Source organism: Gymnoscopelus microlampas, assembly GCF_963454915.1.
Source record: "Gymnoscopelus microlampas genome assembly, chromosome: 9".
Taxonomy (NCBI): Eukaryota; Metazoa; Chordata; class Actinopteri; order Myctophiformes; family Myctophidae; genus Gymnoscopelus; species Gymnoscopelus microlampas.
The window spans coordinates 24,589,798-24,733,976 of record NC_139946.1 but is presented as its reverse complement, the minus strand read 5'-3'; the positions used below and the strand labels follow the sequence as shown (position 1 = coordinate 24,733,976).

At 41.5% G+C, this 144,179-nt stretch overlaps 2 protein-coding genes and 1 pseudogene across 3 annotated transcripts; 1 reads left to right on the top strand and 2 right to left on the bottom strand.

The window, feature by feature from the left end:
• Positions 1–39,818: 39,818 nt before the first annotated feature.
• cpamd8 (C3 and PZP like alpha-2-macroglobulin domain containing 8) lies at positions 39,819–122,287 on the bottom strand. The gene is made up of 45 exons (XM_084066999.1): positions 121,679–122,287; positions 117,948–118,099; positions 116,517–116,539; positions 114,238–114,403; positions 113,410–113,462; positions 112,545–112,562; positions 111,773–111,827; positions 111,244–111,357; positions 110,111–110,195; positions 109,259–109,367; positions 107,481–107,708; positions 106,360–106,530; positions 104,945–105,073; positions 103,909–104,110; positions 102,804–102,979; positions 98,827–98,976; positions 97,583–97,744; positions 96,958–97,100; positions 95,097–95,159; positions 92,906–93,137; positions 90,974–91,127; positions 89,660–89,790; positions 89,197–89,248; positions 88,733–88,856; positions 87,446–87,620; positions 84,391–84,459; positions 84,141–84,297; positions 83,779–83,955; positions 81,262–81,343; positions 75,602–75,758; positions 75,011–75,085; positions 70,661–70,826; positions 69,837–69,923; positions 69,390–69,526; positions 68,780–68,935; positions 65,967–66,029; positions 63,141–63,397; positions 62,914–63,001; positions 57,932–58,006; positions 57,171–57,276; positions 56,345–56,455; positions 54,508–54,720; positions 52,672–52,746; positions 42,200–42,410; positions 39,819–40,862 (listed from the first exon to the last, which is right to left on the bottom strand). Coding segments are annotated over exons 1-45 (5,619 nt in total). The 5' UTR covers positions 121,768–122,287; the 3' UTR covers positions 39,819–40,861.
• Positions 99,774–101,103, top strand: LOC311052426 (small ribosomal subunit protein mS29-like; annotated as a pseudogene). Its single transcript has 2 exons — positions 99,774–99,788; positions 99,870–101,103. The product of its transcript is annotated as a small ribosomal subunit protein mS29-like (transcript).
• Positions 122,288–122,825: 538 nt separating the features above from the next.
• On the bottom strand, positions 122,826–135,841 carry LOC311051470 (uncharacterized protein). The gene is made up of 13 exons (XM_084066039.1): positions 135,751–135,841; positions 135,508–135,560; positions 135,085–135,152; positions 134,697–134,928; positions 133,922–134,035; positions 133,554–133,657; positions 133,175–133,333; positions 131,709–131,850; positions 131,281–131,419; positions 130,749–130,868; positions 126,785–127,199; positions 124,869–125,151; positions 122,826–123,990 (listed from the first exon to the last, which is right to left on the bottom strand). Exons 1-13 carry the CDS (start codon positions 135,813–135,815, stop codon positions 123,473–123,475), a joined length of 2,412 nt encoding a protein of 803 aa, XP_083922165.1. The 5' UTR covers positions 135,816–135,841; the 3' UTR covers positions 122,826–123,472.
• Between the last annotated feature and the right edge of the window lie 8,338 nt (positions 135,842–144,179).

The following is a 144,179-nucleotide window of genomic DNA, read 5'->3' as shown; positions in this document are numbered from 1 at the left end:
AATAACATCTCTGTGTTATAATGAATCGAGTATGAGAATTATGTCATACAGTGCAGATTGTGGATCGCCTCTGTTTTGGAGGCCGATGGAAGATTTTGGGACCTCAAAAAAACACTTTCACCTAGAAACTCCATTCACAGTTCAAAAATGTCACCTTACTGTGGACATGCATCCTTGAGATGTTTTACTTTGAAATGATTTGTAGTTTTTGAAATATTTAACGGTAGCACTTTACAATAATGACCCGTTATAAAGCATTTATAAACGTTTATAAGTAGTTTGTAGACTATTAACAAATCATTAACAACCTGTTTGTTGACATTCGTAAATGATTACTAAAACCTTTATAACTACAGTTACAAATCATTTGTAAAGTATTAGTAAGTAGTGAACTATTCATGAATAAGCCATTTATATACATCTGTAAAAGATTATTAAATCATTTGTAACGACCCATTCTAAAGCATTTATAAACGTTTATAAGCAGTTTGTAGACTATTAACAAATCATTAACAACCTGTTTATTGACATTCGTAAATGATTACTAAAACCTTTATAACTACGGTTACAAATAATCTATAAAGGTATTAGTAACTATTCATGAATAAGCCATGTATAATACATCTGTAAATGATTATTAAATCATTTGTAACTGATGTTACATAATATATACAAGCTATTGGTAGCTTGTTCATGTTTAACATATGCTTTGTTAAACATTCCTAAAGTATCTATAAATCCTTAGTACATGTTATTATGTGCCCTATAGTAAAGTGAAGACAGTTCATCATTTACAACTGTCTGTTAATGTGTTTGTTCATGTTTAACATGCTTTGTAAAACATTCCTAAAATATCTATAAATCCTTTGTACATGTTATTATGTGGCCTACAGTAAAGTGAAGACAGTTCATCATTAATGACTGTCTGTTAATGTGGACTTCCTCCTTACCTGTTGCAAACTACCTGGCTTTCATGAATGCAGACACCAAACAATTACTAGAATTATCATTCATGTTAAGCAAATGATGCGTAAGACATTCGTAAAGAGTATGTAAACCATTTGTGGTGTTAGGGACCAAAAAAGTCACTACAAAGTACTACCAATCAACTCTAAATTGCCTGAAACGTACTCCTAACAGGTTTTTGGGGGGACGATTTTGGCCTCCACACTTAGTGATTATTTCGGATTTAACTTTCGTTTCGGTGGTGACCAACTTTCGTTTCGGTAGTTTGATTACAAAATGTAAGTTGTGTAAAAAATAATCTGACTATACTAAGTTGTTATTTGTTTGTTTAAGTCAGGCTATACTCTACTCAGAGTCATAAGTTTACAAAATGTACTAAAGTACAATGAACGTCTGTGCGGTTTGTCTTCATCACTGAAAACAACGTACATGTAAACTGATGTCATGTGCAGTTGGGGTGAAGAAACACAACCATTTCACTCCTAATAATACCTATTTGATTTGACATCATGACTTGCTGCTGTAGCTGAGGCTTGAACCTGTTACCTGCGGCTCACTAGTCAGTGACTCTATCCATTCACCTACAGCTGTTTCCTTAGAATCTGTGGTTCTGAAACGTTTTGTTGTCAACCCCCCAAATTGACATGTATTTGGGCAGTGGACCCCAATGTGAAAAGATGTAGTGTCAGGGCCCCCCATGAAAAAGATTTATATTTATGCTGTAACACATTTTTTTTAAGTTATTTGTCTTGTTTGTTGTTCAAGTCAAAGCACCAGGAAGGCTGTACTTGTCAGCCATCTGTTAGCTCAATGGGTTGAGATGCAGTATTCATGATCCAGAGGCCATGAGTTCAAATCCCATTGATGTCTTTCCTATGATTCTTTCCTTTGCAGACTGGCTTCCATAAGATCAACTGAAAACTACCAGGAAGGCTATATTTGTCATCCAACTGTTAGCTCAATGGGTTGAGACGCAGTATACATGATCCAGAGGTCATGAGTTCAAATCCCATTCATGTCTTTCCTATGATTCTTTCCTTTGCAGACTGGCTTCCAGAAGATCAACTGAAAACTACCAGGAAGGCTGTACTTGTCAGCCATCTGTTAGCTCAATGGGTTGAGACGCAGTATTCATGATCCAGAGGCCATGAGTTCAAATCCCATTGATGTCTTTCCTATGATTCTTTCCTTTGCAGACTGGCTTCCAGAAGATCAACTGAAAACTACCAGGAAGGCTGTACTTGTCAGCCATCTGTTAGCTCAATGGGTTGAGACGCAGTATACATGATCCAGAGGCCATGAGTTCAAATCCCATTCATGTCTTTCCTATGATTCTTTCCTTTGCAGACTGGCTTCCAGAAGATCAACTGAAAACTACCAGGAAGGCTGTACTTGTCAGCCATCTGTTAGCTCAATGGGTTGAGACGCAGTATACATGATCCAGAGGCCATGAGTTCAAATCCCACTGGTGTCTTTACTGTGATGCTTTCCTTTGCAGACCAACTTCTAGAAAAACAAGTTAAAACCACCAGGAAACCTGTAACTCTCAGCCAACAGCATAGCTCAACTGGTACAGCGTCTGTCCAATAACATGACTTGACTTGACTTGACTTGACTTGACTTGACGCTCTACCAGTTGAGCTATGCTGTAGGCTGAGAGTTACAGGTTTCCTGGTGGTTTTAACTTGTTTTTCTAGAAGTTAGTCTGCAAAGGGAAGCATCACTAAGGATATCAGTCAATTTATCCGTTGCCCCAAGTTACCGGGGACACTTGACTCGAGTGGGAATCGAACCCACTCAAGTCAAGTCAAGTCATGTTATTGGACAGACGCTCTACCAGTTGAGCTATGCTGTTGGCTGAGAGTTACAGGTTTCCTGGTGGTTTTAACTTGTTTTCTAGAAGTTAGTCTGCAAAGGGAAGCATCACTAAGGATATCAGTCAATTTATCCGTTGCCCCAAGTTACCGGGGACACTTGACTCGAGTGGGAATCGAACCCACTCAAGTCAAGTCAAGTCATGTTATTGGACAGACGCTCTACCAGTTGAGCTATGCTGTTGGCTGAGAGTTACAGGTTTCCTGGTGGTTTTAACTTGTTTTCTAGAAGTTAGTCTGCAAAGGGAAGCATCACTAAGGATATCAGTCAATTTATCCGTTGCCCCAAGTTACCGGGGACACTTGACTCGAGTGGGAATCGAACCCACTCAAGTCAAGTCAAGTCATGTTATTGGACAGACGCTCTACCAGTTGAGCTATGCTGTTGGCTGAGAGTTACAGGTTTCCTGGTGGTTTTAACTTGTTTTCTAGAAGTTAGTCTGCAAAGGGAAGCATCACTAAGGATATCAGTCAATTTATCCGTTGCCCCAAGATACCGGGGACACTTGACTCGAGTGGGAATCGAACCCACTCAAGTCAGGTCAAGTCATGTTATTGGACAGACGCTCTATCAGTTGAGCTAAGCTGTTGGCTGAGAGTTACAGGTTTCCTGGTGGTTTTAACTTGTTTTTCTAGAAGTTAGTCTGCAAAGGAAAGCATCACAGTAAAGACACCAGTGGGATTTGAACTCATGGCCTCTGGATCATGTATACTGCGTCTCAATCCATTGAGCTAACAGATGGCTGACAAGTACAGCCTTCCTGGTAGTTTTCAGTTGATCTTCTGGAAGCCAGTCTGCAAAGGAAAGAATCATAGGAAAGACATCAATGGGATTTGAACTCATGGCCTCTGGATCATGAATACTGCGTCTCAACCCATTGAGCTAACAGATGGCTGACAAGTATAGCCTTCCTGGTAGTTTTCAGTTGATCTTCTGGAAGCCAGTCTGCAAAGGAAAGAATCATAGGAAAGACATCAATGGGATTTGAACTCATGGCCTCTGGATCATGTATACTGCGTCTCAACCCATTGAGCGAACAGATGGATGACAAATATAGCCTTCCTGGTAGTTTTCACTTGATCTTCTGGAAGCCAGTCTGCAAAGGAAAGAATCATAGGAAAGACATCAATGGGATTTGAACTCATGGCCTCTGGATCATGAATACTGCGTCTCAACCCATTGAGCTAACAGATGGCTGACAAGTACAGCCTTCCTGGTGCTTTGACTTGAACAACAAACAAGACAATTAACTTTAAAAAAAATGTGTTAGAGCATAAATATAAATCTTTTTCATGGGGGAGCCTGACACTACATCTTTTCACATTGGGGTCCACTGCCCAAATACATGTCAATTTGGGGGGTTGACAACAAAACGTTTCAGAACCACAGATTCCAAGGAAACAGCTGTAGGTGAATGGATAGAGTCACTGACTAGTGAGCCGCAGGTAACAGGTTCAAGCCTCAGCTACAGCAGCAAGTCAGGATGTCAAATCAAATAGGTATTATTAGGAGTGAAATGGTTGTGTTTCTTCACCCCAACTGCACATGACAGCAGTTTTATATCAGTTTACATGTACGTTATTTTCAGTGATGAAGACAAACCGCACAGACGTTCACTGTACTTTAGTACATTTTGTAAACTTATGACTCTGAGTAGAGTAAAGTCTGACTTAAACAAACAAATAACAACTTAGTATAGTCAGATTTTTTTTACACAACTTACATTTTGTAATCAAACTACCGAAACGAAAGTTGGTCATCACCGAAACGAAAGTTAAATCCGAAAAAATCACTAAGTGTGGAGGCCAAAATCGTCCCCCCAAAAACCTGTTAGGAGTACGTTTCAGGCAATTTAGAGTTGATTGGTAGTACTTTGTAGTGACCTTTTTGGTCCCTAACATTCATCGAGCTCTGGACTTAGTAAATTTATTTTTTCACCATTGTGTCACTACCGAAACGAAAGTTTGTCACTACCGAAACGAAAGTTAAATCCGAAAAAATCACTAAGTGTGGAGGCCAAAATCGTCCCCCCAAAAAACTGTTAGGAGTACGTTTCAGGCAATTTAAAGTTGATTGGTAGTGACTTTTTTTTTGGTCCCTAACATTCATCGAGCTCTGGACTTAATAATTTTTTTTCCGTTTCGGTAGTGACACTACCGAAACGAAAAAAAATGTTTTCCCCCAAAAACCTGTTAGGAGTACGTTTCAATCAATTTAAAGTTGATTGGTAGTGACTTTTTTTTTGGTCCCTAACATTCATCGAGCTCTGGACTTCGTAATTTTTTTTCCGTTTCGGTAGTGACACTACCGAAACGAAAAAAAAATGTTCCCCCAAAAACCTGTTAGGAGTACGTTTCAGGCAATTTAAAGTTGATTGGTAGTGACTTTTTTGTGACTTTTTTTTTGGTCCCTAACATTCATCGAGCTCCGGACTTAGTAATTTTTTTTCCGTTTCGGTAGTGACACTACCGAAACGAAAAAAAAAAAGTTCCCCCAAAAACCTGTTAGGAGTACGTTTGAGGCAATTTAAAGTTGATTGGTAGTGACTTTTTTGTGACTTTTTTTTTGGTCCCTAACATTCATCGAGCTCTGGACTTAGTAATTTTTTTTCCGTTTCGGTAGTGACACTACCGAAACGAAAAAAAAAATGTTCCCCCAAAAACCTGTTAGGAGTACGTTTCAGGCGATTTAAGGTTGATTGGTAGTGACTTTTTTGTGACTTTTGTTTTGGTCCCTAACATTCATCGAGCTCTGGACATAGTACATTTTTTTCCGTTTCGGTAGTGACACTACCGAAACGAAAAAAAAATGTTCCCCCAAAAACCTGTTAGGAGTACGTTTCAGGCAATTTAAAGTTGATTGGTAGTGGCTTTTTTGTGACTTTTTTTTTGGTCCCTAACATTCATCGAGCTCCGGACTTAGTAATTTTTTTTCCGTTTCGGTAGTGACACTACCGAAACGAAAAAAAAAATGTTCCCCCAAAAACCTCTTAGGAGTACGTTTCAGGCAATTTAAAGTTGATTGGTAGTGACTTTTTTTTTGGTCCCTAACATTCATCGAGCTCCGGACTTAGTAATTTTTTTTCCGTTTCGGTAGTGACACTACCGAAACGAAAAAAAAAATGTTCCCCCAAAAACCTGTTAGGAGTACGTTTGAGGCAATTTAAAGTTGATTGGTAGTGACTTTTTTGTGACTTTTTTTTTGGTCCCTAACATTCATCGAGCTCCGGACTTAGTACATTTTTTTCCGTTTCGGTAGTGACACTACCGAAACGAAAAAAAAAAAAAAATTCCCCCAAAAACCTGTTAGGAGTACGTTTCAGGCAATTTAAAGTTGATTGGTAGTGACTTTTTTGTGACTTATTTTTGGGTCCCTAACATTCATCGAGCTCCGGACTTAGTAATTTTTTTCCCGTTTCGGTAGTGACACTACCGAAACGAAAAAAAAAAATGTTCCCCCAAAAACCTGTTAGGAGTATGTTTGAGGCAATTTAAAGTTGATTGGTAGTGACTTTTTTGTGACTTTTTTTTTGGTCCCTAACATTCATCGAGCTCTGGACTTAGTAATTTTTTTTCCGTTTCGGTAGTGACACTACCGAAACGAAAAAAAAAATGTTCCCCCAAAAACCTGTTAGGAGTACGTTTCAGGCAATTTAAAGTTGATTGGTAGTGACTTTTTTGTGACTTTTGTTTTGGTCCCTAACATTCATCTAGCTCTGGACATAGTACATTTTTTTCCGTTTCGGTAGTGACACTACCGAAACGAAAAAAAAATGTTCCCCCAAAAACCTGTTAGGAGTACGTTTCAGGCAATTTAAAGTTGATTGGTAGTGGCTTTTTTGTGACTTTTTTTTGGGTCCCTAACATTCATCGAGCTCCGGACTTAGTAATTTTTTTCCCGTTTCGGTAGTGACACTACCGAAACGAAAAAAAAAATGTTCCCCCAAAAACCTGTTAGGAGTATGTTTGAGGCAATTTAAAGTTGATTGGTAGTGACTTTTTTGTGACTTTTTTTTTGGTCCCTAACATTCATCGAGCTCTGGACTTAGTAATTTTTTTTCCGTTTCGGTAGTGACACTACCGAAACGAAAAAAAAAATGTTCCCCCAAAAACCTGTTAGGAGTACGTTTCAGGCAATTTAAAGTTGATTGGTAGTGACTTTTTTGTGACTTTTGTTTTGGTCCCTAACATTCATCGAGCTCTGGACATAGTACATTTTTTTCCGTTTCGGTAGTGACACTACCGAAACGAAAAAAAAAATGTTCCCCCAAAAACCTGTTAGGAGTACGTTTCAGGCAATTTAAAGTTGATTGGTAGTGACTTTTTTTTTGGTCCCTAACATTCATCGAGCTCTGGACTTAGTACATTTTTTTCCTTTTCGGTAGTGACACTACCGAAACGAAAAAAAAAATGTTCCCCCAAAAACCTGTTAGGAGTACGTTTCAGGCAATTTAAAGTTGATTGGTAGTGACTTTTTTGTGACTTTTTTTTGGGTCCCTAACATTCATCGAGCTCTGGACTTAGTACATTTTTTTCCGTTTCGGTAGTGACACTACCGAAACGAAAAAAAAAAAGTTCCCCCAAAAACCTGTTAGGAGTACGTTTCAGGCAATTTAGAGTTGATTGGTAGTGACTTTTTTGTGACTTTTTTTTTCGTCCCTAATATTCATCGAGCTCTGGTATATGTAAATTTTCTTTTTACCGAAACGTTTTGCCGAAACGAAAGTTTTGGAAAATCGTCCCCCCAAAAACCTGTTAGGAGTACGTTTCAGGCAATTTAGAGTTGATTGGTAGTACTTTTTAGTGACTTTTTTTTTCGTCCCTAACATTCATCGAGCTCTGGACTGGAAAAATGCTGGTGACGAAAAATGACGAAAAATGCTGGTGGCGGAAAAATGACGAAAAATGCTGGTGACGAAAAATGACAAAAAATGACGAAAGATGCTGGTGACGAAAAAATGCTGGTGACGAAAAATGACGAAAAATGCTGGTGACGAAAAATGACGAAAAATGCTGGTGACGAAAAAATGCTGGTGACGAAAAATGACGAAAAATGCTGGTGACGAAAAATGACGAAAAATGCTGGTGACGAAAAAATGCTGGTGACGAAAAATGACGAAAAATGCTGGTGACGAAAAATGACGAAAAATGCTGGTGACGAAAAAATGCTGGTGACGAAAAATGACGAAAAATGCTGGTGACGAAAAATGACGAAAAATGCTGGTGACGAAAAATGACGAAAAATGCTGGTGACGAAAAAATGCTGGTGACGAAAAATGACGGAAAATGCTGGTGACGAAAAAATGCTGGTGAAGAAAAATGACGAAAAATGCTGGTGACGAAAAATGACGAAAAATGCTGGTGACGAAAATATGCTGGTGACGAAAAATGACGAAAAATGCTGGTGACGAAAAATGACGAAAAATGCTGGTGACGAAAAAATGCTGGTGACGAAAAATGCTGGTGACGAAAAAATGCTGGTGACGAAAAATGACGAAAAATGCTGGTGACGAAAAAATGCTGGTGACGAAAAATGACGAAAAATGCTGGTGACGAAAAAATGCTGGTGACGAAAAATGACGAAAAATGCTGGTGACGAAAAAATGCTGGTGACGAAAAATGCTGGTGACGAAAAAAGACGAAAAATGCTGGTGACGAAAAATGCTGGTGACGAAAAATGACGGAAATGCTGGTGACGAAAAAATGCTGGTGACAAAAAATGACGAAAAATGCTGGTGACGAAAAAATGCTGGTGACGAAAAATGACGAAAAATGCTGGTGACGAAAAAATGCTGGTGACGAAAAATGACGAAAAATGCTGGTGACGAAAAAATGCTGGTGACGAAAAATGACGAAAAATGCTGGTGACGAAAAATGCCAAAAAATGCTGGTGACGAAAAATGACGAAAAATGCTGGTGACGAAAAAATGCTGGTGACGAAAAATGACGAAAAATGCTGGTGACGAAAAATGACGAAAAATGCTGGTGACGAAAAAATGCTGGTGACAAAAAATGACGAAAAATGCTGGTGACGAAAAAATGCTGGTGACGAAAAATGACGAAAAATGCTGGTGACGAAAAAATGCTGGTGACGAAAAATGACGAAAAATGCTGGTGACGAAAAAATGCTGGTGACGAAAAATGACGAAAAATGCTGGTGACGAAAAATGACGAAAAATGCTGGTGACGAAAAATGACGAAAAATGCTGGTGACGAAAAAATGCTGGTGACGAAAAATGACGAAAAATGCTGGTGACGAAAAATGACGAAAAATGCTGGTGACGAAAGAATGCTGGTGACGAAAAATGACGAAAAATGCTGGTGACGAAAAAATGCTGGTGACGAAAAATGATGAAAAATGCTGGTGACGAAAAAATGCTGGTGACGAAAAATGACGAAAAATGCTGGTGACGAAAAATGACGAAAAATGCTGGTGACGAAAAATGCTGGTGACGAAAAATGACGAAAAATGCTGGTGACTAAAAAATGCTGGTGACGAAAAATGACGAAAAATGCTGGTGACGAAAAATGACGAAAAATGCTGGTGACGAAAAAATGCTGGTGACGAAAAATGACGAAAAATGCTGGTGACGAATAATGACGAAAAATGCTGGTGACGAAAAATGACGAAAAATGCTGGTGACGAAAAATGCTGGTGACGAAAAATGACGAAAAATGCTGGTGACGAAAATATGCTGGTGACGAAAAATGACGAAAAATGCTGGTGACGAAAAATGACGAAAAATGCTGGTGACGAAAAAATGCTGGTGACGAAAAATGCTGGTGACGAAAAAATAATGGTGACGAAAAATGACGAAAAATGCTGGTGACGAAAAAATGCTGGTGACGAAAAATGCTGGTGACGAAAAAATACGAAAAATGCTGGTGACGAAAAATGCTGGTGACGAAAAATGCTGGTGACGAAAAATGACGGAAAATGCTGGTGACGAAAAAATGCTGGTGACAAAAAATGACGAAAAATGCTGGTGACGAAAAAATGCTGGTGACGAAAAATGACGAAAAATGCTGGTGACGAAAAAATGCTGGTGACGAAAAATGACGGAAAATGCTGGTGACGAAAAATGACGAAAAATGCTGGTGACGAAAAAATGCTGGTGACGAAAAATGACGAAAAATGCTGGTGACGAAAAATGCTGGTGACGAAAAATGACGAAAAATGCTGGTGACGAAAAAATGCTGGTGACGAAAAATGACGAGAAATGCTGGTGACGAAAAATGACGAAAAATGCTGGTGACGAAAAATGACGAAAAATGCCGGTGACGAAAAATGACGAAAAATGCTGGTGACGAAAAAATGCTGGTGACGAAAAATGACAAAAAATGCTGGTGACGAAAAATGACGAAAAATGACGAAAAATGACGAAAAATGCTGGTGACGAAAAAATGCTGGTGACGAAAAATGCTGGTGACGAAAAATGCTGGTGACGAAAAATGACGAAAAATGCTGGTGACGAAAAAATGCTGGTGACGAAAAATGACGGAAAATGCTGGTGACGAAAAATGACGAAAAATGCTGGTGACGAAAAAATGCTGGTGACGAAAAATGACGAAAAATGCTGGTGACGAAAAATGCTGGTGACGAAAAATGACGAAAAATGCTGGTGACGAAAAAATGCTGGTGACGAAAAATGACGAGAAATGCTGGTGACGAAAAATGACGAAAAATGCTGGTGACGAAAAATGACGAAAAATGCTGGTGACGAAAAATGACGAAAAATGCTGGTGACGAAAAAATGCTGGTGACGAAAAATGAAAAAAAATGCTGGTGACGAAAAATGACGAAAAATGACGAAAAATGCTGGTGGTCCCTAACATTCATCGAGCTTTGGACTTCCGTTTCGGTAGTGACACTACCGAAACGAAAAAAAAATTGTTCCCCCAAAAACCTGTTAGGAGTACGTTTCAGGCAATTTAAAGTTGATTGGTAGTGACTTTTTTTTGGGTCCCTAACATTCATCGAGCTCTGGACTTACCCTAACCCTAACCCTAACCCTGACGAAAAATGCTGGTGACGAAAAAATGCTGGTGACGAAAAATGACGAAAAATGCTGGTGACGAAAAAATGCTGGTGACGAAAAATGCTGGTGACGAAAAAAGACGAAAAATGCTGGTGACGAAAAAATGCTGGTGACGAAAAATGACGAAAAATGCTGGTGACGAAAAAATGCTGGTGACGAAAAATGACGAAAAATGCTGGTGACGAAAAATGACGAAAAATGCTGGTGACGAAAAATGACGAAAAATGCTGGTGACGAAAGAATGCTGGTGACGAAAAATGACGAAAAATGCTGGTGACGAAAAAATGCTGGTGACGAAAAATGCTGGTGACGAAAAAATGCTGGTGACGAAAAATGACAAAAAATGCTGGTGACGAAAAAATGCTGGTGACGAAAAAATGCTGGTGACGAAAAAATGCTGGTGACGAAAAATGCTGGTGACGAAAAATGCTGGTGACGAAAAATGCTGGTGACGAAAAAATGCTGGTGACGAAAAATGACGAAAAATGCTGGTGACGAAAAAATGCTGGTGACGAAAAATGCTGGTGACGAAAAATGCTGGTGACGAAAAATGACGAAAAATGCTGGTGACGAAAAAATGCTGGTGACGAAAAATGCTGGTGACGAAAAATGCTGGTGACGAAAAATGACGAAAAATGCTGGTGACGAAAAAATGCTGGTGACGAAAAATGACGGAAAATGCTGGTGACGAAAAATGACGAAAAATGCTGGTGACGAAAAAATGCTGGTGACGAAAAATGACGAGAAATGACGAAAAATGCTGGTGATCCCTAACATTCATCGAGCTTTGGACTTCCGTTTCGGTAGTGACACTACCGAAACGAAAAAAAAATTGTTCCCCCAAAAACCTGTTAGGAGTACGTTTCAGGCAATTTAAAGTTGATTGGTAGTGACTTTTTTTTGGGTCCCTAACATTCATCGAGCTCTGGACTTACCCTAACCCTAACCCTAACCCTGACGAAAAATGCTGGTGACGAAAAAATGCTGGTGACGAAAAATGACGAAAAATGCTGGTGACGAAAAAATGCTGGTGACGAAAAATGCTGGTGACGAAAAAAGACGAAAAATGCTGGTGACGAAAAAATGCTGGTGACGAAAAATGACGAAAAATGCTGGTGACGAAAAAATGCTGGTGACGAAAAATGACGAAAAATGCTGGTGACGAAAAATGACGAAAAATGCTGGTGACGAAAAATGACGAAAAATGCTGGTGACGAAAGAATGCTGGTGACGAAAAATGACGAAAAATGCTGGTGACGAAAAAATGCTGGTGACGAAAAATGCTGGTGACGAAAAAATGCTGGTGACGAAAAATGACAAAAAATGCTGGTGACGAAAAAATGCTGGTGACGAAAAAATGCTGGTGACGAAAAAATGCTGGTGACGAAAAATGCTGGTGACAAAAAATGCTGGTGACGAAAAATGACGAAAAATGCTGGTGACGAAAAAATGCTGGTGACGAAAAATGCTGGTGACGAAAAATGATGGTGACGAAAAATGACGAAAAATGCTGGTGACGAAAAAATGCTGGTGACGAAAAAAAAAATTCCGTTTCGGTAGTGACACTACCGAAACGAAAAAGAAAATTGTTCCCCCAAAAACCTGTTAGGAGTACGTTTCAGGCAATTTAGAGTTGATTGGTAGTACTTTTTAGTGACTTTTTTTTCGTCCCTAACATTCATCGAGCTCTGGTATATGTAAATTTTCTTTTTACCGAAACGTTTTGCCGAAACGAAAGTTTTGGAAAATCGTCCCCCCAAAAACCTGTTAGGAGTACGTTTCAGGCAATTTAGAGTTGATTGGTAGTACTTTTTAGTGACTTTTTTTTTCGTCCCTAACATTCATCGAGCTCTGGACTGGAAAAATGCTGGTGACGAAAAATGACGAAAAATGCTGGTGGCGGAAAAATGACGAAAAATGCTGGTGACGAAAAATGACAAAAAATGACGAAAAATGCTGGTGACGAAAAAATGCTGGTGACGAAAAATGACGAAAAATGCTGGTGACGAAAAATGACGAAAAATGCTTGTGACGAAAAAATGCTGGTGACGAAAAATGACGAAAAATGCTGGTGACGAAAAATGACGAAAAATGCTGGTGACGAAAAAATGCTGGTGACGAAAAATGACGAAAAATGCTGGTGACGAAAAATGACGAAAAATGCTGGTGACGAAAAAATGCTGGTGACGAAAAATGACGAAAAATGCTGGTGACGAAAAATGACGAAAAATGCTGGTGACGAAAAAATGCTGGTGACGAAAATGCTGGTGACGAAAAAATGTTGGTGACGAAAAATGACGAAAAATGCTGGTGACGAAAAATGACGAAAAATGCTGGTGACGAAAAATGCTGGTGACGAAAAATGACGAAAAATGCTGGTGACGAAAAATGAAGAAAAATGCTGGTGACGAAAAAATGCTGGTGACGAAAAATGCTGGTGACGAAAAAATGCTGGTGACGAAAAATGACGAAAAATGCTGGTGACGAAAAAATGCTGGTGACGAAAAATGACGAAAAATGCTGGTGACAAAAAAATGCTGGTGAAGAAAAATGACGAAAAATGCTGGTGACGAAAAATGACGAAAAATGCTGGTGACGAAAATATGCTGGTGACGAAAAATGACGAAAAATGCTGGTGACGAAAAATGACGAAAAATGCTGGTGACGAAAAAATGCTGGTGACGAAAAATGCTGGTGACGAAAAAATGCTGGTGACGAAAAATGACGAAAAATGCTGGTGACGAAAAAATGCTGGTGACGAAAAATGACGAAAAATGCTGGTGACGAAAAAATGCTGGTGACGAAAAATGCTGGTGACGAAAAAATGCTGGTGACGAAAAATGACGAAAAATGCTGGTGACGAAAAAATGCTGGTGACGAAAAATGCTGGTGACGAAAAAAGACGAAAAATGCTGGTGACGAAAAATGCTGGTGACGAAAAATGACGGAAATGCTGGTGACGAAAAAATGCTGGTGACAAAAAATGACGAAAAATGCTGGTGACGAAAAAATGCTGGTGACGAAAAATGACGAAAAATGCTGGTGACGAAAAAATGCTGGTGACGAAAAATGACGAAAAATGCTGGTGACGAAAAAATGCTGGTGACGAAAAATGACGAAAAATGCTGGTGACGAAAAATGACGAAAAATGCTGGTGACGAAAAATGACGAAAAATGCTGGTGACGAAAAAATGCTGGTGACGAAAAATGACGAAAAATGCTGGTGACGAAAAATGACGAAAAATGCTGGTGACGAAAAAATGCTGGTGACAAAAAATGACGAAAAATGCTGGTGACGAAAAAATGCTGGTGACGAAAAATGACGAAAAATGCTGGTGACGAAAAAATGCTGGTGACGAAAAATGACGAAAAATGCTGGTGACGAAAAAATGCTGGTGAAGAAAAATGACGAAAAATGCTGGTGACGAAAAATGACGAAAAATGCTGGTGACGAAAATATGCTGGTGACGAAAAATGACGAAAAATGCTGGTGACGAAAAATGACGAAAAATGCTGGTGACGAAAAAATGCTGGTGACGAAAAATGCTGGTGACGAAAAAATGCTGGTGACGAAAAATGACGAAAAATGCTGGTGACGAAAAAATGCTGGTGACGAAAAATGACGAAAAATGCTGGTGACGAAAAATGACGAAAAATGCTGGTGACGAAAAAATGCTGGTGACGAAAAATGACGAAAAATGCTGGTGACGAAAAAATGCTGGTGACGAAAAATGCTGGTGACGAAAAAAGACGAAAAATGCTGGTGACGACAAATGCTGGTGACGAAAAATGACGGAAATGCTGGTGACGAAAAAATGCTGGTGACAAAAAAATACGAAAAATGCTGGTGACGAAAAAATGCTGGTGACGAAAAATGACGAAAAATGCTGGTGACGAAAAAATGCTGGTGACGAAAAATGACGAAAAATGCTGGTGACGAAAAAATGCTGGTGACGAAAAATGACAAAAAATGCTGGTGACGAAAAAATGCTGGTGACGAAAAAATGCTGGTGACGAAAAAATGCTGGTGACGAAAAATGCTGGTGACAAAAAATGCTGGTGACGAAAAATGACGAAAAATGCTGGTGACGAAAAAATGCTGGTGACGAAAAATGCTGGTGACGAAAAATGATGGTGACGAAAAATGACGAAAAATGCTGGTGACGAAAAAATGCTGGTGACGAAAAAAAAAATTCCGTTTCGGTAGTGACACTACCGAAACGAAAAAGAAAATTGTTCCCCCAAAAACCTGTTAGGAGTACGTTTCAGGCAATTTAGAGTTGATTGGTAGTACTTTTTAGTGACTTTTTTTTCGTCCCTAACATTCATCGAGCTCTGGTATATGTAAATTTTCTTTTTACCGAAACGTTTTGCCGAAACGAAAGTTTTGGAAAATCGTCCCCCCAAAAACCTGTTAGGAGTACGTTTCAGGCAATTTAGAGTTGATTGGTAGTACTTTTTAGTGACTTTTTTTTTCGTCCCTAACATTCATCGAGCTCTGGACTGGAAAAATGCTGGTGACGAAAAATGACGAAAAATGCTGGTGGCGGAAAAATGACGAAAAATGCTGGTGACGAAAAATGACAAAAAATGACGAAAAATGCTGGTGACGAAAAAATGCTGGTGACGAAAAATGACGAAAAATGCTGGTGACGAAAAATGACGAAAAATGCTTGTGACGAAAAAATGCTGGTGACGAAAAATGACGAAAAATGCTGGTGACGAAAAATGACGAAAAATGCTGGTGACGAAAAAATGCTGGTGACGAAAAATGACGAAAAATGCTGGTGACGAAAAATGACGAAAAATGCTGGTGACGAAAAAATGCTGGTGACGAAAAATGACGAAAAATGCTGGTGACGAAAAATGACGAAAAATGCTGGTGACGAAAAAATGCTGGTGACGAAAATGCTGGTGACGAAAAAATGTTGGTGACGAAAAATGACGAAAAATGCTGGTGACGAAAAATGACGAAAAATGCTGGTGACGAAAAATGCTGGTGACGAAAAATGACGAAAAATGCTGGTGACGAAAAATGAAGAAAAATGCTGGTGACGAAAAAATGCTGGTGACGAAAAATGCTGGTGACGAAAAAATGCTGGTGACGAAAAATGACGAAAAATGCTGGTGACGAAAAAATGCTGGTGACGAAAAATGACGAAAAATGCTGGTGACAAAAAAATGCTGGTGAAGAAAAATGACGAAAAATGCTGGTGACGAAAAATGACGAAAAATGCTGGTGACGAAAATATGCTGGTGACGAAAAATGACGAAAAATGCTGGTGACGAAAAATGACGAAAAATGCTGGTGACGAAAAAATGCTGGTGACGAAAAATGCTGGTGACGAAAAAATGCTGGTGACGAAAAATGACGAAAAATGCTGGTGACGAAAAAATGCTGGTGACGAAAAATGACGAAAAATGCTGGTGACGAAAAAATGCTGGTGACGAAAAATGCTGGTGACGAAAAAATGCTGGTGACGAAAAATGACGAAAAATGCTGGTGACGAAAAAATGCTGGTGACGAAAAATGCTGGTGACGAAAAAAGACGAAAAATGCTGGTGACGAAAAATGCTGGTGACGAAAAATGACGGAAATGCTGGTGACGAAAAAATGCTGGTGACAAAAAATGACGAAAAATGCTGGTGACGAAAAAATGCTGGTGACGAAAAATGACGAAAAATGCTGGTGACGAAAAAATGCTGGTGACGAAAAATGACGAAAAATGCTGGTGACGAAAAAATGCTGGTGACGAAAAATGACGAAAAATGCTGGTGACGAAAAATGACGAAAAATGCTGGTGACGAAAAATGACGAAAAATGCTGGTGACGAAAAAATGCTGGTGACGAAAAATGACGAAAAATGCTGGTGACGAAAAATGACGAAAAATGCTGGTGACGAAAAAATGCTGGTGACAAAAAATGACGAAAAATGCTGGTGACGAAAAAATGCTGGTGACGAAAAATGACGAAAAATGCTGGTGACGAAAAAATGCTGGTGACGAAAAATGACGAAAAATGCTGGTGACGAAAAAATGCTGGTGAAGAAAAATGACGAAAAATGCTGGTGACGAAAAATGACGAAAAATGCTGGTGACGAAAATATGCTGGTGACGAAAAATGACGAAAAATGCTGGTGACGAAAAATGACGAAAAATGCTGGTGACGAAAAAATGCTGGTGACGAAAAATGCTGGTGACGAAAAAAGACGAAAAATGCTGGTGACGACAAATGCTGGTGACGAAAAATGACGGAAATGCTGGTGACGAAAAAATGCTGGTGACAAAAAAATACGAAAAATGCTGGTGACGAAAAAATGCTGGTGACGAAAAATGACGAAAAATGCTGGTGACGAAAAAATGCTGGTGACGAAAAATGACGAAAAATGCTGGTGACGAAAAAATGCTGGTGACAAAAAATGACGAAAAATGCTGGTGACGAAAAAATGCTGGTGACGAAAAATGACGAAAAATGCTGGTGACGAAAAAATGCTGGTGACGAAAAATGACGAAAAATGCTGGTGACGAAAAATGACGAAAAATGCTGGTGACGAAAAAATGCTGGTGACAAAAAATGACGAAAAATGCTGGTGACGAAAAAATGCTGGTGACGAAAAATGACGAAAAATGCTGGTGACGAAAAAATGCTGGTGACGAAAAATGACGAAAAATGCTGGTGACGAAAAAATGCTGGTGACGAAAAATGACGAAAAATGCTGGTGACGAAAAATGACGAAAAATGCTGGTGACGAAAAATGACGAAAAATGCTGGTGACGAAAAATGACGAAAAATGCTGGTGACGAAAGAATGCTGGTGACGAAAAATGACGAAAAATGCTGGTGACGAAAAAATGCTGGTGACGAAAAATGACGAAAAATGCTGGTGACGAAAAATGACGAAAAATGCTGGTGACGAAAAAATGCTGGTGACGAAAAATGACGAAAAATGCTGGTGACGAAAAAATGCTGGTGACGAAAAATGACGAAAAATGCTGGTGACGAAAAATGACGAAAAATGCTGGTGACGAAAAATGACGAAAAATGCTGGTGACGAAAAAATGCTGGTGACGAAAAATGACGAAAAATGCTGGTGACGAAAAATGACGAAAAATGCTGGTGACGAAAGAATGCTGGTGACGAAAAATGACGAAAAATGCTGGTGACGAAAAATGACGAAAAATGCTGGTGACGAAAAAATGCTGGTGACGAAAAATGACGAAAAATGCTGGTGACGAAAAATGACGAAAAATGCTGGTGACGAAAAAATGCTGGTGACGAAAAATGACGAAAAATGCTGGTGACGAAAAAATGCTGGTGACGAAAAATGCTGGTGACGAAAAAAGACGAAAAATGCTGGTGACGAAAAATGCTGGTGACGAAAAATGACGGAAATGCTGGTGACGAAAAAATGCTGGTGACAAAAAATGACGAAAAATGCTGGTGACGAAAAAATGCTGGTGACGAAAAATGACGAAAAATGCTGGTGACGAAAAAATGCTGGTGACGAAAAATGACGAAAAATGCTGGTGACGAAAAAATGCTGGTGACGAAAAATGACGAAAAATGCTGGTGACTAAAAATGACGAAAAATGCTGGTGACGAAAAATGACGAAAAATGCTGGTGACGAAAAAATGCTGGTGACGAAAAATGACGAAAAATGCTGGTGACGAAAAATGACGAAAAATGCTGGTGACGAAAAAATGCTGGTGACAAAAAATGACTAAAAATGCTGGTGACGAAAAAATGCTGGTGACGAAAAATGACGAAAAATGCTGGTGACGAAAAAATGCTGGTGACGAAAAATGACGAAAAATGCTGGTGACGAAAAAATGCTGGTGACGAAAAATGACGAAAAATGCTGGTGACGAAAAATGACGAAAAATGCTGGTGACGAAAAATGACGAAAAATGCTGGTGACGAAAAAATGCTGGTGACGAAAAATGACGAAAAATGCTGGTGACGAAAAATGACGAAAAATGCTGGTGACGAAAGAATGCTGGTGACGAAAAATGACGAAAAATGCTGGTGACGAAAAAATGCTGGTGACGAAAAATGACGAAAAATGCTGGTGACGAAAAAATGCTGGTGACGAAAAATGACGAAAAATGCTGGTGACGAAAAATGACGAAAAATGCTGGTGACGAAAAAATGCTGGTGACAAAAAATGACGAAAAATGCTGGTGACGAAAAAATGCTGGTGACGAAAAATGACGAAAAATGCTGGTGACGAAAAAATGCTGGTGACGAAAAATGACGAAAAATGCTGGTGACGAAAAAATGCTGGTGACGAAAAATGACGAAAAATGCTGGTGACGAAAAATGACGAAAAATGCTGGTGACGAAAAATGACGAAAAATGCTGGTGACGAAAAAATGCTGGTGACGAAAAATGACGAAAAATGCTGGTGACGAAAAATGACGAAAAATGCTGGTGACGAAAGAATGCTGGTGACGAAAAATGACGAAAAATGCTGGTGACGAAAAAATGCTGGTGACGAAAAATGACGAAAAATGCTGGTGACGAAAAAATGCTGGTGACGAAAAATGACGAAAAATGCTGGTGACGAAAAATGACGAAAAATGCTGGTGACGAAAAATGCTGGTGACGAAAAATGACGAAAAATGCTGGTGACGAAAAAATGCTGGTGACGAAAAATGACGAAAAATGCTGGTGACGAAAAATGACGAAAAATGCTGGTGACGAAAAAATGCTGGTGACGAAAAATGACGAAAAATGCTGGTGACGAATAATGACGAAAAATGCTGGTGACGAAAAATGACGAAAAATGCTGGTGACGAAAAATGCTGGTGACGAAAAATGACGAAAAATGCTGGTGACGAAAATATGCTGGTGACGAAAAATGACGAAAAATGCTGGTGACGAAAAATGACGAAAAATGCTGGTGACGAAAAAATGCTGGTGACGAAAAATGCTGGTGACGAAAAAATAATGGTGACGAAAAATGACGAAAAATGCTGGTGACGAAAAATGCTGGTGACGAAAAAATACGAAAAATGCTGGTGACGAAAAATGCTGGTGACGAAAAATGCTGGTGACGAAAAATGACGGAAAATGCTGGTGACGAAAAAATGCTGGTGACAAAAAATGACGAAAAATGCTGGTGACGAAAAAATGCTGGTGACGAAAAATGACGAAAAATGCTGGTGACGAAAAAATGCTGGTGACGAAAAATGACGGAAAATGCTGGTGACGAAAAATGACGAAAAATGCTGGTGACGAAAAAATGCTGGTGACGAAAAATGACGAAAAATGCTGGTGACGAAAAATGCTGGTGACGAAAAATGACGAAAAATGCTGGTGACGAAAAAATGCTGGTGACGAAAAATGACGAGAAATGCTGGTGACGAAAAATGACGAAAAATGCTGGTGACGAAAAATGACGAAAAATGCTGGTGACGAAAAATGACGAAAAATGCTGGTGACGAAAAAATGCTGGTGACGAAAAATGACAAAAAATGCTGGTGACGAAAAATGACGAAAAATGACGAAAAATGACGAAAAATGACGAAAAATGACGAAAAATGCTGGTGACCAAAAAATGCTGGTGACGAAAAATGCTGGTGACGAAAAATGCTGGTGACGAAAAATGACGAAAAATGCTGGTGACGAAAAAATGCTGGTGACGAAAAATGACGGAAAATGCTGGTGACGAAAAATGACGAAAAATGCTGGTGACGAAAAAATGCTGGTGACGAAAAATGACGAAAAATGCTGGTGACGAAAAATGCTGGTGACGAAAAATGACGAAAAATGCTGGTGACGAAAAAATGCTGGTGACGAAAAATGACGAGAAATGCTGGTGACGAAAAATGACGAAAAATGCTGGTGACGAAAAATGACGAAAAATGCTGGTGACGAAAAATGACGAAAAATGCTGGTGACGAAAAAATGCTGGTGACGAAAAATGAAAAAAAATGCTGGTGACGAAAAATGACGAAAAATGACGAAAAATGCTGGTGGTCCCTAACATTCATCGAGCTTTGGACTTCCGTTTCGGTAGTGACACTACCGAAACGAAAAAAAAATTGTTCCCCCAAAAACCTGTTAGGAGTACGTTTCAGGCAATTTAAAGTTGATTGGTAGTGACTTTTTTTTGGGTCCCTAACATTCATCGAGCTCTGGACTTACCCTAACCCTAACCCTAACCCTGACGAAAAATGCTGGTGACGAAAAAATGCTGGTGACGAAAAATGACGAAAAATGCTGGTGACGAAAAAATGCTGGTGACGAAAAATGCTGGTGACGAAAAAAGACGAAAAATGCTGGTGACGAAAAAATGCTGGTGACGAAAAATGACGAAAAATGCTGGTGACGAAAAAATGCTGGTGACGAAAAATGACGAAAAATGCTGGTGACGAAAAATGACGAAAAATGCTGGTGACGAAAAATGACGAAAAATGCTGGTGACGAAAGAATGCTGGTGACGAAAAATGACGAAAAATGCTGGTGACGAAAAAATGCTGGTGACGAAAAATGCTGGTGACGAAAAAATGCTGGTGACGAAAAATGACAAAAAATGCTGGTGACGAAAAAATGCTGGTGACGAAAAAATGCTGGTGACGAAAAAATGCTGGTGACGAAAAATGCTGGTGACGAAAAATGCTGGTGACGAAAAATGCTGGTGACGAAAAATGACGAAAAATGCTGGTGACGAAAATATGCTGGTGACGAAAAATGACGAAAAATGCTGGTGACGAAAAATGACGAAAAATGCTGGTGACGAAAAAATGCTGGTGACGAAAAATGCTGGTGACGAAAAAATAATGGTGACGAAAAATGACGAAAAATGCTGGTGACGAAAAATGCTGGTGACGAAAAAATACGAAAAATGCTGGTGACGAAAAATGCTGGTGACGAAAAATGCTGGTGACGAAAAATGACGGAAAATGCTGGTGACGAAAAAATGCTGGTGACAAAAAATGACGAAAAATGCTGGTGACGAAAAAATGCTGGTGACGAAAAATGACGAAAAATGCTGGTGACGAAAAAATGCTGGTGACGAAAAATGACGAAAAATGCTGGTGACGAAAAAATGCTGGTGACGAAAAATGACGAAAAATGCTGGTGACGAAAAATGACGAAAAATGCTGGTGACGAAAAATGACGAAAAATGCTGGTGACGAAAAAATGCTGGTGACGAAAAATGACGAAAAATGCTGGTGACGAAAAATGACGAAAAATGCTGGTGACGAAAAATGACGAAAAATGCTGGTGACGAAAAAATGCTGGTGACGAAAAATGACGAAAAATGCTGGTGACGAAAAATGACGAAAAATGCTGGTGACGAAAGAATGCTGGTGACGAAAAATGACGAAAAATGCTGGTGACGAAAAATGACGAAAAATGCTGGTGACGAAAAAATGCTGGTGACGAAAAATGACGAAAAATGCTGGTGACGAAAAATGACGAAAAATGCTGGTGACGAAAAAATGCTGGTGACGAAAAATGACGAAAAATGCTGGTGACGAAAAAATGCTGGTGACGAAAAATGCTGGTGACGAAAAAAGACGAAAAATGCTGGTGACGAAAAATGCTGGTGACGAAAAATGACGGAAATGCTGGTGACGAAAAAATGCTGGTGACAAAAAATGACGAAAAATGCTGGTGACGAAAAAATGCTGGTGACGAAAAATGACGAAAAATGCTGGTGACGAAAAAATGCTGGTGACGAAAAATGACGAAAAATGCTGGTGACGAAAAAATGCTGGTGACGAAAAATGACGAAAAATGCTGGTGACTAAAAATGACGAAAAATGCTGGTGACGAAAAATGACGAAAAATGCTGGTGACGAAAAAATGCTGGTGACGAAAAATGACGAAAAATGCTGGTGACGAAAAATGACGAAAAATGCTGGTGACGAAAAAATGCTGGTGACAAAAAATGACTAAAAATGCTGGTGACGAAAAAATGCTGGTGACGAAAAATGACGAAAAATGCTGGTGACGAAAAAATGCTGGTGACGAAAAATGACGAAAAATGCTGGTGACGAAAAAATGCTGGTGACGAAAAATGACGAAAAATGCTGGTGACGAAAAATGACGAAAAATGCTGGTGACGAAAAATGACGAAAAATGCTGGTGACGAAAAAATGCTGGTGACGAAAAATGACGAAAAATGCTGGTGACGAAAAATGACGAAAAATGCTGGTGACGAAAGAATGCTGGTGACGAAAAATGACGAAAAATGCTGGTGACGAAAAAATGCTGGTGACGAAAAATGACGAAAAATGCTGGTGACGAAAAAATGCTGGTGACGAAAAATGACGAAAAATGCTGGTGACGAAAAATGACGAAAAATGCTGGTGACGAAAAAATGCTGGTGACAAAAAATGACGAAAAATGCTGGTGACGAAAAAATGCTGGTGACGAAAAATGACGAAAAATGCTGGTGACGAAAAAATGCTGGTGACGAAAAATGACGAAAAATGCTGGTGACGAAAAAATGCTGGTGACGAAAAATGACGAAAAATGCTGGTGACGAAAAATGACGAAAAATGCTGGTGACGAAAAATGACGAAAAATGCTGGTGACGAAAAAATGCTGGTGACGAAAAATGACGAAAAATGCTGGTGACGAAAAATGACGAAAAATGCTGGTGACGAAAGAATGCTGGTGACGAAAAATGACGAAAAATGCTGGTGACGAAAAAATGCTGGTGACGAAAAATGACGAAAAATGCTGGTGACGAAAAAATGCTGGTGACGAAAAATGACGAAAAATGCTGGTGACGAAAAATGACGAAAAATGCTGGTGACGAAAAATGCTGGTGACGAAAAATGACGAAAAATGCTGGTGACGAAAAAATGCTGGTGACGAAAAATGACGAAAAATGCTGGTGACGAAAAATGACGAAAAATGCTGGTGACGAAAAAATGCTGGTGACGAAAAATGACGAAAAATGCTGGTGACGAATAATGACGAAAAATGCTGGTGACGAAAAATGACGAAAAATGCTGGTGACGAAAAATGCTGGTGACGAAAAATGACGAAAAATGCTGGTGACGAAAATATGCTGGTGACGAAAAATGACGAAAAATGCTGGTGACGAAAAATGACGAAAAATGCTGGTGACGAAAAAATGCTGGTGACGAAAAATGCTGGTGACGAAAAAATAATGGTGACGAAAAATGACGAAAAATGCTGGTGACGAAAAATGCTGGTGACGAAAAAATACGAAAAATGCTGGTGACGAAAAATGCTGGTGACGAAAAATGCTGGTGACGAAAAATGACGGAAAATGCTGGTGACGAAAAAATGCTGGTGACAAAAAATGACGAAAAATGCTGGTGACGAAAAAATGCTGGTGACGAAAAATGACGAAAAATGCTGGTGACGAAAAAATGCTGGTGACGAAAAATGACGGAAAATGCTGGTGACGAAAAATGACGAAAAATGCTGGTGACGAAAAAATGCTGGTGACGAAAAATGACGAAAAATGCTGGTGACGAAAAATGCTGGTGACGAAAAATGACGAAAAATGCTGGTGACGAAAAAATGCTGGTGACGAAAAATGACGAGAAATGCTGGTGACGAAAAATGACGAAAAATGCTGGTGACGAAAAATGACGAAAAATGCTGGTGACGAAAAATGACGAAAAATGCTGGTGACGAAAAAATGCTGGTGACGAAAAATGACAAAAAATGCTGGTGACGAAAAATGACGAAAAATGACGAAAAATGACGAAAAATGACGAAAAATGACGAAAAATGCTGGTGACCAAAAAATGCTGGTGACGAAAAATGCTGGTGACGAAAAATGCTGGTGACGAAAAATGACGAAAAATGCTGGTGACGAAAAAATGCTGGTGACGAAAAATGACGGAAAATGCTGGTGACGAAAAATGACGAAAAATGCTGGTGACGAAAAAATGCTGGTGACGAAAAATGACGAAAAATGCTGGTGACGAAAAATGCTGGTGACGAAAAATGACGAAAAATGCTGGTGACGAAAAAATGCTGGTGACGAAAAATGACGAGAAATGCTGGTGACGAAAAATGACGAAAAATGCTGGTGACGAAAAATGACGAAAAATGCTGGTGACGAAAAATGACGAAAAATGCTGGTGACGAAAAAATGCTGGTGACGAAAAATGAAAAAAAATGCTGGTGACGAAAAATGACGAAAAATGACGAAAAATGCTGGTGGTCCCTAACATTCATCGAGCTTTGGACTTCCGTTTCGGTAGTGACACTACCGAAACGAAAAAAAAATTGTTCCCCCAAAAACCTGTTAGGAGTACGTTTCAGGCAATTTAAAGTTGATTGGTAGTGACTTTTTTTTGGGTCCCTAACATTCATCGAGCTCTGGACTTACCCTAACCCTAACCCTAACCCTGACGAAAAATGCTGGTGACGAAAAAATGCTGGTGACGAAAAATGACGAAAAATGCTGGTGACGAAAAAATGCTGGTGACGAAAAATGCTGGTGACGAAAAAAGACGAAAAATGCTGGTGACGAAAAAATGCTGGTGACGAAAAATGACGAAAAATGCTGGTGACGAAAAAATGCTGGTGACGAAAAATGACGAAAAATGCTGGTGACGAAAAATGACGAAAAATGCTGGTGACGAAAAATGACGAAAAATGCTGGTGACGAAAGAATGCTGGTGACGAAAAATGACGAAAAATGCTGGTGACGAAAAAATGCTGGTGACGAAAAATGCTGGTGACGAAAAAATGCTGGTGACGAAAAATGACAAAAAATGCTGGTGACGAAAAAATGCTGGTGACGAAAAAATGCTGGTGACGAAAAAATGCTGGTGACGAAAAATGCTGGTGACGAAAAATGCTGGTGACGAAAAATGCTGGTGACGAAAAATGACGAAAAATGCTGGTGACGAAAATATGCTGGTGACGAAAAATGACGAAAAATGCTGGTGACGAAAAATGACGAAAAATGCTGGTGACGAAAAAATGCTGGTGACGAAAAATGCTGGTGACGAAAAAATAATGGTGACGAAAAATGACGAAAAATGCTGGTGACGAAAAATGCTGGTGACGAAAAAATACGAAAAATGCTGGTGACGAAAAATGCTGGTGACGAAAAATGCTGGTGACGAAAAATGACGGAAAATGCTGGTGACGAAAAAATGCTGGTGACAAAAAATGACGAAAAATGCTGGTGACGAAAAAATGCTGGTGACGAAAAATGACGAAAAATGCTGGTGACGAAAAAATGCTGGTGACGAAAAATGACGGAAAATGCTGGTGACGAAAAATGACGAAAAATGCTGGTGACGAAAAAATGCTGGTGAAGAAAAATGACGAAAAATGCTGGTGACGAAAAATGCTGGTGACGAAAAATGACGAAAAATGCTGGTGACGAAAAAATGCTGGTGACGAAAAATGACGAGAAATGCTGGTGACGAAAAATGACGAAAAATGCTGGTGACGAAAAATGACGAAAAATGCTGGTGACGAAAAATGACGAAAAATGCTGGTGACGAAAAAATGCTGGTGACGAAAAATGACAAAAAATGCTGGTGACGAAAAATGACGAAAAATGACGAAAAATGACGAAAAATGACGAAAAATGCTGGTGACCAAAAAATGCTGGTGACGAAAAATGCTGGTGACGAAAAATGCTGGTGACGAAAAATGACGAAAAATGCTGGTGACGAAAAAATGCTGGTGACGAAAAATGACGGAAAATGCTGGTGACGAAAAATGACGAAAAATGCTGGTGACGAAAAAATGCTGGTGACGAAAAATGACGAAAAATGCTGGTGACGAAAAATGCTGGTGACGAAAAATGACGAAAAATGCTGGTGACGAAAAAATGCTGGTGACGAAAAATGACGAGAAATGCTGGTGACGAAAAATGACGAAAAATGCTGGTGACGAAAAATGACGAAAAATGCTGGTGACGAAAAATGACGAAAAATGCTGGTGACGAAAAAATGCTGGTGACGAAAAATGAAAAAAAATGCTGGTGACGAAAAATGACGAAAAATGACGAAAAATGCTGGTGGTCCCTAACATTCATCGAGCTTTGGACTTCCGTTTCGGTAGTGACACTACCGAAACGAAAAAAAAATTGTTCCCCCAAAAACCTGTTAGGAGTACGTTTCAGGCAATTTAAAGTTGATTGGTAGTGACTTTTTTTTGGGTCCCTAACATTCATCGAGCTCTGGACTTACCCTAACCCTAACCCTAACCCTGACGAAAAATGCTGGTGACGAAAAAATGCTGGTGACGAAAAATGACGAAAAATGCTGGTGACGAAAAAATGCTGGTGACGAAAAATGCTGGTGACGAAAAAAGACGAAAAATGCTGGTGACGAAAAAATGCTGGTGACGAAAAATGACGAAAAATGCTGGTGACGAAAAAATGCTGGTGACGAAAAATGACGAAAAATGCTGGTGACGAAAAAATGCTGGTGACGAAAAATGCTGGTGACGAAAAATGCTGGTGACGAAAAATGACGAAAAATGCTGGTGACGAAAAAATGCTGGTGACGAAAAATGCTGGTGACGAAAAATGCTGGTGACGAAAAATGAAGAAAAATGCTGGTGACGAAAAAATGCTGGTGACGAAAAATGACGGAAAATGCTGGTGACGAAAAATGACGAAAAATGCTGGTGACGAAAAAATGCTGGTGACGAAAAATGCTGGTGACGAAAAATGCTGGTGACGAAAAATGACGAAAAATGCTGGTGACGAAAAAATGCTGGTGACGAAAAATGACGAAAAATGCTGGTGACGAAAAATATTGGTGACGAAAAATGACGGAAAAGGCTGGTGACGAAAAAATGCTGGTGACAAAAAATGACGAAAAATGCTGGTGACGAAAAAATGCTGGTGACGAAAAATGCTGGTGACGAAAAAAGACGAAAAATGCTGGTGACGAAAAAATGCTGGTGACGAAAAATGACGAAAAATGCTGGTGACGAAAAAATGCTGGTGACGAAAAATGCTGGTGACGAAAAATGACGGAAAATGCTGGTGACGAAAAAATGCTGGTGACAAAAAATTACGAAAAATGCTGGTGACGAAAAAATGCTGGTGACGAAAAATGACGAAAAATGCTGGTGACGAAAAAATGCTGGTGACGAAAAATGACGAAAAATGCTGGTGACGAAAAATTACGAAAAATGCTGGTGACGAAAAATGACGAAAAATGCTGGTGACGAAAAATGACGAAAAATGCTGGTGACGAAAAAATGCTGGTGACGAAAAATGACGAAAAATGCTGGTGACGAAAAAATGCTGGTGACGAAAAATGACAAAAAATGCTGGTGACGAAAAAATGCTGGTGACGAAAAAATGCTGGTGACGAAAAAATGCTGGTGACGAAAAATGCTGGTGACGAAAAATGCTGGTGACGAAAAAATGCTGGTGACGAAAAATGACGAAAAATGCTGGTGACGAAAAAATGCTGGTGACGAAAAACGCTGGTGACGAAAAATGCTGGTGACGAAAAATGACGAAAAATGCTGGTGACGAAAAAATGCTGGTGACGAAAAATGCTGGTGACGAAAAATGCTGGTGACGAAAAATGACGAAAAATGCTGGTGACGAAAAAATGCTGGTGACGAAAAATGACGGAAAATGCTGGTGACGAAAAATGACGAAAAATGCTGGTGACGAAAAAATGCTGGTGACGAAAAATGCTGGTGACGAAAAATGCTGGTGACGAAAAATGACGAAAAATGCTGGTGACGAAAAAATGCAGGTGACGAAAAATGACGAAAAATGCTGGTGACGAAAAATGCTGGTGACGAAAAATGACGGAAAAGGCTGGTGACGAAAAAATGCTGGTGACAAAAAATGACGAAAAATGCTGGTGACGAAAAAATGCTGGTGACGAAAAATGACGAAAGATGCTGGTGACGAAAAAATGCTGGTGACGAAAAATGACGAAAGATGCTGGTGACGAAAAATGACGAAAAATGCTGGTGACGAAAAATGACGAAAAATGCTGGTGACGAAAGAATGCTGGTGACGAAAAATGACGAAAAATGCTGGTGACGAAAAAATGCTGGTGACGAAAAATGACGAAAAATGCTGGTGACGAAAAAATGCTGGTGACGAAAAATGACAAAAAATGCTGGTGACGAAAAAATGCTGGTGACGAAAAATGCTGGTGACGAAAAATGCTGGTGACGAAAAATGACGAAAAATGCTGGTGACGAAAAATGACGAAAAATGCTGGTGACGAAAAATGATGGTGACGAAAAATGACGGAAAAGGCTGGTGACGAAAAAATGCTGGTGACAAAAAATGACGAAAAATGCTGGTGACGAAAAAATGCTGGTGACGAAAAATGACGAAAGATGCTGGTGACGAAAAAATGCTGGTGACGAAAAATGACGAAAAATGCTGGTGACGAAAAATGACGAAAAATGCTGGTGACGAAAAATGACGAAAAATGCTGGTGACGAAAGAATGCTGGTGACGAAAAATGACGAAAAATGCTGGTGACGAAAAAATGCTGGTGACGAAAAATGACGAAAAATGCTGGTGACGAAAAAATGCTGGTGACGAAAAATGACAAAAAATGCTGGTGACGAAAAAATGCTGGTGACGAAAAAATGCTGGTGACGAAAAAATGCTGGTGACGAAAAATGCTGGTGACAAAAAATGCTGGTGACGAAAAATGACGAAAAATGCTGGTGACGAAAAAATGCTGGTGACGAAAAATGCTGGTGACGAAAAATGATGGTGACGAAAAATGACGAAAAATGCTGGTGACGAAAAAATGCTGGTGACGAAAAAAAAAATTCCGTTTCGGTAGTGACACTACCGAAACGAAAAAGAAAATTGTTCCCCCAAAAACCTGTTAGGAGTACGTTTCAGGCAATTTAGAGTTGATTGGTAGTACTTTTTAGTGACTTTTTTTTCGTCCCTAACATTCATCGAGCTCTGGTATATGTAAATTTTCTTTTTACCGAAACGTTTTGCCGAAACGAAAGTTTTGGAAAATCGTCCCCCCAAAAACCTGTTAGGAGTACGTTTCAGGCAATTTAGAGTTGATTGGTAGTACTTTTTAGTGACTTTTTTTTTCGTCCCTAACATTCATCGAGCTCTGGACGATGTAAATTTTCTTTTTACCGAAACGTTTTGCCGAAACGAAAGTTTTGGAAAATCGTCCCCCCAAAAACCTTTTAGGAGTACGTTTCAGGCAATTTAGAGTTGATTGGTAGTACTTTTTAGTGACTTTTTTTCCTGTCCCTAACATTCATCGAGCTCTGGACTTAGTAAATTTTCTTTTAACCGAAACGTTTTGCCGAAACTAAAGTTTTGGAAAATCGTCCCCCCAAAAACCTGTTAGGAGTACGTTTCAGGCAATTTAGAGTTGATTGGTAGTACTTTTTAGTGACTTTTTTTTCGTCCCTAACATTCATCGAGCTCTGGACTGGAAAAATGCTGGTGACGAAAAATGACGAAAAATGCTGGTGACGGAAAAATGACGAAAAATGCTGGTGACGAAAAATGACGAAAAATGCTGGTGACGAAAAAATGCTGGTGACGAAAAATGACGAAAAATGCTGGTGACGAAAAATGACGAAAAATGCTGGTGACGAAAAATGCTGGTGACGAAAAATGACGAAAAATGCTGGTGACGAAAAAGTGCTGGTGACGAAAAATGACGAAAAATGCTGGTGACGAAAAATTACGAAAAATGACGAAAAATGCTGGTGACGAAAAATGACGAAAAATGCTGGTGACGAAAAAATGCTGGTGACGAAAAATGACGAAAAATGCTGGTGACGAAAAATGACGAAAAATGCTGGTGACGAAAAATGACGAAAAATGCTGGTGACGAAAAATGCTGGTGACGAAAAATGCTGGTGACGAAAAATGACGAAAAATGCTGGTGACGAAAATATGCTGGTGACGAAAAATGACGAAAAATGCTGGTGACGAAAAATGACGAAAAATGCTGGTGACGAAAAAATGCTGGTGACGAAAAATGCTGGTGACGAAAAAATGCTGGTGACGAAAAATGACGAAAAATGCTGGTGACGAAAAAATGCTGGTGACGAAAAATTACGAAAAATGCTGGTGACGAAAAAATGCTGGTGACGAAAAATGACGAAAAATGCTGGTGACGAAAGAATGCTGGTGACGAAAAATGACGAAAAATGCTGGTGACGAAAAAATGCTGGTGACGAAAAATGACGAAAAATGCTGGTGACGAAAAAATGCTGGTGACGAAAAATGACAAAAAATGCTGGTGACGAAAAAATGCTGGTGACGAAAAAATGCTGGTGACGAAAAATGCTGGTGACGAAAAATGCTGGTGACGAAAAATGCTGGTGACGAAAAAATGCTGGTGACGAAAAATGACGAAAAATGCTGGTGACGAAAAAATGCTGGTGACGAAAAATGCTGGTGACGAAAAATGCTGGTGACGAAAAATGACGAAAAATGCTGGTGACGAAAAAATGCTGGTGACGAAAAATGCTGGTGACGAAAAATGACGAAAAATGCTGGTGACGAAAAAATGCTGGTGACGAAAAATGACGGAAAATGCTGGTGACGAAAAATGACGAAAAATGCTGGTGACGAAAAAATGCTGGTGACGAAAAATGACGAAAAATGCTGGTGACGAAAAATGCTGGTGACGAAAAATGACGAAAAATGCTGGTGACGAAAAAATGCTGGTGACGAAAAATGACGAGAAATGCTGGTGACGAAAAATGACGAAAAATGCTGGTGACGAAAAATGACGAAAAATGCTGGTGACGAAAAATGACGAAAAATGCTGGTGACGAAAAAATGCTGGTGACGAAAAATGACGAAAAATGCTGGTGACGAAAAATGACGAAAAATGACGAAAAATGCTGGTGGTCCCTAACATTCATCGAGCTTTGGACTTCCGTTTCGGTAGTGACACTACCGAAACGAAAAAAAAATTGTTCCCCCAAAAACCTGTTAGGAGTACGTTTCAGGCAATTTAAAGTTGATTGGTAGTGACTTTTTTTTGGGTCCCTAACATTCATCGAGCTCTGGACTTAGTCATTTTTTTTCCGTTTCGGTAGTGACACTACCGAAACGAAAAAAAAATTGTTCCCCCAAAAACCTGTTAGGAGTACGTTTCAGGCAATTTAAAGTTGATTGGTAGTGACTTTTTTTTTGGTCCCTAACATTCATCGAGCTCTGGACTTAGTAATTTTTGTTCCCGTTTCGGTAGTGACACAATGGTGTCACTACCGAAACGAAAAAAAAATTGTTCCCCCAAAAACCTGTTAGGAGTACGTTTCAGGCAATTTAAAGTTGATTGGTAGTGACTTTTTTTTTGGTCCCTAACATTCATCGAGCTCTGGACTTAGTAAAAAAATTTCCGTTTCGGTAGTGACACTACCGAAACGAAAAAGAAAATTGTTCCCCCAAAAACCTGTTAGGAGTACGTTTCAGGCAATTTAGAGTTGATTGGTAGTACTTTTTAGTGACTTTTTTTTCGTCCCTAACATTCATCGAGCTCTGGACTGGAAAAATGCTGGTGACGAAAAATGACGAAAAATGCTGGTAACGGAAAAATGACGAAAAATGCTGGTGACGAAAAATGACGAAAAATGCTGGTGACGAAAAAATGCTGGTGACGAAAAATGACGAAAAATGCTGGTGACGAAAAAATGCTGGTGACGAAAAATGCTGGTGACGAAAAAAGACGAAAAATGCTGGTGACGAAAAGTGCTGGTGACGAAAAATGACGGAAAATGCTGGTGACGAAAAAATGCTGGTGACAAAAAATGACGAAAAATGCTGGTGACGAAAAAATGCTGGTGACGAAAAATGACGAAAAATGCTGGTGACGAAAAAATGCTGGTGACGAAAAATGACGAAAAATGCTGGTGACGAAAAATGACGAAAAATGCTGGTGACGAAAAAATGCTGGTGACGAAAAATGACGAAAAATGCTGGTGACGAAAAATGACGAAAAATGCTGGTGACGAAAAAATGCTGGTGACGAAAAATGACAAAAAATGTTGGTGACGAAAAAATGCTGGTGACGAAAAAATGCTGGTGACGAAAAAATGCTGGTGACGAAAAATGCTGGTGACGAAAAATGCTGGTGATGAAAAATGCTGGTGACGAAAAAATGCTGGTGACGAAAAATGACGAAAAATTCTGGTGACGAAAAAATGCTGGTGACGAAAAATGCTGGTGACGAAAAATGCTGGTGACGAAAAATGACGAAAAATGCTGGTGACGAAAAAATGCTGGTGACGAAAAATGCTGGTGACGAAAAATGCTGGTGACGAAAAATGACGAAAAATGCTGGTGACGAAAAAATGCTGGTGACGAAAAATGACGGAAAATGCTGGTCCCTAATATTCATTGAGCTCTGGACTTAGTAATTTTTTTTCCGTTTCGGTAGTGACACTACCGAAACGAAAAAAAAATTGTTCCCCAAAAAACCTGTTAGGAGTACGTTTCAGGCAATTTAAAGTTGATTGGTAGTGACTTTTTTTTTGGTCCCTAACATTCATCGAGCTCTGGACTGGAAAAATGCTGGTGACGAAAAATGACGAAAAATGCTGGTGACGGAAAAATGACGAAAAATGCTGGTGACGAAAAATGACGAAAAATGCTGGTGACGAAAAAATGCTGGTGACGAAAAATGCTGGTGACGAAAAATGACGAAAAATGCTGGTGACGAAAAATGCTGGTGACGAAAAATGACGAAAAATGCTGGTGACGAAAAAATGCTGGTGACGAAAAATGACGAAAAATGCTGGTGACGAAAAATTACGAAAAATGACGAAAAATGCTGGTGACGAAAAATGACGAAAAATGCTGGTGACGAAAAATGACGAAAAATGACGAAAAATGCTGGTGACGAAAAATGACGAAAAATGCTGGTGACGAAAAATGACGAAAAATGCTGGTGACGAAAAATGCTGGTGACGAAAAATGACGAAAAATGCTGGTGACGAAAATATGCTGGTGACGAAAAATGACGAAAAATGCTGGTGACGAAAAATGACGAAAAATGCTGGTGACGAAAAAATGCTGGTGACGAAAAATGCTGGTGACGAAATAATGCTGGTGACGAAAAATGACGAAAAATGCTGGTGACGAAAAAATGCTGGTGATGAAAAATGACGAAAAATGCTGGTGACGAAAAAATGCTGGTGACGAAAAATGACGAAAAATGCTGGTGACGAAAAAATGCTGGTGACGAAAAATGACGAAAAATGCTGGTGACGAAAAAATGCTGGTGACGAAAAAAGACGAAAAATGCTGGTGACGAAAAGTGCTGGTGACGAAAAATGACGGAAAATGCTGGTGACGAAAAAATGCTGGTGATAAAAAATGACGAAAAATGCTGGTGACGAAAAAATGCTGGTGACGAAAAATGACGAAAAATGCTGGTGACGAAAAATGACGAAAAATGCTGGTGACGAAAAATGACGAAAAATGCTGGTGACGAAAAAATGCTGGTGACGAAAAATGCTGGTGACGAAAAATGACGAAAAATGCTGGTGACGAAAAAATGCTGGTGACGAAAAATGACAAAAAATGTTGGTGACGAAAAATGCTGGTGACGAAAAAATGCTGGTGACGAAAAAATGCTGGTGACGAAAAATGCTGGTGACGAAAAATGCTGGTGACGAAAAATGCTGGTGACGAAAAAATGCTGGTGACGAAAAATGACGAAAAATTCTGGTGACGAAAAAATGCTGGTGACGAAAAATGCTGGTGACGAAAAATGCTGGTGACGAAAAATGACGAAAAATGCTGGTGACGAAAAAATGCTGGTGACGAAAAATGCTGGTGACGAAAAATGCTGGTGACGAAAAATGACGAAAAATGCTGGTGACGAAAAAATGCTGGTGACGAAAAATGACGGAAAATGCTGGTCCCTAACATTCATCGAGCTCTGGACTTAGTAATTTTTTTTCCGTTTCGGTAGTGACACTACCGAAACGAAAAAAAAATTGTTCCCCCAAAAACCTGTTAGGAGTACGTTTCAGGCAATTTAAAGTTGATTGGTAGTGACTTTTTTTTGGGTCCCTAACATTCATCGAGCTCTGGACTTAGTAATTTTTTTCCCGTTTCGGTAGTGACACTACCGAAACGAAAAAAAAATTGTTCCCCAAAAAACCTGTTAGGAGTACGTTTCAGGCAATTTAAAGTTGATTGGTAGTGACTTTTTTTTTGGTCCCTAACATTCATCGAGCTCTGGACTTAGTAATTTTTTTTCCGTTTCGGTAGTGACACTACCGAAACGAAAAAAAAATGTTCCCCCAAAAACCTGTTAGGAGTACGTTTCAGGCAATTTAAAGTTGATTGGTAGTGACTTTTTTTTGGTCCCTAACATTCATCGAGCTCTGGACTTAGTAATTTTTTTTCCGTTTCGGTAGTGACACTACCGAAACGAAAAAAAAATGTTCCCCCAAAAACCTGTTAGGAGTACGCTTCAGGCAATTTAAAGTTGATTGGTAGTGACTTTTTTTTGGTCCCTAACATTCATCGAGCTCTGGACTTAGTCATTTTTTTTCCGTTTCGGTAGTGACACAATGGTGTCACTACCGAAACGAAAAAAAAATTGTTCCCCCAAAAACCTGTTAGGAGTACGTTTCAGGCAATTTAAAGTTGATTGGTAGTGACTTTTTTTTTTGGTTCCTAACATTCATCGAGCTCTGGACATAGTCATTTTTTTTCCGTTTCGGTAGTGACACTACCGAAACGAAAAAAAAATTGTTCCCCCAAAAACCTGTTAGGAGTACGTTTCAGGCAATTTAAAGTTGATTGGTAGTGACTTTTTTTTGGGTCCCTAACATTCATCGAGCTCTGGACTTAGTAATTTTTTTTCCGTTTCGGTAGTGACACTACCGAAACGAAAAAAAAATTGTTCCCCCAAAAACCTGTTAGGAGTACGTTTCAGGCAATTTAGAGTTGATTGGTAGTACTTTGTAGTGGAGTAATTTTTGTTTTCACCATTGTGTCACTACCGAAACATTTTTGTGTCACTACCGGAACGAAAGTTAAATCCGAAAAAATCACTAAGTGTAGAGGCCAAAATCGTCCCCCCAAAACTTTGTAGTGGAGTAATTTTTTTTTTCACCATTGTGTCACTACCGAAACGTTTTTGTGTCACTACCGAAACGAAAGTTAAAAAAACCTGTTAGGAGTACGTTTCAGGCAATTTAAAGTTGATTGGTAGTGACTTTTTTTTGGGTCCCTAACATTCATCGAGCTCTGGACTTAGTAATTTAACGAAAAAAAAATTGTTCCCCAAAAAACCTGTTAGGAGTACGTTTCAGGCAATTTAAAGTTGATTGGTAGTGACTTTTTTTTTGGTCCCTAACATTCATCGAGCTCTGGACTTAGTAATTTTTTTTCCGTTTCGGTAGTGACACTACCGAAACGAAAAAAAAATTGTTCCCCCAAAAACCTGTTAGGAGTACGTTTCAGGCAATTTAAAGTTGATTGGTAGTGACTTTTTTTTGGGTCCCTAACATTCATCGAGCTCTGGACTTAGTAATTTTTTTTCCGTTTCGGTAGTGACACTACCGAAACGAAAAAAAAATGTTCCCCCAAAAACCTGTTAGGAGTACGTTTCAGGCAATTTAAAGTTGATTGGTAGTGACTTTTTTTTGGTCCCTAACATTCATCGAGCTCTGGACTTAGTAATTTTTTTTCCGTTTCGGTAGTGACACTACCGAAACGAAAAAAAAATTGTTCCCCCAAAAACCTGTTAGGAGTACGTTTCAGGCAATTTAGAGTTGATTGGTAGTACTTTGTAGTGGAGTAATTTTTGTTTTCACCATTGTGTCACTACCGAAACGTTTTTGTGTCACTACCGGAACGAAAGTTAAATCCGAAAAAATCACTAAGTGTAGAGGCCAAAATCGTCCCCCCAAAACTTTGTAGTGGAGTAATTTTTTTTTTCACCATTGTGTCACTACCGAAACGTTTTTGTGTCACTACCGAAACGAAAGTTAAAAAAACCTGTTAGGAGTACGTTTCAGGCAATTTAGAGTTGATTGGTAGTACTTTGTAGTGGAGTAATTTTTTCTTCCACCATTGTGTCACTACCGAAACGTTTGTGTGTCACTACCGAAACCAAAGTTAAATCCGAAAAAATCACTAAGTGTGGAGGCCAAAATTGTCCCACCAAAAACCTGTTAGGAGTACGTTTCAGGCAATTTAGAGTTGATTGGTAGTACTTTGTAGTGGAGTAATTTTTGTTTTCACCATTGTGTCACAAGACTCAAGACCCAAAAGAGTCTTGAGTCGAACCAATTACTCCCGCGGAGACATCAAATTTCTCTTTTGGTCCTTGAGTCCCAAGACTCAAGGCCCAAAAGAGAAATTTGATGTCTCCGCGGGAGTAATTGGTTCGACTCAAGACCCAAAAGAAGGTCAACTGACTGTAATGATTCAAAATGTCATATATAGAATGGAAACCCCATTCAAACTTTAAAATTTTCATCCTAATATGGACATGTTTGCCTGAAAAGGAATCTTTGAAATGTTTAATAGTTTTAAAATTGTACTCCTTTAAAAGTTCAGAGATTTATAATGGAGGTCGATGGACGAATTTTGGACCTCAAAAAAACACTTTCACCTAGAAACTCCATTCACAGTTCAAAAATTCCACCTTACTGTGGACATGCATGCTTGAGATCTTTTTTTTTTTAAATCATTTGTAGTTTGGGAGATATTTAACTTTAAGCGCCCAATGCATTGTCAATGCGGCAATGGACATTTAAAGGGAAACGAGTACAGGCTACTAATCCCACATACTTACTGCTAGTAACCCCATTCATACTTTAAAATGTTCATTTTACAGTGGACATGTTTGCCTTAAAAGGAATCTTTGAAATGTTTAATAGTTTTAGAATTGTACTCCTTTAAAAGTTCAGAGATTTATAATAGAGGTCAATGGACGATTTTGGGACCTAAAAAAAAAACACTTTCACCTAGAAACTCCATTCACAGTTAAAAAATTCCACCTTACTGTGGAAATGCATGCTTGTGATTTTTAATGTTTCGAGGCCTATCGAGGCCTATAATGTTTCGAGGCCTTTCTTGAGATTATAGGCTTTCTTCTTCCGCCGTTTTTTCAGTTCTGGCCCAACCGTGCATGCACTTTTTACGAAACTCGGCAATATGGTAGAGGGCTATACCAAACGGCAAAGACCCGAAACTCAAAACCATCGGCCAAAGGGTGGCGCTGTAGCAATCAATTGAAAAATGCCAACTTTGAACAGGTACAACTCATGCCCTGTTTGACCTACAGCCATGAAACTTCGATACACACATGCGTCTCCTCATGCCGAACAACCTTCACACTCTGACTTTTGACCTTTGACCTTTTGATCTCCCACCATTTTGAATTATATGAAAAGCAGTTAAAATCAAACTCCTCCTGGGATTTTTGAGCAATCTGCACGAAACTGTCTACACATGTACTTTGGACCTATGCAGACAAAAACATGGTTTGGATTTCTTCTAAGTGAAAACATTAAGCTTTTATGAGCCAATTAATATTGCAGTTTTATGACAATTATTCGTCTGCCCCTAACACGTTCATGCAGACTCACATTTGTTTGAAACTTTGCAATAATGTAGAGGGTCATTCCAAGTATCACTGAAACCAATCTTACTCCAATTGGTCAAAGGTGGGCGCTATAGCAATTTTTTAACTTGCTTGCACATGTGCCTTGACTCATGAGGAACACATCTATCACTTTGACCAGTGAGCTCCGCCCTCAGATTTTACGCTATATTGAGCAGTTTGAAAAACATTTAAACCAAGGATTTCTGAGCAATTTGCTTGAAACTGTGTCAAATAAATGTGTGAGGACCTTTTTCACAGGTTCAGGTCTGTTGGTCTAATAGCTTGGTCGCTTAATCATCTGCCTTGAAAACACAGGGTTGCCGGTTCGAAATCCACCTCACGTAGACTTCATTATAATTGCATTGCACACAACATGACTGTATCAATGAATACATGTGCAATTGTAAAGATAACGTGAAATGCTTATTTGAAAGTAGATATTTTCAATATATGATGTACTTCATTCGCCCTTTTGTTTTGTTTTGTTGGATTCTCCTTTCTCATTGTCTGAGGCTGTTTACATTTCAATTGCATTGTACTAAACATGACCCTGTTAATTCAGGCATGTGCAATTTTTAAACAATAACATGAAATGCTTTTTTGAGAGTAGTTGTTTTTTTAATGTATGACATACTTTCTTGTGAAAATAGCCGATCTACAATCTCACAACTTTTCAGATAGCAACGCGTTGTGAGCTTGTAGATCGACTATTTTCACTAGTTTCCATTCCGAGGAGACAAAAAAAAAACTTTATTGGTAAATGTTTTGTGAACCAGTGATCTACAGTAGTTAGCAAAACAGAGGCTTGGTTCATAACGGACGGAAAAACCTATACTAGATATCAACAGACATCATCAGGGAGGCCATAATATCTCTAGCTCAATGAGAAGAGACAGCCTGTGAATTCATAGGTCGCTGGTTTGATCCCTGTCCCCAGCAATGCGTTGAGGTGATCATCATTTGGAATTCCCCCTATTCCCATGGATTGGATCCACTCATCACCTGTCACATGCAGAGTACAATTTTTAGGTACTTTTACTTTACTACTCTACTCTACTATAATTACAGCAGATGACAGCTTTAGTTACTTGTTACTTTGCAGATGTAATTATTAATACAACACCTACAGTAACCACATACAGCCGATCTACAATGTGACGCGTTATGAGCTTGTATGTATATAATAAGCAACCCATGCTGTATGATAACTTACCACATATAAAATCTAATCTTATTGCTGCTTGCAGCTATATTTTTGTTTGTTTTTGTTTCTGGCGCATTCCTAAGCCAATAATTTGATTACCGCAGAGTCTCCGCCATGATTGTGACACTATATTAACTAAAATTACGCTTTCCCGGTTTGAATGGGTTAAAATGAATGTAGACAAAGACCTTGGATTGTATAGAAACTTTATTCTTGTTTGTTTCAAAAGCACTGTCTTTTACATTACATGGGTATGGGGTTACAACTTGATCAAATTTGGCACATTTACAGTAATTCCTAACTTCATTGTTTTATTATTTTTTAAAGTTGATTGCTTCACGAGACAAAATGTAACAAATAAAAACAAAATAGCTTATGTACTGTACAATCAAATCCCTGTCTGTTCAACAATAAGGTGACAGCTGAAAATTTTACTTGAGAGTAGCTGTTGATCTTGTAATAGTTTGCAGGGGAAAAGAAAGAGCTTATAACCATGAAGAGCATATGGGTAGCATATGTCTTTCCAGCAGGATATACAAGTACACGAATTTCATCACACATCTCAATAATTGTTTTAAAGCTTGCTCAGAAAAAAAAAAATGTTTTTCACAACACAACAGGAATGTTGTTTGAATTGTAAGAACCAATAGGTTACAGGGCAAAAATGGACAATATTGGCAGGAAAAAATGGAAAACACATGAAAAGGCAAATACAAAACAAAGAAGCAAAAAAAAGAGCTCTAGCTACAAATAAATACCACAGATAGAAAAAAAAACATTTGCTTAAACTCAAGGTGTAATTACAAACATAAATACTTGATTATTTTATCTAGTGACTACAGAGGCACTACAGTGAGTAACAAAGGCGGCTATGGTGTCTACTGGTGACTAGGAGACTAGAAATATACCAAAGAACAACAGAGGTCTGGAGGACACTAGCTTATTAACAGTCACACACGCACACTCACACGCGCACACGCACACACACACACACACACACACACACACACACACACACACACACACACACACACACACACACACACAATCCTGTTGACAGTTAGCTCTATCTCACTCGCACCGAACGCTCACTCACACACAGCCCAGACCCCGCCATCTCTTCTAATAAGACCACCCAGCTCCAGAGCCTCTCTTCTCTCCACTCACTCTGTCATATTCACAAATAATGTACAATTGGGACATGCATGATGGTGCTGCTGTCCAGGAGTGTTTCTGTGGATGACAAGAAAGGCATTGGTTGAAGGAGATATGTTTTAGTGGTGGAAAAAGTACTCAAATGTTTTACTTAAGTAAAAGTATCAATACCTGCAATGTAGAAATACTACAAGTGAAAGTCCGGAATTCAAAATTTACTTGAGCAAAAGTACAAAAGTATTGGTGTAAAAATGTACTTAAAGTCCCAAAAGTAGAAAGTACTCATTATGCAGAATGTCCCATTTCACAACTTTTCAAATGTAGAAAATGTAGCAAACTCTTTTGAAAAAAGCAGATGAGCAGGTGAGCTTGTAGATCGGCTATTTCAAAAAGGCCGAAATGTATAGGGCTGAAGTGGTTAATGCATGTTTTGTAATAATAATCAAAATCTAGAAAGTTTCAAATAATTATAGTGGAGTAAAAGTACAATATGATTATGAATATGTAAAATGATTGAAAATAGGAAATACTCCAGTTAAAGGGATAGTTCACCCCCAAAATAACTTAATTTATATCAATTACACACCTCATGAAGCCTTGAATTCATGGCGATTTTTTTGTTTTTGTCGCATTCCTTTTTTTTTTTTTTTATATATATATAATTTTTATCCCGCGATTTTTGTAACCCATTTTTTTCACCCGGTGCCAATTTCCTAAGTGATCCTGGCCGCTACACCAGCCCTACACCAGCGCTACACCAGTCCCCCCCAGCCAGGGAGGCCAGGGCCGAGCTCATGCTTCCTTCAGTGCATGAGAGCCAACTGACCTTCTTGTCAACTGACAGGGGGGAGTTTCCCTGGTTGGACGTAGCGCGTGGAAGGAACACGTTATTCCAACCAGTTCCCTTCCCCTCCATCAGGCGCCCCGGCTGTCATTGGGGAGGCGGTTTAGCGACCAGGATTACTACATGTTTTTGTGAGGGTATTAACTACCCTAGGAGACATGGGGAGAACATGCAAACTCCACACAGAGTAGGCCCTTTCGCCAACCCCACCCTGGGTATGGGCGCTGATGACGTTTTTTTTTTCTTTTTCTTTTTTTTGCATTCCTAAGCCAATAATTAGATGAACGGCGACAGCTCCGGTAGGAGACTCAAAGTGTCAACTTTGATTCTCCTACCGGGGACATTAGCATCTTTTCGTCGGTCATCAAATTATTGGCTTAGGAATGCGACAAAAACCCAAAAATCGCCATGAATTCAAGGCTTCATGAGGTGTGCAATTGATAGAAAATAAGTACGTTTTTGGGTGAACTATCCCTTTAAGTAAACATACCTTGAAATTGTACTTAAGTACAGTACTTGAGTAAATGTACTTAGTTACTTTACACCACTGATTGAGTGTTGTGGACCATACCATCGCTCAGGTGTGTTTTTTGTGTCCAGTGTGGGTAGCTGGGTATCTGCTGGCATCACTGCCACTTTCAGCTCTTCCCCGTCATCCCCTGCTGGAAGCTCAAAATGCTCCTCTCCCTCTCCCTCTGCATCAGCAAGGAAAGGCTCAGAGTCTGGGTCGTACTCGTAGGAGTAGTAGGACACCTCCGCCATGGAGCCCTGTTCCTCGTCACCTACACAGAGGGGGACAGAGGCGTGAGGTGAGGACAGTGGTGTAAAAAGTACTCAAATGTTTTACTTTAGTAACAGTCCAGAATTCAAAATGTACTTGAGTAAAAGTACAAAAGTATTGGTATCAAAATGTACTTCAAGTACCAAAAGTAGAAAGTACTCATTATGCAGTATGTCCCAAGTTTTCAAATGTATAAAATGTAAAAAAATGTTTTGAAAATAGCAGATCTACAATCTATTTTCAAATGGCCGAAATGTATATGGACCATTCTACCGAATTGGTTGAAATTGCAGTCCCACAATGAAAACATTATTTTAAAAAACAATTAAGTAGTCAGAACTTACATGTGTACTAATATCATCTTATGATCTATTTAATCACAATACATTAATTGAGATAGAACAAAATGTAATAAATAAAAAATATATACTTATTATGTTACTTCATATTGGGAGGTGGCTGTCCCAACCCCTAACTCCTAAATTTCAATTCATGAAAACAATATCTAAATGATTTTTGTCAATTTATTACATTTAGTTTTTAAATACATCCTTTATATTTATCTTAAAGGGAAGTTGAAATATTAAGATTGATTTTGTGGATTTTCTTTAAATTAAAAAACATTATATAAAAAAAGCTGTCCCATGTTTTCATGTCGCTACCGAAACACAACGAGTTTTAGTCCATAGGTGGAGCCTGGTTTTAGCCACACTCCCACACTTTTCACCAAGAAATAACATAGACTTCCTGTTCATCATGGCCACCTGGTGAGTAGCTAGTTTACTTCAGTCAGAAGTAAATGTCTTCCAAAGTCTGAAAATCAGTGTGTATTTTTAAGGATTGTCACTACCGAACACATCATTTCTGCAATTATAAACTCCTTTTGGGTTTTACTTCAAATGTGATGTTTTTTATCCATGTACAACTGCTCAAAGCTGTGTTTGCAAGCCATGTCTTGCCTAGCATTGTTGAGTTAAGCTAAAAAACTAGCTAAAATTGTCACTACCAAAACAGTCACTACCAAAACATTATGCTCAAGTTTCGGTAGTGACATCATTGTTTCGGTAGTGACAAAATTGGATGTTCATGCTTTTGAGACATTATTAAGTTTTTCAAACATGTACATAATTGTAACATGTACATTCTATTTCATCATGTGGTTTTGCAGGGAGAGATAAAACACCTAAATGCCAAAACAAAATGTAAAAAGTGGGGCAGAGGGAGACAGGCAAAGGAGATGGAGAAGTTTTGTTGGGCTTCCACACGACCTAGCACCGAAGGTGATCAGACAGTAGTTATTAACTTGAAGAGCTTGAGCAAAGTTGCAGAAGACCTACGCTGTGACACACAGGCTAACGTCTCATGTATAGGAAGTCACTGCAACACACCACAAGTGCATCAGGGACTGGAGTCACATGGTGGTACCTGTGGCTCATGAAGACAGAGGACTATGAAAAAGGAATGCATGAGCATTCGATCTTCTCTACTATGAGAAGTAGAGGAGATCAGTGTCACAAAAGCTGTGATACAGAGATGTGGGCTAGAAGTGTTGTCTGTGTACACCACATGTGTGTGTCTGTGTACACGACATATGGTACACTCACAATGTCTTATCGCCTTCCATGAAACATGACCATCCTGCCATTTGTGTTCAACTTCAACCAATGATTTAGTTCCTGAAGGACAACAATCCAAACACCCAAAAACGTCTTCATCGGTGATGGGCCGACCGTTCAATATCAAGGAAAGAACCTTCCAGATGGGATTCACTGCTGTAAATTGGAGTTAGGTACCTGGAAGCTGGTCACAGAAAAGGGCCTGCTTATGGAGTTGGAGCCACCATGAAGTTATCTGCAGAATCACAAGTAGCTAGGGGTACGAGTCCGACAAGCCCACAGCTAAAGCCCTTTATAACACACTCCTACCTCTTAAAGTCAAGCTCATCTACGTGGAAGAGGAACAGATATGCAGAATAAGCGCAATCCTTCGAAACGAGCTGCCCACTAACAAAGGTACACTGAGCATTCATCAACTTATTTGTACTATCCACGCTTCTTTTACAGCTGCGAATGGAGGACAATATATGGTACTGTGCACCATGGACACGGTCATCATCTTAATCCATCCACCTGAGGCATGTCCAAAGAAGCCCAGCAGTGTCTAAAGCATTGTTCGAAAAGCCAAATCTGTGAAAATATTGATGCATGCTCAAGTGACTTGTAAATGTTTTGTAAGTGTTTCAGTTACAAAATACTTAATTTCAATATTAATTGCAAATATTGTTTGTCCTTCCAAATAAATGTATATGGAAGATGAGACCTATTGTTATTGCTTCAATAATGAATTACTATATTTTATTGATCATTTTTCATTATATTTCTAACATAAAGCAAACATATTCACTCATAACATTGTTATGAGTGAATATTTAGCTAAAAGAGTTAAGTGACTATGGCACCGCCTTATAAACAAAATACTATGGTCACTACCGTAACAATACAGTCACTACCGAAACACCAGTTATGTTGTCAAAAATCAAAGATAGTGAGTTATCAACCAATATTTTATGATAATGATTGGTTAGGTGTATGTGTTATGTCAACAATGAATGTTTAGCAAAAAGAGATAAGTGACTATGGCACAGCCTTGTAAACAAAATACTATGGTCACTACCGTAACAATACAGTCACTACCGAAATAGTGCAGTCACAACCGAAACACCAGTTATTTTGTCAAAAATCAAAGATAGTGAGTTATCAACCAATATTTTATGATAATGATTGGTTAGGTGTATGTGTAATTTCAACTATCATTAATTCTGAAATCAATATAATCAACTTTATACATTTTACAAAGAAATGTAGCATTTCATTTTGATAAATCTTAAGAATTCAATATTAAAAAATCTGTTAAAATATTCATTTTAATGTATTTAATTGTAGGAACCACCTACATTAATTTTTAGAAATAGTCTGTACAGGGGAGGATGAAAAAATAAATGAATACATTCATATAAGTATCTTTATTCTAAGGTAATTCTACATGTTTCGGTAGTGACACATTTTGGGAGAGGAAAGATATTCCAAAAGATTATGAAAATACAATATGATAATTGACTGTACTTTTACTAAATATGTGTCCCTTAGATCTGGTGCAACGTGAATATGGTCAAAGTTTTTCCAAAATAGAATTTAAATTTCACACAATTTCCAACTCTGAATTTGAACCAATTCGGTAGAATGGCTCATATAGGGCTGAAGTGGGTAATGTATGTGTTGTAATAATAATCCAAATCCACAAAGTAACTAGCAACTAAAGTTGTCAAATAATTGTAGTGGAGTAAAAGTACAATATTTGCCTCTGAGATGTAGTGGAGTAGAAGTAAAAGTATTGGTAATTGGTAAGTAAAGTACAAATACTTCAAAATGTACTTAGTTACTTTCCACCAATGGGCGTGGATTCCGTGGAAGGCTCGGAAATAGAAGGGAAATCGAATGATTTGAAAGGCAGGTAAAACCAGATCTGATGGTAGTTCCAGGATAGCTTAAAGGCCCCTATTGGATGATGTGTCATTTGTCACTTAACCCATTAAGACCCATTAAGAGTCCGATTCTACAAATGTCTTCTAAATCGAAACAGTTTTCTGAAAAACGTAAGTTGCTGTTATCAGTGGTGCTCAAACCTTTTCACGTCAAGAACCCCCAAAATGATATGTATTTGGCAGCGGACCCCCATCTAAAAATATTTTGTTCCGGGGACCCCCAGAAGCAAAGACTCGAGTTAAAAATGCTTAAAAACTATATATTCAAAGATTTGCACAAATTCTCACGCTTTTTCAAAAGTATCAGATCTACAAGCTCGTAGCGCGGCATGACGTGACACGCTATGAGCGTGTATATCTGCTACTTGTGACACACACACACACACACACACACACACACACACACACAAACACACACACACACACACACACACACACACACACACACACACACACACACACACTCATATACAGTATGTATAGCTATCAGCTCAAATCTAAAATGACAGATGCTTTCCCGGTTTTAATGGGTTAAAAGATACTTTGGATTAACGTTAAATTCAAATCATATGAACTACGCTGAGGTACTCAAAGGAAATGCTATAAATCTTTGTATCTATGCGGCAGCATTGTCTATCATGGTGGCTTGTGTACCTTCCTGCTCTTTCCCAGGTTAAGCTGTAAACAATTTTCAATTAGGTGAAATAGAATAATTATGTTAATTGGTGGCCAGCAGGGGTCACTGCACTCAATGGTTAGAATCTGCCTCTGCCACATGAAGAAGCATGTTCTTTCACCCTCAGTTGTTTCAGCTACTGTATTCCAGACATTCCTTAATTCTCCTTGTGCATGAACAACTATTAAACCTTGTTTTAACACTGTCACATGAAACCAGTGGCGTACAGTAACTAAGTCCATTTACAGTACACTAAGTACTGTACTTGTACAATTTTTAGTTTTTTTTTTTACTTTACTGGAGCATTATCCAATTTTCAGTACTTTTACTTCTACTCTACTAGTTACTAGTTACTTTGTAGATTTGGATTATTATTACAAAACATACATTACTCACTTCAGCAATTCGGTCATTTGAAAATAGCCGATCTACAAGTTCACGATGCGTCGTGATGCGACGCATTGTGAGCTTGTAGATCTGCAATTTTCAAAAGATGTCAATACATTTGAAAACTTGTGAAATGGGACATTCTGCACAATGAGTACGTTCTATGCAAACACTTTTGTACTTTTACTCAAGTACATTTTTTAATCCAGACTTTTACTTATGTAACAGAGTATTTCCACATTGCAGTATTGATACTTTTACTTAAGTACAAAAAATGTGAGTACCTTTTCCACCATTGCATAAAACCTGCTTTCCCCCCTTACTAGTTGGATCAAGAAAATATAATCGTCAAACATTTTGATTGAGACTGATTGGACACCAATTCACTGATATGACAGACATGCCTGCACAGTGCAGCTCATTCTAATACAGCCCCAGCATGTAGACTCTACTGCTGTCAGTTATTTGGCACACAGTACACACAAGTGGTGGAAAAAGTACTCACATTCTTTACTTAAGTAAAAAAAAAAAAGGTACAAAAGTATTGGTATTAAACTGTACTTAAAAGCACCAAAAGTAGAAAGTACTCATTATGCAGAAGGTCCCAGTTTTCAAATGCATAAAATGTTTTAAAAAATGTTTTTAAAAATAGCAGATCTACAAGCTCATTGTGAGCTTGTAGATCGGCTATTTTTAAATGGCCAAAATGTATATAGGGCATAATCAAAATCTACAAAGTAGCTAGTAACTAAAGTTTTCAAATAATTGTAAAAGTATAATATTTGCCTCTGAGATGTAGTGGAGTAGAAGAAAAAGTACGGAAAATTAGAAACACCCCAGTAAAGTAAAAAATACCTCAAAATTGCACTTAAGTACAGTACTTTAGTAAATGTACTTAGTTACTTAACACCATTGGTACACACTCACCTATTACACTTCCAATGCACTTGGCGGGCACATTGTAATGGTTTACAATGACAGTGTTTTTACAGTACTTATTCCATGTAATCACCCTAGGGTTATCATATTTAATGTAGGGGTGTGTGTGTGTGTGTGTGTGTGTGTGTGTGTGTGTGTGTGTGTGTGTGTGTGTGTGTGTGTGTGTGTGTGTGTGTGTGTGTGTGTGTGTGTGTGTGTGTGTGTGTTTGTGTGTGCGCACGCACGCTCGTGCGTGCGTGCACAGCACCACTTTAATAGCATTCCTGTGGCAAGTGTGAAGCCTCAGCCTTTGTTCTGAGGAGACCTTTGACTGAGAGCAGCTCTGTATGCCGAAGTTATCGGTTGCTGCAGGGCTGGGAACAAGTTAGCGCAGGCCATCCCACATCTCACACACACACACACACACACACACACACACACACACACACACACACACACACACACACACGCACAGACACACACGCACACGCGCACACACACACACACACACACACACACACACACACACACACACACACACACACACACACACACACACACACACACACACACACACACACACACACACACACACACACACACACACACACATTATGCAGATGTTTGAACACCAACACACGTGCAGTAGGCACATGTTGATTCATTCAGAGATGCTATGACACCTGAATTGACGAACGCAGATATATGCAAACATTAGTTACATTAGTTAGGCACACAAGTACGCACACACGCACGCACGCACACGCACGCACACACACACACACACGCACACTTTGTCATAATACAGTGTCACACAAAAGTATGCTAAAACAGCCGATCTAGAGTGTAGATCGGCACTTTTTTGTTGTAGTTGCTATTTTTAACAAAATGCAGTAGTGTAAAGTAACTAAGTACATGTACTCTTGTACATACTTGAGTATTTCCAATTTTCAATACTTTTACTTCTACGCCACTACATCTCAGATGCAAATATTATACTTTTTACTCCACTGCAATTATTTGAAATCTTGAGTTACTAGTTACTTTGTAGATTTTGTACTTCTGCAATTTTTTTATTTTCAAAAGATTTGTATATTTTGAAATGGGACATTCTGCGCAATGACTACTTATACTTTTTGCACTTTACGTAAGTTTTGATGCCAATACTTTCGTAAGTACATTTCGAATACCGGAGTTTTAACTTGTAACAGAGTGTTTCTACACTGTGGAATTGATACTTTTACTTAAGTAAAACATCTCGGTACTTCTTCCACCACACTGACGCAAATGTAACAGAGTCACATCCTATACCCGCTGCACACACAGCCAAACATCCTGCCTGGAATTCTCCGGCCGCCTATCTGCACATGCCATCTGATCAGAGCCCATGGCAGAGCAACAGAGGAGTCCAGAGATATGTGTGAAACATATCCTCATGTTTATCTCAACGGGACAGGCGCACCGCAAACCAGTGATGGAAGAAGTACTCACATTTTTTCACTTAAGGAAAAGGTATCAATACCACAAAGTAGAAATAACTCTAGTCACCAGTAAGTCCTGTATTCAACATTTACTTCAGTAAAAGTACAAAGGAATTGGTATCAAAATGTACAGAGGATGGTAACAGGATAGGTGGGCACCAAGGAAGAGTGGGCACCTTGGGGTTAGCCCCAAGGTGCCCACTCTTCCTTGGTGCCCACCTATCCTGTATCCCAGAGGATCACTCTGCAACCTGCTCAAACCTACCGCCAGTGATGGACAGTAACTAAAAACAAAAGAACAACAACATTCCAAAAATGTGTACCTAAGTAAACATTTTGGAATGTTGTTTTTTGGTTGTCCCAAAACCTAGTTCAAACCCACCGCCAGTGATGGACAGTAACTAAAAACAAAAAAACAACAACATTCCAAAAAATGTTACCGAAATAAATGTGTGTTTTTTTTTGTTTTTTTTTTGCTTTTTCATGAAGCTACATTTCGAATAGAAATATTGTAACTTTGACCCTTCTAGGAGGGGACTATTGGCAGCCAAACTTATGAATGCATTATGAATTAACCACTTCAGCCCTATTTCAAATAATAGTGAAAATAGCAGATCCCAAAGCTCACGCCACGTTGTGAGCTTGTAGATCAGCTATTTTCACTATTTTTTGAAAATTTCTGAAAAGTTCAGAATTTCTTTTTTTATGTAGTATGTTTCAATACAATGCATTCAGCTAAATGTTTTAATGTTCTCTCTCTCTCTCTTTCTTTGGCTTTGTTGGTTCCTCTTTCCTCTTCTCTATTTTACTTTCCTACCTTCTCTCATGCTCTTCCTCTCACCATTTCTTTTGAATGTTCCTCCCCTTACTTCTCAATATGATTCTTCAGTGTCTTGCAAGGTAGGATGACCACGCATATAATCATGCATGCATGCACACACTCATGCATGCGCAGTTGCGCACATATGTATGCACACCATAGGCGTTTTCATCAGGATGGGGTGCAATTTATTTATATATGATAAATGTCTTGTCTGAAAACAAGCACTATTATTTTAATTGTGGTGAAAACCGGGACAATTTGTTAATGTTGAAAAAGAGAACAACTTAACCCATTTAGACCTGAGGCCAATTTTAAAAACGCCTTCTAAATAAAAATAAAAAAATAAATAAAAAAACTTACATTTTTTATTCAAAAATATCTAGCCTACATAGTAACATATAAAATGACACAGATTAGTGATGTGCGGGTCGGGTTTTTTCATGACCCGCCCACCCCGCCCCGGCACGGAACCCAACCTGCCCCGCGAACCCATATATAAATCTATGGCTCAACCCGCCCCGCGACCCGCGGTGGGAATATATATATATATTATATAGCGCTCTTTTAAGTACCCAAAGTCGCTTTAAATGTCTACAGTAGCACAACATTGTCATGGGCTAAATAAACAAGCATGTTGTTCAAAATATATATATTTTTTTTTTTTTCGTGTGAGAGCGGCTGACCTGCTCACCCGCAGCCCGCATAATTGCCTCTGAAATCCTGACTCGACCACCCGCGCCGCGGGTTGACCCACGGGACCCGCGGGTTACGGGTCAGCCCGCTCATCACTAACACAGATGCTTTCCCGCTTTTAAAGGTACAACAACATACAGGCTTCCCCGGTCTGAATGGGTTCATGTTTTAGAGATATTTGTCAGGACTAGGACACCCAGTTGAAGCCAATCCCGGACAAACTGGGACGCCTAGTCATCGTACTCTAAGGAAGACTCAATAGTTTGCAAATAAGGATCACAAACACAGAAAGTCACCGCAATATATCGTCTCTGTCGGAAGGAAACCTCATATGTCCAAAACTGTAATTTTTCAGGATTCAAATTCAAAAGCAGCAAAAAACTCAGGCTACAACTACTGCTATGTCATTTATACAGGCTAAAACTACTGCTGTGTCATTTATACAGGCTAACACTACTGCTGTGTCATTTATACAGGCTATAACTACTGCTGTGTCATTTATACAGACTATAACTACTGCTATGTCATTTATACAGGTTAAAACTACTGCTGTGTCATTTATACAGGCTATAACTACTGCTATGTCATTTATACAGGTTAAAACTACTGCTGTGTCATTTATACAGGCTATAACTACTGCTGTGTCACTGCTGTGTCATTTATACAGGCTATAACTACTGCTACAGTATGTCATTTATACAGGCTAAAACTACTTTGCTGTGTCATTTATACAGGCTATAACTACTGCTGTGTCATTTATACAGGCTTTAACTACTGCTATGTCATTTATACAGACTATAACTACTGCTGTGTCATTTATACAGACTATAACTACTGCTATGTCATTTATACAGACTATAACTACTGCTATGTCATTTATACAGGCTATAACTACTGCTATGTCATTTCCTGTGCAAATAAATCAACGTCACACGTTGCTACTGCTCACGGCGATTATGGTCTGCCTGTTCCCTTTTCTCTCTTTTCACCTTTATCTCATTACACTCTCTCTCTCTCTTTGTAATAGACAGGGGCATGTCCCGACAGCACAGGCAGTGTGATGATAGTGATGAGAGGAGAGTGAGGGGGCGGAGAGGACACTTTTCCATACTATGTGCTACAGTCACACACCCCCTGCGTACATTTAAGGTCTTCTCAAAATGCAAAACAGTTGTTTTAATGCTTGTGAGTGCCAAAATGTACCCCAGAGGATCCATTCTCCATGAAAAGCGCTTGACCGGACAGAACCACTTGACTGCGGTGCAATGTGTTTATAATTTACAGCTCTTTGCATTTGATTTAAACCAAAACTACAGTCAGCAATATGGATAGAATCCTACCACCCTCCACTGCCCATTTGCACACATCAATAGTCTCATTAACATAACATCTACATTTACATGTAAAGGTATATATACAGTATATCTAAGACTGATGCGCTTGAGAATCAACAGTAAGGTGAATCAAAGCCACAGCATCCAAACAATACATGCCTCTCTGTCCCTTATCTATTTGCAACATGCTAGGGTAATGCAAGTTGGGTAAAGAAAGAATTGCATGTAAATAAAATGCTACTCCTGGAAAGTCGGAGATGCATGGGGTGTGTGTTGAGAATATGGGGTTGTGTGAGGTGTGAGATGGATGGGGAGACAAGGGCTCTAGTGGTTTAAAATGGGTCTGAGAGATGAAGAACTCAGAGTGTGCGTCTTGTGTACATGCTCATGCTGTGAGATGGAGATATACCTGTGTGTACGGGCTCCGGTGACTGGTCAGCTATCTGGACAGCTGCTGGCTCCCTGTACCCTACCGTGGGCTCCACTAAGATAAACACACACACACACACACACACACACACACACACACACACACACACACACACACACACACACACACACACACACACAATTAGTGACACTTATTGACGAATGCAGAGCATATGGTATGTATGTATATACAGTATACACCGGTAATTCTCAACCCTTTTATTTCAGGGACTCCCATTTGATAACGATTTTTATCTATGTCTGGGACCCCAATCTAAGGACATTTTTATTATTAGACATGATCTCATCCGATATGGTCTGTCAATTGGTCCAGAATTCCTTTACTGTCTATGCATTATGGGTATAGAGATAACAGTGAAGCTCAGTGACGCTGTAGTATGATCAAGTAGGGCATTCATTTATAAAAAAAACACAAAAAGTTATATTTGGAGGTTTCTGCCCGACAGCAACAAATACAAATGAGTTTCTGTTTTGCTACTGTATGTGCTATTTGAACAACCTTTTCATACCCAGTAGTAAGCAACCTTCCAGTGCTTACATAACAATGGTTATTATGTAAATCTGCATAGTACAGTAAGGTGCCAAAACTTGGACAGAAGATTTTACTTCTACTCAACTACATCTGAAAGGCAAATATTGTACTTTTACTCCACTACTAATTACTAGTTACTTTGTCGAATTGTATTATTATTACAAAACATACATTAACCACTTCAGCACATTATATAGGCTAATTCGGCTATTTGAAAATAGCCGAACAACAAGATATTTTTGGTACTTTTAAGTACATTTTCACGCCAACACTTTTGTACTTTTACTCAAGTAAATTTTGAATACCTGACTTGTACCAGAGTATTTCTACCTTGTGGTATTAATACTTTTACTTAAGTAAAAAACGTGAGTACTTCTTCCACCACTGGAAATGTGGACATGCACACAACCCAACAACCATACAAAAAGTGCAGGGAGGTGTGAATACATAGATATTCATTTTGATACATCCATGAACCCACTTGGCACAAACTTGGGGCCTTTTCCCACCAAAGTTTTGTCTGTGCCTTTTCCCCCAATCTGCTTTGCAACATGAAGGCTCCTTTTGTTGTTGGGCTATGCGTCGGAAAGGAATGTAACAGGGTTTTCAAAGGGCTGGACAAAAGCACTCTGTCATTTGGAGTGCCCTGTAATATAGCAGAGTGGAGCAGGGGAAAGGGAGTGAGGGAGAGAGAGAGAGAGAGAGAGAGAGAGAGAGAGAGAGAGAGAGAGAGAGAGAGAGAGAGAGAGAGAGAGAGAGAGAGAGAGAGAGAGAGAGAGAGAGAGAGAGAGAGAGAGAGAGAGAGAGAGAGAGAGAGAGAGAGAGAGAGTGTGTGTGTGTGTGTGTGTGTGTGTGTGTGTGTGTGTGTGTGTGTGTGTGTGTGTGTGTGTGTGTGTGTGTGTGTGTGTGTGTGTGTGTGTGTGTGTGTGTGTGTGTGTGTGTGTGTGTGTGTGTGAGAGAGAAAGGGAGGGAGTATATATTTTCCCAAAACTCATCCAGTAATCAGCACAACACCTGAACAGCTGTTTCCACATCTCACATCCATGCACAGATGCACACAAATACATACATCATATGCACACGTGCACATACCCACACATGCAGACATGCCAGTCTATGAGTTATGGCCGACCTGTTGTATAAGATGAAATGTATACAGTTTGTAACTTGAGATAGTCCATGTATCTCTCTCTCTCACACACACACACACACACACACACACACACACACACACACACACACACACACAAACAGATAACTTACTCTGGGGACACTGGGACAGGGGGACCTGCTCAATGCGCGTCCCATTCCGACAGGCAAACACCTCCATCTGACACTGGTTCTGGTACAGCTGTCCGTCCGACCCACAAACCGGTTCCCCGTCATAGCCACAGTCCCTGTAGCAGGTGCAGCGCTCAAACTGTTCCTCCTCCAGGCAGCCAAACACATTGTTACAATGGTTACCCTGTACAAAACCTGGAGAAGAAGTGAGAATAATAAAATGATAATTTGCCACAAGTGCAGGTTGCGTGCAGAGGTGAAAGAAGTACTGAAAGAATAACACGTTATGAGCTTGTAGTTTGGCAATTTTTTAAAAGCCAAAGTATAAAATAGGCCTTAATTGGTTGATGTATGTTTTATAATAATCTAAATCTACACAGTAACTTATAATTTAAGTGTTTAAATGATCCTATTCCTAGTGGAGTTAAAAGTGCAATATTTGTATACATGATTGAATAAGGACATACTTAAATTGTACTTAAAGCAGCACTATGTAGTTTGGACACAAATAACATGGCAGCCAACGTCTTTGACCTCATTACCCAAGAGCCTCTGCAAGCATGTCCGGCGAGGACGCGCTGTGACTGGCCAGTCTTTGCTTTGACTGGCAGTTCTGCCGTGGTGCCTTGGAAAATGCCAGGATGAAACTCACCCCTATCTATCTATATATATACATTTCTAAACCCAAAACCCCCCAAAAAAAACTGCCACTGTGTGGGACTAAACACAAAAACAACATATCAATGTCACTAACAAGACACGCCACAACGTGCAGAATTACTACGCGCAGTCTGTAGGCCACTTCATACTGCTCAGCACACATCTGCCCCCTCGCAGCATAATTAATTGCGGCCAACACAAACTCACAACATTACAGTCGGCCATGTTGTTCCTTAGCGTCATCGCCGACCACCGCCCAACGAGACCCAAGTGAGGTCAGACAACACACTCCATATTTGGGCATAGCTCCATTGGGAACATCTCCTATTATGGCTTTATATAACCGCCCAACGAGACCCAAGGGAGGGGCGCGCAGCGCCCCGACCCTCTAGTACATTACATAGTTATTTCCCACCGCTGGTTGGGTTTAACCCATTCAATTAAATTTATACTTCGACTATTCAAAAATAGCAGACATACAAGCTCATAGAGTGGTACAGAGTGCCGCGCTATGAGCTTGTAGATCTGCTATTTTTAAAAAATCGTGAAAAATGTGTGCAAATCTTTGAAAACATTTTTTTACTCAAATATTTACTTCTGGGGGGTCCCTGGAACAAACTATTTTGAGATGGGGGGGGGTCCGTGGCCAAATACATATAATGTTGGGGGTCCTTGACATGAAACATTTAGAAGACATTTTGTAGAATCGGCCTCAGGTCTTAATGGGTTTAAATTGGTCAAATGATTCGGTGGGAGAGTAAAGGGTCAAAGACATTGATAAAAGGTACAAGTGTTTATTTTTACAGCAAATTTTGATTTAGTGTTAGTCATAGTCTTTTGAATAAAATTCCATTTAGTTTTAGTCATATTTTTCTGAAATGCTTTAGTTTTTGTCTAGTTTCAGTCGACAAAATATCATAAGATTATAGTCGACTAAATAGTCGACTATAATCTATATATAGTCGACTATATATAGTCGACTATAGTCGACTCGTTTTTATTTGTTGACGAAATTGTCAATATATTTAGTCTTAGTTTTAGTCATCATAGCTTAGTTTTTATTTAGTTTTCGGCAGTGAGAAAAGGTAGTCGACGAACATTTTTCGTCATAGTTTTAGTCGACGAAATCAACACTGGTGAGGTGCACAGTAAATCTCACCTATCCACTGGTTGGTGGAGCTCTCCACCTCGTTGCAGGTCGGCCCGTCACACAGCTCCCTGGCTAGTGGACTGCTCTCACTGACGTTGTAGAAGCGGGTGGCCTCGAATGCTAAATGACACCAGCATGTAGAGATTAGGGCAGTGGTTCCCAAACTGGTGCTCGGGAGCCCCAAGGGGGGTCCCCAAATTATTTTGGGGGGGGGTCCCCAGATGATTACAACATTGTTTTCTCACTCAATAGTAAAAAAAAAAAAACATACAGTATTATGGTATCCTTACATTTCTAAAGTTACAATTTAATGACTTTCAAGACCTTTGTAATACCAAATTGGCCAAATTGTCAAATATTATGTAAGAAAGAGGCAAACGTTGAGAAAATCACCGATTGTGAGCTTGTAGATCGGCTATTTTCACTAGTTTGGGCCCCCCCCCCCCCCCCCCCCAAAAGACACACACACACACACACACACACACACACACACACACACACACACACACACACACACATACACACACCAACCAACAATACAGTACCACCATAACTTAAATTCTGAAAATACCAATTTCCTCAGAAAGGGGCATAGCCCCACACACACACACACACACACACACACACACACACACACACACACACACACACACACACACACACACACACACACACACACACACACACACACACGATAACCGAAAAGACTTGAAAACTCGGAAAATTCCAATTTCCTCAGAAAGGGGCCAAGTTCATAAATCAGAGTGAGTTACAGGGTTCTCCTGCTCTGTGACTCGTTAAAGAGCGGTGCTAAAAATATTCATCAGAGGCACACCTGGTTCATAGTAGTCATAGACCTTGACCGGAACAGGCGCTGTCTTGCCCACTATGTATTCCCTCACTGCCTGGAAGGCCACACACGTCATACACTGGCTGGGGATCTGAGGACACACACATATGAAAATATAAACAGGAATAAATAAGGACTGTTAACGTTAACCCAAGCAATTCATGTGCAGATGAAAAAAGTAAAATAAATCATCTTTCTGGGCGTTTGGGATCTGAGGACACAAGCATAAAATATATTTTCTGTTGGGCGAAAACCATTCCTTTTTTATTATTTTAAAAATATATTTTAAAATGGTGAAAATAGCCGATCTACAAGCTCACAAAGCGTCACATTGCGATGCGTTGTGAGCTTGTAGATCTGCTATTTTCACTACTTTTGTGCAACACTCTTGAATGATGAAGCAGGGCAATAATTTACAAAAAAAACTAAACATAAAAAGAGATTTCTGCCCGACAGTGACGATATAACAGAAATAAATAAGTTAACGTTAACCCAAGCAATGGGAAGATGGGAAACAAAGTGATCTTTTAAAACTAAATGAATCATCTTTCTGGGCTTTTTAAGTGCCTGTTTGTCCTTTTCTGGTAACCAGCAGCAATGTAAACAAATGCCTGACGTTCATTCTGACTTGCCCAATATGGGAGAGGCAGGGCAAATGTTATGCTGATGACGACATGATGGTGCATTGCGTAATTGATGGTTTCGATTAGAGAATGAAAAGAAAGTAATATGGGGGTTAAACTGACCTCATCAAAGTAGAACACAACTTTCCTCCCATCCAGCTCGTATCTCTTCAAACCCACTCTCTTGTCCATCAGCAGCTGTTGGAGAAGACAGAGGTCAGCAGGGTCCAGCACACATAAAAACCAAACCACTACTATAACCATGAGAGCCTTCTTCTTGTAGAAAACATGCTGCCTACTGCTCAGCACCAGAGTTGGCTTAACCCATTAAGATCTGATGCCGATTACAAAAATGTCTTCTAAATCCTAACAGTTTTCTGGAAAAACGTATGTTGCTATATCAGTGGTTGTCAAACTTTTTCATGTCGAGGATCCCCATAATTGCCGCCGCCGACCCCCCTCATCTCAAAATATTTTGTTCCAGGGACCCCCAGAGGCAAAGATTTGAGTTAAAACTTTGCTTCAAATATATGTATTAAAAGATTTGCACAAATTGTCACAGTTTTTCAAAAATAGCAGATCTAGAAGCTCATAGTGCGGCACGAAGTATAAAGTATGAAATATAAAAGTATAAAATGACACAGATGCTTTCCTGGTTTTAATAAATGTTGTAGTTGGTATTTGATTAGATTTATTTATTTCCTTCCTATTTAACCAACACTCAAAGAAGGTTAAAAAGACAATCGAGGATTAAAAAAAACAAAGCAAAGTTATAGACTTATTTCCACCGTGATCCCCTTACATGAATCGACAGATACTGACATACATAACTAACACAGAATACAAAATGTAGGAGTTGCAAAGTTTCCCAGCAATAGGACGCTGCATTCATGATGTGTCACTTTGTGCAAAACGGCCACCTCCACAAACATTGGAAGCCAATCATAGCCAATTGGAATGGAATATGAGAAATGTGACAGATACATGTTGATCACATGACTACAGAGGTAATGTATACCGATTTGTGTGGCTTGGACAAAATCTGTAGGAGTAGTAACAAAAAACGTGTTTGCAAAAATCAGACTCACGGTGGCGCTATAACTGGCCGATTCAAAAACAATTGGATGGAGATTCTTAATTGGATGGAGATTCTTCCTTGGCCTACTGGGATGCATGCTCACACTGCTACCCTCTCAAGTAGCCATGATTTAATGCCACCTTTAAAAGTGTACTGTAGGTAGTGTAGTAGTTCAAGCACACACAGTTGTGTGACTGTGTCTGGGGTTGTTTCAGTGTTATTTAGTAAGTCATGTCAAGAGTTTACTGTTCAAACTATTTCCATATGAAGCATTGCAAAGTCTTTCTACTTCTGTTTAGATTTTGTTAATCAGACTTATACAGTATGTGCTGCAGCAACATCTGGGCCTGCTTTCTCCTAATCATCTCTCATTACAAAGTCCATGTTTGCCTGCTGACTTCTATTGGACAAAGACATTCTGAATGAACCATAATCATATAAAATCATGAGAAGCTCTGGAAGGGGCTCTGAGAGCGTGCTACCGTAGATAAATAAAAGAAGGAAACCCTTTACCACATGTAGGAGTGCATGGTGTGTGTGTGTGTGTGTGTGTGTGTGTGTGTGTGTGTGTGTGTGTGTGTGTGTGTGTGTGTGCGTGCGTGCGTGCGTGCGTGCGTGCGTGCGTGCGTGCGTGCGTGCGTGCGTGCGTGCGTGCGTGCGTGCGTGCGTGTTTATATAAATACTATATTATAATATAAATATATTTTAAATGTGTATATATACAGTTTATAAATAAAAAAAAAATAATTATATATACATATATACATACATACATGAATACACACACGCGCACACACACAATATACGTGTGTGTGTGTGTGTGTATGTGTGCATGCGCATCCGTTTATGGAGGGCGAGAAGTGTTAATTCTCCCCACAGGGGGAATTCTCATTTTGTAGAAGGTGGCAGACCTTTGGACAACAGGGGTTTATGAGCTGCGCAGTTTGAGCTGGCGCCACCAAGACACACACACACACACACACACGTGCAAAACATATGCGCGTTATACAATTTCTTTACATAAAGGCCAATTTGCATACGCAGCAACTGAAACATTCACGGTCATTAACCACTTTCAACCTGGTGTCCCAATTTCTTCGCATGTCATTATGGGCAACACTTTGCGATGTGACACTACTTTTGAAAGTCTTTGAATAGGGTGTACCACTTCAACCCCAGCATCCATATTCTGTGGGGAATATTAGCCAAAAATAGCCATTCTACATGCATTTTGAGCTTGTAGATCGGCTATTTTTGCCAAAGAGAATTGGCGTAGAAAGAAAAAAGCAGTGCAAGTACAATTGTAACTTAAGTCTGTTTCACTGGGACTAGAGGGTTTAAGTGGTTGAGTGAGTGAGTGAGTGAGTGAGTGAGTGAGTGAGTGAGTGAGTGAGTGAGTGAGTGAGTGAGTGAGTGAGTCAGTCAGTCAGTCAGTCAGTGAGTCAGTGGGACCTAGCAGCATCCATGAGAACAACTAGACATGATGACTGTGGCAGTCAGGCCTGCCACCATAAATTGAGGAATGCTAGTGGCAGTGAGGCAGGCAACAGTAAAACAGGCGGGGAGGCTAGCAGGGGTGGCTGTGTAAACTGAGCTTGTTAGCCACTAGCACTCAGGTCAGCCCAGACACACACACACAATATTTTTTCCAATATTTTGGGAGGTGCCTTCAGCTAAAGTCCTATAACTGCAGTAATGAGCTTCTGATGACAACCCCCACTGTTGGTCCATCCATCCATCCATCCATCCATCTCAGTACTGCCGAAATGCCAAATCCACCACAATAACCTTCCATTTCTCTTCTCTTCTATTCTCTTCTTTTCTGACAGACAGCCCCCACTGTACCTTACAGCAGTCGTCCTCAAACCTTTTCATGTCAAGCACACTCAAATTGATATGTATTTGGCCACGGACCCCCCTCTGAAAATATTTTGTGCCAGGGACCCCCATACATGATTGTTTTTAAGATGTCCCAAATCTTTCACATTTCTTTCAAGATAGCAAATCTACAAGCCCACAACGTGTCGCATTCCAATCTTCTATCTTGTAGATATTATGGGTTAAAGTGGATAAACTGATTTTTTTATGCTATTAACACATTTTGCTGGAGACCCCTATGGAATCCCTTCAAGGACCCCTGGGGGTCCCCAGAATCCCCTTTGAGAAGCACTGCCTTACAGGGTGGACTTGTTGTGGCGGCCCCTGTCTGTGACCCCCTAGCGGGTTCAGGCTTGGTGGTAGTGTTATAGGACCAGGGAGGCCCGTGGCCCCTGACCCAGGGACATCATAAGCCCACAGGGCCAGAGCTGGGGCTGCATGGCCCCCCTTCTAATAAACTTGAAGGTGCCCATAAAAATGATCCCCCCCCCCCCCCCCCCCACACGCACACACACACACACACACACACACACACACATAATGAGCATCCACATGACTCTGACAGCACAAGTGCAGGTAGACACTCACAAACGCACAAACGCACACACGTACTGTACACACACACAAATACTTGCACTCAGACTGTGTCACAGTAACTCTGGTGATGTGGTGCGGAACATTCATGAATATTAAAAGTTAATATTTTAAAAGTTCATGAACACTGCATGCACGTACGCGCGCTTGCACACACACACAGGCACACGCACGCACGCACGCACGCACGCACACACACACACACACACACACACACACACACACACACACACACACACACACACACACACACACACACACACACACACACACACACACACACACACACACACACACACACACACACACAGTCTGACCCCATCTGAAGGGAAGTAATGTACTCAGCAAAGAGGAAATGTTTTGGACATTCAGTCCCACACAATGAAGAGAATTTCAGGTAAACACTTCAATCCTTCCTGCTTGGGACAAATATTTACAGCTCAACACCTCTCTGTTGCACCGGGGGGGAGGGGGGGGGGGTGATATCCCAACTGCGTGCATGTGTGCATTATGGCAGTGGTTCCCACACCTTTCATAATTAATTCAGCCCTATTTTAAAAATAGTGAAAATAGCAGATGTACTCATAAAGTGATTCAATGGAAAAATTGCATTGCGTGATCAAAAAAATAAAAAAATAATTTATGTTTGAATTTAATTAGAAAATCTTTTGAAATAATGATTTAAAGAAATTGTAGGCAAACGTTAAAAAAGGGATAGTTACTCGCACCATAAAAATGGGTCCCGACCCATTGTATAGAAAACAAAATGCATTACGAGACGCATGCTGTGTGAGCGTGTGCACATGGAAGCGAGGTTGGGAGAGGAGTGAAGCAGGAGGGGGTCTGATGAATTCCATGTCAGACTGTCTCTCTTCAAATGCTCTCCAGATGTGGGCCCCATCTGTCTCTCTGTCTGTCTGTCTTTTTGACTACCATCTGCCGCTCAGCTTGACTGTCATTCTGATTTTGAACTTGTGCAAAGAAGTGCAAGTACCACAGGAACCCCTAGCCTCCATATTCTGGGCATAATAAGCAAACAATCGTCGAAAACAGGCGAATATTCGGCAAAAAATACCACATCTACATGATATACAGGCTGTGAGCTTGTATATAGAGTTTTCCTGTAGACTCGAAAGAAAAATAAGTTGGCCAAGCATAGACCCCTGGGGGACCCCGGTCAATTAAGTATATAGGGTTTAAGTGGACATGAAAACTTGTGTCCCTAAATAGCTGTCCTAAAAGCTTGCAACGCAGTGAGTGCGTTGTGAGCTTGTAGGACAGCTATTTTTGCCAGGATGCAGTACCCAGCCAGCCTCATCCTTCTCTCTCTGACCTGGTCTGTGATCTGCGATAGGTCCCAGTAGAGGTTCACGTTCCTGATGAGGTCCATCCTTGTGACATAAGGAGCATAGACCCCTGTGGTATGCCGTTCAACTAAGTATAGGGTTTTAATGATAAGGCCTTGTGTCCATTTGTGAATTTGTGATACACAGAGAGAGAGAGCGCACAAGAGAGAGAGCGAGCTGATTTTGAGTTGATTTTGGCAACACCTTACCCTCTCTAGGCTTTCGATGTCGGCTCGGAAACCAGACAACATGGGAACCTCCAAGACAGCCATGTTGGACGAACCTGAGTGCAGCCACCTAGAGGAAGACAAGGCGGACACGTGTGGTGCTTGTGATGAGTAGAGGGAGGGGAGGGTGAGGACAAACGTTTCGGTCATAAGACCATCGTCAGTTTTTGAGACCACAAGCTTACACAACAGGGTGTTCACTATCCTACCTGGCACAGGCCTCTAGCGAGATGCGGAAGTCCATGCTGTCCTGGTGGGCTGCCGGGTCCTCGTCGTCCGTGGGCGCCCGCCGCTTACGGTTCAGTTCGGAGCGGTTGTCGGCACGACTCCGAGGCCGGGAGGCCGGGTGTCGGGCTGGGGATAGGGGAGGCTGGGGGTGTCTCTCCTGAGCAGGCTCCTTCAGGTCCACCTTCAGCTGGAAGGCCGGCTTGACCACCGGGTCTGGGACGTTGTAGGATACGTCGATCTGTAAAAAAAAAAGAGAGAGACACCACTATTTGAACCACTTGAACTCTAGCGTCCCTATTCCGGGGCCAAGAGATTGTGTTCAGTACATTTTATAGACAGGGAGGATTGATTGGGTTACAGACCCAGATTAGCGTGAGGCGCTAGGAGTGATTTATATCACTGAGAACTCTGTTGATGTGTTGACGTTTCTGTCTTTATTTGGATTCTGTGTATCGTTGTCCCTTTTGGAATGTGACCACAAATAAATGGAAGAATTAAAAACAATAGGTTGCTAGCCAGCAACTATTGATAAAAGTGGGACTTAAAATACCTTCACGCATTGGAAACCAAATGTGTAATATTATTTGTACAGTCACAAGGGAGACATTAGTGTAAGTTAGCAAGAGAAGCAAAGAACTGAAAACATTCTTTGGGACAGCAGGGAAAGATAAGAGATGTTTTAACTGACACCAGAACCAGATCGGTTTTAATTGACACCAGAACCAGAGATGTTGTAACTGACACCAGAAGCAAAGATCCAGAGAGATCAGACAGTAATGAGCTATGAATCATATTCACTGGGCAGAAGACATACATTGAGTTGAATTATTTCAGTCTTAGGGCAACAGTTCTAGGGCTGTCACGATCATTACATTCTAGTTGATGATGAACTGTCATACAAACAATTACAATGAATGATTTCATTTGAACGTTGGAACATAATGAATAAACATTTTTGTTTGCCTTTTAGGCATTGCACAGGGGAGATATTACATAAATAACAGCCAAGCAAAGCATACTGTATCACTGAAATATACAGAATTGACTGACAATGACCAGTACCAATAAGCAAAATTCCAATAAGCAATTCCTGAAATCAAATGCAAATGAGATTTCCGGAAGGGGGGGGGTTTACCAGGCTATCTGAGACACAGACAAAGTAAACAAAAATGTACCATTGTATTATAATGAGCATTAATGAGGACTAATTATACGGTTGAAAATGGATGAAGTCGTCCATTTTGTACTATACTAGTAGCCAATCTACAAACTAACAACTGTGCCACAGTGCTTTAAAAAAAGTGTTTTGCTCTATTATGCCCAACATATGGTCGCCAGGGTCAAAGTAGTTAAAAGAGCATGGACAATGGCATAGAGATAATTATGTAAATATGACATTCTGTTCATTTCATCCAGCTGTTTTTATACAGATGAATGGAAATTATTCTAATGATTACGCAAAATAATTGTGATTAGCTCAATTGAATAGGAATCCTGCAGCCTGTGATGAAACTCACCTCACACACACAACCCCACACACACACACACACACACACACACACACACACACACACACACACACACACACACACACACACACACACACACACACACACACACACACACACACACACGTACGAACACAAATGCACGCATTCATGCACACTCAACCACAAACACACATTCAGACTACTTACAGATACACATGCACACTCGCACACAAGTTTCTTTGATGGTGCCGCTCTTGTATTTCATTAGAAGCCAGGTGCTGCAAGCCTGAGGGGCTGTCAGAGCAGAGAGGGGTGTGGACGGAGAGAGAGAGAAATAGAGGAGAGAGGGAAAGTAGAGAGAGGAGTCTAAAGAAGAAGAGCTCTACATGAGAGTGTGTGTGGGTATCCTGTTTGAAGAAGGACAACGTTCAGCACAGTATCAATTTCTCGGGTGGCTGTGTCCTTGTCAAATCAAGTCCCATCACAGACACTGGTTCTGTTCAGATTTCACACAGATGAACTCCTAGACATCACATTCACTTCTTGCTTTTGCTAATTTCCAAAGATGATATATATAATGTCTTTCATGAGTCACTGTGCAAGACAACTGCTCGAAACTAAAGTTAACAATCTCTGAAAATAGAGAAGAGATTACACTTTTACACTCTTGCTTCACAAGTCATACTCTATTTCTCATACAGGGAGGCAGACATTTTAATACAGAGAAGAGAAGAGAAGAGAAGAGAAGAGAAGAGAAGAGAAGAGAAGAGAAGAGAAGAGAAGAGAAGAGAAGAGAAGAGAAGAGAAGAGAAGAGAAGAGAAGAGAAGAGAAAGGGAAGAGAAAGGGAAGAGAGAAGAAGAAGAGAAGTCCTTGCAGTTGTCTATGAAAGGGCCTTTTGTTTGTTAGTGACAAAGTAGGAAGGAAGTAAACAGCATGCTATCCAGGGGAACCGACAGGAATGATCATCCCCTTCCGTAACAATTGGCTAAGCTCTACCAGATCATTCCAATTTACAGGCAGGAATTTGGGCATTAGGTGCTGGAGCATGGGAACGCTAACTGGCTCCCCCCCTGCCGGCAGATTCTCAGTGTGAGCCAATGACGCAAGCGCAGCATTACAACTCCCCATGTTACAGTACTGTATTAGGCATGGAATGTATGTATGTGTGTGTGTGTGTGTGTGTGTGTGTGTGTGTGTGTGTGTGTGTGTGTGTGTGTGTGTGTGTGTGTGTGTGTGTGTGTGTGTGTGTGTGTGTGTGTGTGTGTGTGTGTGTGTGTGTGTGTGCGTGTGTGTGTGTGTGAACACAGCTACTATACCTGCATGAGACAGCAGCCTTCTCCTTTAGCGCTGACAAAAAGGCCTGTGGGGATGGTGGGTATCTGAAGAGAGAGTGAGAGGAGATTATAAAAGAGTAATAAAACGGAGAACAGAAGACAGGCGGAGGAGGGGTGGAGAGGTGAACAAGTCATTTATCAAGTGAGTGAATGTTGTGGCCCGCTGCACTACCACCAGTGGCTCCCTGGCTACTAACCAGCAGGTCTTAATTGCCCCCAATTAAGCTGACACCACTAATCACAGTGGAGGAACAGGCCCGCCAGAGGGGGAACAGCTTATTACACTCTCACCTGAAGCATGCGGACCGACTCCACACAGCATGGTTAATCTGCAGCAACATTACACTGGCCAAGGTCATTTGTGTTCACCCTGTCAGGTTTATAATGAATGGGCAAACAGACCCGCGCAGTTATTAAGTCAACAGTTCTTTATTGAGTCAATGGTCCTTTTGGGAAGTCCAGCCCAGTTCAGTTTGGTTTGGTTTGGCAATGCGAACACGTCCCGGCTGTTACACGCACCGCCAGTTTCGGAGACAGAGAGATTAATGTTCAATGCCAGCACGTTGCTCTGGTGTACAGGCTTACTAATAAGTGTTTCAGTCAAACGCAATCAAGAGGGCATGGTCTCGTGCCCAGAAATGGTGGTGTGGTTAAGATCCCTTCCTCTGGGCCTGCGAGTAACCCTGCTGGCCTGGGATCAAAGCTTACCGGCTAGAACATTTACTCATGTGTCTCACCTACTCTGTTTACTCTCTCAGCCTTTACTCTCGCAATGAAGGAAAAGGGCAAGACGGTTCACTGTCCTTGTCAGAGAAACAGTTCATGTCTCACAATGGAGAGGGTTTCTCTCAAGTGAAATGTCACCATAAGTGTTGGCAATCCTGGCATTTGTTGACATGTTTGTTCTATTTCAAAGGCACTGCAATCCATTCCACCAACATGGCCAATCACATTCATAAAAATGCAACAGCATGCAAATACAGTTGAAAGCCTCATTGTTGTCCTACATGCACGTGCACACATAGACATCAAAGGGGGCTTGAGCCCCTGCCCTTTTGTCTGTCGGTAAAAAGTGCCCTTGTCTCCTCTGACTGTAAACTGTAGAAACCCCTGCGCGCGCCCGTTGGCCTCGCACCTGCAGTAAAGCTTACTTAATTGAGCCCCGTGCCATGCAGTGCTCGCGCAGAATTATAGTTGATTTACAAGCTCACAACGCGTCGCAACGCCAGGCATTGTGAGCTTGTAGATCGGCTATTTTTTGGGTGCGCGATACCGCCCGGCAAACGAAGTCTATTATACACAATCAAAACCTAAATGAGTGCACAACTGAACGCAGTGAATGCACGCAGAACACGGACCAATTGTTTGAGACAGATTAGGTATGTATGGACAAAAAAAATATATATATAGCTGTTAATTTGAAATTACTTGTCAAGCAGGAGCCCATATATATCTCTCTCTACCTCTCTCTCTCTCTCTCTCTCGCTCTCTCTCTCTCTGTGTCAGCACAGCAGCAGTGGTGGGAAAAGTACTCAATTTCTTTACTTAAGTAAAAGTACTCATTATACAGAAGAATAAGTGGCGTCGTTAGGCGGGGGCTTCGGTGGCTATAGCCACCAATGTTTTATCCAAAGCCACCAAAAAACATTATTAAAAAAAGTTTTTTTTTTATTTTTTTTTATTATATATCTATAACCCTAACCTAACCCTACCCCTAACCCTAAAACCGAAATAAAGTAACAAAAAACGGGTAAAAAAGTACCCGAATCCGACGAATATCCGCAAAATTTCGCGCGCGCTTCGCGCGCGTGCATTTGTCCGTGCATGTGCCCTTTTGAAATTCCAGCCCCTGCCTCTCCAAATCTCTCTGCACGTCTCTGTTGTCCTAGGTTAATAAGACTCATAAACGCCTTAAAAGATTATGTGTGAAGGAAAAAGAAAAACACTAATTACTAAATACAATAAATTTACATTATTGTTGCCCAAAACTTTTCGTGTCTTCCCAGGTCCCAAACTTACAAAAAATACGTATGAATTAACCACTTAAGCATGATTTCAATGTGTCGCTTTGTGAGCTTGTAGATCTACTATTTTCACTATTTTTGAAACAATATGTATTCATTTCCTGAAAAAAATAATTATTTGAAAAACTAATTTGAGATAAAACTGTCTTGAGGGAGTACATTTACTTACGAAGTTGTGACCCATTGGGAACCACTGCTCTAGCACGGTGGTTCTCAAAGTGGGGTCAGGGGACCCCCAGGGGTCCTTGGGGGGGTTCAAGGGGGTAGCAGATGTACAAGCTTGCAGTGCGGTACAAAGTGCTATCCTACTATAATTCTAGTAACCTCTGTCTGTAGTGGTGAGTAGGTGAGTGAGTGAGTAGGTGAAGCTACCCGGTTCTCCTCAGTGGCTGGACCAATTGCTCTGATTTTGCACACAGCCATTGACCATTACCATCTGAACTTAACTGTGAAGCCCGTTTTTCAATTTCATCAAATCTCAGCTTCTTATTAGCGTTTTTGTGTCAAACACTGTCGCCATGGTTACGGGGCTGCCCAGCTATGGGACGAACTGCCTCCCGGGTTGCCAGATCATGTGCGCATATCCCCCCACGGATGCGCTGCGCCGACCGGGTATGGTCTAGTTTGCTATAATCTACTATTTTAGAAAAAATCTTGAAACACAAATCTTCTCTTCTGGGGTCCCTGGCACAAAACATTTTCAGATGGGGGTCCGCGGCCAAATGACATGAAAACGTTTGAGAACCACTGCTCTAACACACTGGCCTGTACCTTGGCGCTCTGCAGGATCTTCTGGTTGTCCTTGTTCAGGTCAAACGTCTCCTGGAAGTCCAGGTTGGTGGAGGCCAGAGAGATGGTGAGGTTCACTCCTCCCACGTAGGAGAGGATGGCGTACTCTGACAGAGACTGCAGAGCCACGCACGTGTCCTGGAATGGGAGCAAGGAAAGATCAACTTGGCAGTACTTTTCAGGGCCTTTCCGAAGTGCCCTCGAGCAAGACACTCAAATCCTATAAGGTATTAAATCACCTCTGGATAAGAGAGTCAACTACATGCTGAAAATGTGAAATCTAACTGTAACCACCCCTGTAGTGTGAAGAAATTACAATTATCATACATTTTGTGATGCTGACGTGTTACGTTGACAAGATATGAGTCATTTTATGTCACACTCTTGGGGAATTATTAAGTGTTTTACTGACTTGGACTGACAGTGTGACAGTGTGAATCGATCAAGACCTCCCACAGTAAAATCCTTGGTGCTCATTTAACTCCGGATCCATTTGGTTCCATTTATACTCTTCGGAATTACATGTGCACTTAGACTTCACTGTGACTCCTGGCTTAGACTCTCAAGCCCCTTATTTGGCTTTTATTGTTACCTGTGTGGAGGAGAAGCCTCCCAGGGCGTTCCTCTGCTGGGACAGCCATTTGACCACGGGCAGGGCAGAGGCCACATCTCCCAGCAGGGTGTAGGTCAGGAGGCCGTAGGCCGTCATCTCCACTTCGGCTGACACCACTAGAGGAGACCGGCGGCGGAAGAAGTATTCCCAAGAAGTATCAATACCACAATATAGAAATGCTCTGTTACAAGTAAAAGTCCTGTATTCAACACATTTTCTTAAGTAAAAAGTACAGATGTATTGGCATGAAAATATAAAGTACTGATAATGCAGAATTTCACAGGTTTATTCAAAAAATATTAAAAAAAACATTTGGAAAGTACTTAGTTACTTTCCATAACTTGCTGGTGACCAGATGGATCTGATTGTCCCAATCATCGGTGGCATTATGTGTTGTGAATGAAATGATAAGCACGTATAGTATACCTGACTGGGAGAGGCCATCGCTGAAGCCCATGAATGTGTCCTCATCCGTCACAGTGCTGCCCGTCAAACTCCAGTGGGTGAAGCCATCTATTGAGAGAGAAGGAGAGGTAGAGAGAGAGATAGAGATTTGTCCCATTAAGACCTGAGGCGACACACTCATTCTACAAATGCCTTCGAAATCAGTAGTTCTCACAATTTTTCAAAAATGTTCAAAAATGTTCAAAAAATAGCAGATGTACAAGCTCGCAGCGCGGCACACGCTTGTTTATATGCTATTTTTGAATAGCCAACGCAAAAATCTAAAATGACACAGATGCTTTCCCGGTTTTAATATGTTGATAGACAGGAGATAAAAGATAAAAGTTGAAAATTTGAACCCGCTAATTATTTATAAAAATAAATGACAAAATTACCCAAACTTGCCAACATTTCTGAGGTATTTCAGGAGAAGGAAGGAAGGAAGGAAGTTGGATTATGAAGTGCTGCCCTAAAAACATTTCAATTGGTTCTGCAAAAGCATGTTTCTTTGTGTTATCTCTCTAATTGTTTCTGCCCAGTTTTAAACAACGAAAGTTGGGAGATTGCCGTCAGTCTCTAGATAAGTGAAGTGTTTAGAGCAGTGGTTCTCAAAGTGGGGTCCAGGGATTCCAAATGGACCCTCCCTCACAGGTCTGTAACTCTGAGAGTGTACAAATGGACTCTCGGAGTTATGGTGGTCCTGGAAATTCAAAAGTTTGAGAACCACTGGTTTAGAGACTATGTGTGTCTAACCCACTTTGGGTCAAAATGTAGTTGAAGTTTGACCTGTGGAAGTAGTACCGTACCTTGTGTGATTGCCATGTGGTTGAGGCGTCTCAGCGCCAGGGGGGCGTACGGGCTCCGCAGCAGGGCCAGGGCGTAGGCAGACAGGGCCGTGGTGTACGGGTCATCAGCAGAGTAGGTGTTGCTCTCCAGGAAGTCCTTGGCTTTGGCTACTGCCACCTTCTCTTCCTGGATGAGAGCGAGCAGACACGTGCACAGTGCATGCAGATGAACATGTGTGCAGACATATATACAAATATATCACGATACAAAAAGTAGCCTTAAAACAATGGGACCAGACACTCCTCAAATGCAGGATGACTTGCTTTATCGATGCAGTGATACGCACAACACGTTTTGCTTGATGCTTGATATAGCACCTGAGGAAGCATCAAGCGAAACGCCATGATGAAGACCCCTCCGCTACGCGTCGGTGTCTAATCACCCTGTCTGGGTTTATTTCTCAATAATGACCTGCTCCCCATTGATTATCCCTTACATAACGAACACATCTGCAGTGGTTGGAGGTGGTCTCTTCACTCTTCCGTTGAGAGATTTAGACACTGTTGTCGATAAGCCCAATATTTCCCCTGTCCAAGGGCAGCTTCTCTCTTGTCTGAGCATTAGACGTTGCAATCTCATCATTATCCACACACGCACACACGTGCACACATACAGTACACTCACAGACACACACACACACACACACACACACACACACACACACACACACACACACACACACACACACAGCACACACAGACGCACACACACACACACACACACACACACACACACACACACACACACACACACACACACACACACACAGCACTTTCTCAACCCCTGGCCTCCCCCTCAGATGTGCTTATCAAATAAACACTGGGCTGGGCCATTAAAAGGTAGAAGTGGTAGACTTTCAACTCTTCCAGATGTGACCTTCATCCCTCCTCTCTCAGATGATAGGCCTCAACAGCCACTCACTGTAATTGCCACAGTCATCTTTTAATTAGGTGAAATGGGAGGTGGTGGTGATGTTATGTGTGTGTGTGTGTGTGTGTGTGGGGGGGGGGGTTCCACTTTGATGTCAAGGATCGTTTTTCAGGAGTCTTTTTTATCAGCTGCAAGGGGACGCATTGTCAGACGAGCCCTGGGGGTAGACAGTAGGGGGAACAGGAGGAAGTTTGGTACGGTACAAACACACGAGAGGAAGGAGAGGGGCCAGAGGGCAGAGTCAACAACACTACACTATAAAAATCCTCTTTGTTAATTTAACCATTTAAAAGAGCCAGAGTCAATTTGTACAATCTCAGAGTTACAAATGGATACATTAACATTGAGGATTGTAATGTGCATGCACCCGTGTATTCTACTCCCTTGTCACTGGGAACTGCTGCTGTGTGTCACGTGTCTCCTCCGATAAATGTGACGCCAAGGCTGCTTCTTTTCACCTGGCAGTGAGGAGCACATAACGCATGCAGAGGAACACGCTATTCCTCCTGGTTCCCCAGCCACCCAACTCAACAACAGGCGCCCAGAACAACCAGCAGGAGTCGATAGTGCATCGACAGAGATCGCTGTCCCCACCCTGCTTCTGACCCGCAAACACGGCCAATTGTGTCCGTGTGGCAATGTCCAGCCGAGCCAGAGGCACCATGGAGGATTCGAAACCCTACTTTCCATGGTGGTGGTCAGGAAATGTACCCCTACACCACCCGAGTGCCTGTCATTTTTATTTCTTAAATGATCTTTCAATAGAGAGAGAGAGAGAGAGAGCAACAGAGAGCAGCAGAGAGCAAAGAACGAGCAGAAGAAGGTGGAATGCAACCGAGGTGTAGCTTTCATAGGGCATCGTTTTCTGTGCTTGTCACCCTCATAAATCTTTGGATGTCAACGAAAGAGTTATTAAATATTAGATTAGCAGCGCTGGGGTATAACAAATATGAGTGGGCTTGCTGCCAGCACATCCATCTTTGCAACTATCAGGACAGGAACGCAGCGATCCTGTTCACACATGAGCCAATTCAGCCCATCTGAATTTACAGTGAGCTGGACTGGTAGTCTGGACTGCGTGTGTGTGTGCGTGCGTGTGTTCGCGCGTGCGTGCGTGCGTGCGTGCGTGCGTGTGTAATGGGTTGACATCAGAGCCAACTGACAATGCTACCACGATCCATCTACTCACCACTCCTACTGCATACTCTTAATCATTCTGCCACCTAAAAATTATTGGAACTTAAAGGAATACTCCACTGTTTTTCATAGGAGTAATGATCAGTACATTGCACTGGTCCATCAACGCTCTCTGTATTGCTGAAGCAGAGAATCCTAAGAACCACACACTGTCGCAGACATAACGAACTAAAGCCTTTCTCACCTCTGCCACTAGGGAGGACCAAGTCCAAGAACTACAGCCTTTCTCATCTCTGCCACTAGGGAAGACCAAGTCCAAGAACTACAGCCTTTCTCCCCTCTGCCACTAGGGAGGACCAAGTCCAAGAACTACAGCCTTTCTCCCCTCTGCCACTAGGGAGGACCAAGTCCAAGAACTGATCGACAGCCAAGCCTCTGGAGTGAATTATGGGTATTGGAGGATCAGACGGCAAGATGTTCAGAAAGGGACAGAAAATGTGTCTTTTTCTCAGCCAGTATCTACAATACATGCAATGAAAACGTTATTGCGTTGTTCCACAATTAACAGTGGCTTTCTTTCCAAATCCCCACTGGCTTCAAGAAGTCCATCGTTGTCCACACACAACATACCAAAGAACGCCTCCCCAGCAGCCAGCCTGAACAACTAGCTCTTGGTAGCGCTGAGATCAGTAGTCATGAAGTGTGCTTGGAGAGGCGAGAGGACTATTCATTTATCATCTGCCCCTCTTGCCTACACTGTCCCAATAGATCCATGGATGACGCCGTCTCCAAGGTACTGCATTCCACCCTCACCCACCTAGACAACAAAGAGGAGGAATATGCCAGGCTGCAATTTATTGACGACAGCTTGGCATTCAACACCATAGTCCCCACCAGGCTGGCTAGCAAACTGGATGGACTGGGCCTGATCTCAAAATATGATGAGACGGTCTACCTAGAGGAGGTGGCAGAAAAAGTTGTAGTGGTGTCAGGAAAGCTCCTTCTTCTTGAACGTTGGAAAAACCAAGGAGATGATCGTGGACTTCTGCAATAAACGGCAGAGGTCTTCATCAATGGGGCAACAGAGGAGAGGGTGAGTAGCTTCAAGTACCTTGGTGTGCACATCACAGAGGACCTGACCTGGAGAATGCACACAGAGTCTGTGGCAAAGAAGGCGCGCCTCTATCACCTCAGGCAGTCAAGGAAATTAGAGGTGTCACAGAAAACTCTGACGCCTTTCTAGAGGGGCCAGCACAGAGCACTATATCATTTTGTATGGAAATAGCCATTACCGGGATCAGAAAGTTCTACAGATGGTGGTGCGTTCGGCTGAGCGCACCACAGGGAGCTCCCTCCTGTCCCTGCTGGACATTTATGACAGTAGATGCTTGAGTAGATCAAAAAGACAGGCAACACCCTGGTAACAGACTGTTTGTGGACTGGCAAGCGCTTGAGGTGTCTCAATGCCCGAGGCGCAAGTATGAACAATAAACAAAAGAATAAGAAGAAAAATAAAACAATTGCATTTGAAACACACGGTCAACACATGTATCTGTATACATGGTTATGCCTTATTACACATTCTATAAATAGACATTAAGCTATGGTACCCCCCCCCCCCCAATCCTCCCCTACTGCTGCAAAATAATGTTTTTATTTTAATCAAATTATATTATATTTGTAACCAGTATTATTGCTGTTATGTTGATGTTAGCAGTCTTGCGGACCTTACCACGCAAGCATTTTACTGCTTGTTGTAACGGTATGACTAGTCACAAATAAACCTTCTTGATTCAATTTTCAAGCGCAAACGAGAGCTGGTCACAGCTTATCACGGATTACATGCTTGTTACATTTGCGTATAGGACTGTTAGAGAAAGCTAGCAATTACATAATCTGTTACGTGATCCTGGTCAGTTATTAGATTGTGATTCCAATATTGCCAGGCTTACGGGCTCCATTCCTGCTGTAATCTCCCAGGCTATAAATGTTTGATACTGTACTATAAAGCAGGGGCTCTCAAACATTTCAGGCCACGACCCCCCAAAATAATCATATTTGAACTGGGGAACTGGAGAACCACTGCTATAAACCACTTTGAATAAACAGGTCGATTAAATTGCTCCTTATGACTGAATGGTAAAAGTCAAGTTATATTGGTGGCAATGGTGGGTGGGTAGCAGTCTGTTTGTAGTGATGGAGAGGGATGAGTGTTTGCGGGTCTTGGTAGACTGCTTGCTTACCTCTGTGGTTATCCCCGTCTCCAACAGGGCTGCTACTACGTAGGCTGTCAGAGAGATCTTCCCATGGATCCCTCCCTGTGGAAAAGGAGTAAGCGTTGGCTTATACACAATCTACATGTCAGTTGTTTCCAGGGCTCTACCCTGTATGTCATCATCGTCATTCACGCTTCCTGAAGTAATACTGTACTGTCTTAGACTAATCTATGACAGTCAATGAGAGTGTGTTGGCATTCTCAACCGGTCTGTCTGTTCCATGGAAAGAGCAGGTCTTTTTTTAACCCATTAAAACCGGGAAAGCGTCATTGTCATTTTAGGTTTTAGCTATATTTTAACCACTTTAACCATCATTTTATACCTTGAATATTTAAAAATAGCAGATATACAAGCACGCACGCACGCGCGCGCACGCACGCACGCACGCACGCACGCACACACACACACACACACACACACACACACACACACACACACACACACACACACACACACACACACACACACACACACACACACACACACACACACACACACACACACCAATACTACATCTGCATACATACTACATACACACACACACACACAAATCCTAACCTGTAGGTCTTTGTTCAGGATGCGCCCCATGGCAGGGAAGGAGCCCTCGTCCCGCTGGTGTCTGATGAGCCACGATTTGGCTGCCCGCAGCTCTTCTGGGTCGATGTAGATAAAGCCCCGAGACTGGGCAAAGGACTTCAGCACAAACGCTGTTAACCTGGAGAGGAGAGGAGAGGAGAGGAGAGGAGAGGAGAGAGTGATGGAGGACGAGGACGAGACGGAAGGGGAAGGAGGAACATGGAGAACAACAGACAGGGGAGCAGGGAGAGGTGAGATATCACAGTTCGTTCATACGTGTGCTGACAAATCCTTGTAAAATACTTACAGCCATCAAACTTCACAAATGAGTTCACAACCTGTCATGTTGGCAGTGAAGTGAAAAGATTTCCCAACCGGTCGCATTCCTTTAACGTGTCAGAAGTCTGCGTGTGTGTGTGTGTGTGTGTGTGTGTGTGCGTGCGTGCGTGCGTGCGTGCGTGCGTGCGTGCGTGCGTGCGTGCGAATGTTGCTGGGGGGGGGGGTTGTTGATTGACATGGAGTGTAAGATGGTTTCATAGTAGCAAGTATGGAGGGATGTTCGGTAAGGGAGAGCATCTATCAATACGACGGGTCTGGTGAAATGGCCAAAAGTAGCAATGGAAATGTGGAGTGGAGAAGGGAAGTGTTGAGTGTTGGGTTAGAGACACATGGAGTGGAGCAGAGAGGAAGGGTTTGATTACCGTCAAAGGATGCAACCCCTGTGGTCTACGCACAATGTGGAATTTCACAAAGCCAAATCAAGCTGGTCTCTGCGGCGCGGCGCAGGGGCGTGAGCGGTCCCCCGAAAGCATTTCCGCAGCAACTCGCACAACAAACGCTCATCCCCAAGAGGTGGATGCTGTGACTCTGCCTAAGCTCAGGAGTGTCACTGAGTTTTTATGAGTTTTTTTTCTCTGTGGTTCGCACTGGAGAAGTAATAGCGGTAAAGGGGCTAAAAGAGAAGGGCAGCCCTGGGGGGGTGGGGTGGGGGGCTAGGTTGAGCTAATAAGCCCACGCTCATCAATAAACACAGGCCTCGAGGGCGGGGGGGGCCTTTGGCCAACGGCTCCACAATGACAGCAAGACATTCCATTACACTCGACCTCTTGCAAACTGTAGCCAGAGGATGAGGCAAGCTGCCTACCATAAAAAACAAAGAAAAACAAGTCAAAGATGAATAAATAAACAATAAAGAGGGGTTGTGCCCCGCTTTTCTTGAACGTGGCTCGTAAGTGACGTAACAGGCCGAGGGAGAGCACACAGTAAAATCTCCCATGTTATTTAACTCAGAGAAGTGTGCAAATGTAACCAAATGGACCCGTAAAGGGTCCATTTGGATACATTTGCACAGTTCTAGAGTTACAAATGGATATATTAACACTGAGGATTTGAATGTGTTCAGAGGGAAATGAGAGAAAGAGAAAAAAGAGCCCTACTCTCATAAAGCGGGGTATTAAATCTTCCTTCGCTGGGGCCTGGACATTATTCGTCCCCGGAGACAGCACTCCGGGATGGAGTCCCGAGCCTGCAGGAATTTTTATAATGTTAAGTAATATTGTGTCACTGGCTTTAACTGCTGTGCCCTTGGGAGAGGTCCTGGGAAGTGTAAAGATGATTTAGTGGGGTGAGGAGACAGGCTTCCACCACTCTCCCTCACCTCACCTCACCGCACCGGGGGTACTTCCCTCTCCCCTGTTGCCCCACATATATCCCACTCCCAACTCCATACGCCAAGAGGTACAGTAAAAGAGACAAGAAGAACTCAAGGGGCCATATCAGATGAATGACAGCTGAACAGGTTCCAGCCTAGCTTGATTTGAGAGGGAGGGTTTTCCCCCACTGTTCCAGATTTGTCGATGTGCTGCTGTTCTGCAGAGCACCCAGAGTTCATTTAGCATAACTAATGCTAAAAGTGGATCGGGTCGCCTTGGGGCAACTGGATCTTGAAGTGGAAGGAGGTTCAACATAGCAAAATCCTTCAGTGTTAAGAAGACGTTGCAGATTTTAAACCTGACTCCCATTGTTTTGATGTGAGATCATACATGTGGGGGGGGATTCAAATGTGTCATTTGACGTTCCTGTTTCGCGACCATTTCGTGTAGAAAACCTGTTATTTTTTCACACACAATATGATCTCTTCACATCAAAACTATGCGATTTTGGTAAAAAGAAATTGCTAAATGAAATTAACACCTGCCATTGGAAAAAAAATTGATAAAGGATTGGCTGTGGCCGAGGAGTTAATTTATAAGCCACAATTGCAGGTAACAAACCATCAATTGTTTTTGTTTTGTTGAATCAGCTAGATTTGGCAGTTAAAGGTGAAACAGTATGGTTAATTTTGGACATGGTCCATTACCGTGGCCTGTTATTAAAATAATGTTTGCCACCGTGGCTGTTGCAACATTGTGACAAAATGTATTTTTGCATACTGACACAGACAGCAGAAAAGCTGGGAAGGTGGCTAAAGATCAAGATTCCTGGTGGGGTTCAAACTCAGGCCAGAAGGGGCATGTGTGAACAACCTAACAGAACAACTATACAGAGTCAAATCATCTGTGTTAACTGAACTCTGACAGTGTAAAATGGACCATAATAGGTCCAGTTGGGTTCAAAACGTTTACACTTCAAAAGTAAAAATGGTTAGAGAATGTATGTGTTTTTTGTTTTTTTTACAAAGGAATTCTTGGCATTTTATGCTTTATTTCAGATAGGTTATATCAGTGTAGAGAGATACGAAAGGAACAGAGAGGAGAGACATGCAACACAAGACGGGTTGGATTCAAACCCAGGTCCTCGCATTCACTATCATGGTCTGGCTGAGCCACCAGGCACCCCTAGAGATTGTGTGTTAATGTTTAGGAGTATATCAGAGCACGTTCTACAAATAATCACCTTGCTAATGATATCACAGGCCCCCGTGTCCAAGGTCTAAGAAAAACACTGAATTCCTGCTAAAATCAAACAGCATGCCAGTTTGGCAGAGGACTGGGAATGGATAGTTTTATACAGCAGTGCGTATCAGTTCTCTCCATCTCTGGTATTCAAACTGCCCCCTCCCACCCCCTATCCCTACTAACACTGTCAGATCAATCTCTGGCAGAGAGAAATGCCATGCCAGCCTCAACATGTCCAGCCAACAAGACTGGAAGAGAAAATGCGGAGTTCAGTCCCACTTGGCGAAAGAAAGATTATACATAGAAGTTAGAGATTTTCAGTAATTCTGTTAAAGCTAGTGTTCAGTTTTGTCTAGAAGCTGGCTCGGATTTTTCTGTCATTGCTCAGGGACAACTGAAGTCTTACTTCCAGGGAGCCCATAGTCAGACTGCACTACCCATCCCAGGCCAGTGAATTAGGAAGCATGCTGTACAAATTGGAGGTGGGGGGGGGGTAGAAGAGATAGTTGAAAGAAGTGCGTGCGTGTGCGTGTGCGTGTGTGTGTGTGTGTGTGTGTGTGTGTGTGTGTGTGTGTGTGTGTGTGTTCCGCAGATTACAGCGGCATATGGCTCTCATTGGATCCAGACAGAATCAAAGAGCTTTAATAATACCGGCAGGTATGCATGCCATGTCAGAACAAGGGCTCCAAGGCCCGGTGAGGATCAATCCAAATGCTGATGACAAACCTCTTCCTACAAACGCATCCTGTTCACTGCTCAGGGGCCGGTGGTAGAGAGCAATGTGTGTGTGTGTGTGTGTGTGTGTGTGTGTGTGTGTGTGTGTGTGTGTGTGTGTGTGTGTGTGTGTGTGTGTGTGTGTGTGTGTGTGTGTGTGTGTGTGTGTGTGTGTGTGTGTGTGTGTGTTTGTACCATACATGTGTGTACATGTGCAGTGTTTGTCTCATAACCTTGCCCTTAAACCACTTTCAACCCAGCAACCCAATTTTGGGCATATCATTAAATTGTCAAAAAATGTCGGAATAACAACGGCTATTTTGGCTTTTCATTGTACAATTACGTATATAGGGCTTAAGTGGTTCAATCAAACCTATTCAGCTGTCATTCAACATTCAAGTGTATATTCAGGAGCTTAAGTGCAAGTCCCTATGAGCAGAACTGAGTAACCTCATTGGTCCATCCTAATATCCCTAATTCTTGCATATCATTGAGCCGTTGAATGAAACAACTTTCAGTTTTGTCCAGGAACAGCAGTGGTGCCGTGAGGAATCCAGCACTGTGTACCACAACATTACTGCCCGTTAAGCTCAATCTTTTCATTAGACCCCAACAATTTCCGCTCAGATACATTTTTACAAGCTGGGATACATCAACACTGCATTAAGAGTACTTTTAAGCTGGCAATAAATGTGCTGCTCCCGTGGTGAACTCTGGAACCGAAAACAAAAGCTGCGAGCTGATGGAATCATAAAGTGTTTGTCTCGGGTTTACCGAAGGTTCAGACATCTGTGTTGTTGTGTTGAGTTGTGCCCACAAACTCCAAACCTGTTTCCCTGGGCTTCAAGGAAAACCCCAACAGCTATTTGTAATTGTTACGTCCTCATATCCTCTCATAACCATCCGTGGGTAAGAGCTCATGGTTTCCATGGGCTAGACTAACGTTACCAGTTACTCCCGGACAGGCAGTCTATTTAGATGAGACATTGAGACACATCCCACTTCTACTTTCTAGGCCCATGTCGAAATAGAAATAGGTAAGGGGGGTTGTTTCGGTAAGGAAGTGGCTCCAGACTCCTAAAACGCAGTCTACCCTGGTAGCATTAAGTCCCGGTTCATGGGGCCAAAGCAGCATGGGGTCCATTCAGCACCGTGACTATGAACCCTCTTTAACTGCAAATAAATCGGCGGAGCCTAGCCTACCTCAGGGATCCAATTATGCCGTTTCTTTATGATTCTCTGCGGTTTATGTAACCTGCTGTTTCACAGTATCAGCTCTATTAAATATCATAATACCCACCTCGGCTAATAAATCAACCAGAGGTATGCACGCTGCGATCGAGCCTGAATGTGCGAGGCATGGAACACTGGGGCTCCTCATTGAGGGTCTCATTTCAGTTTTCTAAACATTATGAGATAGTTATGGCCGCCTGCCGGCCCCAGGGATAGTAAACATAAAATAAACACTCACAGAGGAAAAACTACCTGATTTAAACTCAGCAACAGGAATGTATTAATTTGAGCACAAGGCACGTTGATGCTGATAAAAATGTTATTGTATTGGCTAGCAATGCTTCCAAACTGAAGACTACTGCTACCTAGCCTGGTACAAATCATGCATGAATTTGAATAACTCCACTTCCAATCACTGACAATGCACTCTGCTGATAAGTATATGCCCTCGTAAGTACATTGATTAAAATGATGAAATGTAAGCAACAAATTAAGCAACATTTCTCTATAGCTTTTTACACCAAAAACCAAAGCTTTACGATAGTTGATGAAGTCAGATGGATTTTTCAACCCATTAAAACCGGGAAAGCATCTGTGTCATTTTAGATTTTAGCCTTGGCTATTCAAAAATAGCAGATGTACAAGCTCACAGCGGTTCACTTTGTGCTGCGCTGCGAGCTTGTATATCTGCTATTTTAGTTTTTTTTATTCTTATCTTGAAATAACTACTGGTTTAGAAGGCATTTGTAGAATCGGCCTCAGGTCTTAAAGGAGACATACATACATTGCCACACTTACCACATACTGCCAGAGGAATCCCTCTCTCCAAATGCACTGTAGGACCCATCCTGCCTTTTGTAGGTCAGCTGTCTCTGATATCCTAAGAGAAAGGTTGGAAAAGAGACAGGGGGATGCTGAGCAAGTATGGCGGAAAAATAAGGCCAGGCTTAAAAACTATTCCCCATTTCAAAATGTTGAATCTTGAATCCAGTTGGAACCTCTTTGACACTTTAACTCTGACTGCATTCTAAGCTTTTGGTTGGTAAATAGGTTCACATTTTATTATTGTTCCACACTTTCCTTGCCTTCCAAGACCAGTGAAGAAATCCTGACAGAATGAGTGAATTCAATGAGATCCTTCTCTATAGATTTATTCACCATTCAGTGGACATGCACATCACCTGTAGCTGCTATGACACAGGCATCAGAGTTCAAGAAATATCAAGAGTTCTGCTTATATCCTTAAATACCTGTTACAACAACCTCACCGGTTTTTAACCAATAGAAAACTTAACTTAACTTGCCGTTGCCCTTGCCTAACCCTACTACAGCTGGGGCAACTAGAACAGGCTTGGATCTTTGGTGTATCATCCCAAAGCATCCCAGCCTTCCAAATGACGCTACCTGGGAAACTATTTCCTTCCTTTGCGGTCCCTCTGGGATCTTTGGTTCTCTGACCGTGGAGTTTCTGTTCAGGTGTCTCCTGGGCTGCAGTACAGTCTCGTTGATAGTTTAGCCGTTTCCAACATGTACTCTCCTACCAGCGTGAATAATTCTTAGTCATAACCTACTGGTACAGGCATAGGTGCCGTGCTATGAGCTTGTATATCTGTTAACCTCAGAATTCCAGAATAGACGACCCATCTCACTGCACATGAAGCAGTAGTCAGAATCCTTAGTAAATCAAGGGACAATATGACACAGGACTCAGTTGACAAGCAGTTCCAGCAGTCGGCTGAGAGAACCAGATACTTTCAGTGGCCATTCTTTCGCAAAACTGTGGGCTGGGTTTTATCTCAGTGGCTTGATGGTTTTCTAAATGTCATGATTGGGGTTTGTTCACCTATGTACATCTTTATTGTGTTTTTTATCTTGAACATATCAACGCAGTAAAACAAGCTCAGGATGTGAGGTCTTTTTCTTAGGGGTCAGCTAATAGTCCAAGGATGCTACATTCATCTACACAGGATGGGGTCGTAACTTCATGGATGGAACTTCATGGTCTGTTGCTGCACCCATATTGTGCCAGGATGTCTTCCAAAAACCTCCAGTAGAATTAAGTACTGCCAGTCCTCTCTTTGTGGAATCTGTTCAAACAACTCTTGATCTTCCTACTGCTACTTCCTTCCCATGATCCACAGTTCCTACTTCCTAGTTAATCTGCTTTTCCTTGCATCACTGATGGATCGATCCATTATCTACATCCATCTCCAAGTGTGTTCTTTTAGGTAGTCTCTCCGGAACTGGCAATATCATACATACATATGCAAAAGCCAGAGCCAAGTCGGATAGGGCTATTTTTCAACCAGAAGGTGTTCTACCTGACAGCAGGGTCGATATTTCTCAATGGAAGAGTAGAGATACCACTTCCAACCACCGCTGATGTGCTAACTATATTGTATTAACATAGCCTACCATACAGATTGTAAAAATTGGGCACCAGTACCGGTTTAGGGGCCTTAACCTTTCTTAAATGGTTTGTGAAGGCTCAGATTGCCCATTTCCTTTACTATAAGTGTGAAGCCAGACCTTGGAAGAGGTCAATTCACGTAGATCCAACAGACTTTAATATTTATAGCTATAATTTATATGTCAATTGTCTCCCTCTCCCCGACGGAGCTGTAATTACAATAAAGATGGCGGTGCATCTAGTTCAAATACTTAAATGACAAGTCCCGGATTGTAGCTTTAAAGCCACTTTTATTAAGTGTACAGAAAAAGGTTACTGGAGATTTCCAGTGAGTGTATCTGCATGGTTGTTCAAGCAGACATGCTTGACCTGGGCAAGGGAAAACACAGGCGAAGGGGTGAGACCCAGGCTGGGGAAGTCAGAGCACAGGAGGAGTGAGACTGGGTTGGGCTGGGATCCCAGCAGCAGTGTCCAGGGACGTGTTCCAAGTCGTGATTCAAAAAAGTCAACTCCAGCCAAGCCACAGGGTCCTCTGTCAAGAAATCTACAATTCTACAAAATCCAAGGTAAACTTAAATCCATCATTTTCCAGTAAAGGTGTACCACTTTGCCAGCAATTAGAGAGAATGTTCCCACTGCCCGAAACAGTACAGTAAGTACCACATCCTGATGCGGATGGTAGTTTTGAAACTTTTAAAAGTCCTGACACATAACGAGTCTCCTCGTTACTGTAAGTTTCTGCACTGATATTTGGAATAGGAAATACTGCATATGTAGCTTTAAGTGTAAGCAAGACCAGGTGTATTGACACAATATCTAGATGAGTGGTTCCCAACCTTTTCTGGACCATGGGGCCCAGTTGAAAATCAGAAAAGTGTTTGCGGCCCACCCATCTGTCTGTCTACCTTGCAGCAGGTAGTCGGTGGCCTCGTTCTCAACCTCTGGGCTCAGCTGTCTGGTCTTCTGCAGGTACTTCAGGACGAAGACGTTGGGGGCAAAATGGATCATGTTCTGCTCCCCACAGCCGAACGGCAGCCTTAGCAGCTTGTCTAGGTTGTTCAGGGTTGGCCCCATTACATCCCCTGTTATCACATGTTATCACACACACACGCGCACGCACACACACACACACACACACACACACACACACAAAGTTTTTACAAAAAAAAAGAAAAGAAGTACCCTACAATGCAACTCTATAAAAGTAATGTACAGGGCTGCATAACTATGAACTCTTCTGTATACTCATTCATAAAAAGTATTGTACCGATCATGGATGCAGTGGCCCTCTCTGATCCTGGCACCACATTGTGAGGGACCCCCAGGGTGAAGGCCTCGTTGTGATTCTCATCGGAGTCCTCCTTCCTCCAGATCTTAAACTCCCCTACGGAACCCCAGCCCGTTGAGAAGCCTATGTGGCGCACCTGGACAAACGAAAGAATGATTGCTTTATTTGACGGTCTTCGAGAGTAAATGAAGGTCATCAGTAAAACAAATATCACAAAGAAGAGTCCAACCTGGCCAGGAAGAGGGCCCGCCCACTGGAGGATCAGGGACTCATTGGATGGTTGCACACCATGGCCAACCTATAGCAAAAGGCACACAGAAGGTTAAACGCTTATTAAAACGGCAATTCGTCACAGGAACGGGACATAACAGCAGCGAAGAAGGAGAGGACACTGGAGCAACTCGGAGATTGAAGCCTTTTTTATTTTACCATTGCAAGCAGTGGTGTAAAGTAACTAAGTACATTTACTCAAGTACTGTACTTAAAGGTAGGGTAAGTGATATTTTTGGGTTAAAACAAAAAGTATTTTGTTAAAAGGTTAAAGCACTATATTCTGATAGTAATCATTGCTATAGAGTGTTTGTTCAGTAACAAACACTGGTAGGTGTCAAAATCTCAGCCAATCAGGAGAAAGTACCCATTTTTAAGCTTCATTTTTATAGTGTTCCAGTTCCAATTTTGCCTGCTCATTTCTTAGTGTCATCACTTTCAATTTCACTTGTTTAATCTATATCCTGATTGATTTCTCTATCCTGATTGGATAAAATTGGAAATGAAACTGAAACTGAAACGAAAATGCATTTTCTGTTTTATAAAGAGCTGGAGAGACATGGAGACTCCTTATATGGACAGGACACTCTATAGTAACGAGCACTATCAGAACATAGACCCATTTTGCAATTATTTGAATAATTGCAAATCACTTACCCTACCTTTAACACATCGGGTGCCAAAACCGTAATATTACGTGTTTTCAAAGAGTAGCGCTTTGGTGCCGAAACCGTAAAATTACGAGTTATCAGTCTTTTTTTTTTTTTTTTTTTTTTTCCACACGGGAGGGGCTGGAGCAGCTCTGGAATCACCCGTGGTGATTCTGAGAAGGAGAGGACAGATGGATCACGTGTCAAAAAACATGGCCCCCATCCGCTTCCGTTCTATCTCCTTCTCTAAAACCCCTATAACTCCGAAACTTTTTACGCTGGGGAAAAGGGCTCATTCTGTATGCACGATCGCTCCGCCATTGTTACTCGCGTGAGAGATGTTATCGTTCCAGGCGTTAGCCAGGACCATCGGGCAAATTGGAGGCATGCTTTTTTTCACATGGAATGCACGTCGTGGAGTCAACAGTTTAAACAGCGCTGCGCAGCTCAACGGTGAGATTTCGGCACCGAACGTAATCTGTTATTATAAAATGCTGGCACCCAATGTGTTAAGCACAATTTTGAGGTATTTTTTACTTTACCGGAGTTTTTCCAATTTTCAGTACTTTTACTTCTACTCCACTGCATCTCAGAAGCAAATGTTATACTTTTAACTTTAGTTACTAGTTACTTTGTAGATTTTGATTATTATTACAAAATATACATTAACCACTTCAGCCCTATATATATTTCGGCCATTTGAAAATAGCCGATCTACTCACAATTCGTTGCGATGCAACGCATTGTGAGCTTGTAGATCTGCTATTTTCAAAAGGTTTTTATCCATTTGAAAAATTGTGAAAAGGGACATTCTGCATAATGAGTACTTTTGGTACTTTAAGCACATTTTGATACCAATACTTTTGTACTTTTACTCAAGTAAACTTTGAATTCCGGACTTTTACATGTAACAGAGTATATTTACATCGCAGTATAGATAATTTTACATAAGTAAAAAATGTTAGTACTTTTTCCACGACTGCTTGCTAGCACCTTCTCCTATATATGTCCTCTATATCCTCTATATGTAGTAAATGAATACTTAGTTGACCAGGGTCAGCTGAGCACTATACTTGGTCTGCTCTTTGTTTCCCTCTACACCAAAACTCTTTGCCGAAAATAGCCGATCTATAATCTCACAACAACGCATGGCGACAGTTGTGAGCTTAGTAGATCTGCTATTTTCGGCGAATGTCCCCCCAGAATAGGGATGCTAGGGTTCAAGTGGTTAAAGAGCAACTGGTGCCGTTTTTGGATTGCCCCATACTGGGCACTAATAATGTCCATCTGCCAAGTGTTGGCGATGCTACTCTGATTCTCACACACACACACACACACACACACACACACACACACACACACACACACACACACACACACACACACACACACACACACACACACACACACACACACACACACACACACACACACACACACAGTACACAGGCCCATTCAGAGCCCATTTCCTCTCGTGTATTTAGGGTTTCATTTGGTAATCACATTAAACCAAAGACCATGCACGGCCCAGCCTCCCGGCCCCGTCCAGCCCCCGAAAAAAAAACGCAATCAAGTCCCTAAGAAAATAAATGAATCCTATTGGGCCGTAATATACGGTGCTCAAGAGCGGGCTTTTAATTAGTCCCTTTGGTGAATGGTGCGAGGCTAATGCTGGGGCCAGAGTGCCAGCCAGCGAGCGCCATGCGAGCACCAGGCCACGGATCAGTAAGTGTCCTCGCTGACATCAGCCCCGTTAAGCGTGACCTCACAGGCAGGCACGCCAGTAAAAGTGGCGCCAGTCCTCTTAACACACAGACCCTGTGGCCTGCCCAGTCTCTCTCACTTTCCTCTCCTAAAGAGTGAATGAACATCTACCATCGCTATCCAAACCCCCTCCCTAATGCCGGACCCTTCCATCGATCTATATGCTGTGCGTTCATTTCAACGCTGGCTCCGCACTTCTCTTATCCACGGTGACTCCAAGTGGATCCCGACAGTGTTCGTTTTGTGCACTCTCTGAGTTACATTGACACTCAGGATTATACAGTGTACACACAATACAACCCACTGAGGTTGTCTATACAGCATCGGATCATGACATTATCCTATTTAACCACCTTGTTTTATAATTGCAGCGAGAGGTATAATATCCACACACTGAATTATAGCTCCCAAACAAAGTAATACAAGGGCAACGTTGAAATGTTAATTTGTTTGGGAACTATATAATTCAGTGTGCAGATATATATTTCACCTCTCTTTGATTTCTGCCTCTTTATCCAGCAGCTGTCCTACATACAGTGTATACGATATGCACACAATCTCCTCGTTGAACTTCATCATTGCAGCCCCAGATGATTTTACCTGCACCACGCCCCCTTTCCAGCTGATCCAGAAGCTGCGGAACTCATCCCAGGACAGGATGCCGGGCGTCGGGGTGGTCACTAGGGGCTCGCCCATCTTCCCCACGGAGATCCAGGAGCGGGTGTTCTGTCTGCCCCCCAGCACGATCTCCAGCAGCTCAGCACTGTCATGGGGACTGGCAGAGAGGCAAGGGTTATTCTAATTCATGAAAACTTAACTGAAATAAAAACTAAAAACAAGGCTTTCCAAAAAACGACAACTGAAAATGCATTATGTGTTTACAAAACTATAACCAGCTAAAATCATAGAGAAAGGGTTCTTAGTTTTAGTCTTTATCAAAGATCTTTAAAGATAGCAAAAATAGCACATCTACAAGCTGTCGTGATCTAGTAGATCGGCTATTTTTGCTATTTTTCTGACCTTGCCCCTGATTACCCCATTGTAAGGTTCAGTTGTAAGACTGGTTCACAGGACATTGAACATCACCATAGCACATCGGTAAAAATGTATGGACGACTGAGTCCTGTTTAAGCCCTTTATTGTTCTTGTGTGCACACATGAGCATTGAGCAAGGAGATGATGAGGCTTCAACTGTTTTTGTTTTTTTCATCCACACATAACCAAGGCTTATCTGATCCCCTTTCGAACCCTGTATACCTTTTTTCCATCCATATTTTAAATTGTTTAATGGCAACGCCGATTAGCGCCGAACAACCCACGTTTCCGCGGGACTCTAATGCAGTTCAGAGTATCTTTGAAATCTCTCTGCAAAACTGTAGAGACATTATATTTGTCCAAGACCAGAGAGTGGTACCAGCGAGTGAATGGGAGAAGGCCTTGACTTTCAAGGGACCCTGGATACCGCCACCCAAAACACAAAAAAGGTATACAGTGTCCCGAAAGTGGCTATAGGCTTATCTGAGACTCCAGGACAGAGGACTCTCATGTGTAGTCGTTTCAGCATACAAAGAGCAGGCCACTGATGAGGAGTGACTGAGTGAGGGCAGGTGAGATTATAGGGTTTAGGAGGGCAGGTGAGACGGGTGGATCCAATCCATGGGAATAGGCGAGGTTTACTGACTAGTGGCTACAGGATGACTCTTTTCTACACCCATATTACACTAAAACTAATAAAATCTAAACTAAAACTAAGCCTTTTCACAGAATAAAAACGAATCTAAACTAACAAACAAACTTGAGAAACGAATCAGAAGTAAACTAAAATTGAAAACAAAATGTAAAAAAACAAACAAGCAAAAACGATGAAAATGTTCAAACTATACTAACCTTGCAGAAAGGGCGAAGTGGGCATCGTTGTGGGTCTTAACTGCCACCTGGAAGTGGGTCATCTTGCCAGGCTTCTTTACATACTGGTATTCATACTTGTTGGGAGTAGAGATGTGGATCCGCTCTGACAATGGAAGTATAAAAATAAAGTGGTTCTCAAACTTTTGTGCAAAAGAGGCAACCCCGGAACCCACTAAATCGTTAATTTGGCATAGTCAGGCCTAGAATGCTAGCAATAGCACTGGATCTGAATTGTAATATACATTGCACAACAAGAGACCAAGGCGATAGCAGTACAACGATATTCAAGAGTGTGCTCAGCAACCCTAAATTTGCAGGAAAGAAATCAAGGCAAGCTATGATTTAATTGGTGTTATAGGTTGTGTCCAAATAACCCAATAATAATAAAAAATAATGCTGTATAATAATAATAATAATAAAGAATGAAAAGACACACTACTGACCATTGGGACAGAAGAAGACACTATAGGTGTATTCCCTGGGTAGGCCTTCTGGCTGCAGCCATAGAGAAAGAGAGAGACAGAGACAGAGACAGAGTGAGTGCGTGTGTGAGAGAGACAGACAGACAGACAGACAGACAGACAGACAGACAGACAGACAGAGAAACAGACAGAAATAGAGACCAAAACAGACAGCAACAAAGAGGGACGATAAGAAAGAAAGAAATTGAGAGATTAAAATCAACCAAAATCCATTAGAGTTGTTATGTTATAAGTGTGTTATTAAGTGAGTGTTTTATCTGATGCTTTCTCTTGCTTTGTTTTCTTTCTTAAATAACTACGTAGACTGCGTTCCCATGTCCTACATCCTGTAATCCTTCAATAGAACATACTTAACAAAAACATAAGTGAGTGTTCTCCATTCTGTGACCTCCACACTTTCCTGGCATGTCTCTCCTTTCCTCACCTCCACCAGGACACTCCTGCGGACATAGTCCAGACCGGTGGGGGTCCTTCTGTCATCCAAATCGTTGCCTGTTTTGCCAGTCTGGAACCCGTCTGAACAGCAGCTTGGTTCACTGTAGGCAATGGCACGGGCTGTTGAAGCAAACGAAGATAAAACAGACATTCTTTCTCTTCTTTTTTTCCATGTTTACCTAACACTACTGCTTTTCTGAAGCACATAAACGGCCAAGGGACATGGTTTGTTACTTCTTTTGTTGGGCATTGCAGTTTTGACCCTTTGTCTAGATTGTGCTTGTAATGCTGACCACACAGTAAGCTCACTAGCTAGAAGCACAGAGATGAGAGCATTAGCCAAATGTTAGAAAAAAATATATATTATATTTATTGCGTCAAAAGATTTTGGGACATTATGCACATAATGCATTACAGCTATACAAAGAATGGAGGTAATTCAAGAAAACATTGTGACCGCATGCAAAGCTGAAACAATCATAACCACACGGTATGATTATGTCGGGCACTGCGCTCTGTACATCTGTCAGCAACATACACATTACACAACACAAACATGTTCTTAAGAGGACTCCACGTTCCCTTGCACTTTGGAGACCATGGCGCTGTGCCAGCGGCGTCTCTTTGTGTGTGTGTAGTGAGAGGGAAAGACTAGGGGCCAGGGGACAGGGAGAGGGACCGCAGGGGGCCCATTGACCGCCAGTGACCCGCAAACTCATCAACATGCCACTGAGTGTCACAGCAAGGCTCTGAATGCTCCCCCACTGCTGGCCCTGTTTTGTTCTCAAACGCACTGTGGAGGGGACTGTGTGTAACTCAGGGTGGGAGACCAGATCACACACAGCTCGGCTCCTTGGACAGAGAAGCACTCCTGAGCCAAAGGCTTGCCCTTTTCAGAAAGGCATTGTACTGAGTGGAAGGCACACCTGCTGAAAGGCTTCCATTGTTTTAGAAAGGGACGTGCCACTCAAGAATTCAAATAATGTTGCATTATTCTGATGGCCCAAAATAGCCTTCATTGATCCTGACAATGATCCACACTTTAGAACTTTAGTGGTAAGACGTACGTAGGCTAAAAGCCTGGCAATATGCTAACAGATAGATTGGACACTGTGATAAAATTCATTTAGTAAAATCATGGGCCTACAACACCTATATTAGTATAATCATTTCCCATAATGACTATTTGTACAGATTTCTTGGCAGTGTTGTGGGTTGATCTTGATCTTTAATTTTGGACCAAAACTAACACTAAAAAAAACGTTTTCTCATTGCCTCTGTAGGTTGGCCCTGCTGGTGGTACCTGTGATGTTGGCGGCCCCCAGCTCTGTGAAGGACAGCACTATGGACGTGGGCGTGGCTTCTCCAGGAGCCACACACTTCTTCCTGGTTAGATGGTGCTTTCCAGGGTGGCCGACAAACTTGATCCCCTTGGGTACAGTGACTTTAACATGAACCTAGGAGAGGAGAGGAGAGGAGAGGAGAGGAGAGGAGAGGAGAGGAGAGGAGAGGAGAGGAGAGGAGAGGAGAGGAGAGGAGAGGAGGGGAGAGGAGAGGAGAGGAGAGACAACAAAGGAGAAAACAGGTGACGTGCACAGATAAGAAAGACGAGGAAAGGAGAGGAGAGAAGTGGGCAAGAGAGGGGAGAAACTACATTACAGCCAGCAGAAAGGATATTCTCTGACAGGCCCTTATGACGTCATACATACTGTAACTCCTCTGCCTCATATAGCGTGACCTCCTCAAAGCTCTTATAAGCATTTGGGGGTAATTTCTAAATCACATTGTGAATTTTCCATGCTGACTGACTCATGTTTCTCAGGCTCCCTGAAGGATTAGGTTCCGCTCATCATCCCGTTTTCACAGAGGGGCTCAGTAAACGCCGTCGGATCTCTCCGCTGTTCTTTATCCACACGCCAAAAGTCGTAAATAACTTAGCGGAAAATATAGGAATCACATGTTGCCGGGGTGGACATCAAAGGGCGGGCTACGCTGGCTCGCATAATCACCTAACATGACATTACCGGCAGCGCACGCACAGCCCATTTAATCCATTTAGACCGGGAACGCAGCTGTGTTAAGATTTATTTGGCTATACAAAAATAACAGATACAAGCTTGTAGATCTGCAATTTAAAAAACATCTTGAACATTTGTGCAAATATTTGAATATATATATATTTTTTTAAAGCGAACATTTTTAACTCAAATCTTTGCTTCATGGGGGTCCCTGGACCAACATATTTTGAGATGGGGGTCCGCGGCCAACTACATATCATTTTGGGGGTCCTTGACATGAAAAGGTTTGAGAACCACTGATATAGAAACATATGTTTTTCAAAAAAACTGTAGGATTTAAAATACATTTGTAGAATCCCCCAGAACCAAATATTTGAGCTACAAATGTTTGCCTTAAAAATACATATATTCAAATATTTGCACACATTTTCACTATTTTTCCAATGGCCAAAATAAATCTTATAATAAATCACAGATTCTTTCCTGGTCTGAATGGGTTAACAGCCGAGGGCTCATCTGTGAACCCCATGATGTCATGGCTGTGAAGCGTAGGATAGACCCACTTACGGCCAGAGCAGAACTTAAAGGTTCTTCTTGAACTAAGCAAGAGAAACAAAGCTTTCTGGACTGACCTCATGGTTTCACATTGCAAAAGTATGATGCACTTATTACAGTACCTGTACCGTGTCAGTCTCCATGAACTGTGTTTGAGGACTTGTGAACAGTCCATCACAACGTATGAGGTTTTTCTTTATCTTTGTATGAAGTTGGAACAATATATCGCATCACTGAGTTCTATCTAAGGATAGCTAGTTGCCCCTGTTGATGATTTAGTGCAGTGGTTCTCAACCTTTTCAGGCCGTGACTCCCCAAAATAAACATATTTGAACTGGGGACTCCCACCCTGACAAGCACTTGGAATGTAGGATTTGAGGCTTAAAATAGCAGATCTACAAGCTCACAACATCGCCTTTCAAAATCTTTGCCTCTTTCTTCTATATTATTTGACAATTTGGCCAATGTTTGACCAGTTTTTTTTTGTATAGTTCGTTGATTACTTTTGATACAGTAATGGTCTTTTTCTGAAATTGTCACTTCACTGTCATCTGGGGACATCCCCAAAATCATGTGGGGACCTCCCTGGGGGTCCCAGCCCACAGGTTGAGATCCACTGATCTAGTACACGTTGTGTCTCTCGGCCTCCTCGTCCTCCTCACCTCAGCACAGGTTGGCAGGTAGTTGTAGACAGTGAGAGGAACCTTGGTCTGCTCCCCTCTGATCACGCTGTACGGCAACGTGAAGTCAACAAAGAACGGCTTGAAGGTGCGAAGCTCCACTCTCTTGGCCAAGCCCAGCCCCGCCTCTTCCGACAGACCGATGGCCTCCGTCACCCAGGTGGTGATGGAGTCTGGGACATCCAGTCGCAGCTCCGCTTCACCTGTTTCAGCGCTGCCGGAGATAAATGTTTAACCCATTAAAACCGGGAAAGCATCTGTCAGGCATTTTAGATTTTAACCACTTTAACCATCATTTCATACTTTAGCTATTCAAAAATAGCAGATATACAGCTCATAGCGCGTCACTGAGTGCAGCTTTTTTTTAAATTAGGAATTTTTTTGCAAATCTTTGAATACATATTTTTTAAAGCGAACATTTATAACTCAAATCTTTGCTTCTGGAGGTCCCTGGAACAAAATATTTTACAAATGTTCACTTAAATATGGATGCGTTCCCGGATCGAATGGGTTACGTTATGATGAGATAGAGCAGAGAACGGAAGAGACGCAAGACTCTGTGCTTCTATTCCGCACTGGCAATGGGAAAGAAGCGGACCATAGACAACAGAGAGCGGATTGACAAAACAGTCCAGTTGAGTTTTTTATGTAGGAAACACCTGTGTCAACACCAACACCTGTGCCAATATAACCATTATAAACACTTTATAATGGATAGGTGCGAAGAACAGGCAGGTGTTGACCCGATCTGTCTCCGTGAATGAAGCGAGGCTGAGATCATCATTGGCAACACATATTTCATGTTGGTCTTGGCAGACTTTCACAGGGCATAATAAAACGTGAAAAATTGCATGCACACCCTTGCCTTTTTGATCAAAATTACAAAAAAAAACGCACTCAATGAAAAGTGAAATCAAAGCTTTTGGCCTGCATCGGAAATTAGGCAGAGCAAAAGTGTTGTCCAAAGGTATCAAGCATTATGGAAATCTATGGGCAGTTCATTTATATTGGCTGAAAATGAATGGAAGGAGCTGTTGAGAAAGTGAGGCTCTTCCAAGATAGCCCAGTTTAAATGAGGCACATTCACACCCACTGGGAGGAAATGCTGGACGCCGCTGGAACGGAATATGCCACTTTACACATAACGCTCACTCACACCTCCGTGCTTCCTGCAGTACCTCTCCTCCCAAGCCCTGCTCCACACTTTCCTTCCCACCGCTCCTGCTTTCATCTCATGTCTTTTACACCTCGGTCCGGCTTTGAATCTCTCCTCTTCTCTCTTTTCTCCTCTCCCCTCCTTCCCCTTTCTCCTCCAGCTCTCCTCTTGTCCTCTTGTATTTTTCAGCTCTCGCTATAGGCTCTATTCACAGCAGCCATATTATGAAGACATTCACAGGTGTTACCAATGATACTAATGAAGGCTCAGTTCCATTCTGGTCAAACAGAGTCAGGGTGCTGATATTGTGCATGTTGGCTCACTGGAAACCTTCCAAATGGCCCCACAGGTGTGTAACTCTGAGAGTGTACAAATGGAACCAAATGGGCCCGTAAGGGTCCAATTGGTTCCATTTGTACACTCTCAGAGTTATGGGTGTCGTGGAAACCACTGTGCTACACTAAATGGAACAGAACCTTCATTAGTATCATTGGTAACACCTGGGAAGGAAGTGATAATATGGCTGCTGTGAATAGAGCCTATTACGATACTTCCTCTCCTCTCCTCTCTTCTCCTGGTTTCTCTAATCAAAGCTTTTCTACTTTAACCACTTAAAACCTAGCGTCCCTATTCTGGGGTGAACATTCGGTGACAATAGCAGATCTATAAGGTGACGACGCGTGACGTTGCAACGCATAGTGACGTTGTAGAGTTGCTATTCTCGTGACATGATTTGGTATTGAGGGATAAAAGGACCCCAGTCAGCTAGTATATAGGGTTTAATTGGATAAACCAGGACCCAATTCCATTTAAGTGTCTGAAAGCTGCTGTAGCTCACATAACGTCCACCCATACAAGGCATAAGAAAGCACACACATACGTGGAGCAGACACAAAACACAAGCATGGGAATGCAAGTAGAGGCGTGCACGCTGCACTCACGCATTCAGAAATAATGGGCGCAAATACGCAAACACGCGTGTGTGTGTGCGCACACGCACAAAGAAGACTCAAATACCTGACGTTGACGCAGTGCCATATCCACGTCTCAGGGAAGAAAGTCCGTCTGCGCTTCTCTGCCCTGCAACCAAAGAAACACAAGCTGACATCAATAAAAAGGCCTTCAGCTGCAAGCCGCTCGGCTCACAATAAAGAGAACGCCATAATTGGAAAATGTATTATTCCGTAATCCACACCGACATCCTCTAAGTCACACCATGTGTGTAATGTTCATCCCTAGAATGAAAGCTATTTGTGGCATGAAGGAACAAAGGCCTAAACTGCTAGCAACCCCAGAGCCCTAATTCTTTTTGTCTTGTTTTCCCTCTGCCTTTTTCCACTTCTTGGTTCACAGACCTTATTTAACCTCCGTACAACAAATATTGATCGGGGTGATTTCATCGTGCATATTTATATTTGCGACTTCTTTTTAATCTGCATAATTTAGATTCGTTTTTTTAATTTAGGGTAGCAGAGAGACAGGACACTCAGAGCAGGGAGGAGGGAAGGACATGCAACACAGATCGCTGGTTGGAAGCAAACCAGGGACGTTCTGGTCAGCTGTCGACACGCCCCCAGCATAACAAATTAAGTCCTGTAGATCTGCTATTTTTTCATAGCCAACTCTAAAATCTCAAATGATCCGGGTTTTAATGGGTTAAACTTTCACTATGTGTAAAGTATTACACACACTTATGCAAAGTCCAAAAAGTTTGACTTGACATTGAATAACAGGGTTAAAACATTTGGAGAACCAATCAACACTTTAGGCACTTGGCAATTTTCCGCCTAACTTCCCTTGGCAAAACTTTCTTCTTTTCTTTTTTTTAAGTCAACTTTTTCCAGAAATCTCAACATTCCGGACATATCGTCACTGTCAGGCAGAAACCTTGCATCTACATATTTCAACTTTTTATGTTTTTTTCATAAATGAATCCTCTACTTTGTGTCGAGCAGTGTCTGTATCCCTTTATGCCCATATGGAGTCCATGTCAGCCATGCCCAAATATGGAGTCCAGACCAGTCTATGATGTCATGTCTGTACTATGAAGCAATATTGATGACGGGGTACTCCATATATGAGGATTTGCAGATGTATCAATATTTCTTGGACAACTGCCATTCCAAACGACTTCCGCTTCACTCAGTGTTGCCAGATTCTGGGAGAGAAACAAGCAACCAGGTCTAGGAAAACCAGCCCAAAAGAAGCGACTATGGGCCACATGTGCACTTTAACATATACATCAGCTAATTGAAAATAGCAGATCTACAAGCTCACAACGCGACGCGTTGCGAGCTTGCAGATCGGCTATTTTCAAATAAAATCTTGCAGGGAAATTATAATAAGCAGATCTGGCAACCCTGACTTCACTCCCTCTGGTCCCCAGCGACACGCATGCCAAGTTTGAAGTCGATCGGTCAAACAGTCTTCAAGTTATGCGGGTGGCACAAGGACGGACGCGCAGAGATTTTGCGCAGTATTTTGCGGGTAAAAACACACTGTACCTGGGCACAGGACGAGGGTAAAGACACACTGTACCTGGGCACAGGACGAGGGTAAAAACACACTGTACCTGGTTACAGGACGAGGGTAAAGACACACTGTACCTGGGCACAGGACGAGGGTTAAAACACACTGTACCTGGGCACAGGACGAGGGTAAAAACACACTGTACCTGGGCACAGGACGAGGGTAAAAACACACTGTACCTGGGCACAGGACGAGGGTAAAAACACACTGTACCTGGGCACAGGACGAGGGTAAAAACACACTGTACCTGGGCACAGGACGAGGGTAAAGACACACTGTACCTGGGCACAGGACGAGGGTTAAAACACACTGTACCTGGGCACAGGACGAGGGTAAAAACACACTGTACCTGGGCACAGGACGAGGGTGCATGGCAGCCACCAAGGTGGAGGTGTGTGGCTGGAAGGCAGGGACGGCCTCGTCAGTGTACATCCCACCACTCTGCCGGTGGTTCAGACTCACCATGTCTGTCATCACCACCAGTCCTGTTTCCTATGGCACACACACGCACGCACGCACGCACGCACACGCACACACGCACACGCACACACACACACACACACACACACATATTTGTATTACTACGACATCAACAATTAGACAATTTCATGAATGCCATTTTACCTATTTTTTTCGTACATTTTCAGTGCGCAATTAAGGATGAATCTGGAATAACTCAACCCTAACCTTTTAACCTAACCTCTAAATGTCTATTCCTAATCTTAACCCCAACCTGAATAATTTGCTAATTGTAAGCCTAACACTAAAGACATTTTTTTTCCTTTTTCTCTTTTACATTCAAACAACCATTTCTCTCATAAGGACCAGGAAAATTGTTCTCACAATGTCCATTTCTCAAATTCTACAATACTTGTAGGGACATTTGGCCTTCACAAGCAGAGTAATACCAGAACATGTGTTAGGATGATATTGCTGTCTGAAGTGGCCTTCAGGGGCTGAGTGTTTTCTCTCACCGTGAATGCAAAGCGGGCGTCTTTAGTGATGTCCCAGTGCCATGGGAACACAGAGGACCGTCTCCGTCGCCTGGACGACAGCCCAGGCCACCAGAAGTGTCCGTCGTCTTTGGGAACGCCAAATGCATCCGACACGTCAAAGTCTGCTAACTCTTTGAACACCTGTCCAATAACGAAAACACACATACACACACACATACACATGTTTGTATTCATATCCTTCAAAATCTTTCTTAGCCATGAAAATTACCCTCTCCCTCGTGGGGACCTGAAAATGTCCCCATAAGGTAACGTTTGTCTGGTTTTACTATCCTTACCCCACACACACACACACACACACACACACACACACACACACACACACACACACACACAGTATATGTACATATTGCTGGTAGGGCTGTCACGATTATGAAATTTTACTTGATGATTAGCTGTCACTCAAATAATTGAGATTAATAATAAACATAATAAACTATTTAATTGTGTGTCTGTTGTTGAACATTGGAACCTTATCAATAAAAAAACTTCAAAACTTCAAGGCAATCCGACAAACCGGAAGTAGGAAGGAAAAAACAGAAGTGGTCTTTTCTTATGAAATTGGAATTATGTAGGACCACCCACCACCACGTTTCGAGCCGGTAGCATTCTGGGAACTGGAGTTATGGCTGTTTAAATCCCAGCCAATAGGAACACAGCGGGGGTGGGGCATCGGCAAATTACAGCCCGTCCCTATTAGCCGTCAAAGAGCACCCACCATTAAGTTTTGGGCCTTTAGCATGCTGGGAACTGAGTTATGGCTGTTTAAAGCCCAGCCAATAGGAACACAGAGGGGACAGGGCTTAAGCAATTACAGTCTGTTCCGTAAGACCACCCACCAAGTTTCGAGCCTGTAGCATGCTGGGAACTGAAGTTATGGCTGTTTAAACCCCAGCCAATAGGAACACAGAGGGGGCCCCTGGTGTGGCTATTCTGATGGCAGACCCCTGACCAGTGTTGGTGCCAAGTTTGGTGTGGATCGGAGCAACGGTGCGCCTCCCAGGTCCACATGTTACGTTTGTGACGTCCACCCCTCTTGCCCACCCAGCAATTTTAATATAGAATAATTGTGATTTACGATGATGTAATAATTGTGACAGGCCTAATTGCTGGACATCTCCAGAGCTCATGGCCGGGTTTAAGAACTATTACACTTAAAAGTAACTGAATTCAGCGATTTCTGTTTTGTTAATAAAAGAACCAACCTTGTCTGGACTAAGCTGGAAGTCAGGTTTCAGGAGGTAGAGACTCTTATCCACCGTCGCCACACATACACAGGAACCCTTCTCTGCTCGGACACGAAGGCTCACTGGGTCTCCTGGCATGGACTCATTGGCAGAAACAGACACAGAAACCTGGGAACCAACCAATACAAGATACACAATGCATTCATTATCATAAGCTGTACTATATCATTGGTGTCGGGCAGAAACCTCTTATCTCCATATTTTAACTTTTTATGTTTTTTCGTAAAGGAATTCCCTACTCCACCATACTACAGTGTCACACTAAAGTAGCAAGATGATCAAAAAAGGTTTCGCTATTTCTGAATAGAAATAGTAAAAAACAGTTTGGGACATATGAGGTTTCCACCCAACAGCGATGATATACCAAAGGGAAAAACAGATGCATACTGTGAAAAGGGTTACTGACAACAAGACATCTAATGATGTGGCTCTCAGGATCCATATAGAAACGGCATGGCTGCAATGTGGATCTCAGACGTCATGTGACCAGCCTTTGACATCAGTCATCGATGACATCAGTTTTCTATATGTGACATAATATGACTCCAAATGTGGGGCAGGGTTTCAGCGCGATCACACTTTTGAGTTAGATCCATTACAACATTTTTATATAAAATAATAAATATTTTAAAAAATGAAGAAACGTGAGAAAAAATAGCGGAGGTATTTCTGTGGCCTACTGTGCATAAAAAGGTTTGGCACTGATTGGACCAGCGGTTTACGAGATAAGCTCCGGACGGACGGACGGACACACACACCGTTATAGACAGCTCGCCTCTTGCAAAGCCACGCTGTAGAAACAAGAGGTGCTAGAGTATTGTAGAATTTTATCGTAGAGACCTGGAAGTGAACACCACGTGACGTAACTCCTTCTTGATGTTGTTCGAGACATTGTTAGATCCAAGATGGCGACCCCCATGGTCTCTGCTCCTCACTGACACTGTGTGACTTTCTGCCGTCCCTAGATCCACTGACACTGACAGCACCACTGATCACGCAAGACCACGGCGTTACAGAAACTATTCTTCAGACTGAGACCAACGGCAGCACAGGTCCGGCTCATACACACCGGTCTGTGTGAGCAGCAAGAGGTTCTGGCTGTGGCGCCGGAGCACACACAGGAACCTCTGTCCGTATTCAGGACCCAGGAGTCTGACTCGGGCGTGTCACTCAGAGAAACATGCGGGACAATACTACAGGTTGCCCCCCGCGCACCTCAAGACCCTCTTCCCCCACGGCCTGCCGCCTCGCTACCAACAGCAGGTGAAGACATTCAATGAAGCCTGTGTGATGGTCAGACCGCCTGCCCTAGAGGTCATCTCCTACCTGAAGAGAGCCGACTACAGCAAACCTGCCCTCCGATACCTGCTGTATGGATTGAAGGGCTCTGGAAAGACGATGTCCCTTTGTCACACTGTCCAATACTGTTCTACACAAGGATGGCTGGTACTACACATACCTGACGCTCACCTGTGGGTGAAGAACTGCAAGGAGCTGCTGGCGTCGTCCTTCAACTCGTCACGCTTTGACCAGCCGCTGGAGGCCTCCACCTGGCTACGCACCTTCAAAACCACCAACGACCACTTCCTGTCCAAGCTGAAGACGACACATCGGTACGTGTGGACGAAGAGGGAGTTCACTGAAGAGGGACGCCCACTAGGGGAGCTGGTGGACCAGGGTATATCTCGTGTGAAGAGCAGTAGTGATGTCGTGGGAGCGTTGATGAAGGAACTCAGGCTGCAGAGCGGACAGCCGGACGCGGGCTTCCGATTGGCTGTTGCTGTGGACGGGGTCAACGCCCTCTGGGGTCGGACCAGCATCAAGAAAGAGGATAAGAGTGCTGTGTCTCCAGAGCTGACTCTGGTTCATAACCTCAGAAAACTGATGAATAATGACTGGTGCGGGGGGGCTGTCATAGCCTCTCTCTCCCAGACGGGGTCTCTCTACAAGCCCAACACCGCCTACCTGCCCCAGGAGCTGCTGGGGGAGGAGGGTTTTGACAATATGGATCCCTTCATCCCGGTGTCGGTTTCGAACTACAGCGAGAAGGCGTTTGAGAGCTGTTACCTGTATTATGTGGACCGCTGATGGCTACAGCACGCTCACAGTCGAACAGAAGAAGGGAAGAAGGAACTCATCTTTCTGAGCAACAGAAACCCAGCTGCTCTGGAGAGACTGAGTGCATTTATCTGAACACACACACCTACACACACACACACACACACACACACACACACACACACGCACACACACACACACACACACACACACACACACACACACACACACACACAAATATATCAGTGTCCTAAAATGTGTCCTTCTAACGTAACTTATGATGTTTAATGATTATTCTCTTTCATAATAAAATGTCCTACAAAAGAAGAAAAATCTTTATCGTAAAGATTCAGCTTGATGATCAATCCATTCAATCATGTGCCGAGGAGCGATCAGAAAACAGAGAGTGGAAAACTACAGGTTTTTGAAAGAGAACATCCTAGAGAGAAGGAGGGTGGGTGTGAGTCGGCCATAAACTTTCACACTTCGCTGTTTTCAACAGCGCACATGGCCACAAATTAGCCCCATTATTGGGTTCCGCTGGCCTCCTTTCACCACTACTGTCATCCTCTCCTGTCATGACCCCGCTTATCTCCTCGCACGACCTCTGCCTCATGTCCACACAGCCCACAACACACACACACACACACACACAATTTAACTCCAAGAGTCAAATTGTGATCTGCAAGGGTCCACTATCCAAGTGGATACATTAACTCACTTTTTACGTTGCGAGCACGCACGCACGCACGCACGCACGCACGCACGCACGCACGCACGCACACACACACACACACATTACACATTACACACTGTCATAATAGCATACTAGGGAGCCATAAATACTTCAGGGAGTTAACTACGCCTAATGCAGGCAGGAACTGGGGAGCTCTCCCAGGCCAACACAGCTGTTTGTTTACAGATACTACAGCTAGCTCTATGGATGGACATGTGTCTCCAAAATGAATGCATTTGTTTTCTCACATCAAGTCTCATGTCCATTGCAAGGCATTATGCGAGAGTTTGGCTCATGCACTGCCAAAGTGCCCTTGAGCTAGGCACTTCAGCTGGTATTAAAAGGAAAGTATTTTAAGTAAGTATTTTAAAAGCAAGTACTCCAGTACAGCAACTTTCACTTAATATTTGTCCAGGAGTATCTATACTTTGATTCAAGTACTGGGGTTGAGTACTATATTCATTTGTTTTTTATATTTTGGGGACTTTTACTGCCTTTATTGATAGGAAAATAGACTGACGGGAAACAGGGAGAGAGATGGGGGGAGAGACGGAGGAAAGGTCGTCTGACATGCTGTCTGGCTGGATTATCAGCCTAGGTGCCCAGACGGTTACGCCAACCGTCCGGGCCCTAGGATTGAGTACTTTGTCCACCACTGGCTGTCACCATGCAACTAGTACTTTATAAGCCGGTATGTCAGTCGGTCCAATATTCCCAAACACAAACCTAGAACTGGTCGCAGCTCATCATGAATTACCTGCTTGTTTATTGTTGATTTCCTGTATCTTGCTGGGGGAAGTTAAATTACAATGATATCCCTTACACATCCCTGTAAAGCTAAATTGAATATTAGAATGGAAAAAAACCTAACCACATTTCTTATACACACGTAGAATCCAACAAATTTGTGTTCACATAATGTTCTCTACATGTTTTAAAAATATTCTAACTTGTCAATGGGCTGGAATTCTCCAAATTCTGTCATTTAGATGACACCATAGCTAGTCTCTTTCAGAGCCAGAGTCATACGTCATCGATACGTCATAGACGACTGGTCACATGAGGTCTGAGATACACATGAAGCTGTGGCGTTATTAGACCCAGTCTTCTTTTCTTTTGCCAGTGTTTTACCACTGCATACCTTGTTCTCGAAGCTGGGTTGGACGGGGAGCTGCAGGCTGTCGGTGACGCCCTCGCCGCTCTCCCTCACATAGTAGACGAGTAGGCGGCTGAGGGGCGCCATGACATGATGAACAGGGAAGCGGAGGTACGACACACAGGTGTCCATCTCAGCTTGAGGGGAGGAGCCTCCGGTACCTACAGTATAGCAAACAGCAACGAAGGTTAAAGGGATAAGGTGTCACAGTGAAGGTAGAGTTTGCAAGCAGGGTGCACATTGTGAACCCACCATCGTAGGCACGCACGTTCATCCAAATAATGTGCTCTCTAAATAGTATGGAAATATCTGTGCTGTCACTGTGCCAGTTTGGGGCTGGTATAAGGCATAATTGCTTTTTGACTTTTCTCACTGTACCTAAGGTAGCAATGCACCAACAATGCGCCAGACCACACCTCATTTTAAGACCAACACGCCAGTGGGCGCACAGATTAGTCCAAGTACATTTGGAAATAATGACACAATGTGGGCAACTGGGTGTGAAAATGACAACTGTGTCGGTTGGAAACCAGGAACTGCGGTACGCTCTGCGTCATTTTGGACTGGGTGTAAGATAGGTGACCTCAAGTGTCACTGAGTGGATCCCTTAGGAGTCGGGCTTAACCCCAGGGGGGTCCCCACATGTTTTTGGGGATGTCCCCAGAATATGGCATCAAAAGTAATCATCAAACTATGCAATAAAAAGAAAACTGGTCAAACCTTGGACCATAGAGTCAAATAATATAAGAAAGAAATTGTGAAAATAGCTGATCTACAAGCTCACAACGCCTCAAACTTGTAGATCTGCTATTTTCACAATATCTATCTGTTGAGGCATCTAAATCGAAAGCTTCAACTCCTACATTCCAAGTGCTTGTCAGAGTGGGGGGGTCACCAGTTCAAATATGATTATTTTGGGGGGGTTACCAGTTCAAATATGATTGTTTTGGGGGGTCACAGGCCGAAAAGGTTGAGAACCACTGTTCTAAGGCCAGGGCATTGTCATGCTATAATCATCTTTATTCTACATTCATAAAGACCACACCGGAAAACCGCCAGGACACTGAGCCTTGAACCTTCCTATACTGACCCGAGGCAGGGGGGGGCTGGGTTGTGGTGTGGACGTTCTTGTCAAAGGTGACCGCTGCCCTCTTTCCTCGCTGTGAAGCTGTAGAGACGTTGGCGTGCTGCTGGCCTGACAGGACGATGTTTCCCCTGGACGCCACCTCATAGTGCAGGGTGAAGTTGCAGGGGCAGGTGGACTTCAGGGCAACCTCTGCTTCCTGGCCCACCTGCACATTGTAACACACATGGAAAAATAAGTCATCAAATTCAGATGATTGGTTCTTTCGTTGCGATGACGTGTATTATGTAACATCAAGTATTTTTTTTTTCCATTTCCGAACCAACCTTTTGGTTCCCAAACTTCTTAGCTCAAGATTAGATGTTTGCCCGGGACCCAAACAATTGAAAATAGCAAGATCATAGCAAGCTCACCACACGTCGCTTTGCGCCGCGTGGTAGAGCTTGTAGATCTGCTATTTTCACTACTTCTTAAACTTTTTTTGTATTTATTTATGGAAATTATTCAGATTTTTTTTTTTTTTTTTTTCATTTTATTCATGAAATACTTCTGGAAAATGTTGGAATTGTTTTTAATTGAGAAAAGTTGTGATTTTTTGGTTTAAACTTTTACAAATCTTACAATTTGTAAAAGTATTTATTAATATTAATAAATATATTTTTTGTGTAGGAAAATCGTGACCCATAGAAATTGGTCTGCGTCATACTCGGGGGGTTGAGAATGTACCGCAGTTTCGAGACCGAGGACTAGAGTTATTACCGATCATGACATTTTAGCTGATGATTAATTGTCGTACAAATAATTGGGATTAACGATTAAATTGCATTTTTGGCATAAAAATATATAAAATATGTGTACATATGAATAAAATGTTGTTTTCCATTTGACTTTTTAAACACAAATTGCACATGGCAGATGTAACAAATAACTTAAATATATATATATAAATGACTGGCATTGTTTCTGTAAAAATAATTGCAAATTGTGACAGACCTACCGAGGACCACATCGTACCACAGAAGAAGAAGGCGGTGGAACTTACCTTGAGTGGTGAGCTGGGGCTCTGGATCTGGATGTGACACTTGCTGGGAGAATACCAGCTACTGATGGACAGATAGCTGGGCAGGTATTGGTCTCCAGCTGGCTGGCCGTCAATGGAAGTCACCTTGGTCTGCGGAGCCGGGCACAGACACAACAGAGCATTGATTTAGAGTCAATGTGACATTCGGTCAGTCATGTCGGATGGAAAGCAGAACCTGAAATGCATTCCTTGAATCCCATCTTTAATTCCTTTTCCATTGTGCTGGTGACCCCTTGACACTCCTTCCTTCCACCCGCCTTTCTTTCCAACACTCTCTGACTGCCTCTCCAGAGGGACACTGCATGTAAGACTCACATGAGGACAGGAGAGATGTGAATGATTCGAACAAGGCATCGGGCAAGTCTGTCTGTGTCCCTTTTATACCCCATGTTATTATTATATGGAGATCCCTCATGTCATCGATATGGCATCATAGCACTGACGTCATAGACTAATAATAATAATAATACATAAATGCAGACCACAAGTGAAACAGGTATTGCCCATTGCATTTGTCACCAGGATGGCCGAGTGGTTAAGGCGTTGGACTTAAGATCCAATGGACAACAGTCCTCGTGGGTTCAAACCCCACTCCTGGTATAAACTTTTCTTTACACAAGATAGATAGATTTGTGGTTAGGGAGGCAAGTGCCAGGGAAGGGCACTTTCATTATTGCAGTTTCAAACTACAGTCACATCAACTTATTTAAAGTCCACAATTTTTCGGCTGTAACTGAGTGGGTATAGACTATAGAGGCCGTCTGGGAATCGAAAGAGCGTCAGTTGGACCCTCGGCTTGACCAGCCTGCGTTGAAGTGACCCTGAGCATGACACTTTAACCCCTAACTGCTCTTCGGCCACTGTATTAATAGTGTCCACTGCTCCTAATATTTAGGATGGGTAAATTCTTCATTCTTTATTTGGATCCCCTTCAGCTCTGCCACCGTGGTCACTTATCTTCCTGGGGACATAAATACATACATACAATATACAAACAAACATCGACTGACATTCCGTCAGTCTAGACAAAAGTTACATAATTAAAAGTAATGAAAGCCACATAGCATAACAATACAGTATATTTACAGTACAGAGGTTACGAAAGAACTTACTGTTATGTGGTCTCTCACAATCCTTTCTGCTTGAGTGTATTTTTAATTTTCTCAAAATGTGTGTACTTTGTGTAGATAGTTAAAATAATTAGGACTAATAAGGAAAAATATCTGGCTGCAACCTTGAGTAAATGCAGTGGACAAATGCAAATGTACTTTGCAAATACCCCAACGATAACTAAAGGGGACAAAACTATTATAATAACACATAATAACTTTATTAGAAGCGTATGTCCACCCCTCCCAGGCCGCAGAGCCACTAACCTCCAGCCAGACGTACTGGGCAGCGGTGGGGATGGAGGGGATCTCGAAGGTCGCCTGACCGTCCTTGGAGATCAGCTCGCTGGTGTAGACGTTGTCCTTAGGGGTCAGCTCTGCCTTGACGCGCACGTGCACTCCGTCAGCCGGGCTCCCGTCTGGGTAGGTCACCTCGATCTCCGGGGGTAAAGAGAGCGTTAACCACATGAAGCCTAACGTCCCTATTCTGAGCATGTCATAATGCAATTTGGCAAATGTTTGAGGTATTAAAAGTCCTAAAATTGTCACTTCACTGTCATTTGGGGACCCCCCCCCCCAAAAGAAAAAAAGAAAAACAAGTTGAGAACCACTGTCATAATGGACAAACATTGGTGAAAATAAGGGAACATTCTTGCGGACATTCAACAAATTATTGCTCTCTCTCATCTTTACACGTATATAAAGTATTTATCTAATATTGGTTTAGTTTTTATTGTACTTTATTACACCATTATCAACTGAATCATAATGCTTCCTTAGGCAAAACGTCTCTATTTCCCCGCATCTGAGGCGTGACCACAACAAAGTAAAATCCTCTGTGTTCATTTATGCATTTGTAACTCATACATTAACAGAGGATTGTTACTGTGTAAACTTGTCTCCAACAGTGGTGGATAGTAATTAGTACATGGAGAGTAGAAAGTACATTTACTTGAGTATTTCAAATTTTCAATACTTTTTTTACTCTACAGTAAATAGTGTACTTTTTACTCCACTACAATTTTTGGAAAACTTTAGTTGATAGTTATTTTGTAGATTTTGATTATTATTACGAATAATAATAAATAAACATATCACACTACAAGCGCACAATGCGGTGCATTGTGCGCTTGTAGATCTGCTATTTTCAAACGATTTTCAAACGATTTTTATACATTTGAAAACTTGTGAAATGGGATAATCTGCATAATGAGTACTTTCTACTTTTGGTACTTTAAGTACATTTTGATACCAATACTTTTGTACTTTCAATTTTGAATTCCGGACTTTCACTACTTATTTTAACAGAGTATTTCTACATTGCAGTATTGATACTTTTACCTAAGTGAAAACATGTGAGTACTTCTTCCGTCAACTGCTTGTCTCACCTTCCCCTTGTAAGGCAGGCCAGGCTTGAACTGCTTGCGTGTGTCCTTGGAGTACTTGATGTCAATGAGCTGTTTGTGGACGGGCGTGGAGTCGTCGAACATGGTCTGCCTGCTTCCGTCCGCGCCGGTCACCACCACCCACATGCTCACCGTCCCTCTGAAGTGGTCGGCCACGTCCAGCGGCAGCATGTCCTTCACACACAGGCTGAAGGTGGCAGAGCCCTTGATCTGTGATCAAAATGAGGAGAATGAGTTGGTATTATATGGTCAGAAACTAGTCGGGAGTATGATCTGGAGCAGTGGTTCTCAATGTGGGCTCAGGGGACCCCGATGATCCTTGATGGGGTTCAAGGGGGGTCCCCAGCTAAATGACTCATAGTTAGGTACCAAATGGAACCTTACAGTAGGGCTGTCACAATTACACATTTAAGTTAACGATCAATTGTCAAACTAATATACAGTATATTTTTTGCATTGAACATTGGAACATTGGAACATAGAAAATACATTTCTGTTTGCCTTTTAGGCTTCGTAATAAAAAATTGTACAGGAACAATTATACATTTTATACAGAAAAAGGTAAAAATAACAGAAATAGCTGATCTACAAGCTTGTGACGGGTTGTAAGCTTGTAGATCAGCTATTTCAGCTTTTTCATGTATTAGGGCAACATTTTTTAACATGGAAACGATTAGGACTATTATGACAAAATAATTGCGATTATCTCAAATGATCGCGATTAGACGATTATGTAATAACTGTGACGGGGCGATCTTAAGGGTCTGCAACTCTGAGAGTGTACAAAGGGAACCAAATGGACCCTGTTAAATGAACATTAATGATCTTAGTGTAGATCCCCATCTACACACAGAGATAAAACCGTATTAAACTGGGGGGTCCTCCAAGTCAGCCATCCCTACCTGTGACACATTAAAATTGCATTATAAAACAAAATGGAGACGCCAGAGGGTTAAAAAGGTTGAGAAGCACTGATCTGGAGTATACTGCTCCATACTGGGACATTTTATGCCAAAAGTATGCTAGTGTAAGGTGTCACTGTAGACAAAAACCATACACCAAACGACATATTTATGTTAGGGGGAAAAAAGCTTAACCCGTTAAAACCGGGAAAGTATCTGTGTCATTTTAGATTTTTTTGCGTTGTCTACTCAAAAATAGCAGATATACAATCTTTCAGCGCGCCACTGCAATTTTTTTTTTTTTTTTTTTTTTTTTTAATCTTGAAAGTGTGAGAACTATACTGATTTAGAAGGCCTTTATAGAATCAGCCTCAGTCTTAATGGGTTAATGTGCTGATCTAGGATCATCAATCAGATTTGTCGCTCTTATCTTAGTTGTTCTGACTTGAAACCAAAATAGAGATCATATCAGCACTTTAGAGGATCAACACTAGCCAAGTTGTTTTGACACACACCAGTACAGTACACCATGTTAGGATAATGGAGCTGGGTATGGATTAGGACTGGGTGACATGGACAAAATCAAACTGTATTGTGACGATAATATATTTTTCAAAACCACGAAAATAGCAGGTCTACAATCTCACAATGTATTGCAATGAGATGTGTTGTGAGGTTGTAGACTGGCCAATTTAGCTAGTAAATAAATAAGGTTTCAGTGATTAAAAACAGAAAAAGACAACACTTACGTCATATCACGATATTACGTTATCGAATATCCCAGATGATATCTAGTCTCGTATCACAATTTTGATATAATATCTATATATTGCCCAGCCCTAGTATGGATAAACTTACGTCCATAGATTTAACCACAGGATGGCCCATCTCATGGCGGTAGTAGCCCACTCCATTCACTGTCATGTTGACCGTAAGTTTCCCTGTCACCGGCTTCCCAAAGGTGTACCTGGACAGCAGCAAAGATGTCAAAATCTTGTACAGATTCATGTTTTGTCACGAACAATGCTCATATCATACAATTTCGGCCCTGGATTCCCACATATCTACTGTGCTAGGCAGCCAGGTTCATGCCATGTGTATAAATCAGGATTACATACATTTGAATACGGAAAATACGATGCTAAAAATCAACCGCTAGACCATTTGCATGACCATTACTTGTGAAGTGCCAAAGGCTAACAGTTCTAGAGACATTATGTTTGTAGTATTATTTTGTGTTGCTCATGAGGTCATCATAACACTATATATTGTTGCTGTCGGGTGGAAACCTCATATGTCCAAAACTGTTGCTCAAAACTCGTTGCAATGCAACGTGTTTTGAGTTTTTAGATCGGCTACTTTTGCTACTTTTGTGTGACACCGTAGAATAAGAAAGTAGGGCATTCATTTCCCCCCAAAATATAAAAAGTTGAAATATGGAGATACAAGGTTTTTGCCCGACAGAAACAATATGAAATAAAACAAGTAAACAACATTCCTTTGTTTCAGAAAAACTCGTATAAGCTACTTTCGGCTCCCAACCCACTGGCTGAGAAACATTTCTTTGACAGACTGAAGTTCAACGGGTACTGTAAATCTCCATTTCCAAGTAGGATATGACCTCACTCCTCAGGCCTGTCTGTCTACCCGTCATTCTGTCACATACTGTACTGTTACTGTATGATATCACTGCCAGCTGAAGTGCCTTACCTGGCCCTGACGCTGGCCTGTTCACAGGCGTTGAGATCTCGTATGTAGCGTGGTGGCTCAATGATTAACTCGAACTTGGGCATCACTGTGGGGAGGCAGAGAGAATAAGCATTGTCACTTATTAGAGGGGGAAATCATATAAAACTCTTTCTTCAAAACAAACGTTTTAAGCACTGGCATCCCTATTTTGTGCAAAATTTCAAACATGTTCAAATGTTTCATACTATTTTATTTTCACTTTTTGTCACACAATGAAGTACAAAGAGCTTAACACGTTGCCTGCCAGAGTTTTTTCAGATTTTTTGCTGTTGTCTGCCAGGGTTTTGCCATGATTTTGGTACCTGTTCGCGTAGCCACAGATTTTTTTCCTCCAGTATGATTGATCCCCAGATGGTTTCTAATCACAGATGAGATTCAGGTGTGGTTTCACAAATGTCAACGAGGTCATTTTGACCTCGTTGACATGTGTTGTTTGATGTTTCAATATAGCTCAAAACCAGTAGTTTTAAACCAAAAAACAAAGTGAATTGTTTGTCCGTTTGAATTTTAACATTGAAGTGAATGGAGCAGCAAATCTTCGAACATTTTTAGCTCCTAATCTGTTCGTAATTCGACAAGGGTTGAAATTATAAAAAAAAAAAAAAAAAAAAAAAAAAATGTTTTTTTGAAAAAAAAAAAAAAAAAAATCCCTTTTTTTCCATGACGTATATATACGTCTTTGGCGGACAACAGCTGATAATTAAAAGACGTATATATACGTCATTGGCAGCCATTGTGTTAACAGTGAATGAAGAATCCAAAAATGAAGAAAAAACTTGATGAATGGAATGAATCCGAGACCCAAATTACACTTCCGGTTCAAACCGTGACATGCACGAGCGAAGAAAGTGGGTTCATGAGCCGGTTTACCCCGATTAATTCCATTCATTCATTCATTCAGTTAAGGAATGTTTTACAAACAAAAATTCTCCTAACTGAAACAAGACATCACCACCGGTTAGGGAAACGATAGAATTTCTTGGGTGAACTACTCCTTTCAGTGGTTAAAACGTGTACTTTTGCCAAAACTGTTAAAATAAAATATCTCATGAAAGCCCTTCATTCTCAGGGATATTTTGTATACAGCTGCTTACCATACTTCAGTACTTCAAAGGACTTGTTGTAGGTGTGACCCTGCATCTCCACAAAGATAAGCCACTCTCCAAATATGGGCTGGTCGGACAGAGGGAAACTCATGTTGACAATCCCTGGAGAGAAATGTATCGCATAATTACATACAATATGATGGAAGCCTCCAACATGTTATAGTCAGAGGGTGATGAAAAAGAGTGGAGGGTGGCAACATCACAGTATGAGCACTGTATACAGTGGGTGGGGTCAAACAATAAGCACTCAAGGCGGAGCGGCATCAAGTATGAAATAACTTTGTCCGGAGAGAACTTGTTCGGTTTCTGCAAGCCAAAAGAAATTTGACTTCTTCTGAAGTATGCAGGTGCCATATTAGCCTACTAATTCGTATTATGTAAAACTGAGATTGTTCCAGTGTCATATAACATGGATGGAAGAAACATGGACATTGTTCTGGAAGCAACACTACAGCTTAATATAAAACCATTGCACTGAGGCAATGATGATTACACTTTGCAAAAGAAGTGGACTTACCACAACACACAGATTTGAGTCCTTTCCACTGGACCATCCTGGATCCTCTTGGATCCTGAAGGGTCAGAACATCAGATGAAAAAAATGAATGACAACGACCTTTCACATCTCAAATTCTAAGGGTCAAACCTGGTTTGTAATTTAAAAGCATTAGTGTTGAACTGAGCCTCATGCTTATGTTTTCACTCCCTCTGAACTTGACCTTAAGACCTCGCTCTTGACCCGGACTGACGTCAAAATACTTTTGCAACTTTTCCTCAGGTGATTGTGCAGGTTACAGGTCAAAGAGTAGTCAAACCAGCTTATTACATAATGACACCCATAAATCATGCATGGACCTCTTTACATAACTTATGACTGCAAACATAATATGACCTACCAGCTTGATATTTGTCCTTAAAACTCAAACTCAAGATGTGAGAAGAGGAATATGAAAGAAGTCAGAATTAAAGAAAGAAAGAAAGGATGGGGGTAGAGGCATGGAGGGAGAGAAGAGAAGAGAAGAGAAGAGAAGAGAAGAGAAGAGAAGAGAAGAGAAGAGAAGAGAAGAGAAGAGAAGAGAAGAGAAGAGAAGAGAAGAGAAGATAAACAACATGAAAGTCTTCTTTCATGTTGTTTATCCCTGGGCTGTTCCAGGGAGCACCCTGTTATCAAGGTGAGACTGGCCCGACTCAAGCCCTGTAATCTCCAGTGTGGCTGGAAACAACCAGTCACTGTCCCATCCTGGACATGACCCTCCCAACCATGGGTGGTCCCAGCAACCTCCACTCACCACAACATACGCCTCCATCTGCAAAAGCAACACACACAAACAGAAACGAGAAAGGAGAAAAAGTCAAATGATGACACACAGACAAAACACCATCATACCCGTCTCCTTCTCCTCTCTCCCCATCCCTGCCCCCCACTCCACCACCCCCGCCTCCACCACACTCCACCACTCCTCCGCGCAACAATCTTTCATCTGTGAAAGCGAGAGCTGGCCTTGGCCAGCGGTGGACCTTTATAGCCGTGGACATCAATAAACAGTCTGTCTGCACAGTGGCACGGTATACTGGGAGGCCATTGCTAACATTCCAGCCGAAATGTCTTGAGCTTCCCGGCTTCAGTAAATACGTAAACTGTACATCTCTGTGTGCTCCGGGTGAGCTAGGGCTGCCTCCTTCATTCCACAAAGAGATGAAGTTGGAAAAGTATATTTGCAGGGAATATCATGGATGACGTTCTAATTTTAAAGAGTACGTCATCTCCTCCCAAGAGGTTTGCTGAGTTCTTGAAAAATAAGAATGTTGTAATGCATATGATTATTCAGCATAAAAGTTACATAAGATTAGTATTTTTATATAATAGTATTTTTTATATATTTTTTGGTTTTATGTTTTCTCTGTCAAAGTGTGTGTATAAGTGTATCCTTGTTTTAAATGCAAACCTTAATTCTTTTAAAAGTGTACTCTATGTCTATGCCAGTACGTAGCGATTTCTAAGCTGATTTAGAAACTAACTTATAAACGGGAAAAAAACTAAATTATGCAAAACAAAGAGCTTTCTGACGTGATTCTGTCAATGGATATGTGCATGTTAGACAAGCAGCATTTCATTCCTGTTTTATATTCTTCAAGGAAGAGAAGTGACATCACCTTGTCGCTGACCGGCCTCAGATCAGGGGTCACTGTGTAAACATTGATGAGCACTGAAAGCAAGCAGAAGATTACACGTTTAAAAAGGTTTAAAAACAGGTCTATAAATGAAAACATGTTATTGTATTGAACGCTGCATAGTAATTCCATTACCTTCTGTTCAATGGAAACCAAAGAGCAAAACAAATCTTCGCACCTGGTTTGAATCCATGGGACCCAATTGTAGAATACCGTCCTGTCCAAATTGCTTTATTTAATTGGCTGCAGTTCAGTCGGAAGTTAAAATAGAGCATACTGATAGGGCATGATTTCTATCATGAGTTCCATTGTGGTCATTAATACATATCTGCTTATGGCCCAGCCTCAGCTCACACATGACAGTGTTTAACTTTTGTACTCTCTGTTTTTCCCCAATTTTCTCCCAAATTAGTTGTTGCCCCATTCTCCATGTCTGTACTGCGTTGCCTGTCGCTGCCAACTCCCCCTCTGTTGCCTTGAGGAGGGTGTAGACAACCATGTGACAACACATGGGAGACGCCAGCCGTTTCTTATCACCTGACAGAAGTTTCACTGGGAGAGCGTAACGTACGCAGAGGTTCACTCTATCTCCGCCAGTTAAGGACTTGTTATACTTGGTTGCGCAGTTAAAAAAAAGGAAAATAAACTATCTGCAAGGTACAAACTAGTTTTTTGGAGTGCGACACCAGTGCGCAACTAAGTATAAATCACCCTTTGGTGGCTCCACCTGTAGTGTGGCTCGAGTTCACCTGTGTACATTATGCATTGCATGTAATCCTGTGATATCTAATGACGTAGAAATGAGAACACCTTTATGTTTGGGTTTGTAGACTGGCTTGTCAGTCTGGATGAAGACAGCAGTGCCCTTGCTCTCCACTGTGACCGTGGTGTAGTTGTGGAAGATGTAGCCTCCCTCCGTGAGGTGCCGATTGCCCCACACCTTCAGATGGGCCTGGCCTCTTAGTCCTGGAGGAACCTGGTACCACACACACCCAAACAGGAATGATTTGACAAGAATCAACGCTGGATTTACCAAACGCATATAAGCAAGGTCTCTCAAGGCTAAAACACACAGGCTACGAACAGCACGCGTAAACAAAAAGCCCCCACCCTTATTGTCTATGTAAAAAACCCATACTGGCAGCAATAGATGCACACCTGCACTTGGACACAAAACATTTCTCTGTGTGTGTTCTCAGTGGTGTTCTCCCTGCAGTGCGCAGGAGCGCGACGCTTCCTGTTGGTGCTACGGGCAGCACTTCACACACATCAATGCCGTGTCGGCGTCGCTGCTCTGAGCAGGCGGTGTGTTTTGCACTTTAGAGCAGGATGGGAAAACAGTTTGTTGCTCTGTCTTCCACATTCAGGCCCATTTCTTTTCTTTTTATCTACCGTCAATCTGTACAATTCCAAACATCTTATTGGTAGCTATGTGATCTGACTTAAGCTTGATAACCACCAACTAAAACTGACCAACATTTGGCTGAATTTCCCACACTGATTTGAAGCTGCAATCCATACATTATTTGTGAATAAAACATTATTTAAACAAATCTGGGTGAGTATGTTGATACAATGTAACTAACACAACTGAGGTGTTTGGAGGTGGTCTCTCTGCTCTTCTGAACGCGTTGAAATCTTTAAATATCATTATGGTCAGGTAGTACCACTACTGGTTGGCTAGAGGTATTGAACGGAGCTCAAAGCATCGTATCTCCCCTGCCCAGACAGCCTTTCCATCTCAGCTCAGTAGTAGAATCTTTGGAGCTTGCGCGGTATACAGTACCCAGATCTGAATCCCGGTTAGAACATAAATCTTACAGATGCAGCATCAACATTAGCGTTATATCGGTTTGGCCTATATCGGCCATTGTTTGACGTTTTTCTGATCGTAGGCTGAAAAAATCTCCATCTCTGTTGGTCTTTAAAGCAAACTACAAAACAAATGCGCATATCCAAAAAGCAGTAGATAAATAGGTCTATGGTTATGTGGGTGTGTAGGCAGGTGTGTAGGTGGTTATACTGTATACAGTCTGTATTTATGTATGTACTGTGTGTGTTTGTATGTTTGTATGTATGCATATCTCTTGAATGCATTACTGGTAATATTTTTCAATAATATGTATAATTTTTTATGTCTAATTAAAAAAAAAGGGGAAGTTCTCTATAAGCCTCTAAGCTTCTAAACTTCTCCTGCACACTATTGTTATATGTATTTTTATGCTAGTAAATAAAACAAAAAAAAACATTGATATCGGCTACTATACAGAGAATGTGTCCCAATGTTTAACCTTTTAAGCAATTTCTAAATATGTGATCAACAAGCGCGTTGAATAAGACTTAAGTGGTTAAATATAATAAAATTCAGTTTATGTGTGTATTTTGTATACTTGTTTGCTTCTTCATTGCATAATAAAAGCTCAATGTTCTTTTGATTTACTGAAGTTTAATATATGTTTTATCTGTCAAAAAGTGCAACAATAATAAATGAATCAACCTATGTTTGTCAAGAGTCAAAACATCAGTAATTTAGGCCTGTCCAAAATCTCCAGCATCGGACCCCAAAATCTGGCATCGTCAGGCTTCAATTAGCATACATTACAGTGGCGTGACCATTGCACACAGACGAACACACGACTACAAAGACCAGGCTAATGGCTCAGCATGCTTCATAAGACTGTGGTTCATGTGAACAAGGGGCGGAAGGAGTAATGGACAGGGAGAAGGAAGAACAAGAAGGGGAGAGGGCGAGGGAAGGAATGAAGTCGTGCATGCTAGATTGATCCATTCCAGCCTTTGGGGGCGGCGCACCATACATGCACGTCAACAGCTGTTGCATATTACATTGAGGCTGTTACCTTATTCCCAATGAATGTGCAAAGACAGATGTTGCATTACAAATAGTGTTTTGCATGTTGCCTGAGGAATGCGCACAAACAGACATGCAGGCTCTCACTACTGTGCAGCTGTCGCCACTAAACTATTGCCGTCCATTTGAAACATCTCTGGAAAAGGAAGCATGTAGAATGACAGAAAATAGAATGACAGTAAACTAAGACAATTGCGACGGCAGACCTGGTTGATCTCACCTTTAACTTGATGGTGCCTTTGTCTGCAATAGAAAACAATAATCAGAAAAGCATACTGTAAGTGCAAAGTGAAGTATTTCCCAAAACAATTTTGGGGTGATTGTGTATCAATGGAGATTGACTGTGTATAACTTTAATAACATGATCCCAATAAAACAAAGTTTCTGCCTCACTGGGGGAAAACAATAGTTATTATTATTTATTTATTTTACCCTATTTAATATTTATGTGGGACAGTTAACTGGAGCTTTTTTCACCCACACCCAACAACACATCCTGCTTGTAACAAGCCAACCAACAGTAAAAAAAAAACGGTTACAGTATTACCCAACTGCTCAAAATCAATCCATTACTGAACTAGTTTGCTAGCTAGGCTTTGGCCCAGTTGGAACCACTTGACCCCCAGCATGCCTATTCTGGGGGGGAACATTTGCCAAAAACAGCCGAACTACAAGCTTGTGAGCTGCGAGCTTGTAGATCGGCATTTTTTTTTGCGGGGGGGGGGGGGGGGGGTTTGGTGTAAGAATAGAGGAATAGAGGGTGTAAGTTGTTCAGGCCGGGTTAGCAGGGAGTCCAGCTGCAGGCTGTCTCCATGCCACTCTGAGGCACAGGCCAGCCTCATCCATTAGCGGTGCTGTCAAACAAATCACACAGGCGTGTATACAACCATGGCCCGGTGGGACAGCCTGGGCTGATGCCATGAAGCCTCAACGTCCAGGGGAACGACCATGGAGGACCCTGACAGCAGTCATGGCATGAGTGGATGTCAGGGGCAATTATCACAATATGTTTGACCAAATACCTCAATATCAATATATCAAAATGAACTCCTCTACAAGCTCACAACACAGTGCAATGCGTTGTACGCTTGTAGATTGTCTATTTTCAAAACATTTTAACATTTCTGAAACTTTTTGAAAGTGTAAAATTGGGTTCACTGTAAGTGATTAAAACCAGGTGGCCAACACTTATGCCATACATATCACAATAGACATGCAAAATCCAAGACGATATCTAGTCTCATATCACAATATCGATACAATATCGATATATTGCCCAGCCCTAGTGTGTGTGTGTTTGTGTGTGTCTGTGTGCCTGCCTTCATATCATAATACCACTTTTGAAGATTCACAGGAATGGACTTCCTGATAGAAGCATGTAACATATGCACCGCAAGAGTTCCAATTTTGGTCTTATGAGCGTGCTGTCACATTTCTCTCAACTGGGTTCCCTCCTGACGTCACTCATTGTGGGAAGATGGCCTTAACGGTGCTTAAAATGTTTTATTAACTGTGGTGTAATGAGCGACAGACAGCAGACTGATACATTGAGGCTTGATTTATGCTTCAGCTGCAAAGTGTCGCTCGACAAAAAACAAGGCATATTCAATACAAAAACATTATGCTGAGGCATAGTACATTGTATTCTCACCGAACATGGTGGCATGGCCGTGGGCCACTGTGTCTCCCTTCACAGCAAGCTGTGCCTGGACGCGTGTTTCTGCCTTGGCATTGAAGATGGTCACACTGACACTTTCCTCCACGCCTGCTCGGAACACTGAGGGGGCAACGACCAGGTAACCCCTGAGCAGGAGAATGATCATGGCAGGGACAGGAAGGTGGGATGGAGAGAGAGAGTGGGAGAAGGTTAGAGTCATGTAGAAGAGAGGGAATGAAAGAGTGCATATAAGGATGGACAAGTTGATAAGGGGAAAAACCAACGCATGGGGAGAGATGAAGAATTGTAGGAGAGGACAGTGGGGGAGAGGACAGTGGGGATGGAGATTGAAAGTAGAGAGAGAACAGAAACCCCACAGCTTTGTGAAGTTCCCCTGTTTTCCCTGAAACCCAACTTACCATTTGCCATGGGTGCAAGACATTCTTACCACTGTTTTAAGAGTCTTCACTCTTTTCTGTGAATGAGTTCAAAATAACATTGCTTTCGAGGAAGCAATAAAGGTGAAGCTCACATCATAAATTATGAAGTACATAAACGAGTCTTGAATCTTTTCTGTGAATGAGACTGTTCAAAATAACATTGCTTTCGAGGAAGTAGTAGAGGTGAAGCTCACATCATAAATTGTGAAGTACTAGTCCATACCCGGTTGACGCATCCGTGGGGGGATATGCGCACATGATCTGGCAACCCGGGAGGCAGTTCGTCCCATAGCTGGGCAGCCCCGTAACCATGGCGACAGTGTTTTACACAAAAACGCTAATAAACAGGTGAAGTGCGCAGGCAAAAGTAGTTGCAAACGTGGGGTTATTGCGCGCCCCGTCGCGCAATAACCAGAAATATAACCAATAACCAGAAATAACCACAAATTCAGATCAATTGCTCCAGCCACTGAGGAGAACTGGGCACACAGTTTTGGTCTCACCACCACCCACCACCCACCACAGAGGTTTGTCAAATTATAGGAGGATACTGTATAATAGACTATAAATTATATTCATAAACATTTGAAAGCATGTATTTCCTCTCACACTCCCGGCCTTTTCATCTATCTTACTGATTCGCGCACACACACACACACACACACACACACACACACATTCCACATGGATTTGTGCAGCCAGATCGGGTTTAATTGCAAGGATACCAGGGACATGGTACCTGTTGGCCAATGGGCTGTGTGCTCTCTTTGGGTGGTCTGGCACCTCTGTTAAAACCTTGGAGTCTGTTTGGGAAAATAACGAGCGAGATTCCACACAGCCACTCTGACATTTAAATCGAGGGGAGGCGGCTGTCGTGGAGGTCACGGCGGAGCAAAGGTCATTCTTTGATGTGTATAAACATTTTGGAAAAAAGGCCAAATTTAAGGGTGGCAGAGTAGCCTATTGTCCTTCCCGTAATGGAAAGGTCCAAGATGCAATCCTCACTGCAGCTTTGACTGCTGTCAAAGTATTCTTAAGCAAGACACTGCATTGGCCTTTCACAGAACATATTTTCAGGTAAGGTCAGATAAATGCTCATTCAACATATTAATGTTTATTAATGTTTGCCTCACTAAATAGATAGGCCTATGTGATGGTCAAAATGATATCACATGAATGACATGATAAAATAGTGGATGTTAATTCTACTGACAGTAGGTGTCACTTAAGTTGTTATCAATTATTTCCATGATGTATACGTCTGAGAAAAGCAGATGTTTCCAGTGAACCAAGCCATCTTTAATGTACAACCTACTGTATAGCAAAGTTTTGTCTGAGTGATGGCCAAAACCTGATTGCCTATTATATTACCTGTGACTGAGAGTGATGTATGGGAGACTTCCCATGCAGGAGCCACAATTTCAGATCATCACATTTTTCACAACAAATGGGACTACTAATGCTGGACTTGGAAGATCCAACAGCACTAAAAATGTTGCAAATTAGCAGTGGGCAAAAACATCCAGGCTCCAGCACAGCTCCAACTGCATGCTTGAAAGTGGATCAGGTGCTTGGTATTACTGTGCTGGGGAGCCAGGGGCAATGTGACTACAAAGTCGTTCCTTGGTTTCTCTGTGCAGAGGGATATGCTGAATAAACTGGACCATGTACTGTATGTGTGTGCAGAGGGATACAATGGAAAATATGTCCCCGCCAGGTCTCCTTCCACAGCTTAAGGATATCATGTATGTGACTATAGCATAAAAAACATAGTTCATAAAGCTGTAGTTACATGAGTACCCTTCCTTCCTCCCTGAGATTGAAAGTCATGAGACAATCCGTTGGAAAATAAGACTTGGAGAAGATAACGCGAGGAAATTGAATGCGTTTGATCTACACACAAAGCTTAACCTTTGATCGGGTGCTGGTGGCCGTTTCAATCAAACTTGATGCGCTCAACCTTTTACTGTTTCTGCCTGACTTTGCCCCTCATCTGAGGGTTGTTGGGTACTTAAGTTGAAAAGGATTTGTGCTCTCTTAAATCAAGGCTGTATTTAGTCAGTCAGTCGGCGCTCCCCTCCCCTGAGTCCCTCTGGTCAATTAGGCAACACAGCAACAGCAACTCTTCACAATTAACATGATTCTCCATGACTAAGGATTAAACTTTCCATCATTCAGCACTGTGCCGACAGCAGCAACACTGATAGCGACCAATAGCATGTAATCTCCCTGCTGTCTCTGTGCACAGCAGAGGGGTACAATGGAACACGTCTCTGGACCAGGTCTCTCTGTGGACCTCTACCAAGAGGGGTACAATGGAACATGTCTCTGGACCAGGTCTCTCTGTGCAGAGGGATATGTTTAATAAACTGGAACATGCGTCTCTGTGCAGAGGGATACAATGGAACATATGTGACATGTCCCTACCAAGTCTATCTGTGCAGTTTAATCAGCTGGAACAATGCAGGCTACTGTTTCTCAAACTGTTTCATTTCATTTCAGTTTGATATGCATTAAGGCCAAGGACACCCGATTTGATATGATAATTTATTTCTGGGACCCCAATCTACACTGTAAAATCCTCAGTGTTAATTTAACTCTGAAGGTGTTCAGATGGAACCAAATGGACCCTTAAGGGTCCTTCTTTTGGTTATCAATCATTTTAGCTGGGGACCCCCTAGAACCCCCTCAAGGAGCCCTGGGGTTCCCCAGACCCCACTTAGAGAATAACTGATGTAGGGTATCTCCTATATCCATCTAGCCTGACTCTATGCTCAGGGGTATAATAATATATCAGTGTGCAGAGGGATATGTTGAATATCTGCAGGGGACAGCCTATGTTGGATAAAATGGGGGGGGGGGGGGGTCCTCTGCAAGCGAGGTAAGGTAACCAAGTAGTTTCCAGAACACAAACACAAACATTGATCATAGATCAGTCTAAAGCAGGAATCTGGATGTATAGATGGATTGAACATTCTTTTCCACATTCATCACCCATCAAAGAGCTTCAAAGGCCATTTAGTGACATGATACTTTTGAGTATGGTGTGGTGAAACCTCAGTAACGATCAAATAACTTGAAATCTAGGCCAGTCAAATAACACCCGCAATCCCGCATGGGTAACATATTTGGCATTATTTTCTATTCATATTCCTGTTTTACCAAATGCCAAATGAAATCGTGTAAGTAAATTGTCATACGCTGTCGGAAACGCAAACCAACTGCTTTTGTTCAAAAAAGCTTTGCATCAAAACATTTCATTGCACTACAACACAATTCACTTACTGCCTCTCTTGTCCACAACTTCTGTTCACGTTGCAGATGAACACAATCCACCAAAGACCCAGAGCAGCTGTCAAACACGATCTCAGCATTTTGGCCTAAAAGTAGCCGAGATATTGGAGAATATCTCGCTCTACTTGGCAAAAATGAGGATAAATGAACTCAAAAAGTGACCGTTACTTTCACCCGTCTCTTCTCCTACAAAGCGGTCTATCCATTGAGACTGCTCGGTGCGGTAGCCTAGAGTAGGTGTGCAAAAAAAAGTTTCGCCTGGAAAGAAACGGCTACTAAGGATCAAGGTTTCTTTTTTTTATCATCGCGAAATGCCGATAGTTTTTTTTTTGTTTCGTCTTCTTTTTTTCTCTCCTTCTTTCACACGGCGGACAGTCCTCTTTCACGTGCCTTCATGATCATCCGCCCCGGTAGGACTGCTGTTGTTCTCTCACATTTCAACATTACAACTTCAAAGAAAAGCAGCGTCCTCCTGCTGCTGCTGAGAGCTGTAGGAGAGGATATAAAACTTGTAATCTCTCCACCGATCCGTCCTCTTTCTGGCTCTCTCTCTGGCTCGCTCTCTTTCTCCCCCTCTCTCTCTGGCTCGCTCGCTTTCTCTCTCCCCTGGCTGCTCCCCTCTATTTCTCTTGAAGTCGTTCCTTACATCTGCGTGTGCGCGCGCGCGTGAGCACACATATTCATGACCATCACACGCACACACACACACACACACGGCTTTCAATGGTTCATTCACACAATCCTCCCCACCTCTCACTTGAACGACACGCACGCCAAAAGCACAAATACAATACAATAAAATAAAATCCTCAGTGTTACAGCAGCTGCAGTCCAGAACGTGTTTATTTATAATGAATACATTTTGTTTAACCCATCTGTTGGTAGAGTATGTTAATACAATAACAGTACATCTGCAGTGTTTTGGGACTGTTTTGTCTCCCTACTATTCCATTGAGAAATTTAGACCCTGGGAGGGGGGGTCGGTTAGGAACTCTAATGTTTGACACGTAGTACTGTTTTAAGCACATAAGTGACCTCCGTGTCCACCTAAATTAAGGTCCCTCATTCGTTTGCTCAGGTTGAGAATCCCGACACAAAAATTACAAAGTTGCAGCATTAATTCAAAACGGATTACAAATAATGGACACACTGAGGATTTTATTGTGTACGGGTTCTCCCCATTTAGGTGACAATCTATCGCGCTGAAATTTTACATTTTATGCAGAATTCTAAAATCACAATTTAGCTTCACAACATGAAAATGTATTTTTTTTGCTGGTTGACAAAGTCCATTACTCTCCTACAAGCCTTGGGCGCCCTCAAGTGGCAAATTAGCTTAAGTGCAGTTAGCTGTCTTCATAGGTGAAGAAAAATAGGTACAAGAGAAGCAAATATTTTGCACAACATGGCATTTAATGAAAGCGCTTTCTGAGGTTATGTGAACACAAGAACAGATAAATACTGAAACTTTCATAAAAGTTTATACAATATTTATAATGGCACAAATTTGGCATATTGGTCTGGCATGTTTATTAGCCCATTGATTGAAATGTCTATGCTTTTGAACACTACATGGCCGAAGCTGTTAATAGTCAATGACATGTATTGACAGCAGTTTGGTCCTTTTAACAGCAACAGTAAACAACAAAAACAGTTCACATTGTAAAGGAAAACTGTCTGGAAAAAGTGTCAATCACGTTTCATCAGAAGGGCACAACCAGCACTTAATAAAGCCTAACTTATGCTCCATCAACACGGCAGAGACGCTCAACGAAAATAGCAAGCTCACAATGTGTCGCGGAAGCGTGTAGTTAAATCTTCGACGCGCGTCACCTCTCTCGCACAGCCATGAATGATGCTACCAACGGTGAGGTCTCTCTGCTTCTTGTCCACTATGTCGTGATGAAGTGTGCACAGCAGCTTCCCTGCTTCGGGCTCCGTGAAGGACGTCTTGGAGAAGACTACCTGGCCGTCCTGCGTGACCTTCACTCCATGGAGCTGACACAACTGGGCTGTGGGAGGCCCCTCCAGGGCCAGGAGCCGAGCCAGTCTGTCCAGGGGGAACAGACAGTTGCGGCTGCTGTGTCCGTGGCTGTAGATCAGCAGCAGGTCCCTGCGACACGCCCCGAGGTGGCGATGGAGGGCACAGCACTGCAGGAAGTTCAGCGTCTGGGCCAACCGGAGCAGGCGTACAGGGTTTCGCTCCAGGAAGGCCCGGTTGATAGACAGGGCGAGGCAGATGGCGGGAGACCCACGGAGGTCCTCCGCCAGCGCCATGGTGTGATGGAGGACTCGAGGGGAACCTGATGAATAATGGGAGGAGAAATTGTCAGCTAACCAGTCCACACGGAGTAGGACGGCGTGTGGCCAGTAATGTTTTCACGCGCAAGGGTACGGCACGGTACAGTGCACGCGCATGCACACACGTGCACGCTAGAGAACGTCCGCCCCCCCCCCGTAGATTCACGAGCCAAGTACCCAAATGGCTACTTTGCATAGCAGGTTTACAAGTGAGTGTGAAAATGTATTCTCAGATTCATCACTCCTTGCATCTATCCAAAAAAAACACTTATTTTCCTATCAATTACACAGATTTTGTTTTTGTCGCATTCCTAAGCCAATAATTCGATGACCGGGTGGCTGCTCAGTAGGAGACTCAATGTAGTCTCCTACCGGAGACTCCGCCGGTCATCAAATTATTGTCTCCGGAATGTTACAAAAAACAATCTCGGGGGTGTGTAATTGAAAAAAAAATACGATTTTCTTTTTTTGGATGAACTATTCATTTAAGAAGAGATCTTATTATATTGTTCAATCCATAGCATACACATTACTCGATGCACATGTTACATCTTGTGTGTACGAACAATGTGGATCTCGGACTTCATGTGGCCGGCCTGTGAGACGTCATTCGTCTCTACGACATATCTATGACGTAAGACTCCAAATTTGGGCAAGGTTGCAGTGCTATGAGAGCCCCATTGTGTAAGTTAAATGCTTGAAAAAGGGAGCACATTTTGTGGAGGTACTTCTGTAACCTACTAGCAGCATGCATACAAAGTGTGCTGCTGATCAGTTCAGCAGTTTGTGCAATTAGCTCACACACACACACCCCACTTTCGCAAAACAAATAATAAACAAGATATCGCCTCAAATTGAAACTAAAGGCCCAGCTGCTCACCCAGGTTATACAGTAGACTGAGAGCCTGGAACTCTTCCTGGTTGGGATGTGGTCCCGTCCCATTGGCGTAACAGTCCAGCAGCCAGCTCAGGCTCTCCTGCAGGTGCGTGTCATTGATGCATGGGTCATACCTCTGCAGGGGCTCACCGCACAGCCGGTAGGAGGCGTAGATGTGGAAACGAACCGTCTGCTCCAGAATGAGCTCGCAGTCTGGCCCGGACACCCTCTGGATGATCATATCCTGTCTCACGCTGCGCAGCCGGTCAAAGACAAAGTCATACACCTGGAGAACCAATGACAAAATGAGATAACACAGACTACTGTGCAAAAGCACACTGGAATGTTGATTTAAGCAAATGCTTTCCCTGGGAGGGGGAAATGCTTGCTTTGTGAACTTTAAAGAAAGCAACTGTAAGGTTGTATTCATTCATCATTTTCACCATTTCATACATTTTCCATAATGAGAATGCACTTAAAGCTTCAATCCAGAACTTAATTGAATGAATTAAAAAGTTATTTTGGCCTATCTGTAGGGTAGAGTATGTTAATATAACAAGCAGATATAAGTAAGTAAGAAACAAGTAATATAACCGATAGCGATACCAGTATCGGAAAAGCTGCCGATACTGCCTGAAATGCTGGTATAGGTATTATTTTGTATTTTGAATGGTGTTTTATACTCTTACTGTACTATTTGCATGATTATTTTACTAACTTGGAACTACACTTTAACAATTATTAATGGCATTTTTATTTATTCCTAGATCAGTGGTTCTCAAACATTTAAATTTCAAGGACCCCCATAACTCAGAGTGTACAGATGGAACCAAATGGACCCGTAAGCGTCCATTTGGTGCACTCTCAGAGCTTTGTGCACTCTCAGAGCTACAGACCTATAAGGGTCTATTTGGAACCCCCTCAAGGAACCCAGAGGGTCCCTGGACCCCACTTTGAGAGCCACTGTCCTAGAGTATGGGTATCGGAAAGGGAAGGAAAAATGGTATTGGTACACCTTTAATAACTAGTACATCTGCAGTGGTTAGGAGGTGGTCTTCCATTGAGAATGTTAGTTAGACCCCAGTTATCAGGTAGGAGGACTACTGACTCACAACTCGTACAGCTTGAAGCTCATCAATATCTCCCCTAGTAAAAATGTAGTCTGTTTTGCAGGTTACCAGGGTTTGAATCCCGGGTAGGACATGAAAGTTTATTGATTGCAGCTTTCAACATATAAGTGCATTGTTTGTGAATGGACAGAGTACAACGACTGACAATTGGAATCAAAAACTCAACTGGTGGCTGACGTTTCCTTTCAAATCTGGCCGAATTCACGATCCACCATGCTGAACACTAAACGTATGGGCAATAAGAGGCAGGGCTGGGCAATATATGGATATTATATGGATATTGTGATATGACACTAGATACTGTCTGGGATTATGGATGTCATAATAGTTTAATATGGCATAAGTGTCATGTTTTCCTGGTTTTAAAAGACTGTAGTAAAGTGATGTCATTTTTTGATATTTGCATCATTTCCATTATTTGCCTTCACCCACTTAAGTTATTATACTGTATAGGTCAGTAGTTCTCAAACTTTTTCATGGCAAGGAGAAGAGAAGATATATATATATCATTGTTTTAAACACTTTCAAGATTTTTCAAAAATGCTCACAAATATAAGATGTACAAGCCCGCAGCACGGCACGAAATGTCGCGCTGTGAGCTTGTACATCTGCTATTTTTGAATAGCCAATGTATAGAATATGGATAAAGGTTTTAAAATGTATTAACGCATTTTGCTGGGGACCCCCTTGAACCCTCCCAAGGACCCCTGGGGGACACCACTTTGAGAACCACCGTTCTCTAATAGATATTACTGATGATGATTATTATAAAAAAGAATCTGAGCCAACCTCAGTCCAGGGCTGCAGATTAGGAGAGGCAGCGATGTCATCAATGAGGAAACACACAGTCTTCAGCAGTACGTCGGGTGGGCGGAGGTCGTCGGGGCGGGTGCTGTCTTTCCCAGCGGCGGGACGGGAGTATTCCTTCACAGTATGCCGGGGGTCCGCCCTGGGTGGTCTGTCTCTCTCTGTGCCCGCCAGCATCTCAAAGCGATGCAGTAGGTTCTGTGTCTCTCGGAGCTGCAGCTCCCGAGCGGGGCACATGAACCGGCAGATGCCGGCGGGGACACTTCCCACTTCCTGACCTCTGGGTTTCTCCTCTCCATCTTCCCTCCTCACTTGCTCTCGACAGCCACGGCCTCCCCGCCAATTCTCCTCCTGGCTTTGTCTTCCTGCATGTGGGCCTCTCCTTTGAGAGTGGGAACTGTGTGTGGGAGGGTTGGTTTGAACTGATTCAGTTAAAAGGATAAAATGCCTATAGCTTAGTACAGTGCTATAGTAAAGGGGCAGTACCCTCAATACCCTCATACCTGACTAACTACTTCTCTAAAGCAGTGGTTCCCAAACCTTTTAGTTCAAGACCCAAAAGAGAAATGAGACGTTTGCCGGGACCCAAATTTGTGAAAATAGCAGATCTACAAACTCACAACGCATCGCTTTGCGAGCTTGTGGATCTGCTTTTTCACTACTTCTTAAAGGTTTTTTAAATGTATTTATGGGAATTATTAGATTTTTTAATTTTACTTATGAAATACTTTTGAAAAATGTTGGAATTGTTTTTAATTGATGAAACGCTGTGAATTTTTTTTGCTTAAACTTCTTAAAAATCTTTTGAAATAATTATTTTAAAAAATATGTAGAAAACTAAAAAAGGGGATATTAACTCGCGAGCCTTAAAAATTGGTCCGCGACCCAAACATGGATCCCGACCGACCGTTGAGAAACAGTGCTCTAAAGTGAGTAACACCCACAGCCACAATACTAGAGGGAGTACTACCCAAATATAGAACAAACATGGGAAAGTTCTCATTCTACTACTCTGCCACCAGAATGTGGAATGCCCTGACACCATCCATTCTATCAGAAGAACACAAGGGGGGATAAATGCATTTTCCCATAGAAAGGAGGTGTCATTCACTGCCCCCCCCCCCCCCCCCCCCCCCCTTTATCATTTGTATTTATTGAGTTATTTGTATGCTATGCTGATGAATTGAATGCATAGGACCACAATGGAAACAAGTCCCCAGGACTTTTTTGTGTTATCCTTTTAGCCTTAATGTCTGACTGTACCTCGTGCTGTTTACATTTTTTACTAATAAAGTATGCAATCAAAAAGTGATCCTCAACCTTTTTAATTTCAAGGACACCCAGTTAGATACTTGGACCCCCATTTAATAACAATTTGTATATCTGTGATCCCAATCTCCACTGTAGAATCCTCAGTGTAGTGAGTAACTCTGTGAGAGTGTATAAATGTAATATTTGTACACTCTCAGAGTTACAGATCCCTCCCCAATAGGCTCTATGCACAGCATCCATATTATCACTTCCTTCACAGGTGTTACCAATGATACTAATGAAGGCTCTGTTCCATTTAGTCCAGCACAGTGGTTTCCACGACCCACTTAACTCTGAGTGTACAAATGGAATCGGGTCCATTTGGTTCCATTTGTACACTCTCAGAGTTACACACCTGTAAGGGGCCATTTGGAAGCCCATGAGGGTCCCTGGACCCCAACTGTAGACCCACTGGTGTAACAGAGTGTTTCCAGTGGGCCAACATGCACATATCAGCACCCTGATTCTGTTTGACCAGAATGGAACAGAGCCTTCATTAGTATCATTGGTAACACCTGTGAATGTTTTCATAATATGGCTGCTGTGAATAAAGCCTATACATGATCGAGTTTTATGAACCAAATGAACCCGAGTCCGTAACAGACAGTAACGACTCAGTCCAGAGATAAGCATCATATCATCGTGTCCTAATGCATATCAAACCGACTCCCGAGGGTGCTTGACATTAAAAGGGTTTAGAATCCCTCACTGCTACAAAAGGTTCATATGGTGTTTTAGCAGAACCTGTGTTGTTAGCATCCTAAGCTACCCTGAAGTGAGGAAGACAATGAATGTAATTCCTTCTGCCTGTGCTTCTGTGTGGGTCACGAAACTGGGACAATAGCAATTTAAGATGCTCGCTATAAACATACAATGGCAGAATCATGTGTCATACCGAAGAAATGTGTACATTTAAAGTTATATTTAATTTAAACTCACATGCGGCGAGGCGCTCTCCTCCTGCTGCTCATTGGTTACCGTCGTCAGTGTGTCGTCACTTTCCGACAGCAGCCAATGAAAAAGAGTCTTCATTGTTTTGGTGTGACATCACATCCGGAACATATTGTAGCGGGTTCGACCCGTTATATTATACCTCTATGGTTCGACCATATTATACCTCTATGGGTTCGACCCACGGATTCGATACTGAAAGGTTGTCTTAGCAAAGAGAAGAGTCCCTATTTGGCCTGAACTAATCAGTTACCATTTAATAATTTGCATGAAATACCATGCAATGCACTTCATCTACGGCCAATGTCTCCATTTGAAGAATATATAGCCCATTCAGATTTGTATAAATTTTACTTTCAAAATATCAAAACTAAACGCAATTTAGTCTGGTACAAAGTTTAATTTGTACCAGACGTTTACCTGTTTTGTGAAATAACTGGAAGAGTAGAGATGGGGTTTATTATTACATTGTTGAAGATGAGATGGAGCAACAAAAAAGTGATTCTCAAACTTTAATTTAAAGGACCCACAGTTTAATATGCATTAGATTATTATTTTTAACTCTATTAGATCACAAACTCCCATTTGATAATTATTTTATTTTTTATCTCTGACACGCCAATCTCAACTGTAAAGTGTTAATTTTTCTCTTTAGAGTGTACAAATAGACCTGTAACTGGTTCCATTAGTACACCGGTTTACAGATTCTTAAGGGTCCATTTAGTTTATAACTATCAATCATTTAGCTGGGGACCCCACATTGATTACCACTACTGGAAAAGTAAACTCAAAGTAGACTCATACATGACTCTGATCAAAAGTACAGTTTAGTAGTCTAATTTTCAAACTAGAGAGTGGAGGGCAAGGGAGAGATAGAAAAGAACAAGGAGACACTGTTAAAAAAAAGGTAGGGTAAGTGATATTTTTTGGTATGTTTTAGTTTTTGTCAAAAAAAAAAGGTTTAAGTACTTTATTCTGATAGTAATCATTGCTACAGAGCGTTTGTTCAGTCACAGAGCTCTCTCCAGCTCTTTAGTAAACAGAATATAGTACATTTTCAGGTAGGTGACAAAATGTAAGCCAATCAGGAGAGAGCACTGAAAATGCATGTTATGTTTAATAAAGAGCTGGAGAGACATGGGAGACTCCTTTTACTGAACAAACACTCTGTACAGTAGCAATGAGTACTATCAGAAAATAGAGCTATTTAGCACTTATTTTAACCAAAGTAAATCACTTACCCTTCCTTTAACTTACGACAAGGTGATAGACAAGGTGATAAATATATACTGTACAATACAAATAACTCAAAACTTAGCAGTAAGAACAAGTTGGTATGATCCATCACAGTGCCACTATGCGTAAGTTGAATTCTTCTGTTCCAGGCTTTATGGATAAAAGTTGAAATTGCTAATGTATGTTATCAAATTAATATTTAACTAAATCGCTATCCAGGGACAGACCTACATGTACTTTGTCAAAGAGTTTTTTTTAAATCATGATAAAAGTACAATAGACAGTGGGTTTCATCCTCTACTTCACCAACAAGAGACAGATAGGACATGAACCCATGAAAGGAATTTCACTGGACAACAGTCTTTATTAAAAAATTACAATAAAACAAATACAAGTTTTTGTTAAAACACAAAAAATAAATACAATAATAATACAGTGGATCCTTCACTTGGAGCCGTACAGCTCCTGGACCCTGCTCGGGCCCAGGTGTTCTTCCTCCAAGGCCATCTGGATGTGGATGGCATGACCACTGACCAACCCCGACAGCTCCAGCAGCTCCATGAAGCCTCTGAATAAAACATACAATACACCAGTGTGATCAGAAATATGCGGGCTGAGGGCCTACACTACAACTGTCACATTTTAACCCAAGACCTGTCGCCGATTCTACAAATGCCATCAAAAATCAGTAGTTTTTAACTTTTTTCGTAATTGAAAATAATTCAAGATTTTTTAAAAATGTTCAAAAATAGCAGATGTACAAGCTAATGGGTTAAATAAATAAAAAAGGCCATAGGTTCTGTGCAAGGCACTATCCTCAACTGGTACTTGTTTCTAGGTCGTTATTATGGCATCTCTCAGTTGCTGGACTAATAGTAAAATTGTCAGTGTTAGTTTATCAGAGTGTATAAATATAACCAAATGAGCCCGTAACACTGAGGATTTTACGTTGGATTATTTGATAACGTGGGCATGCTTACCCAGACAGCTCGTGGCTGATGTCCTTGGACGCCATCTTCATGTCTCTCAGGCATTTCACACAAGTGCTGTTGTCTTGATCTCCATGTGCACATTCCATCAGGATCCTCTCACCGTCCTTCAGGCAAGCTTCTGCTTTATCTGATAGTGAGGAAAACCACAGGTGGAAACCTTGTACTGCATGTCTAAAATTATTACTTCTCAGGAAACTGAATAAATGGCCTATATGTTCCAATGGATTAAATGTAATAATTTAGTCACAAGCCCTTATTAATATTTTTCATTAGCCAATTTTTTAACCACTTTCAACTTGCCGTCATTATTTTGGGTAAGTCATATATTTGAAAAGATTTCTAAAATAGTAGATCTACAAGTTCACGTGAGCTTGTACATCTGCTATTTAACTAGACTAAACTTTGTCAACACCAACCTAAGAATTCCCTTCTGTCCCCTTCAATGTGGATGTTCTTGACAGGAAGCTCGTGTCGGGTGGTGTCGATGGCAGAGCCGAAAGATTTGTAGTCTTCGGTGAAAAGTTTGGCGGAATCAGCCACTGGCTCCAATGTTGCAATCTGACAGGAATATTAACGGAATGAAAATGTTGGTGAAGAGGAAAAAAAGAGAAGTTGTACACGTTACAATTTTGGCACACATCTCACCTGGTTAAGTGAGAAAAGTTTGACTTTATTTTATATATGGATACAGTCTTCAAAGCTTTCCAATCTTACTTTTCTTTAGGGCATGGCCTGTAGAATAATCATTTCATGTAGAATACACATTTCATTGCCAGCAATTATTACTGCCATTCTATATTTACCGGGGTGGAAATGGCTCCAGAGCTCTAGCTGCTGGTCTTATCCCCACTACTCCTAGCATATGATGATTGAAATTCTTGATTAGGAAAAACCCCTTCAGATGTAGCATCTCGTTTCGAGGAGGTTCTAAAACAAATAATGATGCCATGTCCTTGTAGCCTGGCGTAGCTAGACTATATCACTGCGTGGATATGAGTCTGGTGCTTCCATGAGGACGTTTTTCTTCCCAAGGGGCGGGATCAAAACAATGTCCTCGACACAATTGGTTAGACCTACAACCAATTACAGTCTCCCATATTCGAATACTGAGCCCTGATTGGTTCCCCACGTCTCCTGGAACAGGAAATGGATTCTCTATGGAGCGGTGCCAGACCCAAATCGCAGAGTGCAATTTTTTTTTGCACTCGCAGATTCGTCTGGTCCCAGGCTAATGTCCTTGAGCCAGATATTAAAGGCTAATTGCTCCTGGCCAACAGACTGGCGCTTTGCATGGCTGTCATTCACACTTTTGCTCTTCTGTCATTGTCAGTGTTTTGGGAAATAGGTTGTTGAACATTTACATAGCACGCACATCCAAAAGTGAAAATAAAGTCCCAGGTGCTGGACAGAACAACAAATTAAAATAGAGTCTGTACACTAGATCATACACCCATAATTATTTTAATGGATTGGATCCATTATACTGTAAGTGTGACCAACAGTTTACTAGGACAATGCACCAGACAGTCAGAACGGATTGGAATACAAACAATTGGAATGAATTCAATAATTATTACACAATCATGTAGTTTGTTGTACACGAGTGCCATCTATAAAGACTGCCTGTCATACAGCTCAATAAGTAAAATCTGAGCGATTCCTCCGTCCTAACATCTAATCCTCGCCTCCTTCTTCGGGGAGGAGAGACTAAGGTGCAAGGCAACGACGCGAGTGGAGGATGCGATGATGGAAGTTTGAATATTGGAGTTTCTTTATGGGAGCATGACCCAGTGTGTGGACTATTTTTCTATCCTATATGAATGCAGATCATTTCAGCATTTACTGTGCCTTGACTGCTAAACTTCGATTTGATTCGAGTAACCTGTAAATCCAGCAGCTCATGCAGCGTCCTCTCCTTCTCCTTATGGAGGTACTGCCTCTTCTTCTCCTGGACCTCCTTACGTAAACAGGCCTCTTCTTCCATCTCCTCACGGAGCCGCGCATCCATCTCTGCCCTCAGCTTTGCAGTATTGTGCCCCATCTGGATCCCAAGAGCACAGAAATGACACGGGAAAATATTAACCATGCCAGATAATGTTCATTCCATTGACGACGCGATGAACTCCAACCGTTAATAGTGACAGTCAAACAAAAACAAATTTATTAAAAACTTAATTCATTTAACAACCAACATGCAGTCAAAATCTGTATTTAATTATGAGTCACCAGAGTTCATTAGTCATAAAGGTTACAGTTATCACCTTTGCTGTGAGGTAAGCCAACAAGAAGGTATTCATCTCAATGTCACTCTTATCGTTCTCTGCTTTTTTCTCTGGTTCCACAGCATTCTGCATCATAGTGTTCTCTGAATCACACGCAAAAAAAGATTTGATGATCAGTCTATTTTCTTTCAAGTATTTTACAGCCAATTACTACAAACACTATAAAACAAAAAGCAGTATGAATACATGCCCCATAACAGAAGAGGACAGGATAAGTAGCAACTAGACTAGAGAACACAGAGGTACATATAGTTTGTGGACAATATCCGTGCATGTTTTGAAACATCCAACCCCTCGTTTCCAAATTCTATACAATACATATCCATGTTTCACTTTGAATGAGTTACCATTAATCACAGAAAAGTCGAAATCGGGGCGGTGGACGTGGTGTCCTCCTTCAGTGAATGTGGACTGCAGCAGACTTGTTCTCAAAAAAGAAGGTTCTAGACTTGACATCATAGCTGAGGGCAAACAACATGACAGTGGTCAATTATAGCTTAACTCGTTCAAATAGCATCAAACACATGTACAAGTCTTGCAAAACAATGCTGTGCATATATTAGGGATGCAAGAAATCAACTTGTTCCTAATCAAATACACGCAGAGTCCCTCTGCGAGTATTCGTGCACTCGTTGTTTTGCAGCATTCTACTGTAGGAGAAATACTACAGCTAAAAGAAAATTATAGAAATCAAAAATAAATCTACATGTTTCCCAACTTGACAAGGCAGATGAAGTTAAACATGAGCATTTCTCTTTAACCTGTCCATTATCAAGTAAAAGTAGCCAAGGCATTTTAGACAATAGACTGTCAGAGTAAAGATGAAATGCATTCACCAGTCAGATTGTAAGAGATGACAGCATAAGCATTTCACCAGTCAGATTGTAAGAGATGACAGCATAATAAATGGCATAAGCTGTTTCCATGTATTTAATATTACTGCAAAACATGTGCAAATGCATTAAGCAATAAGATAAAAATGTCAAAAAGGTGTACAAAATTATGTATGTCAACAAAGAAATTTGATTAGAACTTTTTCATAAATGTTTATGCTTGTTTGTACATATAGAACCCCTAGAATATTCTGGAAAGCTCTCAATTTACAGTACAGTAAATACTTACGGGTTGGAAGAGCCTGGGGGGCCATGGACCGTCTTGACGGTGTACCCACCTTTGGGTTGGCACACCCAGGTTTAGGTGAAGAGGGTCTTGGTTTGGCAAACGCAGGTTTAGGCGAAGAGGGTGTTGGTTTGGCAAACCCAGGTTTAGGCGATGAGGGTCTTGGTTTGGCAAAGCCAGGTTTAGGCGAGGAGGGTCTTGGTGGTACAACAACCGACTCATTGGCTGAGTTAGTCTGTTAACAGTTACAGGACTCACAATCAACACTTCTTAAAGACATCTTGAAACCTAATTTACATGTTCATTGTTGAATGCTTATTGTTTATATTAGTAGGGTGGTTCCTTTTACATTTTCTTTAATTCACTTAAAGAATAAGGTTTACTGTATTACCTTTGACAGACTTCCCGTCTTCTCAACAACAGGTTGTAAATACCGAGACTTCACAATTGTTCCACTGGCTGAAGAGATATCAAAGTGACATTAGTAGAGAATATATCCCCCATTTGACATGTTTCCAATTTATAATCCATTACAAGAACTCTGGGTGCTGGTAGTATACAATTGACGAAATAAAACACAAACCACTGAGCAATTTGTCATTCATTGGACAGTCCTAGACTAAAAAGATATCACATGTCTATTGTGTCGCCTCATGAAAGTGAATGAAGGAAATGATGCTGCTGAAACAGTAAAGAGTTTTGATGTAAGTCGGATATGGAAATGATTTTATAAGTTTTATATTTTAGCCAAAGAATTGTTTCTCAACTTCTGCATTTTACGTTTCGTTAACCGTGTGGGCTCATGTTTACTGACCTTTAGTTCTCTTCTTTACAACACCGTCATCTTTGGTGGTCCCGCTTTTGGAACTGAAATTAAAAGTTAATTCATCAACAATAACACAGACAAGCTAAAACTCCACTTATGCTAATGCTAAGCCCGACATGCAGAGTGAGTGCACACTCACAACGCTTCTAAACATTACCCAACACAACTGACCAATAAATGCTTTTTTTTTTTTTACATTCCTTGTTAGAACACATCATCAGATATTATTACCTTTTACTGTCAGCGGTGATGTTTTTAAACGTACTGGGCGCTATGGTCGCTCTCCTGGACGCCATGTTATTCGAAGAGAACCGCCTGTACGTCACCGATAAAGACCCGGGGGAAACAAGACAGAGAGACACTTTATTTTTCCCTAGCGCTGGTCCAGAGCAGTGTTGCCAGGTTCTGTGAGGGAAACAAGCAACCAGGTCTATGAAAACAAAGAAGCTATATATATGAGACATTTAAGTTTAAACCTATGTAGACCTGCCATTTTCAAAACAATCTTGAAGAAAATGTGGAAAAATTAGAATAAAATACTCAGTTCCAAACAAATGCTCAAGTTTAAAAGTGTTTACTGTGCAAAGTGTCACCAAATTATTACAATTTCCAATTTCCAATAAATCTGTAATAAATATGTGCACCAAATAACTTAAACAGTGAGCAATTAACAATAATACAAAAAAGGCGGTCAACAAAAATATAGCTCTCCCAGTTTACCCTACCTCCAGAGCAAACCAACCAATGTAAATGAGCAGGTGAGATAAAATACTCAGTTCCAAACAAATGCTCAAGTTTAAAAGTGTTTACTGTGCAGTGTCACCAAATTATTACAATTTCCAATTTCCAATAAATCTGTAATAAATATGTGCACCAAATAACTTAAACAGTGAGCAATTAACAATAATACAAAAAAGGCGGTCAACAAAAATATAGCTCTCCCAGTTTACCCTACCTCCAGAGCAAACCAACCAATGTAAATGAGCAGGTGAGATAAAATACTCAGTTCCAAACAAATGCTCAAGTTTAAAAGTGTTTACTGTGCAGTGTCACCAAATTATTACAATTTCCAATTTCCAATAAATCTGTAATAAATATGTGCACCAAATAACTTAAACAGTGAGCAATTAACAATAATACAAAAAAGGCGGTCAACAAAAATATAGCTCTCCCAGTTTACCCTACCTCCAGAGCAAACCAACCAATGTAAATGAGCAGGTGAGAGCCACCCACAAAGGCACACCCACCAACAAGGTGCCAATGAGGTGCCTCCATCAATAATCCAATCCAGTGCACACATACAATCCTCATTTGGCTCCTACAAGGAATATTATTTGAACATTTGTAACAACACAAATCTTGTATGGGGTCCTTTTTGGAGGTCCTTGACATGAAAATGCTTGAGAATAACTGGTTTTAGCAACAGTAGGAAACAAGCCCAAATAAGCAACTTAGAAACAATCCCAAATAAGCAACTACACTTTAGAAACAATCCCAAATAAACTACTACACTTTAGAAACGATCCCAAATAAGCAACTACACTTTAGAAACAAGCACAAATAAGCAACTACGTTTTAGAAACAAGCCCAAATAAGCAACTACACTTTAGAAACAAGCCCAAATAAGCAACTACACTTTAGAAACAAGCCCAAATAAGCAACTACACTTTAGAAACAAGCACAAAAAAACGCAACCCGCAACTAATATATTTACAAGTACTTTATAGAAAAACAAACCCAAAGTCGCTTATAATAAACGGACATGGCAACCCTGTCTCTACGCTTAAATGTGTTAATTTAGCAAGAAAATCTTTTTAACGGCACCCATAGGTTTAACCACGTTACGTCAGCTATTAGAAAATGTGAAAACTTTGGTAGATTTAAAACAAAAAGATTTTAACAACACGAATCTTGTGTGGGGGTCCCCTGGCACCAGTGGTGTAAAGTTTAAGTAACTAAGTACATTTACTCAATTACTGTAATTAAATACAAGCGAGAGTTTGTAGATCTGCTATTTTCAAAAGATTTTTATACATTTGAAAACTTGTGAAATCGGACATTCTGCATAACGAGTACTTTCTACCTTTGGTACTTTAAGTACATTTTTGATACAATACTTTTGTATTTTTACTCAAGTACATTTTTTATTCTGAACTTTTACTACATTGCAGTATTGATACTTTTACTTAAGTAAAACATTTTAGTACTTTTTCCAATTTCCACCACTATGCCGCAGCCTGGCACAAAATCTTTTCAGATGAGGGACCAGGGTCCGCGGCCAAACTGCAGTTCATATTCAGTGACCACTAGAGGTCGCCTCTCCCGGGCTGTACCGAGTGCTGATTGGGGCTAAAGCTTTGTAAGATTGGTCTTTAGTGACACTGCCTTTGAGTGTGTGTGATACTAACCAACATCCGAATATTATTGTTTTTAAAGCCTTATTATTGTCATACTTAGAAAACTTAAAACATTGTACAAACACTAAAGCTATGATAACCAGAATAATCTGTGAAGAATATGGTATTGCCTATAGTCTATATAACTTTAGGTATTGCCTAAGCCCTAAAGTCTATTTTTCCTTTCTTTGTTTTATTTTTCAATTTTTAAGTGTTGTATTGTTCTGGTATTGTAACTGCTGCAAAAACATCTACTGATGCACAAACTTGGACACATCATCAGTGTTGTTTCCTGGAGTGCATACAGGCTGCACTTAAGCATAGGCTATTTGAAAGAAGACAATCTAAAGATTTTAATACATTTTATACATATGATATACCTTGTGAAATAGGACATTCTGCATAATGAGTACTTTCACTTTTGGTACTTTAAGTATATTTTGATGCCAATACTTTTGTAGCTTCACTCAAGTAAATTTTGATTACCGGACTTTTACTTGCAACAGAGTATTGCTACTTTTACTAGAAGAGTAAAAGAATGTAGAACTTTTTCCACCACTGGTCGTTGTAAATGTTCTATACAAATAAAGTTTGAGTTGAGCTGAAATATGGGGGCCCCAGAGCTTCACTTACATCCATTTGTGTCTTCATGCTCATGTGTGGAGATTGTTTGGCGTCAGCTTAATGAATGCTTGCTGCCTTGAGTCGTGGCTTGTGTGCCTAAGTCTTCAGGGACATAATGGCTGCTGATCCCACCTGTCTGAGGAGCTGAGCTTGGACTACAGCAAGGACAATAGATATAAGACAGGGTGGGGGGCAGTCAGCCACATAAACACACTGACCTGCAGCATCTGTCCTCAGCAGTGGTGGAAGAAATACTCATATTTTGTACTTAAGTAAGAGGAACGCTAGGTTGTTAGGATTTGATTGATTGCTGTATGTACACATTTAAATCTTCCATCATTCCCTGACAGCACTATTATACTATATTCTCTGAAGAAACCATCCGGTATCCCTGTGGAATTCCAGTTAGTTCAAACTTAGTTCAAAACCAGACACAGGAAAAAATCAAACACATTGAAGACTAATATCAAGGTGAATTGGTTTAATTGTCACAGCACCAACTGAGTTAGAAGCAAATAAATGGTCAGTGTGATGAGTCTTTGTATGAAAGATAATCACGCGGACTCTTTTTGAAACTTATTTGCTGTTGCCCTTTCGGATTTAATGAACTTTCATGATAAAGGTTGAGCATTTGGGCTTGGCTCTCAGACAAACCAATGTATGTGGGCTACAGTGTGCATTTGTGTGCATGCTTGTGAGCATGTGTATGTCTTCTTATGGGAGTGCACATGCGTGTGTTTGTGTGTTACATGTATTTACATGTATGTGTTAGTGTGTCTGTACTTATGCGTGTCTCTGTGTACCTGCTAGTGACAAGCATATGATGTGTGTGCATGCATATCTGTCTGTGCATGAATATATATATGTGTGTGTGTGTGTGTGTGTGTGTGTGTGTGTGTGTGTGTGTGTGTGTGTGTGTGTGTGTGTGTGTGTGTGTGTGTGTGTGTGTGTGTGTGTGTGTGTGTGTGTGTGTGTGTGTGTGTGTGTGTGTGTGTGTGTGTCTGTGTGTGTGTGTCCTCTGTTATCTGCCTGTGTAAAGGCCGGGTCTTATCCTTGCTCTCTTGTAATAAAGCCACCGGGCTGACTGCAGCGTCGGTATGCTGGCTGTCCATCTCTCACCACCAGGCAATGCCCGGACCAATAGGTGCTTTGAGGTGCTGCTGATGAAGGCGATAACAGCACCATGGACTGGCTTGGATTCAATCAATAATATTTCTAATATCATGGAGACTTCTATGTTAGAGCAAGGTCCCGTCAGAAGTATAATAACGCTCTCCTTGTGATATTATGTGTAATATGTCTTTACACTGTAAAATCATAAAATGTTATTTAGGATGGCTGTATAGCTGAGTGGATAGAGAGGCTGTCTGGGAATTGCAAGGGTGCCGGTTTTACCCTCGGTTCGCCCAGTCTACGTGTCGAGTGCTCATCTGAGCCACCTGAGCAGCCTCATCTGCTGGGTGAATGCATACAATTAATTTGCCCTCCCCGTGGACCAGTAAATACTCCCCTTTCCCTAACTTTGAGCGTGTACAAATTGTTTGCTCTCTCAGAGTTCAATTAACACTGAGGATTTTATTTGGATATGGATTAGACTGGCTGACAGGAGATCAAATGCAGTACCTCTGGTGAATCTGCAACTTACAGTAAATACCAAAGCGATACACTGATTTAATGTGAAATTGAGAAACACACACAGACCTGCAAGTGAGGCATTTTTCTTTTTATGGTCTCAATGTAGTAACGTTCCTCATTTCAGAGAGTCACTCTGAACCTGAGGAGCTGAAGAGAAGTGCACGTTGAAAGACAACGCTACAAGGGGACATGAGCTGCAGTGGCTGAATGGAAGTCCTTGTCTCTCTCTTTGACTGTGTCTCTCATCTCCGAAACTCTGACGTCTAGCAGTGGGCCTGTCCCTGTCACCGTGACCTCACTGATACTGCTCAGTGCACTTTTTTAAGGTTGATAAACATGGTACAAAGCCAAATGGTCAAACACCTTAATTTAGCGATTCATGGAACAAAAATAATTTATTCTGCAACGCAACGAATGTACCTGCGCACACACTTACATACTTCTACACACGCATGCACGCATGCACGCACGCACACACGCGTGCACGCACACACACACACACACACACACACACACACACACACACACCATGCTCTCTTGCCTTGCGGTAAGCAGTTGGTCATCACCACCCACTCGGCTAGTCTGTCCCACTCAGCGCCCCAGGAATGCCTCAGACAGACACTGACAATGTCATATAAAGTCAACAGACAATATTCAACCAGTGTTTGTTATGTTGGGAGACTCATCCATTCTGGTCTCTGACAAATCAATTGAAATGGTGTACCTGATAATAGTGGTTTTATCTCTATGTAGGCATTAATTCTTCTTACGATTTTGTACAACATAGTAATGTCAGGAGCTTTACAGTTTACCACTATTTTCAAACCATGCACAACTTCTGAACATATGTATGTATGTACATGAGATGATAACATAGTTATATAGGCTATATAGGGATCACATTGTCAAAAATAAATTGTCACGTTTGTTGCAGATACATTGTGCACATATTGCTATACTTTTGTGTGGACACAACATAGGCTATGTTGCCCATGCTGAGAGGAGATATACGTACATATGGTAAAAGTAAACAAGTAATCATTTTCTGACTCAATCTTTTAATTACGTGTCTTCCTCCTGTTCTTCACAGAACTGACCACCCCAGCTCTATAGAGCAGATGGGTGTTATGATCATAAATCCCATTGTTTGCTCGTGTCTTGGCAGCCCTGCTTTGGACAGGAGATTCAGAACCCACCCAGTACTTCATGATCTTCCAGTATTAAGTTATTAGGCTTTTCTTAGTTTGGTCTACTGCTGTGGTAAACAGTAGACTGAGTAGAGCATTAGGGATACGTTCAAATCTTCACACATGTCTGAGGACTGTTCGTCATAGCCTACTTTCCAAGACCCTACACAGCCAAATATGATATTATTTCTCTGTAAACGTTGGAGGGATTTCTGGTGGCAGGGTTATTCAGTGGTTTCACATAGTAGACCATCATTCCTAGTGGATCTTCATAATAACGCTGAGTGTCCGCAGCAGGCTCGCTAACCCATTTCTCATTTAAAAGTTGCCCACAAATTCCTTCAAATACTTCACAGAGAGGCATTACCTCTCTAAAACGTCCAACATAATATTTTGCTATGATATGATGTACATCGCAATTATGGAAGTGCGTTTAGATTACCATTCAGTTATGGTGATGAACACAACTTCTTGGAATGTGTTCTTTACATGACACTGTATAAATCAGAAACATATACAGAGACTACAGTTGCTAGACATTATCGTTTATGTAATACCCCCAATTTAGTATTTTATCCACCGTTGGGTCCTCTTGAGGTGACAAATAAAGATATAATTTGAATGTGGATTAAGGTAGAAACAATATCAATCAGAACAAACTTGATTTTCCCTGCCTGCGTGCATGCGCGCGGCGTGCGTGCATGCGTGTGTGTTTTCAGTTTAGTTCAGTGAACTAAAAGCCATCTCCGTGCCAAAGACCTTGTCCCCCACATAGCCTGGGGAGTCCTTCCCCACCTCCTCCACCTCCTCCTCCTCTTCTTCCTCACTTCCTAATTGTTTAATTGCTTTCGTTATCTCACCAGGATGTAACCTCAGTTTAGCTGACAGCAGATAAACCTAACAGCATGCTTGACTGCCATACCTGTGTGAGGGCAAATCTATTTTTACTTTTTTAAATTTATTTCCCCTTTATTTATCCAGATGAGTGCCATTGAGATGGTTAGCTCTTTTACAAGGGAGCCCTGTGCCAAGGGAGCAACAAGCGGGGATTACGTCTTAAAATACTATATGATACAAAACAAAAGCAAAAACACAAGCTACACATTTATATACACTCAAGTAAAACAGCGTCAGACCTCAGTTTTTAACAGCCATCTAAAGTCAGCTTAAAATCAACCAAAGGGCTTGATTTTATGTTTTTCTTCTGGAGCTGATTCGAGGACCATGGAGCATAAAAACGAAAAGCCATCTTCTCAGATTCTGTGGAGGGATGGTAAAAAAGAGGTAGGTTCTGGGAGAGGAGGTTATATGAACTTGATTTCCAATTGAAGAGCCTAACGATGGCTTTATATGTGCAGGGCTTGACGGACAGATCTTCTTTAGGCTTTGTGTCACACATCTAAAGATTAACTTATACTTAATTGCACAATAGTTGCTTTTGGCCACCTGAGCAACAATTGCAAATCCTGCAGGTGTACTATCTAAGATTTGAAACACATTGTACACTTACTTCGCATGTAAATGTGTGTGTGTGTGTCTATATGTGTGTATACCTGCATATCTCTATCTCTGCATGTCCATATGTCTATACAGTATGTCTAAGTGTGAGTGTCTGTCTCTGTGTCCCACCAGTGTGTCCTGGTGTCTGTGTGTTTGTGTTGCAAACGAGCAATGAGACCCATACCGTGTGTAGGTTAGTGTGTGTGTGTGTGTGTGTGTGTGTGTGTGTGTGTGTGTGTGTGTGTGTGTGTGTGTGTGTGTGTGTGTGTGTGTGTGTGTGTGTGTGTGCGTGTGCGTGTGCGTGTGCGTGTGTGTGTGTGAGAGAGAGAGAGAGAGAGAGAGAACCAGTGGTGGAAAGTAACTAAGTACATTTACTCAAGTACTGTACTTAAGTACAATGTTGAGGTATTTTTTACTTTACTTTGGTATTTCCAATTTTCAGTACTTATGCTACTCCAAATATTGTACTTTTTACTCCGCTACAATTATTTGAAAACTTTAGTTACTTTGTAGATTTAAATGATTATAAAAAAACATACATTAACCACTTCAGCCCTATTTAAACTTTGGCTATTTGAAAATAGCCGATCTACAAGCTTGTAGATCTGCTCATTTAAAAAAAATGTAATACATTTGATACCTTGTGAAAACATTCTGCATTATGAGTACTTTTACTTTTGGTACTTACACTCAAGTCAATTTTGATTACAGGAATTTTACTTGTAACAGAGTGTTTCTACGTCGCACTATTGATACTTTTACTTAAGTAAAGAAATCGAGTACTTTTTCCACCACTGATCCTCATGTCTGTGTTGCAAACGAGCAATGAGACCCATACAGTGTGTAGGTTAATGTGTGTGTGTGTGTGTGTGTGTGTGTGTGTGTGTGTGTGTGTGTGTGTGTGTGTGTGTGTGTGTGTGTGTGTGTGTGTGTGTGTGTGTGAGAACCATGTGTGGTGCTTCAGCGGGGCAGTGTAGCGTGCAGTGCAGGAGTGAGCCCAGGCCAGGAGAGCCTCGGTACTCTGGTAATCCCTGGGCTTTCAGGAGCCCTGGCCCGTACTTGATGAGCTTGGGCAAGAAAAGAGTTGCTCTCTCTCTCTCTCTCCCTCTCTCTCTCTCTCTCCCACTCTTTTATTCACCCTCTTTTTCTCATGCTCCCCCCCCCTCCTCGTTCCCCTGGAGCCACTTCGCGAATGAATGGACTCCAAGTGTTTGCTCAGCAACTCTCTCTGTGTCCATCTCTCCCCTCTATCCATCACTCCCTCTCTTCCATTTCTCTCCCTTATACCTGCAGAGAAAGAGAGAGACAGAGATATGGA

What these genes read in the sequence shown, in the direction of transcription:
- cpamd8 (XM_084066999.1), bottom strand. Translation starts at nt 121,767, where the DNA reads ATGCTGAGATCGTGTTTGACAGCTGCTCTGGGTCTTTGGTGGATTGTG. An exon ending in AGTTGTGGACAAGAGAGGCA is followed by an intron (nt 118,100 to 121,678) that starts GTAAGTGAATTG and finishes TCTCCTGCTCAG; the next exon opens with GGGTTACCTGGTCGTTGCCC. An exon ending in AACCCAGCTTCGAGAACAAG is followed by an intron (nt 98,977 to 102,803) that starts GTATGCAGTGGT and finishes GTTGGTTCCCAG; the next exon opens with GTTTCTGTGTCTGTTTCTGC.
- LOC311051470 (XM_084066039.1), bottom strand. Translation starts at nt 135,815, where the DNA reads ATGGCGTCCAGGAGAGCGACCATAGCGCCCAGTACGTTTAAAAACATC. An exon ending in TGGCTTACCTCACAGCAAAG is followed by an intron (nt 133,334 to 133,553) that starts GTGATAACTGTA and finishes CTTGGGATCCAG; the next exon opens with ATGGGGCACAATACTGCAAA. An exon ending in ATGAGCTGCTGGATTTACAG is followed by an intron (nt 131,851 to 133,174) that starts GTTACTCGAATC and finishes TATTCCTGTCAG; the next exon opens with ATTGCAACATTGGAGCCAGT.